This window comes from Manis pentadactyla, chromosome 7 (genome assembly GCF_030020395.1).
Source record: "Manis pentadactyla isolate mManPen7 chromosome 7, mManPen7.hap1, whole genome shotgun sequence".
In the NCBI taxonomy this organism is placed as follows: domain Eukaryota; kingdom Metazoa; phylum Chordata; class Mammalia; order Pholidota; family Manidae; genus Manis; species Manis pentadactyla.
In genome coordinates this window covers 39,134,033-39,277,748 of record NC_080025.1, presented here as the reverse complement: position 1 = coordinate 39,277,748, position 143,716 = coordinate 39,134,033, and the positions used below count along the sequence as shown (strand labels likewise).

The following is a 143,716-nucleotide window of genomic DNA, read 5'->3' as shown; positions in this document are numbered from 1 at the left end:
TAAGCCGCAGCCCAGCGGGACCCGAGGCCGCTCACCCCAGCTCCCGGCGGGAGGAGAGGAGTCGGAGCAGGGAGAGAGAGGGAGCCCAGGAATGCTGAACACCCAGCCCTAGCCATCAGCACCAGAGCACAGACACAGTGCATGTGTGGGGTGCTGTAAACTAGGGAAGCAGGACAGTAAGACCTTTGAGCGAGTCCCAAAGCCGGCACCCCTGTGACAAAGAAAAGCAAGTGCTTTTTGAAAGTCTTAAAGGGACAGAGACCCCACAGCTGGATGGAAGCATCCTGGGTCACAGTCCAGCAGCTGGAAATTCCAGGGAACTCTGGGCACACTAACCCCCTGGGCAACAGCTCTGAGACCCCTCACGGAGGTAAACAGCCAAACACCCCCCCATCCATTACCCCTCCAGGGCCCCGCCATAGCAGAGCAGCTGCCTGAGGCTGGCCACGCCCACAGCAAGGGAGCTTCCTCCATACCAGCCAAGCAAGATACAGAGACCCAGTCTACACGCAATTGCCCAACACAAGCCACTAGGGGTTGCAGTTGTCCCAGTAAAGAAAGGCCAGTAGCAAGTGGAAAGTCTTCACTCTTCCAGCTGACAGATGAGTCAATAGCTCACCACGGCACCTATCAACATGAAAAGGCAAAAAAATTTGATCCAGACAAGACTAACCCATACAGCTTCGACATCTTCTACATCTTCCCCTGAGAAGGAACCTGGGGAGATAGATTTAACCAATATTCCTGAAAAAGAATTCAAAACAAAAGTCATTACCATGCTGATGGACTTGCAGAGAAATATGCAAGAACTAAGGAGGGAGAATACAGAAATTAAACAATCTCTGGAAGGACTTCAAAACAGAATGGACAAGATGCAAGAGACCATTAATGGACTAGAAAACAGAGAACAGGAATGCATAGAAGCTGATGCAGAGAGAGATAAAAGGATCTCTCCAAGAATGAAAGAATTTTAAGAGAACTGTGTGGCCAATCGAAACGGAACAACATCCACATTATAGGGGTACCAGAAGAAGAAGAAGAGAGAAAAAGGGATAGAAAGTGTCTTTGAAGAAATAATTGCTGAAAACTTCCCCAAACTAGGGGAGGAAATGGCCTCTCAGACCACAGAGGTACACAGAACTCTGATGACAAGGGATCCAAGGAGGGCAACACCAAGACACATAATAATTAAAATGGCAAAGATCAAAGACAAGGACAAAGTATTAAAGGCAGCCAGAGAGAAAAAAGAAGGTCACTTACAAAGGAAAACCCATCAGGCTATCATCAGACTTCTCAACAGAAACCCTACAGGCCAGAAGAGAATGGCATGATATACTTAATGCAATGAAACAGAAGGGCCTCGAACCAAGACTACTGTAACCAGCACGATTATCATTTAAATATGAAGGAGGGATTAAACAATTCCCAGACAAGCAAAAGTTGAGGGAATTTGCCTCCCATAAACCACCTCTACAGGGCATCTTACAGGGACTGCTCTAGATGGGAGCACTCCTAAAAAGAGCACAGAACAAAACACACAACATATGAAGAATAGAGGAGGAGGAGTAAGAAGGGAGAGAAATAAAGAATCATCAGACCGTGTTTATAATAGCTCAATAAGTGAGTTAAGTTAGACAGTAAGATAGTAAAGAAGCTAACCTTGAACCTTTGGTAACCACAAACTTAAAGCCTGCAATGGAAATAAGTACATACCTTTCAATAATCACCCTAAATGTAAATGGACTGAATGCACCAATAAAAAGACACAGAGTAATAGAATGGATAAAAAAGCAAGATCCATCCATATGCTGCTTACAAGAGACTCACCTCAAACCCAAAGACATGCACAGACTTAAAGTCAAGGGATGGAAAAAGATATTTCAGGCAAACAACAGAGAGAAAAAAGCAGGTGTTGCAATACTAGTATCAGACAAAATAGACTTCAAAACAAATAAAGTAACAAAAGATAAAGAAGGACATTACATAATGATAAAGGGCTCAGTCCAACAAGAGGATATAACCTTTATAAATATATATGCACCCAATACAGGAGCACCAATATATGTGAAACAAATACTAACAGAATTAAAGGAGGAAATAGAATGCAATGCATTCATTTTGGGAGACTTCAACACACCACTCACTCCGAAGGACAGATCCACAAGACAGAAAATAAGTAAGGACACAGAGGCACTGAACAACACTCTAGAACAGATGGACCTAATAGACATGTATAGAACTCTACACCCAAAGGCAGCAGGATACACATTCTTCTCAAGTGCACATGGAACATTCTCCAGAATAGACCACATACTAGGCCACAAAAAGAGCCTCAGTAAATTCCAAAAGATTGAAATCCTACCAAACAACTTTTCAGACCACAAAGGCATAAAACTAAAAATAAACTGTACAAAGAAAGCAAAAAGGCTCACAAACACATGGAGGCTTAACAACATGCTCCTAAATAATCAATGGATCAATGACCAAATTAAAATGGAGATCCAGCAATATATGGAAACAAATGACAACAACAACACAAAGCCCCAACTACTGTGGGATACAGCAAAAGCAGTCTTAAGAGGAAAGTATATAGCAATCCAGGCATATTTAAAGAAGGAAGAGCAATCCCAAATGAATGGTTTAATGTCACAATTATCGAAATTGGAAAAAGAAGAACAAAGGAGGCCTAAGGTCAGCAGAAGGAGGGACATAATAAAGATCAGAGAAGAAATAAATAAAATTGAGAAGAATAAAACAATAGCAAAAATCAATGAAACCAAAAGCTCGTTCTTCGAGAAAATAAACAAAATAGATAAGCCTCTAGCCAGACTTATTAAGAGGAAAAGAGAGTCAACACACATCAATAGAATCAGAAATGAGGAAGGAAAAATCACGACGGACCCCACAGAAATACAAAGAATTATTAGAGAATTCTATGAAAACCTATATGCTAACAAGCTGCAAAACCTAGGAGAAATGGACAACTTCCTAGAAAAATACAACCTTCCAAGACTGACCAAGGAAGAAACAGAAAATCTAAACAGACCAATTACCAGCAACAAAACTGAAGCGGTAATCAAAAAACTACCAAAGAACAAAACCCTCGGGCCAGATGGATTTACCTCGGAATTTTATCAGACATACAGAGAAGACATAATACCCATTCTCCTTAAAGTTTTCCAAAAAATAGAAGAAGAGGGAATACTCCCAAACTCATTCTATGAAGCCAACATCACCCTAATACAAAAGCCAGGCAAAGACCCCACCAAAAAAGAAAACTACAGACCAATATCCCTGATGAACGTAGACGCAAAAATACTCAACAAAATTTTAGCAAACCGAATTCAAAAATACATCAAAACCATCGTACACCATGACCAAGTGGGATTCATCCCAGGGATGCAAGGATGGTACAACATTCGAAAACCCATCAACATCATCCACCACATCAACAAAAAGAAAGACAAAAACCACATGATCATCTCCATAGATGCTGAAAAAGCATTTGACAAAATTCAACATACATTCATGATAAAAACTCTCAACAAAATGGGTATAGAGGGCAAGTACCTCAACATAATAAAGGCCATCTATGATAAACCCACAGCCAACATCATACTGAAGAGCGAGAAGCTGAAAGCTTTTCCTCTGAGATCGGAAACAAGACAGGGATGCCCACTCTCCCCAGTGTTATTTAACATAGTACTGGAGGTCCTAGCCATGGCAATTAGACAAAACAAAGAAATACAAGGAATCCAGATTGGTAAAGAAGAAGTTAAACTGTCACTATTTGTAGATGACATGATATTGTACATAAAAAACCCTAAAGACTCCACTCCAAAACTACTAGAGCTAATATCGGAATTCACCAAAGTTGCAGGATACAAAATTAACACACAGAAATCTGTAGCTTTCCTATACACTAACAATGAACCAATAGAAGGAGAAATCAGGAAGACAATTCCATTCACAATTGCCTCAAAAAGAATAAAATACCTAGGAATAAACCTAACCAAGGAAGTGAAAGACCTGTACCCTGAAAACTATAAGACACTCTTAAGAGAAATTAAAGAGCACACTAACAAATGGAAACTCATTCCATGCTCCTGCTAGGAAGAATTAATATAGTCAAAATGGCCATCCTGCCCAAAGCAATATACAGATTCGATGCAATCCCTATCAAATTACCAACAGCATTCTTCAATGAACTGGAACAAATAGTTCAAAAATTCATATGGAAACATCAAAGACCCCAAATAGCTAAAGCAATCCTGAGAAGGAAGAATAAAGTGGGGGGGATCTCACTCCCCAACTTCAAGCTCTACTACAAAGCCACAGTAATCAAGACAGTTTGGTACTGGCACAAGAACAGAGCCACAGACCAATGGAACAGAATAGAGACTCCAGACATTAACCCAAACATATATGGTCAACTAATATTCGATAAAGGGGCCATGGACATACAGTGGGGAAATGACAGTCTCTTCAACAGATGGTGCTGGCAAAACTGGACAGCTACATGTAAGAGAATGAAACTGGATCACTGTCTAAGCCCATACACAAAAGTAAATTCGAAATGGATCAAAGACTTGGATGCAAGTCATGAAACCATAAAAGTCTTAGAAAAAAACATAGGCAAAAATCTCTTAGACATAAACATGAGTGACCTCTTCTTGAACATATCTCCCCGGGCAAGGGAAACAAAAGCAAAAATGAACAAATGGGACTATATCAAGCTGAAAAGCTTCTGTACAGCAAAGGACACCATCAATAGAACAAAAAGGTATCCTACAGTATGGGAGAATATATTCATAAATGACAGATCCGATAAAGGGTTGACATCCAAAATATATAAAAAGCTCACACACCTCAACAAACAAAAAGCAAATAATCCAATTAAAAAATGGGCAGAGGAGCTGAATAGACAGTTCTTTAAAGAAGAAATTCAGATGGCCAACAGACACATGAAAAGATGCTCCACATCGCTTGTCATCAGAGAAATGCAAATTAAAACCACAATGAGATATCATCTCACACCAGTAAGGATGGCTACCATCCAAAAGACAAACAGCAACAAATGTTGGCGAGGTTGTGGAGAAAGGGGAACCCTCCTACACTGCTGGTGGGAATGTAAATTAGTGCAACCATTGTGGAAAGCAGTATGGAGGTTCCTCAAAATGCTCAAAATAGAAATACCATTTGACCCAGGAATTCCACTTCTAGGAAATTACCCCAAGAATGCAGCACTCCAGTTTGAAAAAGACAGATGCACCCCTATGTTTATCGCTGCACTATTTACTATAGCCAAGATATGGAAGCAACCTAAATGTCCATCAGTAGATGAATGGATAAAGAAGATGTGGTACATATACACAATGGAATTATTACTCAGCCATAAGAAAAAAACAGATCCTACCATTCTCAACAACATGGATGGAGCTAGAGGGTATTATGCTCAGTGAAATAAGCCAGGCAGAGAAAGACAAGTACCAAATGATTTCACTTATATGTGGAGTATAAGAACAAAAGAAAACTGAAGGAACAAAACAGAAGCAGAATTACAGAACCCAAGAATGGACTAACAGTTTTCAAAGGGAAAGGGACTGGGGAGGACAGGTGGGAAGGGAGGGATAAGGGTGGGGAAAAAAAGAAAGGGGGCATTACCATTAACATGTATAGTGGGGGGGGGCACAGGGAGGGCTGTGCAACACAGAGAAGACAAGTAGTGATTTTACAGCATCTTACTATTTTGATGGACAGTGACTGTGAACGGGCATGTGGGGGAGACTTGGTGAAGGGGGGAGCCTAGTAAACATAATGTACTTCATGTAATTGTAGATTAATGATACCAAAATAAAATTAAAAATAAAACATCAAGAAGAAAAGGATAACAACAGGACATAATTATAACATGCCAGGCAGAAACAGATCCGAGTTCACAGTCATTCTGAGTAACAAATGTGTTATGAAGGCAGCTCTCTTTCCCAGAGTTCCAGGAGGATATGGGGAAGGAAAGTCAGTTTGCAGCATACAAGACATAGTCAAGGACCCTCGCTGCACCACAGAGGGCCTGTGGGTTCCACCAGGCCCAGCAGCACCTGCATACAGCCAGCGATGGGATGAGCTGCCCGACCATGCTGTGAGATGTGCACACCTGGGCAGGTGGGGACAGGTATGTTTCACCCCACCAGGAGGACACAGTCAGGTGAATCCTGAGGCTTAGACATTCTACAGGACACCGGGTCTGCACTCTTCAAAAATGCCAATGTTACTAAGGCAAAAGAAAGAAAAACTCAGGGAGAACACTTTAGATTAGAGGACACTGAACAGACGTGACACTCAAAGGCAACCAGTGATTGTCATAGTAAAGGACGTTTCTGGAATGATGGAAGACACTTATATATGAGCTACAAATCAAACAATATACATGTATAAGCATTAATGTTTGTGGGTAAAACAAATTGGCCATGGTTGTATGAAATACATCTGTGTCCTGAGAGACACATGCTAAGTACATGTAATACCTGCAACTTACTTTTCAAATGGCTCAGAAAAAGGCACAGGGCGAGAAAGAAAGCAAGTGCCAGAACTGTTAGCAAACAGTAAATCCAGGTGGAGAGGTGTGCATGATGTGGAACTGCTCTTTCAACTTTTCTGGGGCATGAACTCAAAATATAACATGGGGTAGATTAGAATATTAAAAATATCAGTACATGGTGGGGTCTCTGTGCATATGATGTTTATCCTATTTTGGATAAGTTTATAAAATTTAGATTCATGAGTAGAATACCAAAGCATTTTCTAACTGGAACACGTAAGGACACCTGAGCATTGCTGCTGAAACAGCGGCAGGCACAGACCACTTTCATTAGGGATGACAATTTTTTTCTCCTTTTGCTGATTTACCAAGTGCAGCACTTGAGTGTCATACTCCCTGTATTTCTCTGCTGTTGGTGAGGTGGAGCATGTCCCATCCACAGCCACTGTGCAGCCCAGAGGAAGCACAGGAGCTATCACCTGACCACAGCTGGAAACTTCAAAAGTTAAGTTTGGTAAATAGGCATTTGCCCAATGAAGATGTACAAACAGCTAAAAACACATGAAAAGCAGCTCAATACCATTGTTAGGGGAATGCTAATTGGGCCCACAATGAGATAGCACTTCACTCTAGGCTTCAGGATGGCTGTAATTGAAGACATAAAAACTGAAACCCAGAGTTAGAGAAGCTGTGGAGAAACTGGAGCCCCATGCACAGTTGGTGGGAAGGTGAAATGGTGCAGTGCCGTGGAAACTGTGGAGGTGCCCCAACAAGTTAGAGACGCGTACAAATACCCCAGGATCCAGTCACCCCACATCTGGGTATCTACCCAAAATAATGGAAAGCAGGGCCTCAGAGATATTTGCACCCCATGTCACAGCAGTATGGCTCACAATAGCTAAAACGTGGGGGCTGCCCCAGTATCTCTGGCCCAGTGACTGCATAGGCACCATGTGGCACATGCACACAGTGAAATACTATTCAGCCTGAACAGGGAACCAGAGTTTGATGTGAAACTTCTATAGGGACGCACCCTGGGGACAGCATGCCAAGTGACATAGCCAGGCAAAGGACAGATGCTATAAGAGTCCGCTCCTGTGGGGCAGCTTGACACGCCGCTTCGGAGACAGCAGGATGGGCGCTACCGGTGCTGTGGGCCAGGTGGACGCCCTGTTCTTGGCGGCAGAAAGCAGAGACACTCCAGGGGCAGACAGCGCTCATGGTGACACGCTGTAGATGTGTCAGTGCCCCTGCATTCGACTGAAAATGGTTAAAATGGTTAATGTTATACCATGTATACCTTATAGCAGTAATAAAACAAGCCAACCCTGGAAAGTGTCTTGGAAACTGGAGGCCTCCCCTCAGGAAGGAGCCCTTTTAGCACCGGTAGGAGGCCAGCACCTGGCAGTGGCCTTTTGAGGGCTCAGAAAGGCAAGGGGGCTTGTAGGCCTACAGGTGGCATGATCCCTAGATGGCAGCTGCTGTCCCTGGGCCAGCATGCTGACTTGGTGGGTGACTGGGCACAGGCATCTGAGCAGCCAGTGAGACCTGACCTAGAACCAAGAACCCTGTGTCTGAGCCGTGCTTAGAACTCCACGGGGCCCGTGCCCACCACGAGACCCTGGTGCTGGGCTGGCCTCTGGGCCCAGCTGTCCTGAAGGCGGGGTCTGGGCAGGGGGCTGCCTGGGCCTCCAGTCCCTCCCTGCCCGCTGGCCTTACTGCCTGGCTGAGGCTTGCTTCTGTGTGTGGTGCACTGGTGCCTCTGCCCTCCTTCTCCCTGAGACAGCCTCACAGCCACTCAGTGGTGGTCCTGTCCTCTTCCCTGGGGCTGGGGCCCTGGCCACCCGCCCCATCAAGCCAGGTCCCCATCAGAACCTGCAGGACATGGGGAGCGCTCCCTAGCAGGCCCTCCCCAGGTGGTACTGTGCCTGCTGGGGCCCCCAGAGCTCTCACAGAGGCGAATCCAAACCCCACTACATCTGTTTGAAAATCAGGACTGTTGGGGAAACAGGCCCCCCTGACGCCCAGCTGACTATGAAACTTCAGTCTGGGCGGGCAGATGGGCAGGTAGCCGGGCCAGACGGGTGGAGGTGTGTGGTGAGGGAGAAGGCTCAGATCTTCCTGGGTTCAGGTCCACCCTTCCAAGCCCTGGGCAGGTGGGCTGAGACAGAGGGTTCTGACTCCCCGAGTCCCAGCTGCCATGGAGCACCAAGGGTGGCAAAAGCCCTGGGGGGTGGGGAGGAGCGGAGCTGTGGCATCCTGTGGGTGGCAGATACCTGTGCCTCCACCAGGCCAGCACCCCCTTCTGTAGCTAACAGCATCCTAATCCCGTCTGGGGACTCCCATGCCACCTCAGTCCAGATACGGTTCTGGGTGGAGCCGACTGCCTTCAGTCCCAGTGTGGACAGCCACTCAGCTCCAGTCAGCAAAAATGATGGCCTTGGTTCAGGGTGGGCTTCCACGTGGACCTCCCAGAGCTTTTCCCGACAACACTGGGATGGGGCCCCTCACCTGGGCATTCCCCTCAGTGGGAGAACCACCTCCCAGGCCCGCCCGCACCAGCTATGACGTCAGCTTGCACCTGCTCCCTCCTAGGACTCAGCTATCTGTTCTGCCAGAACTGGCTACAGGACTTTTGGGGCTCAGTGCAAAATGAAATGTGGGGAGTCTTGTTAAAAAATTATAAAGAACTTCAGGACAGTGACACTGGGTATTGACCAGAGCTTGGGCCCTTCTGAGCAAGTCTTGTGTGACTTGGAGGGTTGCTGGCCCTGAAGCCACCCTACACTGCAGAAGGGTGTAGGTGGGACCCAAGGGGCATGGCCCTGGACCCTGGGCTTCTCTGTGCCTCTCTGCTCTGGGCCCTGCCCCTGGAGTCTCGCTGCCTGAGGCCCTGTGCTGGGCCATAGGCCTCTGCTCTCTGTGCATCACTTTTTCCGGCACCAGGGTTGGCTGGTGCTGGGGGCAATGTGGGCTTACCTGGTGCCCCTTGCTCCTCCCAGGGACCTCAGCCCTGGGCTTCCCATGGCTCACAGCTGTTGCTCTCTATGTCCTTGTGCTGATGGGGTCAGAGTGGGGCCAGTTCAACACCAGCTCTTCTGCCATGGCCAAAACTGGAAGACCACCACTCCTTACCTCCAAATGGCCTCCCCTGGACAGCACCCTGCCTGGACAGCTCTGCCTGATTGTAGCTGCTGTTGTGGGGAGTGTGGACCCCAGTCCTCACCACTGAGGGATCCTCACATGGGCAGGGGTCCAGACTCTCAGTGGCCCTAGAAGCAGCAACTGTCTCTCTGAACTTACATGTGGACAGAGCTTCTGAAGGACCGGGCAGGGTCCTTCCACTTGCCACCTGTTTAGGCTGCTCTGTTTGTTTAAAAGTTAATAGCAATAGCTAAGAATTGTATTTGATGTTTACAAATAGTATGTAAGATATCAATTTAACAGGTTTTTTAAAAATAAACTTGTTTTTGAGCCATTTTAAGTTCACAGCCAAACTGAGGGAAATATAGAGTTCCTGTTATACCCCTGCCCCCGCCCCCAGCTTCCCCCTCAACATCCCCCAGCAGAGGGTGTATTTGTTATGATCAGCACACCCACATGGACAAGCCACCAGCACCCAGGGTCCACAGTCTGCACTGGGGTCACTCTCGGTTGCTCGTTCTCTGGCCTTGGATGAATGCATAATGTCATGTACTTACCCCTCTAGGGTCCTCCAGAGTCAGCTCACTACCGTAAAATCCCCCATGCCCCACGTGCCCACCTCTCCCTGCCCTGTCTCCTGGCAACCTGACCTTTGTACTGTCTCTACAGTGTTGCCTTTTCCAGGATGGCACAGAGTTGGAATTGTATCAGGAGAAGGAGTCGTCTCTCAGGTTGGCTCCTTCACTTAGTGATGGGCACTTGAGGCTCCACCATGCCTATTTGTGACTTGAGAGCTCATTTCTTGTTATTGCTGAATACTATTCCATTGTCTGGATGGACCACAGGGTATTTATCCATCCCCTACTATAGGACATTGTGGCTGCTTCTAAGTTTTGACAACTAGGAATACAGCTGCTGAAACATCTGTGTGCAGGCTTTGTGAGGACAGAAGTCTTTGCTCCTCTGGGTAAACACCAGGAACATGTTCAGTTTTGCAAGAAACCTCAGCTGCCTTCCAGAGGGGCTGTGCCATCCCACATTCCCAGAAGCAGTGAGTGAGAGCTCCTGCTGCTTTTATTTTTGGCTTTAGCTTTACCATGAGAGGCAGTATTTCCTGCCTAAGTCGCATGGCTGGGTGGACTATCATGGACATGGTGGTGCAGCATCCCCATAGCAGGTGGGTGGAAGGCTGGAAGCAGAGGTCTCAGGCTCTGGTCCTGTGCACTTTCCTTCAGGATACACCTTGGCTGGGAGACAGAAGATGCCACACCCACTGGCTAGAGCTGTGGGCACAGTCTTCACAGGAGCAAGGGTGGCTGGGAGGGAGGTGGCCCCAGGGCTCCTCACCCAGCAGAGGCTGCTGGCTCCCTGGCTGCCACGCCTCTGTCCTGACCCCACAGCCACACCGGCCATGGCAAGCAGGAAAGTAGTACAAGGACTAACTGGCCCTCTTGCAGGCACCCACTCATGTAGCACACAGGAGGGACCTAGGGTGTCGGGTCACACTGCCACTATCCTTCAGTGGCCCACAGAACACAGTTCCTTCGCCAGGACAGCTGCAAGCTGAGGGGGATGAAAAACAGCCTGCAGGGGGACTGAGGACATGAGTGTGCACAGGACGGGGAGGTGGTGAGCATGCACAGGTCAGGAGGGGGGGAGTGTGTAAAGGTCAGGATGAGGGCAAGTGTGCAGCTTGGGAGGAGGGTGAGTGTACACAGGATTGGGAGGAGGTGAGTGTGCACAGGACAGGGAGGGGGTGTAAAGGTGGGGAGGAGAGCAAGTGTGCAGTTTTGGAGGAGGGGAGAGTGCCCAGGACGGGAGGAGGGGAGCGCTCACACCCTGCAGATTTCTAATGGTGGGGAGGGAGCAGGGAAACCCAGTTGCACCCAAAGTGTCCACTGTCCTATTTTTTAACAGAAATTTGGAAATGATCACACCACAAAGTAATCGTCTGTGTTGGGGATGGGTAGGGCAGCTCACAGGGTGCCTGGTTGCAGCAGAAGGCCCCACCCTACTCTGGAAATAGGGGGCTCCCTGGGGAAGAGGCAGGTCAGCCAAGGCCCCCACTAGGCCATAACACCAAGAAACTTGGGAATCCCCAGCCAGGTGGGGCGCTGGGCTGGAGGAAGGCTGGGTTAGGAATGTGGACTTTATCCCAAGGCCCTGGGGGGTCACCTGCACCCCTTTTGAGAGGAGACCCTCATTCTGGTGGTGGGGGTTCCCCTAGGCAAGCCAGCCAGGGCAAGTTTTGGAATTTCAGCTTGGATGGAAAGGTATGCATGGTCAGGGCCTTTTTGCAGTGAGCCAGTGGGAACGTTGTTCCAGGCACAGGCCTTGTTCTGCAGAAGAGCTGGTCTGGGAATGAATCTCTGAGGAGAAAGCCACCACGGGTCACGCCTCCCCAGTCCAGCTGTCCCTGAGGCCCTCAGTGGCCTTCTGAGTGACCTCCTGAATGGGTCACTTGGAACTTGAGCCGTGGCTAATGCCCCCAGACAGGGTTTGAGGAGAGGGCCCCGGACAGAAAAGCACTGTGGATAGAGGCTGGGGAGGGCGTCGCTGAGGATGAATAAATGCCAACATCATAGTTAACAAGGACTGAAAACCCCCCACCCCACTTAGGTGAGGTTCAAGGCTGTGCCACATTGACCTCTGTGATGAAGGCCAGGCAGGGTGGCCACGGGCAGGGACAGTGGAGGACTGACGAAGGCCCTCACTTGCACCTAGCATCTCTGGTCACAACATGATAACTTAAGAAAATGGATCAAGCAAGTGGCTAATGTGTCCAGACACAAAAGGTAAACATTAAAACTAGAAAAAGTAAGAAAAGGCTCCACATTCCTGGGTGATTAAACACTTCCCTGACCCCATAGAGACCCCCTCTGCCTCTTGCTTCCTCAATGCCTGGGTCTGGGGCCGCCTAGACAGGTGGGCACGGAGGCAGGTGGGTACCCCAGCCAGGAAGGTGGCGAGGAGGCCAGGGGCCAAGGGGGGCCTTCCCAGGGGCTGGGGGCACGGTGGCAGGCAGAACTGCCTCCACAGCGGTCAGGGGCATTCCCTTGCCTGCAGCACTTGGCTCAAGTACAGGGTGGCTCTGGGACCATCTGTGGAAGTCTCCATGAGGCCATGTGGTCCTGGGCTTTTCTGTCAGGGGTTTGACTAGCGAGTCATTCCCCTTACTCCCCGCACGTCTGTTCAGAGCTCATTTCTTCTTCGGTTTCAGTGATGTGTGCTCCTGGGAGTTGGTTCACTTGGCCTGGGTCACAGCCCTCCTGGTAGCTTTTGTTGGTTCCAATTTTCTGTCTCATTTCTGATTTTAGTCTCTCACGTTCCGTGTCTTAGACTAACACACAGCTTGTTCCTTCTGCTCTTTCAAAGAAATGACTTACTCATTTGACCCCTTACTGCTTTTTTCTCTTCTCTGCTCCCTTCCTTCTGCTGGTTTGGGATTGTGGCCCTTTTATTTCCTTCAGGAGCAGAGCTGGGTTGAGAGCTCTCAAGTGTTTACAGCTAGAAATCTACTTCAGGACTGCTTTCACTGCATCTCATGCTTTGGTTTGCTGGGTTTTTTTGTCTCTGTGTCTTGTAATCTCACCCATGCTTTCTTCTTTGCCCCTTTAGCTTTTAGAGTGGTACTTTCCACGTATTTGCCGACTTTCCAGTTTCCCTTTTACTACAGAGGTCTAGCTTCATTCCACTGTAGCCAGAGAAGGTACTTTGTATCATTTCAATCTTTTTGAGACTTGTTTTGTGACCTTGCACGTGACCTGTCCTGGAGAACGTCCCTGTGAGCTAGAGAAGAATGTGTGTGTTCCACTGTTTGGGGAGGTGTGCTTTCCACATCCACTAGGTCTAGGCAGCTTTTTGTTCTTTAAGCTCCATGTCTGGTACATGCATGAGGATATCTGACATATGAAGTATAATAATGTGAAAACCCATAAACCCAACAGCCCCCTAAGGACCCAACACCTCCCTTGCCCCAAGTGCAGTCCTGTGAAAGCCTCACAGGGAGGCCTTGTGGCCACTTCATTGATTCCTGCACTTTCCTTTGTGATCCGCACATGAAAGACTCATCCAACTTCCAGGAAATAGACGTTCAGTGCTGAGCTTCATAGAAATGGCTTGTGTGCATGAACCTGTGCCTCCTCTCTGCTGTCCCAGGTGTTGGAGAGGAGCCTGTCGGGGCATCAGGGCTGTGGCTCCTGCCCCACCCCTCAGGCCTACCCACCCTCTGTAAGTGGGCATTAGTGTGGCTCACAGCCTTTGGTCATCTCCCATTTCTCCACTCCACCCAGGAGCCCTCAGGATGAACAGGCTGACGCACTGATGCCCAGGGAGACCACACCACACCAGGGGCCAGCACCCGTTCCACACCCCCAGGAAGGGCGCAGGCTGTGGGTGAGGAAAGCACTCTGGGGGCCTGTCTCTGGCACAGCCAGCTCACGCCTGCCTGCACTGGGCGTCCAGACCAACCCTAGGGCCTCCCTGCCTGCGATGCCAGGCGTACGCTGTCACTCAAGACAAGACTGTCCGCAGCTGGAGACATGGGCTGCGGAGAGGATGAGAAGGCCTACCCCCAGAATGTCAACAGACAATTCAGAGCTGCCCAGGGCCTGCCCACACTAGATACTTCCCACCCTCCTGCTGGATGGGAAGGACTCAGGGCCATGAAGAGGAGGCCACCCAGGCAGCCAGCATGCAGAGCACAGGTGTTGCAAGGAAAGGGAGCCCAGAGCTGTTCTCCACAGCCTCTGGGGGCTGGTGTTAGGCCCTCGGTCCCAGTTCCTTCCAAGCCTCCAGGCCAACAGCTGACTCCTTGCTCCAGGCACACCCATGCAAGGTGACATGGTGGCAGATGTCTTCTGGCCTTGGCAACATTTCATAAATAGCTCTCCAGCTGAAGCCAACTTGGAGAATTCCAGGGACAAGGAAATTTACCACAGGGCAGCAGCAGCTGGGTCTTAACTTGAAACAGAGTCCCACCCAAGTGGGGGCGCAGGCGGGGCACAGAGGACTCACCAGACGCACCAAGAGGGAGTCCTTTAATAGAGATGGGCACACAGAGGGCAGGGCCTGCAGACGCAGCAGCTCCTCCCCAGCCTGGCGTGGCCCCAGGGGTACAGGGGAGAGGCAGCTTTGAGAACACTGGGACTGATCCTTCACTTCCACTGAGACAGGAACAGGGTGGAGGGTGGGTGTGAGCCTGCTGAAGAATTTGTAGGTGGAGCCAAAGCTTGCTACCCCCGTCCCTCCTGGCACTGTCCGCACAGGGTGGGGGAGCGTGGGGAGGTGCAGGGTCTCCATACTATGTACATTGTTGTGCTTTAGAGCTCCTACCCTGCAGCCTCAGCCAGACCTTCAGGTGGGAAGAATGCCCACAGCAGGCTGGCGAGCTCAGACCCTGGGACCAAACAGCCCTGCTACTCGCTGGCTCTGCTGGCTGAGGGGCCGTAGAAACAAGCATCAATGCCCGACAAGATGCAGGCTAGATGGACCAGGGCAAGGTCTGGACGTCGTGGATGGTGGTGTGTGGACTGGGCAGGGTGGCAGGAGGAGAGACTGGGCTCAGTTGGGGGGCAGGATGTGGATGGGTGTGGGGCTGGGCATCTCATCACAGCCAGCCGATGGGTGGTCTGCAGGGTAGGAGGTAGGGATGCCGCGGGGCTGCCTCCTGCTTCAGGGCCAGGTGGGCTCCAGGGGCTGGGGTGGTGGGAGAGGAACGGCTGTCAGGTGCGCTGGGCTGCAGGGGCCATGAGGTGGCAGCTGTGGGCCCGCCCTGCTAGCCAGGTGGGGTCTCGGGTACGGATTCAGCTGCTCTCAAACAGAGAGAGCAGGTCGTCGTTGTTACTTGTGGGGAGGCCGGGTGGGCCCAGGTAGGTCAGCAGCTCATCAGGGTTGGCCAGTTCCGGGAGCAGCTGAGGACAAGGCCACCCGTCAGCACTCTGCCCTCACTCTGCCCACCCCTGCACAGCGGCCTGGCACCTGAGCCCATCTCTGGGAGCCTAGCAAAAGTGGCTCTGGGACCAGGAGTCGCTCATGGCAAGTTGTCTAAGGTCAACATGGGACCTGTAGTGCCTGCCCCGGATGGCCAAGCTGCTCCCAGTGCTGCTAGGGAACAAGGCAAGTGTGGGGCATGGGCACCTGGTCCCCAGGACTTTCTGCATGAGCTGCTCTGATTTTTTTCGTGTTGAACCTCAATGGGTCCTTTCATCGTGGTTGAGGATGGCCACCTGCCTTTCACACCCTGACCTGGGAGAGTACCACCTGAGTCAGATGGGTCAAACCACACCCTCCAGCAGGTGTCACCAGCTCCACATCAACCTTCGCAAGGACTCTGCAGGTGCCACCACGGTTCCCAGGTCCCTAGAGCCCAGCGCTTGGCCACCCTACGACTACTCATCAAGAGCTCATGGCGCCTGATGACACTCCCTTCACCTGGAAGTCACTGAGAGGCCAGAGGTCCCCTCCTGGGAAGCATGTAGACCCTGGGGATGGAAGACGACTGCCCCCGACCCCGGTTCCCATGCGCTCCCCGGTATGGGGCCCCATACTCACATCCAGGGCCGGTTCTGGGGCCTCCCCTGCCCCAGACACGGGGAGCCCCATCACGCCTGTGGTAGCACCAAAGGTCAGCTCGCCAACAGGAGCTGCACTCACTGGGCCCAGGGGCTGCCGGGATGCGGGGGGAGGGTTTGGATGCAGTGGGCGCCCAGGGGGTCCTCCAAGGGTGGCGGCATTCAACCCTGGGGGCCCACGGTTGTGGGCTGGGTCCAGGTGACCTGCTGGCCCCATCTGAAGGAGAGAAGAATCTGATACAAAAGCCCAGGGGCTCCCTGGCAGTAGCCCCTCCACCCCTCAGCTCAGACTGACCTGGCCTGGAAGGCAGGGGGATGACTTCTCTGCTGTCAGGACGCTGCTGGGAATGTCGGACTGGTAGGAGGTGACGGGTGGCCCTGGGGTAAACTCGGGGAGGGTTGGGGTGCTGGGTGTGGCAGGCGAGAAGGGGTCCGGGAAGGCCCCAGGTCCTGGGAAGCTGGAACCTGAGGGGACACAGGTCTTGGTGAGGGCAGAGGGCTGGCTGTGCTCACCCACAGAAACACCTAGCTTTAGCCCAGTGACTACTGGAAGGGCACTTCTCGCCACTGCCAGGCTTGCTGCCAGGGAGCCTTCAGGGGCAGGAGTGGAAACCACATTCCCACACGGGGCGTGGATGCAACCGTTCCTGGAACCAGCAGATAGACTGTCCCAACGCGCTGGGGAGGGTGGGTCCAGATGTACCAGGGGCCCTGCCGCTTGCCCCACGGGTGTGGCTGAGGCCGCACTGCCCTGCCATGTTCCCAGCTGGTCACCCCCACAGGTAACATTGCAACACCCTCACGGGTGGCAGGCGTGGAGAGGACGCTGTGTGCCTGGGCTGGGTGCCCACTCACCATGGCTGGCATGGTTGCCGGGAGTGGTGCCAGGGCCTAGGGCGGCCACCAGCTCTACCACGCTGGGCAAAAGCACATGGGTGGGGCTCACAGTGCGGCAGTGCTTCAGCACCGGCCCATCCAGCTCTTCCTTGATGGGCACGTCAGGCTTCACGGGCACCGGTTTCCAGCTGCACGTGGGGTCGATAGTGATCTCCTCATGGTCGGAGCTGGATGGGATGTGTGGGCTGGTCACCGCGATCCTACCAACCCTCTTGCCCCTGGGACGTCTCTGGGTGGAGCTTATGCTCCGGCGCTCGGGGGCCCCCTGGCCACCCGGCCACCCAGACACTGCACATTCCCTCGGAGACACGGACTGTGCCGTGGCCTGGAACCGAGCCACTGCATGTGCAGAGCAGGGGCACCCTAGCCAGGGTTGCACCATGTTGCCTGAATGGCAGGAGGAGACTCACTTCTGAATGTAAATGAGGATGCCCAGCATGTACTGGTCCACCTCCAGGCCTTCCAGCAACGCCGTCTTGCTGTGGAAAACAAAGGGGGCTCAGAGGCCTGGCCCAAACATGCCCTGAGCACAGGGGTGTCACTTCCCAGGTTAGCCATGCACATGGGGACCCTGGGGGCAAAGACCATAGAAGACCACCTGTATAAGGTCTGTGCCCTGCGCTGACCACCCGGTCTGTATTGGGATCCCCACACCTGGCTCGGGCATTTCTCAGTGCTATTGGAAGGAGGCTCCCAGACAGCCTCTGAGGCAGTGCCACCCTGCTGCCAACTTGTGCCAGGAGGCCCTCCTCTGACACACTCACTTGCACACGGGGCACCTCCAGGTCCCCCGCTCACAGTTGAGCTGTAGGTACGACTCCAGGTCAAAGCACTGCAGGGAGGAAAGAGACTTGCACACTGTTGCCAGGGGCAGTCTGGCCACACCCTGAGGTCCAGGACGGGCATTCAGGAGCAGACGACTTAAGTATTCACACACATAAGAAGCCACAGGTGCTGGGTCTCCTCCCCAGCACCACCCAGTGGAGCAACCTGGGGTCCCCCATACAACCCCTGGGACTGGAATGCTCTGTGGCTGAAGCCAGAATCAGGAAGCCATGAAGAAAGGAACCATTTCTAGGACACACAGCCATGGCAGAGAGCAGTGAGAGCCACTCATGCACTGAGCAGGGCACACTTGTCTCTAAGCCATGACATGCGGACATGGGGTATAGCCAGGAGGAGCTGGTTCCCTGCACTGGTGATGCTGAGACCACAGTAAAGCGGTCCCTGCGAGGACACGAACGCTTTGCCTGAGGGGAGTGACTAGGGGAGACAGCCACTTGGCCACTGGCCACCTGTCCTGTCACCTGCTGACCAACGTGCTAAAAGCCCACTTCTGCTAAGTGAAACATTGCAACGGTCACTCACCTGTATGTGGCGACAGTCATGGCCTCTGGCAGGCAGCTGGATCCTGCGGAAGGTGATGGGGCACTTCAGGGACACCTTGATGGCTGTCTGCTCTACCCCATCCTCTCCGTTGGGCCCAGGGGTGCCAGGAATGGTACCACTGCTGAAGTTCCGCTTGACTGGCATTGGAGGGAAAGGACTTGAGAAAAGGGTGGCTAACTGGGACCCGTGGCTGCTGGCCCCACAGCTCCACAGGCATCTGGAGTGGACCAATGCCCCCAAGACGGAGCCCACGACATGGGGACAAGCTGAGTGGAGGCTGGCTGGCTGCCCCGGGGCCACTCACTCTTGGTGACACAGTGCTCAGCAGGCAGGAGACGCTTCTTGAGGAGGCCCTGCAGCACCGAGCGGACAGCTGGCCGGTGCACCAGCTGCAGCACGAAGAGGTGGGACTGCAATGGGAGGCAGCTATTGGCATGTGGATAGGGCAGTGCCAGCCCCCGCCCCCACCATGTGCAGAGTTCACTACATGGCCCAGGCGAGTTGTTCCACCATGTCTCTGCAAAGCACCATGGGTGCACCACCAACCTCCCCCGCCCACACTGGTCTGAGGGAAGACCTCCCAAGTTGCAGGCTGCCAGGGGCTGCATTGGCCCCCGTTCCCCTCTGGTGGGTGCTGCCAGTCACACACGGCCTCCATGTCCCAGCCTTGCAGGGTGCCAGGTGCTTCCCAGGTGAGCCTCCTCCCTAAAAACGTAGGCTGGCTGGGTTTCTGGCTGGCTAACTGGGCCAACGGGAGAGTGGTGAGGATGTGTTGAGTTGGTTGCTTCCCCAGGTGCCAGCGAGCAGACCACACCAAAACTGCTGGTGGGACAAGTGGGGTGCGCCTTCCCCTCTGCCCAGGGCCGGCCTGTGAGGGCACTCACACAGCAGCAGGCTGTGACGGTGATCTGGATGGTGTTGCGGCCTGGCTGGCACACATGCTTCAGGCACAGCGGCTTGTGGGAGGTCTTGTTGTCGCCGCGCTCAATGGTGAGTGGGGTGGCATTGACGCTGACCTGCACCGAGGCGGGCCAGTTGGTGTTCATCTGCCGGTCCTCGTGGTGGTAGCACTTGAACTGCAGCTCCAGGTCAGGCCTGCGGGAGGCAGGCACTGCATGTGGGGATGGGCGCCTAAGTGGGGATGGGTGCAGAGGGTGGGCGCTGAGTGCAGGGCTGGCACCCAGTGCCAGGCAGCAGCCTGCTCACCTCAGCATCAGGGTCTTGTAGACAGAATCACGGAGCTGGAAAGCGTGGTTGCTAACAGCAAGATTGTGTTGCAGGCGGAACGGCTCCAGGACCACCCCGTCCCGCACAGGGAAGGTCAGCCGCAGCTCGTCACAGGGGCTGCTGCCTGCAGGCAGGCCACGTGGTGAGAAGCACCAGGGCAGCTGGCATGGTGGCCCGGGAAGTGGCCTGCCCACCCCACTACAAGGGTGGTGCCAAGGCGAGTGAGGCCCACAGGCCTGGGTTTGGGCGGCCTCTCTCCTGCAGCTCTGGGCCAGCCACCCCCACAAAGGTAACAGGATTGTGGTGTCCCTCAGCTGAGTCCTGCCTCCATCGCCTGGCTCGGTGCTCCCTAAATCATTACTGGGGAATATGCACCCAACCCAGAAAGAAGGCACTTCTAGTGTCTTCAGAGGTGAGGTCAAGGAGGTTTGAACAGGCCACTGCCATCACCCTAGTGCTCAAGTTAGGGTTTTCAGACCCCAAGTTCTGCTGTTCATCTCCCCAAAAGCAGGGGTTAACTAAGAGTGGCCTTTGGGGAGCTCAGAGGTCCGCAGCAACCAGACACAATATTTTGTGCACATGGGTATTTTCCAGAGAGAAGACACTGCACTTCGAGTGTATTTGCAAATGCAGCAGGGAACAGAGATGAAGGTGGAGCCCGACCCCAGCCCCTGCCGTCCACTCCTGAGCAGACAGCACTCACCAGGAGGCGCCGGGTGCAAGGAGCCAGTGCTGGGCTTGAACTCGGGCAGGAAGGCAGACTTGACGTCCTGGCTGTTGGACATGTAGGGGATACTGCCGCTGGGGGTCATGGGCGGTGTGGGGCTCCCCGGCACTGGGGAGCTAGTGTAGCCAGGGATGGACCGGGCAGGCTGTGGGGTCAAGCAAACAGCCACGGTGGAGTGGTGGAATGGGGTCTGTCCTTGGAACCCCCTCTGGGAAGGGTCTGAACAGGAATGGGTGAGGGCAGCCCAGGTCCTGACTCCTATACACCCACCCTGGGAGCCCCCGCCAGAGCGCCCAGTGACCGTACCCCACTCAGGCCAGGCTGGCTGTAGCTGGCAGTCCCATTGAAGTTGGTACCCTGCCCATGGAACTGCTCTGAGGGCTGCAGGAGAGAAGACATGTGTCTGGACCCCAGCAGAGGTCGGGGCAGGGCACCCACCGCACACATGGGTGTTGGCCTTTATTCTCTTCTTTGTATGCTTTTTGTGTTTTCTAGTGGTCTACAGGGAGTAGATACCAATTTCAGAATTTAAAGAGTTGCCACCATGTGAAGAGGAGACCCCCACTTGCTCGAGGGGCTGAAAAGGGCACAGGTGCAAACACCCCCTCCTCTCCTGGCACCTAGGCTCCTCCCCCTCACACACAGGGACAGGCCTGTCCCCTCACCTGGCTTTTCCAGAGAGGGAATGGGGACCCAAGAAAGGACATTCCATTCCAGTGCCTACTCCCCAGAGCTTCCACTGACAGGCGTATCTCACACAGGGCCCTTGAGGAGCTGAACCCCACTCTGGGAGTTGCACTGTGCTGATCAGGACTCCTGAGAAGCCCCTAGCTGCCTGGTCACCCTATGGGCATGCTGGCCCACTCCCCAGCCAGCGCAGACTGCCTCAGGCCCATCTGTGACCCCCAGCATGGGCCCAACACCACTGCAGCAGCCTGGGAGACCAGCCCTACCTTGTAGTGCAGCCCCACAGGACCGGAGGTAGGCAAGGCTGGGCCCACGCCCTGCTGCAGGGGCAGCCTGTGCCCAGGGTAGGAGGGGCCGGGGGGCTGCCCTGTGCCAGGTGCATACTGGGTGGTGTTGGGCACGTACTGGCCTCCTGGAAGGTATTGCTGCCCTGGGTACACCTGGAGGGGGAAAGAGGCAAGCGCACGGGGGAAGGGTGGTGTCAGGGATACTGGTTCCCTGGAGGGACAGCAGCGCCCACCCTGGGAGGCATGGCCAGTTATCTCACAGACACCCAGCCTCTTATGACTCCAGATGGTGTTCAAGATGAGGGAGGCCTGGACACTCACCTCACTGGAGTAGACTCTCTTGACCCCCTGTCGGGGTAGCGGCTGGGCCTGAGGGGGCCCAGGGTACCCCTGCTGGGGCAGGCGCTGCCCTGTGTACAGGGATGCCATGCCTGCAGCCCGGGTGGGGTTCATGCCCATGGGCCCTGTCAGCCCTCCCAGGCCAGCAGGGTTCATGGTGCTGGGGAGACTGGACCCCCGAGGACTTCCGTGCTGCAGGAACTGGCTGTTAAAAGCCTGCCCGGCCCCCATCTGGGGAGAGAAGAGAAGAGCCATCCAGGCCCCAGCTGTTGCTGTCCTCATGCCCTCCCACAATCTCCTCTGGCCTCGTCTTCCCCAGCCCAGTGCGTGCTCATGCCAGGCCCTGGCCCCAGCTCCTGACGGCTCCCTGCCTTTCAGATGAGCATGCGCGGCCCACAGGGCGGGAGCTGTTGGGCCTCACCGCTCCATACTGGCTCAGTTCCTGGCTCTGCTTCTCCTGCAGGGCGGCCACCGTTGCTGTGGCTGTGGCTGTGGCCGTGGCGGCAGCCGCAGCCACAGCTGCAGCTGCTGCTGCCTGAGTGAAGTCCGTGGAAGGCCGTGTGGCATGTGAGGGGAGGCCCAGACCCCCTGGCACCCCCGGGCCACCTGCATACCTGCAAGAGACACAGTTCAGCTCAGCAGCATTTCCCAGACCATCACCCAGATGCCCCTAGTCAGCTGGGGCAGCAGGGGCAGACATGGGCATTCAATGACATTACCCTGGGCGCCCGCTGAGCTAGAATCGTCCCTGCCAGTGGGGAGGCCCTGCTTACCCAGTGGTGAAGCCAGGGCCCCCGGGGTAGCCCCCACGGCTGTACACCCCTTGCTGCATGAAGTTCTTGCCAGCGCCACCCTCACCAAATGCCTGCTGTCCAAGGCACTGCGGAGAACTGAGGGCGGGGCTGCCGCCTGCCACGCCAGGCATCATGGAGCTTCCGGGGGGGCTCCCTGTGGGGCCCAGGGGGTTCCCCAAAACCTGCGAGGGAGTGAGGAGTGAGGATCACCAAAGGAAATCACACAAATAGTTTGATTCCCACAGTGGCTCTCAAGGTCTGCAAGATGAGGGGGTTGGGGCAGAGGATACAGGGAAAGGTGGGCAGGAGCATGGGGCACTGGAGGACCCATGAAGACAGGAGGAGAGACCCCAGGCCACTTGTGGGGAACTAGCGCCCACATACATGGGAGGCACAAGAGGCCTGGTTCTGCCTGCCTGAGACACAAGGAGGCTCACCTGGCTCTGTGCCGCGCTGCCCACGCCCCACACGGTCGTGACCACGGACAGCGATCCTGCGGGCTGAGTAGCACTCTGCTGCCAAGGCACCGCCTCATACGCGAACAGACCATCACTGCATGGGGTGGGGCTGGTCAGAGCTGAAGGCTGGGAGCAGGGCGTCCGGCTCTGCTGCCCCACCCAGGCCTCAGAGGGTGGTAGGAGTCCCCACTCACCCGCGCGATTTCATGGGGTTCATGGGGTTCATGGGCCTTGAAGCAGCCTGCAGGCCAGGTGCACAGGGGGCAGGAGACAGCCCTCAGCAGTGCTCATAAGCAACTCAGCTGCTCTGGCTGCAGGGAGAGGTGGGAGAGGGTACCAGTGGAGATGCGGCCAGGAGACCCTGTACACAGGGCACAGGGCACCCTCGCATCAGCCCTACCCACACTGCCCTGGCAAACCTCTGCGCTCCCTACCCTGAGCCCAGCCAGGATGCCAGGCCAGGCCCTACACCTGGAACCCTGAAGGGCTGATACCAATTACTGTCCACACTACTCTTCACATAAAGGCCTGGATGTCCAGAAATGCCAGGACCCAATCGCCAGATCCCCCCAGAAGGACTCAGAAGGACCCAATCGCCAGATCCCCCCAGGACACTGAAGTCAGAGCCAGCAGAGGGCAGAGGGCCAGCTGGGGGCACCACATGCCAGGGTATGGAGCATGCCCACTCTGGGGAGGGGTACTAGAGGCCAGGGGCTGGCAAGATCAGCTACCCTCCAGCCCGGCCTGGGATTAGGGTGCAGGATGCCTGCTGGAATGAGGTGTGGGGCTGGCAGCTGCCCAGAGGCCTCTCCCCAGGGTGGCAGAAGGGTGGCTTGTGCTCACTCCCACGTGCAGGCCAAGGGGTCTCCTGGGACTGAGGCTGGCACAGGGACCAGGTGAGCAGACCTCACCTGGAGAGACCACAGTGACATCCGCAGAGCTGGGCAGGGACATGCTTACAATGCAGAGCCAACAAGGCACAGGGCTGATGGGGACACGACAGCAGCAGACGGCAGACATGTGTGGAACCCTCACGCCAGTGCTGGGGGCTTCCCCCCATTCAGCAAGACAAACTCTTCCCACTTGGCTTGAGGCAGGGGCTGGTTGCTCCTCCAAGCTGCCCGTGTCCTCAAACACCCCCCTAAGCAAGCCCTTTACTGAACGGCCTAGGGTCCTCCCTGGCACCCCCGGGGCCCTACTTCCATGCCCACCTCTGCCTGGCCCAACCACAGAGGCAGGCTGGCTATGACCCTCCGGGAAGCCTGGGTGGAAAGTCCCATTCTGGAGCTCACACCTTCACACACAGATGGCTCCCCAGGCAGCTAGTCTCTGCTGGTTCAGATCCCTGCTTGCAGTCAGAGGGCCTCCTGAGGCCCTGGGGGGTCCAATGCTCACATTTCTGAGTGGGGACCAGGGCGGCCCAAGGGAGGGAGGGTAATCATCTTGACAATGCAAATGCAGTCCTGGAGGCATGCCAGGGGGTGAATCCCTCACTAGGGCCCCAGAGCAGGTAAGGGGTGCAGTGGGGCCTCCCATGGGTGGCTCTGGACAAAGCTCTGAGTTCAGCAGGTCCCAGAGTCCCAGCAGAGCAGGGCCAGATGAAGGAAGTGGAGCGGGGAGGGGCAGGGGGAGGCAGTGCATGCCTGCCCACCTTGTACCTGTGCCCCTTCTTGATGCTCTTCCCAGAGGAGTCAGGCCTCGGGTGCTCTCCTTCCTCACCCAGAGTACAGAGGCCAGCAAAAGCAGGGCCAGTGGTTTTAGAAGGCTCTGGGCACCTGGACCTCTGGGCAGAGGTAGGCCTGGGAGCCAGGATCACCCAGCCAGGCACGGGAAGGCCGGCATCCCCAGTCCCTACAGCCCAACTCCAGGAGAGTGACACTGGGGTGGGAACCTGCCAGCAGGCAATCTCCTCCCCAGACTTGCTGTGTTGAGCCTGGAACCACATGCAAGTTTTCCAGACTTAAGATCAGTATGGGCTAATCCAGACCATGGTGTCAGTAGGGGGACACACACACAGGCCAATGGAACAGAACAGAGAACCCAAAACAGACCACACAAATCCACCTAACTGATTTTTGACAAAGGTGCAAAACCAAGCAGTGGAGAACGAACAGCATTTTCAGCACGTGGTGGTGGTGTGGCTGGACATCCGAGGGCAAAAAAAAAAGACCTGAACTTGACGTCTTACACAAAAACTACTTCAACATGGGCCACAGATCTAAATGCACAACACAAAACACAGAGGAGGACCCTCCGGATCCAGCTTTGAGGAGAGAGTTCTCAGACCCACAGCAAAAGCACTGCCACCCTACGAGGGCACACTGCAGACCTCTGCCTGGTGGCAGCCCTGGTGGGCAAGCCCAGCTCTGCAAAGGACTATTACCTGGGACATATAAAGACTTCTCAAAATCCAGAAGGGAAAAAGCAATTCAGCTAGAAAGTAGGCACAAGTGACATGTCACAGAAAAGGACACACAGGGGGCAACAAGCCCAGGAAGAGCGCTCAGGATCACCGGCCACGGGGAAATGCAGTTCAAACAATTACCTATCAGAAAACTAAAATGAAACCGGGGGCACCGCCAAAGGCAGGTGGGGAGGAACAGGGTCTCTCACACGCTGCTGGCGGAAATGGAAAGTGGTACAGACACTGTGGGAAGGGGTGGAAGCTTCGTGTGAAACCAGGCGCGCAACTGCTTGCTGCCCTCCTAGTTGAAATGTAAACTCTGCTCACACAGAAGTCTCTGCAGAGTGTTTATAGCAGCTGTGTTACCAAGAGCTGAAGAAGGGAAACTCAGATGCCCTTCAGTGGGGAGAAGTCCACGAAATGTGCTACACCCAGAGCCTGGAGGCCTGAAAAGGCGTGGAAAACGCCAGTCCCCAAAGGTTACCCAGTACAATTCCCTTTATGTAACATTCTTGAAATGATGAAATTATAGAAACAGAGAGCAGACTAGTGGTTTCCGGGTGGGGAGGAGGCAAGCGGGTGTGAACTTAGGAAGGAAACACCTGGACCTGCTGTTGCCCATATGGGATCCTGGGGTGACATCACTGCAACTTTTGGGAGATGTTACCACTGGGCTAACTGGGTGGGGGACACACGGGCTCTAGCTATCTTACAACTGCCTGTGAATCTGTAATTCTCTCAAGATGAAACTTCAGTTATAAAACACAACCCTCAGCCCTGTCTCTCCACACAGATGCCCACGCTGTCCTTTCCCACCCCAGCAAAGGGCAGGAGAAGCAAGAGGAAGAGGAGCCAACTGCCCACGGCCATTCAGAACTGCAGCTTCTCCAACTCCAGCACCAGAATCTCTCAGAGAGCTGCCAGAATCACCTGGAGGGCCAGATGGGAACACGGCTGCCCAAACCCGTCCCCAGAGTCAGGAGGAAGGCGTGGGTCCTAAGAACTGCATTCTAACTGAGAACACAGTGGGAGAGCCTCAGAGAGCTAGCGGAGGAGGGGGCAGGGCGGGGGCCCCTGTGGAGGCTGCTGGCCTGGGGCCCAGGGCAACCTCCTAGATCACGTGGGCCGGGGAATTCCACCTCTGTGGGCTTTCTGCTGTGGACAAGACCACAGATATTTCCAGTTCCCCAAGTTCACTGCACAGGGTGGTGACTTCCTGCTGAGCCCTCAACTAAGTGGTCTCCTCCCTGACAAGACCCACACTTGCCCGGTCAAGTGCCGTGTGACCCTCTGCTCCTGACAAAAGGAGAGGCGTGCTGTGAGAGCACCCCTCCTTCCACCTCCTGGCCTCAAAGGCAGATGTGGGAAGGAGCCTGGAAGGGTGCAAGGGGCCTGCCAGGGGCTCTCCCTGTACAGCCAGAACCCCTCAGCAGAAATGCCCTAGCACAAGGTTGGACTAGAAGGCCCCAAGGCTTTCTGGTAGTCAGTCACATCTTCCTCTAGAAAAAGAGCTACAGACACTTCCCAGACCCTTCTTTCATAGGAAGGACCCTGAGCAAGTGCACCTCAGGCTCCAGTGTGCCAACCAAAGGCAGATGTTAATGTGGGTCAACCCTCTTCCACCTCCACTCTGACTCCTGCCTGCTCACCCAGGAGCAGCATGCCGCCATGACAAGACACCTGACCCCAGGAAGGCAGCCTGTTCCAAGGCTGCAGAAGAGCGACCAGCTATCTCCAACGGCAGCAGAGAGCCCACATAGTTCCAGGGACAGGCCCCACCCAGAGGGACACTGGAGTCAAACAGGCTCAGAGAAGAGAGAAATGATGGCTGGAGGAGGACGGGAGGACACACGCAGATGGCTGGAAGTCCTGCCTCTTTACCTGCAAGGCCACAACATTGACGGGGGTATGCGGAGCCCACCCACAATGCCCAAGAACCAGCATTCACGAACAGCCCAGGTGTAGGACTTCTCAGAAAATGGCTGAAGGGATTTGCTACTCTACGTCTCAGTTTACAGTATGGGTACATGGTGGCCACCCTAGGACTGAGGAGAGAGAAGGACACGTGGCTCATTAGCCCTGGCTTCCCACCTGGGGGACACCAGCAGGTGCTGGGGGTCACTCCACAGGGAGGCATGCAGGCCTAGGAGACCATCCCGGTCATAATGAGTCCGCCCCAGGCACACCCTGCCTGTCCCTCAGGAGATGGGGGACCACTGATCATCACACCTTCCTGCTTCCTGATTTATATTTCCAGCCTGTAACCACCCCGCGGGGCCCAAGTGCCCAAGGTAGTACCCACGGGTGAGGATAAGATCCCCTCTCCTATCCTGCTACCTCACTCAAGCTCCTTCGGGGGAGGCCCTCTGGTTCTAGCATGCCAGGACTTGATGGGCGAGGGTCTCCATCCATCTCATCTATAGATGATCACGTGTTCTGTGTATGTCCCCGCAAATTCTTGAGAGAGTACACATGACTTATAGACATGACCGCGGATGATCTGAACTACGGGGAAGAGCGCATGACGGGGGCGAGGAAAGGGAGCTGGACGGGGGTAAGGAAGATGGAGGCAGGGGGAAGCAGGTGAACGGCGGAAAGGGGTGCGGGGGTGGGGAAGGGGACAGGGTAGGCGGGGAGCAGGTGCGGGGAGAGCAAAGGGGGTGCTGGGGTGCAGGTCAGGGGCCGAAGCGGGGGGTGGGGAAGCGGGGCAGGGGAGAGCTAGAGCAGGACACACAGGGGATAGGACAACCCCCCGCCCGAGCTACAGTGTGCCCCGTCAGGAGAGGGGTGGGGCGGACCTGAGCAGGCCCGGGCCGCCCCCAGCTTTTCGCACAGCCCTAGGCGCTCGGCCGGCTTCCGGACAGCACAACAAAGGCCCAGGTGAGGGTCGCGGCGCGTACAGGCCGTGGGCCCGGGACCACGTCGCGCGCGGCTGGTGAGGCAGGTGGGCGGCCGGCCGGTCAGCCTAACGGCCCCGAGGCGCTGCAGCGCCAGGCCCGAGCGCCGCACCTGCCGCGCGCGCGCACCTGCGCACCTGCGCCCCACCGCCCACCTGCCGGTCGGCGCGCTCACCTCCGTGCGACCCGGCCCGGCCCCTCGCCGCCGCGGACCTCGGCTCGCGCCTCTTCATGCGCTCAGCCTGTCCGGCGCGGCGCCCGCCACCCAGGGGCAGCCGCAGCCCGCGCCATCGCGCTGCCGCCCGCTCCGAGAGCACAATGGACCCACCGCGCCGCTCATGCATATGCATGACGCTGCGCGCCGGCGCCGCCCCCAGGCCAGAGCAGTGGAGCCCCGAGCAGGCGGTCGGGAGGGCGGCTGCGGCCTGCGCGGGCCGGCCGGCGGCCGGGGCGGCGCAAGCCGGGGGCCAGGGACGAAGACCTGCGTCCCCGCCTTCGCCACACCCTTCTGAAGCGGCGCCCGTGGGGCCTCCGGCGCTTCCTGCTCGGTCTCCACCAGGACTGGGCCTGGGAGCGGATGGGGGCGGGCTCTGTGGCGGGGGGCGGGGCCTGCGGCCTTCCGGGTGTTCCCGAGAAGAGTGCACAGCGCCCATTGTTCGTGTTTTGGCGGTTCGCCGTCTCCTGTGCTCAGAGCACGCAGCGAGCCGCGTCTCGGCGGCCGGAAGGCTCTGGCGCGCGCCCACCCATGGGAGCGGCAGCCCGCTTGCTGGCGGATGGCTCCAGGAGCACCCGCGCTGCAAATATTCCGATTTCAAGACGGAGGACACTCCACTATGTGGATGGGCCTGTTTTCCCTTATGCGGTCATCTGTCCTTGGAGCCCCAGTTATTCTGTATTGAGGTACATACACTAAAATGCACGAATCTTAGAGTACAGCTGGATGCATTTTGACATGTTCACACACTCCTGTCACCATGGCCCAGATCAAGATATTTTCTTCTTCACCTACTTTCCCCACCACAGAGACAATCAACAGTCTGTTCTCTGGTTCATGAGTCAGTTTTCTTTGTTCATTTGTTTTTTTTTTTTTAAATCCCACATATAAGTGAAGCCATGTGGTATTTGTATTTCTCTGACTTAATTCATTTAGCGTAATACCCTCTAGGTCCATCCATGCTCTCACAAATGACAAGATTTCATTCTTTTTTATGACTAATATTCCATGGTGTATATGTACCACCTCTTTATCCATTCATCTATCGATGGGCATTTGGGTTGCTTCCATATCTTGACTATTGTAAATATTGCTGCAGTGAATAAGGGTACAGATATCCTTTCAGATTAGTGATTTTATTTTCTTAAATTCCCAGCATTGGAATTCCTGGGTCCTATGCTATTTCTAATTTTAGTTTTTTGAGGAGCCTCCATACTGCTTTCCACAGTGGCTGCACCAATTTATATCCCCAACAACAGTGTAGATAAGTTACCTTTCTCCACATCCTCACCTGCACTTGTTATTTCTTGTCTTTTGGGTAGTAGCCATTCTGACTGGGGCGAGGTGATACCTCATTGTGACTCTGATTTCATGTCTCTGATTAGCGATGTGGATGGAGCCTCTTTTCATGTGTCTGTTGTCATCTGTATTTCTTCTTTGGAAAAATGTCTGTTCAAGTCCTCTGCTGCCCATTTTTAAATCAGATTGTTATTTTTTTCGGTGCTGAGTTGTACAATCAATTTTTATATTGCCAACATTTCTTCCCTTAAGGTGGCCTGAACCCTGTGCTTCTTTTGAGAACCACAGTTCACTGAACAAATATGGTGGCCCTGCTGTGTGCCAGGCACTGGTCTGGGCTCTAAACACTGGTCTGTCCTCAGTGACCATGACAGTAAGTCTCCTCTGCTCCAGACAGAGGGGCAAAAGGAATGAGATGACTCACCAGGTAGCAATATGTCTAGCAGTGAGAGTTAAGAAGAATAAAGTAAGAAGGGGAAGGCTTCTCTGGGACTCTCTTCTGACTTCAGGAGGCAGTGAGTTTGGGGGGTTACAGGCCAGAAGTGGGGCACCAGGTGAGTCCAACAGGCTGCTCTGCCATGTGCCCTAGAAGGATGCTGTTGGAATCCACTCCCTTCCAGGTAGTGTTGTCATGTTTGACCACATGGATTATTAGAAAAGTCCTCCTTATTTACTGCCTTCCTAAAACCTTCTATAACTGCATAAAATCAGAACCCTCACTTTGGTATTTGTCAGCTTTTCAAGTATGAGAAATATGGGAAGAAACACCCATTCCTTGACCACTGTCCTCCAGATAGACAAAACTCTTTAAATGTGACACAAATGATCAAGCACAGTGCTCTACATGCAGCCTAGGCATTTTGGGGCTTCTGTGAGTCTACTCTGCTGTAGTTAACATGGCTTAAACCTGAATTTGGTTTCTAACCAGGATGCTCAGTTATTGTGAATGGCTATTAAGCACACATAGTTTTACTTATTTTCGATTTGCAAAGCTAACTTTAAAAACTCTCACTTTGTATACAGGTAACATACTCTAATGGTAGAAAATGCAGATAAATTTTCATACTAAATCAGAACCTTCTGCCATCCAAATGTTCAGAGATAATTCCTTAATTTTTTGGTCTATTTTCTCCCAGATGGTTCTCTGCACATATCGTTATGGCTTGGAGATTATAGCACATATGTTATTTTGTGTCCTTGTTTTTTCACTCTATTAACATAAACACTTCTTTCTTATAAACATTATCTGTGATCCTCCTAAAATAAACGCTGCAAAGATTTATACACAAAAACGTTTGCTGTGGCATTATTTATGATAGTGAAAAATTTAGATAAAAGCTATATTCATTCATTCAACAAATTTTTGTTGAGCTTCTACTATTTGCTAGACATCGTTCTTAGTCCTGGAAATACAGGCAGCAAGTAAAACAGACAAAAAAAAACCTCACTGCTATGGAGGTTCCATCAGTAAGTTCATAGTGTAGACAGCTGTTGAACCCTGCCCCAAGTCTTGCCTGGGCCCCGCCCAGCTTCTACCCCAGACCCCACGTCCAGGCTCTACCCCAGGCTTAGCAAATTGTATTAGTTTTTAAAAATAACTGTTAATTGTTTTTTCATTTTTCACAAAAGTAATGTATATTAATATAAAAAAATACAAATAAGCAAATAAAATACACTGCAATCTCACCTACAAGAAAAAACTATTTGGTGTAGGTCTTTCGGTATATGTGTACTCACTGCACAGCAAGGACTCTCTGCCTGTGTCTGTGCACCTGGAGCTGATCAGCACCATCTCGCTTCTTGGGTCACCCTGGGTCCCCACTCTTGCCACCCCCTGGGGTCCCCTGGAGTCCTCTGCCCCCACATCCCTCAACACTCCAAGCTTTCTCAGGGGCTCCAAATGGCTGCTCCCAGCTGGCCTGACTGGCACAATATCGTGGGGGTCCCTCCACACTCTGCTGCCCATGACCAGCAGGACCCCACCATGGCCCAGATCTCCAGATGATTCCAGAGCCTCTGAGCCTCAGGGTCCAGTAAGGTGAGGAAAAAAGTCAGAGCCTGCTGGCCGTCACAGAAGGACTGTCCCCTGCTTGCCTCAGGGCTCCCCTCCCATGCACACACAAGGTCACAGGGCCACACTTCCTGGCTCAGTGCTTCCAGGAGCCAGACTCCGTGGGTGTAGGCAGGATGTGGGAAGGAGAAGGGCAGTACTTGCTTAGTCTCAAAACACTTGTCACACATAGACGCACATCCACCCAGGTGGAACCACCAGTGACACCTTTGCCTGCTTGCACTGACGTCCACATCATTCCTTAGTGTCTGCTCCCAGCCATCCAGACCCTCTGCAGACGGCAGCCTTGCATTCACCCCTGCCACCTGCTCTCAGCATGGCCACAGGTGGGCCCCGGGCACATCACAGTGGCACCCCTCTCTGGTCAGCTTGCCTTGCTCTTCTAGTATTGGTCATTGCTCCACACCCACCCACCTCACTCTACAGTGACCTTACTCCTGATTTTGCTGAGAAAATGTAAGTTACAGGAAGTACAACCTACGTTCCTGTCCAAGAAGCACTCAGCCATCTTGCTGCTGCCTGGCCGACAGGGGCCTCATCAAGTGGGCTGAATGGTGGTCCCCGAAGACATGTCCACATCCAAGTCCCCAGAGGATGTGAATGTTATCTCATAAGGCCCACAGCATGCCTCAGTTGAGAAATGTGAGAGGGTTAAACAGGAGGGCCCTGACAGTGGCAAGAGGAGCCCTCAGCCTGCTGGACAGCTCCCCTGCCGCCCTCCTCTCCCACCTATTGTGATCCAGACCCACACTCTTACCACCCTTTGCTTGCCACCACACTGGCCCCAGCACCTGCCAGTTTGCTCTTTGTTTTTCATAACTTCTTAATCGAGATATAATTCACATTCCCTACAATTCACCCACATCAAGTTCCATGGTATTATATTCATTCAGAGTTGTGCAACTATCACAGCCAAGCTGACAGCGTTCCATCCCTCTGCACCCCCGCCTCTGGCCCCTGGCACACAGCCATCTTTTTCTGTCTCTGTGGACTTGGCTCTTCCGGACATGTCCTACACGTGAAATCATACACTCTGTGGTCTTTGGTATCTAGCTACCCTCACTGAATCTCCCAGGTTCATCCGTGTGGTGTGTGTCAGTACTTCATTCCACTTTTGTGGCTGAATGATATTCCATTCTCTGGCTAGACCACATTCTTTTACCCATTCATCAGTTGGTGGACATTTGGGTTGTTTCCACTTCTTGGCTATTATGAATAATGCTGCTGTGAACATTCTTGTACAAGTTTCTGTGTGGACATATGTGTTCACTTCTCTGGGTATATACGCAAAAGCAGAATTGCTGGGTCATGTGATAATTCCATGTTTAACATTTGAGGAACTGCCAGACTGTTTCCTACAGCAGCTGCACTATTTTACATTCCCACCAACAGTGTCCTTGTGGACTCCACCACAAGGAGTCCAATCTTTCCACATCCTAAGTCTTTTTTATTACATTCATGCTAGTGAATGTGTAGTAGTATCTCATGGTTTTGACTTGCATTCTCCTGATGACTAACAGTGTTGAGCATCCTTTCATGTGCATATTAGCTATTTGTATACTTCAGCTGGGTTATGTGTTTTTATTACTGAGCTGTAGGAATTCTTTATATATTCTAGATCCAAATTACTTATTAGATATATGACTTAAAATATTTTCTCTCATTCTTTGTGTTGCTCTTTTAGTTTCTTGAAGTCTTTTGACTCACCAAATTTTTAATTTTCATGAAGCTTAATTTATTTTTATTTCTGTTTGTTACTTATGCTTTTTTGTCATATATAAAAAACCATTGCCTAATCCAGGGATACTTACATTTTCTTCCAACAGTTTTATAATTTTAACTCTTACATTTTGTATCTTTGATACAATATGTTACTTTTTGTATATATAATGTAAGTTTGTATGGGTCAAACTTCATTCTTTATCATATGGATATCCAGTTGTCGCAGCACCATTTGTTGAAAAGACTATTCTTTCCTCTTTGAACATCCTTGACATCTTCCAGTGGGTGCTGGAGATGTTGGCAACCCAAAAATTGCAACAGGTGCAGACCAGGAGAGCTCCAAGAAAAGCTGGCCCTCTCTGGCCGGAGCACCAAGAAAGTGGCAGCTTTACAAGACAGAAAACTTTTAGACAATAACAGCCCTACCTCAGCCAACACCATGGAAAACACTGTGGTACCACTGCCACCCTCCCAAGCCAAGGTGGAGTGGGAAGCCTAGAACTCCACCCTTAGCTGGCCTTAATGTGACAGCTCCAATCCACCCCCACTGGTGTGGTGTCAGAGAACTTTTACCACTCTCAGTGTAATGAAAATATCAGTGGAGACCACTTGAGTATAAGAGTAAGATGCTCATACCTCTCCCAGCCAGCGACGTAAAAGTGGAGGTTAGTGGGGAACAAGAATTCCCACCCTACCCAGCAGGAAGAAGACCTCCTCAATGGGGACAAGTGGGGAATGCCTACCTGGCAGTAATGAGGAGGTGCTCTCTCATCTCCTGTGATGTGAGGTAAGAAGAAACCATTTAAAATAAAAAAGATTTAAGTAGATCTAAAATCTCATAATATAATATTCAAAATGTCTAGTTTTCAATAAAAATCACTTTTCATACCAAGACTTGGGAAGATATCAAACTAAATTTAAGAAGGCAATCAGTGGATGCTAACATCAAGATGACAGAGGTGTTAGAATTATCTGACAGATTTTAAGGCAACCATTGTAAAAATGCTTCAACAAGCAATTATGAACACTCTTGAAAAAATTAAAAAAACAGAAAGCCTTGAGGATCACGGGAGGATGGCGGAGTGAGTAGTTTAGAGGAAATCTCCTCCCCAAAACATACATATTTATGAAAATACAATAAATACAACTATTCCTAAAAGACACACCAGTGGATGCAGTACAACAGCCAGGATACATCTACACCTGCGAGAACTCAGCATCACATAAAAGGGGTAAGATACAAGCCGCGGCCAGGCGGGACCCAAACGCTACCCCACCCCAAAACCGGGCGGGAAGAAAGGAGTCGGAACAGGGAGGGAGGGAAAGCCCAGGACTGCTAAAAAACCATCTCTAGAAATCTGCACCCGGAATGCAGACACAAGGTGCACGGGGTGCTGGATATTAGAGAAACGGAAAAACAAAACCTGTGGGCAGGTCCCCGCAACTGGCGCCCCTAAGACAAAAGAAAAGCGAGTGCTTTCTGCAAGTCTTAAAGAGACAGGGACCCCATAGCTGGATGAAGTTGTCCCAGCAGCTGGGAATACCAGGGAAATGTAGGCACTCTAAATGGAGGCAGTGCAGCTCTGAAGCCCCTCACGACACTAAGCAGCATGCCAGTCATTCCTCCAACTGGCGCGGACCTCGACACACGGGCCCAGTAGCAGGAGAGTGGCAGCGCGCACTGGAAGGCAGCACCGGAAGGAACCGAGAGCAGATCCGTGCGCCGCAGGAGAGGCTTGTGCTAGCCTGCAGTAGCGCAAACAAACAGCCGGGGCGTGGCTCGCGTGCACTGGTGGCAGTGAAGCCAGAGCCCGGTAGAAGCCTGCGCAGAAGAGCCCTGTGTGCACCTGCAGAGAAGCCAGAGGGAGCAGGCGCACCCCCAGCAGCTGAACAGAATCCCAGCCCAACGAACAGCCGCTCGGGCCAGCCACAAAGGCTGCTGTTGCCACACAGCTGCCCGGCAGGGTCACCACTAGCATGGACGAGTGCACCTGGCATGCCTGCCACTCCCCAGAGCGCTCCGTGCTGCTCTGACGGACACCCCGCCCACAGCAGCTTAGGGGACTAACCCAGTGGCTGCTCCAGGAGTGCAGGTAACAGTCACAGGCAGTGGAGAAGAGCAAGGCATCCAGCAAGCAGGAAAGGACTTTCTTCTCCCAGCTGACACACCCACAACCTGACTACAGCCACTGCTATCACCATGAAAAGGCAAAAAAATCTGGTCCAGTCCAAGATAGTTACACCTGAGAAAGGATCTTCAGAGGCAGACCTAACCAGTCTCCCTGAAAAACAATTCAAAATAAAAATCAAACATGCTGATGGAGATGCAGAGAAAAATGCAAGAGCAATGCGATGAAGTCCGGAGGGAGATCGCAGATGCCAGGAAGGAGATTACAGAAGTGAAACAAACTCTGGAAGGATTTATAAACAGAATGGATAAGATGCAAGAGGCCATTGAAGGAATAGAAACCAGAGAACAGGAACGCATAGAAGCTGACATAGAGATAAAAGGATCTCCAGGAACGAAACAATATTAAGAGAACTGTGTGACCAATCCAAAAGGAACAATATCTGCATTATAGGGGTACCAGTTGAAGAAGAAGAGATAGAGAAAAAGGGATAGAAAGTGTCTTTGAAGAAATAATTGCTGAGAACTTCCCCAAACTGGGGAAGGAAATAGTTGCTCAGACTACAGAAGCACACAGAACTCCTGAGAGACGGGATCCAAAGAGGACAACACCAAGACACAGAATAATTAAAATGGCAAAGATTAAGGACAAGGACAGAATATTAAAGGCAGCCAGAGAAAGGAAAAAGGTCACCTACAAAGGAAAACCCATCAGGCTATCATCAGACTTCTCAACAGAAACTTTACAGGCCAAAAGAGAATGGCATGATATAATTAATGCAATGAAACAGAAGGGCCTTGAACCAAGGATACTGTATCCAGCACGATTATCATTTAGATGTAAAGGAGGGATTAAACAATTGCCAGAGAAGCAAAAGTTGAGGGAATTTGCCTCCCACAAACCACCTCTACAGGGTATCTTAGAGGGACTGCTCTAGATGGGAGCACTCCTAAAAAGAGCACAGAACAAAACACCCAACATATGAAGAATGGAGGAGGAGGAAAAAGAAGGGAAAGAAATAATCATCAGACTGTGTTGATAACAGCTCAATAAGCCAGTGAAGTAAGACAATAAGGTAGTAAACAAGCTAATCTTGAACCTTTGGTAACCACAAATCTAAAGCCTGCAATGGCAATAAGTAAATATCTTTCAATAATCACCCGAAATGTTAATGGGCTGAATGCACCAATCAAAAGACAGAGTAATAGAATGGATAAAAAAGCAAGACCCATCTATATGCTGCTTACAAGAGACTCACCTCAAACCCAAAGACATGCACAGATTAAAAGTCAAGGATGGAGAAAGATATTTCATGCAAACAACAGAGAGAAAAAAGCAGGTGTTGCAATACTAGTATCAGACAAAATAGACTTCAAAATAAAGAAAGTAACAAGAGATAAAGAAGGACATTACATAATGGTAAAGGGCTCAGTCCAACAAGAGGATATAACCATTATAAACTTATATGCACCCAATACAGGAGCACCAATATATGTGAAACAAATACTAACAGAATTAAAGGAAGAAATAGAATGCAATGTATTCATTTTGGGAGACTTTAACACACCAATCACTCCAAAGGTAAGATCCACTAGACAGAAAATAAGTAAGGACACAGAGGCACTGAACAACACGCTAGAACAGGTGGACCTAATAGACATCTATAGAACTCTACACCCAAAAGCAACAGGATACACATTCTTCTCAAGTGCACATGGAACATTCTCCAGAATAGACCACATACTAGACCACAAAAAGAGCCTCAGTAAATTCCAAAAGATTGAAATCCTAACAAACAACTTTTCAAACCACAAAGGCATAAAACTAGAAATAAATTGTACAAAGAAACCAAAAAGGCTCACAAACACATGGAGGCTTAACAACATGCTCCTAAATAATCAATGGATCAATGACAAAATTAAAATGGAGATCCAGCAATATATGGAAACAAATGTCAACAACCAACACAAAGCCCAACTTCTGTGGGACACAGTAAAAGCAGTTTTAAGAGGAAAGTATATAGCAATCCAGGCATATTTAAAGAAGGAAGAACAATCCCAAATGAATAGTCTAATCTCACAATTATCGAAATTGGAAAAAGAAGAACAAATGAGGCCTAAGGTCAGCAGATGGAGGGACATAATAAAGATCAGAGAAGAAATAAACAAAATTGAGAAGAATAAAACAATAGAAAAAAATCAATGAAACCAAGAGCTGGTTCTTTGAGAAAATAAACAAAATAGATAAGCCTCTAGCCAGACTTATTAAGAGAAAAAGAGAGTCAACACACATCAACAGAAACAGAAATGAGAAAGGAAAAATTATGACGGACTCCACAGAAATACAAAGAATTATTAGAGAATACTATGAAAACCAATATGCTAACAAGCTGGAAAACCTAGAAGAAATGGACAACTTCCTAGAAAAATACAACCTTCCAAGACTGACCAAGGAACAAACACAAAAGTTAAACCAACTACGAGCAAAGAAATTGAGCGGTAATCAAAAAACTACCAAAGAACAAAACCCCCGGGCCAGATGGATTTACCTCGGAATTTTACCAGACAATTCAGAGAAGACATAATACCCATTCTCCTTAAAATTTTCCAAAAAATAGAAGAGGGGGGAATACTCCCAAACTCATTCTATGAAGCCAACATCACCCTAATATGAAAACCAGGCAAATAACCCACCAAAAAAGAAAACTACAGACCAATATCCCTGATGAATGTAGATGCAAAAATACTCAACAAAATATTATCAAACCGAATTCAATAATACATCAAGAGGATCATACACCACGACCAAGTGGGATTCATCCCAGGGATGGAAGGATGGTACAACATTCAAAAATCCATCAACATCATCCTCCACATCAACAAAAAGAAGGACAAAAACCACATGAACATCTCCATAGATGCTGAAAAAGCATTCAACAAAATTCAACATTCATTCATGTTAACTCTCAACAAAATGGGCATAGAGGGCAAGTACCTCAACATAATAAAGGCCATATATGATCAACCCACAGCCAACATCATACTGAAGAGCGAGAAGCTGAAAGCTTTTCCTCTGAGATCGGAAACAAGACAGGGATGCCCACTCTCCCCACTGTTATTCAACATAGTACTGGAGGTCCTGGCCACGGCAACTAGACAACACAAAGAAATACAAGGAATCCAGATTGGTAAAGAAGTCAAACTGTCACTATTTGCAGATGACATGATATTGTACATAAAAAACCCTAAAGACTCCACTGCAAAACTACTAAACTAATATCAGAATTCAGCAAAGTTGCAAGATACAAAATTAACACACAGAAATCTGTAGCTTTCCTATACACTAACAATAAACCTATAGAAGAGAAATCAGGAAGACAATTCCATTCACAATAGCATCAAAAAGAATAAAATACCTAGGAATAAACCTAACCAAGGAAGTGAAAGACTTATACCCTGAAAACTACAAGACACTCTTAAGAGAAATTAAAGAGGTCACTAACAAATGGAAACTCATCCCATGCTCCTGGCTAGGAAGAATTAATATAGTCAAAATGGCCATCCTGCCCAAAGCAATATACAGATTCAATGCAATCCCTATCAAATTACCAACAGCATTCTTCAATGAACTGGAACAAATAGTTCAAAAATTCATATGGAACAATCAAAGACCCCGAATAGCCAAAGCAATCCCAAGAAGGAAGAATAAAGTGGGGGGGGATCTTGCTCCCCAACTTCAAGCTCTACTACAAAGCCACAGTAATCAAGACAATTTGGTACTGGCACAAGAACAGAGCCACAGACCAGTGGAACAGAATAGAGACTCCAGACATTATCCCAAACATATATGGCCAATTAATATACGATAAAGGAGCCATGGACATACAATGGGGAAATGACAGTCTCTTCAACAGATGGTGCTGGCAAAACTGGACAGCTACATGTAAGAGAATGAAACTGGATCACTGTCTAACCCCACACACAAAAGTAAACTCCAAATGGATCCAAGACCTGAATGTAAGTCATGAAACCATAAAACTCTTAGAAAAAAACATAGGCAAAAATCTCATGGACATAAACATGAGTGACTTCTTCATGAACATATCTCCCCAGGCAAGGGAAACAAAGGCAAAAATGAACAAGCAGGACTATATCAAGCTAAAAAGCTTCTGTAAAGCAAAGGACACCATCAATAGAACAAAAAGGTATCCTACAGTATGGGAGAACATATTCATAAATGACAGATCTGATAAAGGATTGACATCCAAAATATATAAAGAGCTCACATGCCTCAACAAACAAAAAGCAAATAATCCAATTAAAAAATGGGCAGAGGAGCTGAATAGACAGTTCTCTAAAGAAGAAATCCAGATGGCCAACAGGCACATGAAAAGATGTTCCATATCGCTAATCATCAGAGAAATGCAAATTAAAACCACAATGAGATATCACTTCACACCAGTAAGGATCGCCATCATCGAAAAGACAAACAACAAGAAATGTTGGCAACGTTGTGGAGAAAGCGGAACCCTCCTACACTGCTGGTGGGAATGCAGGCTAGTTCAACCATTGTGGAAAGCAGTATGGAGGTTCCTCAGAATGCTCAAAATAGAAATACCATTTGACCCAGGAATTCCACTTCTAGGAATTTACCCTAAGAATGCAGCACTCCAGTTTGAAAAAGACAGATGCACCCCTATGTTTATCGCTGCAGTGTTTACAATAGCCAAGATATGGAAGCAACCTAAATGTCCATTAGTAGATGAATGGATAAAGAAGATGTGGTACATATACACAATGGAATATTATTCAGCCATAATAAAAAAACAGATCCTACCATTCACAACAACATGGATGGAGCTAGAGGGTATTATGCTCAGTGAAATAAGCCAGGCTGAGAAGGACAAGTACCAAATGATTTCACTCATATGTGGAGTATAAGAACAAAGGAAAACTGAAGGAACAAAACAGCAGCAGAATCACAGAACCCAAGAATGGACTAATAGTTACCAAAGGGAAAGGGACTGGGGAGGATGGGTGGGAAGGGAGGGATAAGGGCACAGAAGAAGAAAGAGGGCATTACAATTAGCATGTATAGTGTGTGGGGGGCACGGGCAAGGCTGCGCAACACAGAGAAGACAAGTAGTGACTTTACAGCATCTTACTACGCAGATGGACAGTGACTGTGAAGGGGTATGTGGGGGGGACTTGTTGAAGGGGGGAACCTAGTAAACATAATGTTCTTTCTGTAGTTGTAGATTAATGATACCAAAAAAACCCCAGAAAGCCTCAATATATAAATAGAAAATATAAAGAAGAACCAAATGGAAAATTTAGAAGTAAAAAATACAATAACTGAAATTCAAAAACTCAATGGATAACAGAGGATTGGGGGGCTGGAAGGAAGATCAATAGAAATCACCCAATCTGAACAACAGAGAGAATACTGACTGAAAAAACTGCAAAAACCAGAGACTCAGGGACTTGTGGGATTGTAACAAAAGATCTAATATTCATGGTCATTAGAGGCCTGAAAGGAGAGGGGAAAGAGGGCTGCTGGAGAAGTACTTAAAGGCTGAAAACACCCCAGATACGACAGAAGACACAAATGTACAGATTCAAGGGGAGTGACTCCCAAAGCGGATAAACCCAAAGGAATTAATGCCAAGACACATCATGAGCAAACTTCTTAAAACTAGAGACAAGTCACAATTGTTCAAAGAAGCAGGACAACCAATATGAAAAAGGATTTCTCATCAGAAACTACGGAGGTCAGAAGGAAGTGGTACAGCATTTCTCAAGTACTGAAAAGACAAGAACTGTCACACCAGAATCCTATATCCAACAAAAATGTCCTTCGGGAATTAAAAGGCAGTTAATACATTCTCAGGTGCAGGAAAACTAAGAGAATCTGTCACCAGCAAACCTACCCTAAAAGAACGAAAAGAAGTACTCTAAAAAGAAAGGACATGATAAAAGAAGGCATCTTAGAATACCTGAAAGGAAAAGAAAAAAATAACACAGAAAATGTTGTTAAATAAAATATGATTTCTTTCTTCTCATGAGTCTTCTAAATTATGTTTGGTGATTGAAGCAAAACTTAAAACACTATCAGATGTGGTTCCAAATGCATATAGAGGAAATAGTTAAGGCAGTTTTATTATTATTATTATTTATTATCCAATGTATCATAGTGGTTCAACAGTCCCCCCACCCCACTCTGTTCCCTCTTGGTGACCACTAGTCACTTTTCAGTGTCTATGAGTCTAATGCCATTTTGTTCCTTCTGTTTTGCTTTGTTTTTTTATTCCACAAATAAGTGAAATCATACGGTTTTTGTCTTTCTCCAACTGACTTATTTCAGTGAGCAATAAGCTCCATCCATGTTGTTGCAAATGGCAGGAATTCTTTTCTTTTTATGGCTGAATAATATTCCACTGTGTATATGTATGGCCCCTGAACCTAACCCCTCACTGTCACCATCGACATCACTCACACCTCACCGTAACTCTAAATCTCAATCTTGCCCTTGCCCTCACATTAAACCCAGACCCTAACTCTAATCATAACCCTATTCTCCCTGTACCATTCATCTATTCATCTTTATCCATTCATCTATTGATGAACAATAAGGTTGCTTCCATTATCTTGGTTGTTGTAAATAGTGCAGCAAAAAACATAGGGGTGCGTATATCTTTTCAAATCAGGGATCTTGTTTTCTTTGGGTAAATTCCAAGGAGTGAATTACTGGGTCAAATGGTATTTCTATTTTTAGTTTTTTGAGGAACCTCCATCCATATTGTTCTCCACAACCGTTGAACCAATTTACATTCCCACCAACAGTGTAGGAGGGTTCCTATTTCTCCACATCTTTGCCAGCATTTGTTTTTTCTTGTCTTTCTGATGGTGGCCATTCTGACTGGTGTGAGGTGAGATCTCATTGTGGTTTTAATTTGCATTTCCTTAATGATTAGCGATGTGGGGCATCTTTTCATGTATCTGCTGGCCATTTGTATTTCTTCTTTGGAGAAGTGTTTGTTCAGGTGCTCTGCCCATTTTTTGATTGGGTTATTATTTTTTTTGGTGTCGAGGCATATGAGTTCTTCATATATTTTGGATGTTAACCTCTTATCAGATGAGTCATTTACAAATATATTCTTCCATACTGTATGGTACCTTATTGTTCTGCTGCTGGTGTCCTTGGCTGTACAGAAGCTTTTTAGTTTGATGTAGTCCCACTTGTTCATTTTTTGTTTTGTTTCCCTTGCCCATGGAGATGTGTCCAGAAAAAAATTGCTCATACTTATATTCCATAGATTTTTGCCTATGTTTTCTTCTAAGAGTTTTGTGGTTTCATGACTTAGATTCAGGTCTTGTGATCCATTTTGAGTTTACTTTTGTGTTTGGAGTTAGACAATAATCCAATTTCATTCTCTTCCATGCAGCTGTCCAGTTTTGTCAACATCATTTGTTGAAGAAGCTGGCTGTCTTTTCCTCTTGTATATTCATGGCTCCTATATCATATAATAATTGGCCATATATATATATGGGTCTACATCTGGGCTCTCTAGTCTGTTCCATTGGTCTATGGGTCTGTTCTTATACCAGTACCAAATTGTTTTGATTACTGTGGCTTTGTAGTAGAGTTTGAAGTCAGGGAGTGTAATCCCCCCAGCTTTATTCTTCCTTCTCAGGATTGCTTTGGGTATTTGGGGTCTTTGTCATTCCATATGAATTTTAGAGCTATTTGTTCTAGTTCATTGAAGAATGCTGTTGGTATTTTGATAGGGTTTGCATCCAATCTGTGTATTGCTTTAGGCAGGATGGCCAATTTGACAATATCAATTCTTCTTATCCATAAGCACAGAATAGATTTCCATTTCTTGGTGTCTTCTTTCTCTCAAGTGTTTTGTAGTTTTCAAAGTATAGGTCTTTTACCTCCTTGGTAGGTTTATTCCTAGGTATTTTATTCTTTTTGATGATTGTATATGGAGTTGTTTTCCTGATTTCTCTTTCTGCTAGTTCATTGTTAGTATATAGGAATGCAACAGATTTTTGTGTACTAATTTTGTATCCTGCAACTTTGCTGAATTCAGTTAATTCTAGTAGTATTTTGGTGAATTCTTTAGGGTTTTCTGTGTATACTATCACATCATCTGCAACTAGTGAGAATTTAACTTCTCCCTTACAAATTTGGATGCCTTTTATCTCTTGTGTTGTCTGATTGCTGTGGCAAGGCAATTGTATTTTAAATGGAAAGGGTAAGGGATGTAAGGAGGGCACATTTTCTACACTTTACTTGAACTGGTAAAATAATACCAGTAGATTGTGATAAGTTATGTATATATAATGTCATACCTAAAGCAATTATTAAAAAACTATACCATAGATAAACACCAAAGGTCAAAACACCATAGATAAATAAAAATGGAATTATTAAAAAATGTGTAACCCACAGGAAGGCAGAGGAAAAAAAGAAATGAAAAATGGAGTGAACAAACAAAAATAAAATAAAATGGCATTCCTTAAGCCCTAACATGGCCACAACTACATTAATATAACAACTAAAATATAACAACTAAAAGACAAAGATTAGAAGAGTGGATTAAAAAACACGACTCAACCATATGCTGTCTACAAGACACTCACTTAAAAATAATTTATAGGCAGGCTGAAACTAAATTGAGAAAACACATACAAAGATATATAAATATATATATACACACATATGCAAATATTAACACAAGAATAGCAAGAGTGGCTACATTACCAAATAAAGTATACTTCAGAGCAAAGAAAATTACCAGAGGTCCCAGAGGCACTCAGCAGACTTTTCCATGTGGGCACCCCTGGAAGGCCGGATCAGAACAGGTGCAGGGAAGGGACACTAAGAACTGTGTGTACAGGCCAAGGGCCGCCAAGCGCAGTGGAACACCCAGCTGGGGTCCAGCTTTGGGTATGGAGACAGGGCATCTGCCCACCTGACTCCAACAGATACGGGGCAGGGAGGGGAAGTGTGGGAGGTCAGGCCACCATCCGAGCCCCTCCTCTCCCAGGCATGCAGGGGTGAGGGCAAAGGGAGGGTCGGTGAGGCCCTAGGGGGAGGGGGAGGCCCTGGGTGAAGGTGGTCAAAAGGTACCAACTACCAGTTTTAAAGTCAGTCAGGGGCATGCAGTGCGCAGCCTGGTGGCTAGGTAGCCATACTGAATGCACTGTATGTTTGAAAGTAGCTGAGAATAGATTTCAAGTTCTCATCACACACAAAAAAATTGTAACTGTGGTGAGGGATGGCAACTAGACTTATTGGGGTCACTTCACAGTATGTGCAAGTATGGAACTGCTATGTTGTACCCCTGAAGCTAATACAACACTGTATGTCAATTATACCTCAACAAGAATGGCCCCCAAGTAGGGACAGTCGCAGTGGAGGATCTCTGCTTGGAAAGCATGCAGAGCGTGCGAAACCTGGGACGTCTCCCTGTAAAGGATGGGGTCACCCTGGCAGGTAGGCACTTGACCCAACCCCGCCCACTGTGCACCAGGCCTCCACTCAATCTGCGTTGAAGCCCAACAGGTCCGGTCTCTCCCCAGCCAGCAGAGCCTTCTCGCATCATGCTCTCTTGCACACCAATAGGCCCCACCCACACGCCCCCGCACGTGCAGACGCACACGCCTTGACTGGAAATCACACAGGAGGCACTCATGCACACGCGTTGCGGGCTTGCGAACTCGTACACGCACGCACACACTCGCTCGGGAGCGCGCAGGGGCTGGCTGAGTGCAAAAAAGGTCCCCCAAAGTGGGCCCAGACCTTTCTAGGGCCACAGGACACCCCGGCAGTGAGCAGGGCCACCAACTCGCCAAGGCACCACAACGTTGGCCAGCTGCCTGCGAGAGCTCAGGGGTCTCTCCAAGGAGGGGCTATTCTGCCTCCTTTCTTGGCTTCTCAATTTCATTAATGTTCTATTTTTCATTTTTATATTGAGATAGATATAGTAAAACGCACAAGACCTGGGGCAGTTTTTTGGCTTCTTTCAGCTCTAGTTCACCCTGCCAACCCCATCAGACACAGGGCACACCGGGTGCAGGCACACAGGGAAGGAAGACATTCTGACAGGCTTCAAGGCCAAGGATCCTGGCTGTGGCCTAGAGGACGGGGTGACCATTAGGGAGCCGGCTAATGGAGGGTACCCCCTTGTCCACACCCAGGCCTTTTCCTGAGCTGTCTCTTGGTGCTGGGACCTGTCAACACCTCAGGCCAAGCCTGGCCTGGTGTGCTCTCAAGATGGTATGTGTAAGATGGAAAGAGCACCCCCGGGGCACCCTCCTTAGGTCCAATGAAGGCTCGGACTTCGAGGGTGCACTAAGGGGCCAGGGATGCCCTTGGGCGAACCCATCAGACTCCCAGCTCAGGCAGATCACAGAGCACTTTTTCAGGTGGAGTGGGGAGAAGGGCAGAAGGGGAGGCTCAGAAAGCAGGATGCCCCAAAAACAATCTGCAGAGGACTCAGCAGGTGGGAAGGAAGAGGTGTGGCTCCACCTGGCCTGTGGAGGGGCTGTTTTCCAAGCAAGCAGAGATGCCTGAGCCAGCCCCTTCCTCCAGGCAGAAGTGGAGCAGAAAGGATGACGCACACACAGGCCCATGGGGAACTTAGTTTATGTGTCAAGCCAAATGCAATGTGAAGTTTTTTTGTTCTTTTTTTTAACCAAAATAAATAAATCAGAACTGTCCCTGTGATGGGTGAGGAGAGCTGGCCCTCAGCCTCACGCTGCCTGCCCATCCACCCTCCCCTTCTGACTAATTTGGCATGGCAGAGAGAACGCTTCAGTCTCCACTGTGAAGGGACACAAGGCAGGGGCCGGCAAGACAGCAGGACCCACAGCAGCCAGCGTCCTGGTCGTGAACCCTGTGCTGCCCAGGACCCTCCTGAGGGGTCCATGTGGGCTGCAGAGTGGACCTGCCCTCTCTGCCACGTCAGGCCAAGGTTACCTCCCACCAGCTGCCCAAGCAGCCCCTCTGTTCACTGTGCAGCCAGGGCCCTGATGGAGCACCAGCCTCCATGCAGCCTGCAGCAGCCATGGCTCCTTCTAAGGCATGGGACTCAGCGGGAAGAGGAAGCTACCCTGGTCCAAGCGCAGGAGTCCCCCTGCTGGGTGACAAGGACTGCTAGTACTTGGGAAGCCATGAGGCTGGCCCTGTGGGGTGAAGCTGGGGGCGGGGCACTGCCAAGACAGCTGCAGGCACTTCCCACTGTCTCCAGGTAGGCTGCTCAACTGGACAGAGGTCACAGGGCCTGGGGTACATCTGGCTTTAGGGGCAGCCTGACTCCTAGGTGAGTGGGGGTGTGCGGAACAGCAGCAGAGGTGGGCACGCTGAGGCTCTATGCTGTAGTTGAGAAGCGACAGGCAGGGATAGAGTGGGGGCAGTGGCCCACAGAGCCTATAAGAACTTCTTGAAGGCATCCAGATCAAATGCTGTGTCCAGTAGGCGCTGCAACTCTGTGAGGTGAGTCTTCTTGTTGCCAGTGGCTGGAGCCGCTGCTGGGTCCCGGCCAGCATACCTGAGGAGGTGACAGGGAGTGGTGATGGCAAAGGCCACAAAGGGCCTGAGCATGGCGCCGTCCCCAGCCCCAGCTAGCTGTGCACCTGTGGTGCCTGGCCTTACCACACAGGCTTGGCACGGTTTATGGTGGTCCGCAGCCTGGGCTTCACATAGTCGTAGTAGCCTTGGTTCTTGTGCTCCTCCTGGCACCAGGCCAGCTCGGCGTTGGGGTACTTGTGGACCTCCTGCAGCAGGAGGTCAAATGGGAACGGTGACAGCTGTGGAGAGAGGGGGATCCCGTCAGGGGATGCTCGACACAGTGGCGGGGCTCAAGGCCTGAGGGGGCAGTGTTCCAGGCTGGCTGCTGGGGGACCCGTAGTAGATATTTCAGAAGCTCCAAGAAGGCTCTGGGGGGGGTCCTGATGCCGAAGGAGGGGTGTGGGACTGGCTTCAGTCCCAACTGCCCTCACCTGCTCGATCCTCGTGATGGCCACCTGCTCTGCCACGCCGCGTGCCTTGCGCTCTCTGGTGAGGTCATAGTACACCTTGCCGGTGCAGAAGAGAAGTCTCTTGACGTTTTCTGGGTACTGTGCTGCAAGGCCATCCTCCGGGATCACCCGCTGGAAGTGTGTTCCTATGACAGAATCCCCAAGCAGGGTTCCTCTCAGGACTTGGCTGAGGATGCCCTTCTGCTGGGGCCTGCGAGGCAGGGCTCCCCAGGCTTACACCATACCTTGTGGTTCAGGGACTGTGCTGCTCCCTGACCTGCTGGCCTCTGAGGCCCTGGGATGTCCAGACCCAGAGAGCTTGGAGAAGCACATTGCCCATAACAGGCACGGTGGCAAGGCCAGCCCTTGGGGGCAAGTGATACCAGTTCTTTCCTCAAAAAGCCTGTCTCAGACTCGGGGCAACTAAGGTTATCAAAGAACCCCACAGCCACTCTGCTGACTCACTCCTCATGAGCATGCACATACTGACACTTCCTACATGGCTGGAGCAAATGTCCAGAAGCTCCTGGGTGGGACTGCGCTTCCAGGAGCAAGGCCAACTTCAGGAAGCTGTGTCTGAAGTGAGGGGCACATTGACAGACATACATGCGGCACCCCACAACAAGAAGGAAACACCTCCACACGGAACAGGCTAGAGAGGAAGCCTCTGTGAATGCCGCTCACAGGAAGCTGAGGGCCTTTCCTCTGAGATCAGGAGCAAGACCACAATGCCCACCCCACCACATTATTCAACACAACACTGGATTTCTAGCCAGAGCAATTAGGCAAGGAAAGGAAGTAACAGGCACCTAAATTAGAAATGAAGTAAAATGATCTCCTTTTGTGGATAACACGATCTTATACATAGAAAACCCTGGGGACTCCATAGAAAAACCTGTTAGGTTTTAGTTATTAGTCCTGTTAGGACTAATAAACAAATTCAGTAAAGTTGCAGGAAAGAAAATAACCCTAAGAACTCAGTTGCATTTCTACACACTAACAAAGTAAGAAAACAATCTCATTGAAAACAGCGTCAAATCTTAATAAAAATATAAAATACTTAGGAATAAACTTAACCAAGGAGGTAAAAGACCTGTATAGTGAAAATTATAAAACATTACTGAAATAAACTAAAGATACTGATAAATGGAAAGATACTTGTGGTTTAGAGATGGAACTTAATGTTATGAAGTTAATACTACCAAGGCAATCTACAGATTCAGTGCAGTACCTACTACAATCCCAGTGACTTTTTTTGCAGAAACAGAAAAAGCCATCCTAAAATTAGAGGTATCTCAAAGGACCCTGAATAGCCAAAACTATCTTGAGAAAGAACAAAGCGGGAGGACTCTCACTTCCTGATTTTGAATCCTGCTACAAAGCTACAGTAATCAAAACTGTGGTCCTGGCACAGAGTACTGACAGCCCAGAAATTAACCCTCACATGGATGATCAAATGATTTTTGATAAGGATGCCAAACCATTCCACAGGTAAAGGACAGTCTTTTTAATACACGATGCCAGGAAAACCAGATTTCCACAGGCATTTGAAGCTGGACCTGTACACCATATGCAAAAATTAACTGAAAATGCATTAAAGACTTAAATGTGAGCTAAAATCGTAAAACTCTTAGAGGAAAACATAGGGGCACAAACTTCATAATCCCAGGTTCTGCAGTGATTTCTGGTTGTGACAACCAAAGTCACAGGCCACAGAAGCAGGAGATGAACCCTGGGTCACAGGGACAATTCAAAATTTTGTGCAGCAGAAGACAACACCCAGAATGGAAAAAATAGCTACAAATCACAATCTGAAGAGGGATTAATATTCAGCATAAAGAAAACTCCTAAAATTCAACAACAAAACAACACAATTAAAAAATGAGCTTGAACACACATTTCTCCAAAGATATGCAAATGGCAATAAGCACATGAAAAGATGCTCAATATCACTAATCATCCAGGAAATGCAAATCAAATCCACAATGAGATCCCACTTCATGGCCACTAGGATGCCTTTTATTAAAAACAAAAGCACAATACAGAAAACAAGTGCTGGCCAGGATGTGGAGAAATAAGAACCCCTGTGCACTGTGAAGAATGTGAAATGGTGCTGCTGTGTACACAGTAAAGCACCCCCCCCAGAATTAAACCTAGAATCACCATGTGACTGAACAACCCCATACTTGCACACCTGCGTTCACAGCTGCATCACTCACAAAGGCTAATCTGCAGAAGCACCCCAAGTGTCCACTGATAGATGAATGGATAGACAAAATGTGGTCGATTCACAGTGGTACAGTATTCACCCATAAAAAGGAAGGGAATGCCGACACCTGCCACAGAATGGATGACCCTTGAGGACAGTATGCTGAGCGAAGCCAGTCACAAAAAAAGGACCAATACTGCACGACCCCACTTACATGAGGTAACAGTCAAATGAGATGTTGGGAGTGGGGACTGGGGAGCGGGGCATGGGGAGTTACTGCTTAATTGGGACCGAGTGTCAGTTTGGGAAGATGGAAAGTTCTGGAGATGATGGTTGGGATGCTGCATGACACTGAATGTGCTTACTGCCCCTGCGCTGCACGCTTACAAATGTTAAAGTGTAAATTTTATTATTATATGTTGTTTACTATAACAACAACAAATTGGAAAAACAAATAAGGGGTTCATCCTGACTGAGGAGCACAGGAGGCTGGCCATGGCTCAAGGTGGCTCCCCTGCCCGGGGAGCTGGGGATGCTGTCTCTGGGGAACGTCAATGCTGCAGGCTGCACCTTGCACCACTGTGCAGCTGTGGTGCCCATGGCCCCACCTCCGGGGTCTCTGCTCCGTGCCTGCTGGTGAGCTGCTGTCACCCTCCAGGAGCAGCACCTGGCAACGGTGAGCACTAAGCTCTGACTCACTCTGCTGCCTCTGAATGAGGCCTGGGGGTGTACCAGGGCAAAGGTGCAGGTGTGAGTGGGACGCAATTGGTAATGGAAGCTTCAACTTCTGGGCTTTTGTGTGGGTGGTCTTCACCCAATGGCCAAAAATGTGGCACAGGGTCATGGGTGTATGCCCAGGCCCCACAGAGCCGCAGGAAGGGTCCTGGACCGTCCACCCCTCGTGCCTACCTGGAAGCATCTCATCGAAGCTAGTCCTGGCCTCGGGATGTCGCAGCAGTGACTTTGGGGTGAAGACGATGAGCTGAAACGCAAAAGTACAGGCTCAGGACCCAAGAGGGGTCAGCACAGCCTGCACAGGCTTGGGCCCCAGGCGGGCCAGGCACTTGCCCAGCTCTGCAGTCAGGACGGGCTGGGAAGAGGCAGGCCCATCAGCCTGTCTGAACTCAGGCACACCCCACCCTGTGTCTGGGAAAGAACCTTGAGCCCCTCCTCGGCATCCCTGACCCTGTCCTGTGTCCACCTGGTGCTCACCTTGACCTGTGGCACGGGTGCTGTTCTCCAGACCATCACACACACTGTGACACACCCTCTACCCCTACCCAGGAGCTGTTTCCTGGGCCTCTACTCCCATGACCCTGCCCAGGCTCCCCTCCTCCAATTCGGAGCATCTCCCATCTCCAAGTCTATCCTCCTACTGGACTGGGGCCCTACACTCCTTGGTCCAGGCCTGTCTGAACAGGGACATCCAACTGACCGGCTTCCGGAAAGGCAGGAGAATCTGGCGGCGCAACACGTGGAAGAAGTTGCCAGGGGTGGAGCAGTTGACTACAATCCAGTTGCAGTCGTACAGCTGGTTAATGTCAAAGTTGGCCTCCTCCAGGTTCTGCAGCGAGGGGTGGCCAGAGGCCGGTGGCACTGAGCACCCGCCTGGGGCTAGGTCTCAGCCTCGGGTGCCACACTGCACTGCAGGCCCACGCAAGGGGACAGGACAAGAGCTACTCCTGCTCGCCTCCTGCTCGGACCCGGATTCTCGGTCTCAACCTCCTGTGGCTCTGAGAGGTACAGCCTGGCCCACAGAGCAGAGGCCTCGGCAGGGAGCTGGCAGGCGGCCCTGCCTCCCCTCCTCCTCACCCAGCCCTGGGGATCCCAGGGGCCAGAGCAGGGGCGCCAGGGGCGGCTGTCCTCACCGGCAGGACATCTGGATCATCGTTGCACATTTGCAGGAACCGCTCTGGCCTGGCAGAGGAGTGCTCTGGGCCCTGGAACCAGACACACCATTACCGTCAGCAGCCTCTTGCATGTGGACACGTGCTACGTCTCTTCCTTAATGATTTGCACACTTCTGCTCTGGGAAATGCCAAATTCTCGGCTTGGCTGGCATGTTAGTCCCCAACTCTGGAGCGTGGAGGCGGCATACCTGCTTCAGGAGTGGGCCCGCCCCACACAGGGCCTGGCTGGCCTGCATCTGCCACCCCCGCCCCCTCCCCAGCCTCTCATGGAAGGGAGAGCAGGACCTGCTTTCCTGCCTTCTGGGATGGGCAGCACCCGGGGTGCCCGTAGGACCATCTCTGGGTCAGGGTCCTGAACAGCCCCACACCCTAGGCTGCAAGGGGACAGTGGCAGGCTCACCATGCCCTCCATGCCGTGGGGCAACAGCAGTACAATGCCATTCTGCCGCACCCACTTGGCTTGTCCCGGGCAGATGAACTGGTCAATGATGCACTGGGCCGTGTTGTGGAAGTCACCAAACTGAGCTTCCCACAAGACCAGGGCATTAGGACTGGCCATGGCGAAGCCCAACTCAAAGCCTGCAGGGCGGGAGGGAGCAGGGCAGACCTGAGCAGCCGGGGTGGGGGAGCGGGGGTGGGGGTGGGGCGGGGTGGGGTCTCACGGCCAAGGTGCTCACCCAGGACCCCATACTCAGACAGCGAGCTGTTGCACACAGTGTAGGGGGCCTGGCTGGGCCAGAGGTGGTTCATGGGAATGCAGGTTTTCTTGTCCACATTCTGATCGTGTAGCACGTGGTGGCGGTGGCTGGGGCAGAACAGCACAGGTCAGTAGGCAGGGGCCAGGCCTGTGCTCTGCCCATGGTGGCAGCAGACACACAAAGTGCAGTTCTTAACAGAAGAACCCAAACCAGAGCAGGGAGGTGCCTCTGGGTCTGAGGCCAGCCAGCTGGTCCCCTGTAGCGACTTGGGCAGAAGAACAGCACAGCCCCCACCTCTTGTGTGTCAAAGGGCCCACAGGAACCCCAAGAGTGGTACCTGAAGGTGCCCCGCTCCACATCCTGGCCACTCAGCCGGATATGGATGCCCTCCTTCAGGAGGGAGCCGAAGGCCATGTACTCTGCCAGGGCCCAGTCCACGGTCCTGTTCTTCACCAGCTCCCCGCGAGTTTTCAAAATCCGGCTCAGCCCTGCGGAGATGGGCGCTCACCGGCTGCCCTGCATGCTCTCCCCCTACCAGGCCACAGCCTGGCCATGGCTTCTGGAGTCCCAACTTGCCAGGGAGGGGCAGGGAGGCATGGAAGGCAGCTGACTGCAGGTTGGGCCACAGAGTAGTGGGGATGCACTCTTCTTTCCTCCACAGCCTGGCTGGCCAGGGACCACCCTAGGGCAGGAGCGACTGGGGCAGGGTCCTTGTCATCCAACCACTCAGCCTTGACCCAGGGAAGTCATCACTGTGCTCAGCCCAACGCTCCCAGAAGCCAGCCAGATGTGGTTACCTCCATGAATGGTGAAGTTCTCCACGGGCACGGAGCTGGCCACATTCCCAATGTGTGTCAGAATGTCCTCTGTCAGGCCAGTGGAGGGGCAGGTCATGCTCCTGGGCTGCCCGTCCAGGGTGAAGAAGCCTAGGAGAGGAGGGACAAGCTGACTCCAGGCTGTCACCTTCCAGGAGCTGAAATGTGGCCACATAAGATGGTGGGAAAGGCAGCCTAGACTGTGTCCCTGAAGTGTTGGCAGTTGGGGATCTGAATCAGGGGCCTAGAGGGGTGCTCTGGAGGCGAGGGAAGGGTTCACTGTGATACCCTTCACTCACCAGGCCAGGGGGAGTCCAACCAGTGCTTGATGTGCAAGATCTTCTCATCCTTGGACCTGGCAAAGGCCTCCTCACAGATTTTGTCATACTTGGAGATCTCCTCCTAGTGGGTGGCACAGTACGGCTGTTGGGTGCTCTGCACAGGCCCACCCACCACACTGCAGAGCGCAGGACCCTGACCCCACTGCCTTCCAGGGACCTGTGAGAACCTGCCCCATTCTACTGTTTCCATTCCTGCGTGCCAGCTGCAAGCCTGATCTAAGGTTGAGCCCCCACCCCAACTCCTCCTGCACAGCCTGAGGTGGGTGGGGGTGAACCCCACACCTGCCCTAGTCTCAGTGCTGCTCCCACGGCTGCCTGGCAGTGATTCAGCCTGCCTGTTGCTTGCCGTTCCCACACAAACCCACCAAGCTGGCCAGACCACACCAGGCCTTAGGGTGGATCCTTCACCTGTCTCTTGCCTGCACGGGGCTGGCAGCTGGGAGGGCCCACGGGCACCTCTCCTGGGTACTGTGCCCCCCAGTCCTGCCAACTCCATGGAGCCCTCAGGACATTTTGCATTGAGATGCTGTGGCTGTGCACACATGTCCTCCCTGGGATCCTAGAATACACAAAAGCAGCAGTGGGCGGCGGCCCGAGGCGCACCTCGTACTCGGGCTGGTCGACCACACCTTGGGATACCAGCAGCTCTGCATACTTCTGCAGCACTGGCTTCTGCTTCCGGATCTGCTTGTACATGAGTGGCTGTGTGAACATGGGCTCGTCCATCTCGTTGTGGCCATTTCGCCGGTAGCATACCTGGGCACAGCAAAGATATTGGCATCAGGGGCTGCTGGCTGGACTGGGGACCCACGAGGACCCTCTCTCCAGCATGCTGCCTTGGGCCACCTCCTCCGGAGTCAAGGTCCTACCCATTCTCCCTCACATGTGAGATGAAACGGGAGTGACCTGGGAATGTCCTGGGAGAGGATCCCACCACCTTCTCCCCTAGTGTGGCTCACCTAGGCCGACCTAGGAGTCCTCAGGAGGGGCAGCGAGGTTAGTCTCAGTGCTCTCCAGGACACGGCATGGTCACTCACCAGGTCTACCACCACGTCCTTGTGGAAGGTGCTCCTCCACTCGGCTGCCACCTTGCACACGTACATGACGGCCTCCGGGTCATCCGAGTTCACGTGGAAAATGGGGGCATTCACGACACGGGCCACATCGGTGGGGTAGGGTGAAGAGCGGGCCATGCGTGGGTCAGTGGTGAAGCCTATCTGCAAGGGACAAGCGACAGACTGTGGGCAGTGCTAAGGGCAGGCAGGCCAGAGCAAGGGTCACTTGCTGACAGTCGCTTGGACTAGTCTGTGTAAGTCCCCAAATGGCCAGTGAGTTTTTTTCTCTTCCCATTCTGATAACAAAATTCATGCATGTTCATAGAGAGAGTTTGGAAGACTGACAGTATACAGAAATTCAAGTTAACTTAAAGTTCCCTGTATTTCCACCAGATACAGTGTAAATATTTTGATGTTTTCCTTTCCAGACTATTTTCTTTGCATGCATATACATATAATATACACCTAAAATTCTTATTTTTCACTTTGTTCAATTTATGAGCACCGTTTCTTTGAAAAGAAAATGTAAAGGTTTCATAACACCACTAAGATAACTAAAATCCAATTCGTTGTATATACATAACTCATACCTGCGTTTGAAATGTATTTTTTTTTTTTGAGAGGGCATCTCTCGTATTTATTGATCAAATGGTTGTTAACAGTTAACAACAATAAAATTCTGTACAGGGGACTCTGCACAATCATTAATCCACCCCAAGCCTAATTCTCATCAGTCTCCGATCTTCTGAAGCACAACGAACAAGTTCTTACATGGTGAACAAATTCTTACATAGTGAATAAGTTCTTACATGGTGAACAGTACAAGGGCAGTCATCACAGAAACTTTCGGTTTTGATCACGCATTATGAACTATAAACAATCAGGTCAGATATGAATACTCGTTTGATTTTTATACTTGATTTATATGTGAATCCCACATTTCTCCCTTATTATTATTATTATTATTACTATTTTCTTTTTAAGTAAAATGCTGAAGTGGTAGGTAGATGCAAGATAAAGGTAGAAAACATAGTTTAGTGCTGTAAGAAATCAAATGTAGATGATCAGGTGTGTGCCTATAGGCTAAGGATTAGTCCAAGCTAGACAAGGGCAACAAAACATCCACGGATGCAGAAGACTTCTCTCAAAACAGGGGGGGTGAGGTTCTAAGCCTCACCTCTGTTGATCCCCAATTTCTCACCTGATGACCCCCCTGCGACTGTGCCTGTCTTAGGTTGTTCCTCCCTTGAGGAATCTTACCTGTCTCTGGCTAACCAGTCATCTTCCGGGGCCATACAGGGAAATGTAAAGTTGGTAAGTGAGAGAGAAGCCTTATTGTTTGAAATGGTTAGCTTTTTATTTCTTTGCATATTTATGCCCTGTAGCTTCTATGCCCAGCATTTGTCTTGAGGTATCTTTACCACTTGGAAGAATTATGATACTCGGTAAATTTGATATGAGGCACGAATTCTATTTAAGGGTTGTAATTAGGAAGGAAGAAGAAAAGCTATAGAAGTAGCAGGCGGAAGAAAACATGGGAAGATTATTTCTTTGACACATCTTCTTGTAGAGTAACTTCAGCATGTATAGGTTTTAAGCTACTACTTAAATTGCGCACACACATTAACATAATAGGAGTATAGTTACATAACCAAAGCAGACCTACAATTACCAGCCATCTCCAGTGAAACCAAGAAAATCAGTTAGGCACCCTAAGCATTTGTGAAACTTATCTATGATATGATGGATATTGCCTAACTGAATTTGAATAGTTTGAGAAAAATCAGACAATTTAAAACAACCCATTCCTGGGAACTGTTCACATCCCATATGTTCTTTTAACAGTAGATAGTCTGTAGTCTCAAGATTTTGGAGCGCTGCAACTTGCACTTCTCCTAATTCTTGGTTGAGTGAGTTCCAACAGTATAGATTAGGTCAAATTTGTTATTCTACTGTATGCACAGACCAGCTTAGATATCTCCTTCTTCATTCCAATGGCAATTCCAGGAACCAGTGGGATGAATGCAGCTACAACTGCAACAGCGCCAGGATCTTTGTTGACGTTTTTTGATGATCATCTTCTGGAATGACTCTTCCAGAGTATGTTGATGTTGGAACTTCTTCTTCATATCGTATCTTATTTCGTTTTCTGGGTAGCCAAATTAGGCTTTGATCCTCTGTATAAACAAAAACAGACCCTTTGCCCACACGTTGATATGTCCTTTATACCATTATGAAGAACTTATTGGAGGTCACCACATAGGAATTGCTTTTTTTTTTTTTTAAGAGAAAGTAATATTACCAGAAAAATGTACTTCCATAGCTGATCATCTGGCACCCTTTAAGTGATCAAAATTAAGGGTATTTAAAGCATGCATTAATTGTTGATTTACAGTTAGTTTTATCCTATCAGGGAGTAATCCCCCTTTCTTTTTTTCTTGTTATCATTAATCTACAATTACATGAAGAATATTATGTTTACTAGGCTCTCCCCTATACCAGCTTCCCCCTATAAACCCCTTTACAGTCACTGTCAATAAGCATAGCAAAATGCTGTAGAATCACTACTTGTCTTCTCTGTGTTGTACAGCCCTCCCCTTTCTCCCACCCCCCCCTTTATGCATGCTAATATTAACAACCCCCTTCGTCTTCCCCCCGCCTTATCCCTCCCTACCCACCCATCCTCCCCAGTCCCTTTCCCTTTGGTACCTGTTAGTCCATTCTTGGGTTCTGTAATTCTGCTGCTGTTTTGTTCCTTCAGTTTTTTCCTTTGATCTTATACTCCACAGATGAGTGAAATCATCTGGTATTTCTCTTTCTCCGCTTGGCTTATTTCACTGAGCATAATACCCTCTAGCTCCATCCATGTTGTTGCAAATGGTAGGATTTGTTTTCTTCTTATGGCTGAGTAATATTCCATTGTGTATATGTACCGCATTTCCTTATCCAATCATCTACTGATGGACACTTAGGTTGCTTCCAATTCTTGGCTACTGTAAATAGTGCTGCGATAAACATAGGGGTGCATCTGTCTTTTTCAAACTTGAGTGCTCCGTTCTTAGGGTAAATTCCTAGGAGTGGAATTCCTGGGTCAAATGGTAAGTTTATTTTGAGCATTTTGAGGAACCTCCATACTGCTTTCCACAATGGTTGAACTAACTTATATTCCCACCAGCAGTGTAGGAGGGTTCCCCTTTCTCCACAGCCTCAACAACATTTGTTGTTGTTTGTCTTTTGGATGATAGCCATCCTTACTGGTGTGAGGTGATATCTCATTGTAGTTTTAATTTGCATTTCTCTGATAATTAGCGATGTGGAACACCTTTTCATGTGTCTGTTCGCCATCTGTATTTCTTTTTTGGAGAAATGTCTGTTCAGTTCCTCTGCCCATTTTTTAAGTGGAATGTTTGTTTTTTGTTTGTTGAGGTGGGTGAGCTCTTTATATATTTTGGACGTCAAGCCTTTATCGGATCTGTCATTTTCAAATATATTCTCCATACTGTAGGGTTCCTTTTTGTTCTATTGATGGTGTCTTTTGCTGTACAGAAGCTTTTCAGTTTAATATAGTCCCACTTGTTCATTTTTGCTGTTGTTTTCCTTGCCTGGGGAGATATGTTCAAGAAGAGGTCACTCATGTTTATGTCCTAAAGGTTTTTGCCTATGTTTTCTCTAAGAGTTTTATGGTTTCATGACTTACATTCAGGTCTTTGATCCATTTTGAATTTACTTTTGTGTATGGGGTTAGACAATGGTCCAGTTTCATTCTCCTACATGTAGCTGTCCAGTTTTGCCACCGCCATCTGTTGAAGAGACTGTCATTTCCCCATTGCATGTCCATGGCTCCTTTACCAAATATGAATTGACCATATATGTCTGGGTTAATGTCTGGATTCTCTAGTCTGTTCCATTGGTCTGTGGCTCTGTTCTTGTGCCAGTACCAAATTGTCTTGATTACTATGGCTTTGTAGTAGAGCTTGAAGTTGGGGAGTGAGATCCCCCCTACTTTATTCTTCTTTCTCAGGACTGCTTTGGCTATTCGGGGTCTTTGGTGTTTCCATATTAATTTTTGAATTATTTGTTTCAGTTCATTGAAAAATGTTGCTGGTAATTTGATAGGGATTGCATCAAAGCTGTATATTGCTTTGGGCAGGATGGCCATTTTGACAATATTAATTCTTCCTAGCCACGAGCATGGGATGAGTTTCCATTTGTTAGTGTCCCCTTTAATTTCTCTTAAGAGTGACTTGTAGTTTTCAGGGTATAGGTCTTTCACTTCTTTGGTTAGGTTTATTCCTAGGTATTTATTTCTTTTTGATGCAATTGTGAAAGGAATTGTTTTCCTGATTTCTCTTTCTATTGGTTCATTGTTAGTGTATAGGAAAGCTACAGATTTCTGTATGTTAATTTTTTATCCTGCAACTTTGCTGAATGCAGATAGTAGTTCTAGTAGTTTTGCAGTGGAGTCTTTAGGGTTTTTTATGTACAATATCATATCATCTGCAAATAGTGACAGTTTAACTTCTTCTTTACCAATCTGGATTCCTTGTATTTCTTTGTTTTGTCTAATTGCCGTGGCTAGGACCTCCAGTACTATGTTGAATAACAGTGGGGAGAGTGGGCATCCCAGTCTAGTTCCCGATCTCAGAGGAAAACTTTCAGCTTCTCGCTGTTCAGTATAATGTTGGCTGTGGGTTTATCATATATGGCCTTTATTATGTTGAGGTACTTGCCCTCTATTCCCATTTTGCTGAGAGTTTTTATCATGAATGGATGTTGAATTTTGTCAAATGCTTTTCCAGCATCTATGGAGATGATCATGTGGATTTTGTCTTTCTTTTTGTTGATGTGGTGGATGATGTTGATGAATTTTCGAATGTTGTACCATCCTTGCATCCCTGGGATGATTCCCACTTGGTCATGGTGTATGATCCTTTTGATATACTGTTGAATTCAGTTTGCTAATATTTTAGTGAGTATTTTTGCATCTACATTCATCAGGGATATTGGTCTGTAATTTTCTTTTTTGGTGGGGTTTTTGCCTGGTTTTGGTATTAGGGTGATGTTGGCTTCATAGAATGAGTTTGGGAGTATTCCCTCCTCTTCTTTTTTTTGGAAAACTTTAAGGAGAATGGGTATTATGTCTTCTCTGTGTGTCTGATAAAATTCCGAGGTAAATCCGTCTGGCCCGGCAGTTTTGTTCTTGGGTAGTCTTTTGATTACCGTTTCAATTTCTTTGCTCGTAATTGGTTTGTTTAACTTTTGTGTTTCCTCCTTGGTCAGTCTTGGAAGGTTGTATTTTTCTAAGAAGTTGTCCATTTCTTCTAGGTTTTCCAGCTTGTTGGCATATAGGTTTTCATAGTAGTCTTTAATAATTCTTTGTATTTCTGTGGAGTCTGTTGTGATTTTTCCGTTCTCATTTCTGATTCTGTTGATTCTCTTTTTCTCTTATTAAGTTTGGCTAGAGGCTTATCTGTTTTCTTTATTTTCTCAAAGAACCAGCTGGTTTCGTTGATTTTTGATATTGTTTTATTCTTCTCAATTTTGTTTATATCTTCTCTGATCTTTATTATGTCCCTCCTTCAGCTGACTTTAGGCCTCATTTGTTCTTCTTTTTCCAGTTTCGATAATTGTGATGTTAGACTATTCATTTGGGATTGTTCTTCCTTCTTCAAGTGTGCCTGGATCGCTATGTACTTTCCTCTTAAGACCACTTTCGCTGCGTCCCACAGAAGTTGGGGCTTTGTGTTGTTGTTTTCATTTGTTTCTATATATTCCTTGATCTCTATTTTGATTTGTTCGTTTATCCACTGATTATTTGGGAGCATGTTGTTAAGCCTCCATGTGTTTGTGAGCCTTTTTGTTTTCTTTGTAGAATTTATTTCTAGTTTTATACCTTTGTGATCTGAAAAATTGGTTGGTAGAATTTCAATATTTTGGAATTTACTGAGGCTCTTTTTGTGGCCTAGTATGTGGTCTATTCTGGAGAATGTTCCATGTGCACTTGAGAAGAATGTGTATCCTGTTGCTTTTGGGTGTAGAGTTCTATAGATGTCTGTTAGGTCCATCTGTTCTAGTGTGTTGTTCAGTGCCTCCGTGTCCTTACTTGTTTTTTGCCCGGTGGATCTGTCCTTTGGGGTGAGTGGTGTGTTGAAGTCTCCTAAAATGAATGCATTGCACTCTATTTCCCCTTTTAGTTCTGTTAGTATTTGTTTCACATATGCTGGTGCTCCTGTTTTGGGTGCATATATATTTAGAATGGTTATATCCTCTTGTTGGACTGAGCCCTTTATCATTATGTAGTGTCCTTCTTTATCTCTTGTTACTTTCTTTGTTTTGAAGTCTTATTTTGTCTGATATTAGTACTGCAACCCCTGCTTTCTTCTCGCTGTTGTTTGCCTGAAATATGTTTTTCCATCCCTTGACTTTTAGTCTGTGCATGTCTTTGGGTTTGAGGTGAGTTTCTTGAAGGCAGCATATAGATGGGTCTTGCTTTTTTATCCATTCTGTTACTCTGTGCCTTTTGATTGGTGCATTCAGCCCATTAACATTTAGGGTGACTATTGAAAGATATGTACTTATTGCCATTGCTGGGTTTAAATTCGTGGTTACCAAAGGTTCAAGGTTAGCCTCTTTCATATCTTACTGCCTAACTTAGCTCACTTATTGAGCTGTTATATACACTGTCTGGAGATTCTTTTCTTCTCTCCCTTCTTATTCCTCCTCCTCGATTCTTCATATGTTGGGTGTTTTGTGCTGTGCTCTTTTTAGGAGTGCTCCCATCTAGAGCAGTCCCTGTAAGATGCCCTGTAGAGGTGGTTTGTGGGAAGCAAATTCCCTCAGCTTTTGCTTGTCTGGGAATTGTTTAATCCCACCATCATATTTAAATGATAGTCGTGCTGGATACAGTATCCTTGGTTCAAGGCCCTTCTGTTTCATTGTATTAAATATATCATGCCATTCTCTTCTAGCCTGTAGGGTTTCTGTCGAGAAGTCTGATGGGTTTTCCTTTATAGGTGACCTTTTTCTCTCTAGCTGCCTTTAAAACTCTTTCCTTGTCCTTGATCTTTGCCATTTTAATTATTATGTGTCTTGGTGTTGTCCTCCTTGGATCCTTTCTGTTGGGGGTTCTGTGTATTTCCGTGGTCTGTTCGATTATTTCCTCCCCCAGTTTGGGGAAGTTTTCAGCAATTATTTCTTCAAAGACACTTTCTATCCCTTTTCCTCACTCTTCTTCTTCTGGTACCCCTATAATACAGATATTGTTCCTTTTGGATTGGTCACACAGTTCTCTTAACATTGTTTCATTCCTGGAGATCCTTTTATCTCTCTCTATGTCAGCTTCTATGCGTTCCTGTTCTCTGGTTTCTATTCCTTCAATGGCCTCTTGCACCTTATCCATTCTGCTTATAAATCCTTCCAGAGTTTGTTTCATTTCTGCGATCTCCTTTCTGGCATCTGTGATCTCCCTCCGGACTTCATCCCATTTCTCTTGCGTATTTCTCTGCATCTCTGTCAGCATGTTTATGATTCTTATTTTGAATTCTTTTTCAGGAAGACTGGTTAGGTCTGTCTCCTTCTCTGGTGTTGTCTCTGTGATCTTTGTCTGCCTGTAGCTTTGCCTTTTCATGGTGATAGGAATAGTCTGCAGAACTGGGACGAGTGACGGCTGGAAGGACTTCCCTTCTTGTTGGTTTGTGGCCCTCCTCTCCTGGGAGAACAGCGACCTCTAGTGGCTTGTGCTGCGCAGCTGCACGCAGACAGGGTTTCTGCTTCCTGCCCGGCTGCTATGGAGTTAATCTCCGCTGTTGCTGTGGGCGTGACCTGGCTTGGGCTCTGCTCCAAAGTGGTGGAGTCGCGTTGGAGGGGGAGTGGCCGGGAGGCTATTTATCTCCGTAAGGGGCCTCTGTGCTCCCTGCTGCCCAGGGGGTTAGAGTGCCCAGAGATCCCCAGATTCTCTACCTCTGTACTATGTGTCCCACCCTGCCCCTTTAAGACTTCCAAAAAGCACTCGCCAAACCAAAACAACAACAGGAAAAAAAAAAAAAAAAGTAAATAAATAATAATAATAAAAAAAAACCCGCTCGCTTTTCTTTGTCCTCAGGCGCCAGCCTCAGGCACCCGCTCACCGGTCTTGCTCCCCTGTTTCCCTAGTATTGGGGTCCCTGTCCCTTTAAGACTTCCAAGAAGCACTCGCCAAAAAAAAAAAAAAAAAAAAAAGGCCACTCCTGTTTCTTTGTTCTCTGGCGCCGGACTCAGGCACCCGCTCACTGGTCTTGCTGCCCTGTTTCCCTGGTATCCAGGACCCCACGCATGCATTGTGTCTGCGTTCTGGTCTGGATGGCTGGGGCTGGGTGTTCAGCAGTCCTGGGCTCCCTCTCCTTCCCAGCTCGAACTCCTCTCCTCCCGCCGGGAGCTGGGGGGAGAGGTGTGCAGGTCCCGAGGGGCTGGGGCTTGTATCTTACCCCCTTAACGAGGCGCTGGGTTCTCGCAAGTGTGGATGTGGTCTGGATGTTGTCCTGTGTCCTCTGGTCTTTATTCTAGGAAGAGTTGTCTTTGTTATATTTTCACAGATGTATGTGGTTTTGGGAGGAGATTTCCGCTGCTCTACTCACGCTGCCATCTTGGCTCCACCCTTGAAATGTATTTTTATGAAATGTTTCAAACACATGGAGAGTGTAACAATACTGTAACGATCACCAGCAAGCTCGTAACCCCGTGTGAGCAAACCATAGCAGTCCAGGGCCCCAAGAGTAGAGGGCACTACTCCTGCATGTTGCCTCATGGATGTCCTGTGTCTGTAAACAGTACAATCTTTTAGGCTTGTTGGTAACTTCATAATCTTGATAAAACTTCAGACTAGGAAAAGTGGAGAGAATACAAAGGGCACTCTCCGCCTCTCTTCAGGCCCACCACTCTGCCCCTTTGTTACTCATTCTCCTTGCATTACCTGTGCGTGCACACACCTTTTCTCTTGGGCCACTGAGGGTAAGCTGTAGACTATCCATTTCCTAAAGCGACATCAGGCCCGGTTCTCAGCCTGCCTGATCACAGTCTCTGCACGGTCCATCAGCTGTGCTACCGCTTCAAGACCCAGTCCCCAGATCACACAGCAACTGTCACCTCTTTGTATTCTCCCTGAATCTGGGAGGCTCCCAATTTCCTTGGTTTCTCATAGCACTGACATTCTGAAGTATATTTCCATTTGTTTTCAACCAGAGATAAACACTCCATGCCCCTTACATACACTGTCACCCTCTGTGTGGTGCAAATTCTTTGTGACTTGCTTTCTGCTCCACGTCTTCATGGCTCCTGCACACACCTCTGCCTCCTGCAGCAGAGCCTGGTGGTGAATGCTAAAGGCCAGACACATGTCCTGTGTACACCACAGTATATTCCTGCACGCTCCTACTGGTGGGCATGTGGTGGCTTCCAACTATCACTGCACATTCTGTCACATGGCTCCTCGCCAGTGACACTTGAGTTTACCTGCAGTGGGTGCCTAGGAGGGGAGCCAAGGTCTGCAAGGGTACCAGGCTGTCCTCAACGCCATCAGCCTGCTCTCGCAGCTGGTGGTGCTCTGTGCCTCCGCTCACCATCTTTCACCAGAACAGCAGGCCTCTTAGTGATTGCAGTACACCACTTCCTAGGCTGCACCAAAATCTATGCAAAGACTCTTCTACTGCTGGACATACATCTTATGTCTCCATGTTGCAGCAGTGCACATATCATTTTAACAAACATTCTTATACACAGAAGTTTAGCGTGTGATGACTTCCTTAGGAAAGAATTTTAGAGGTGAGACCCTAAGTATGTTTGTGGAGAAACAAGGTCCTCAGCAGAGCAGCCACTTCCTCTCCTGCTACAGACCTTACTGGACCCCACACCATGTCATGATGTGTCAAAAGCAGTAAAAAGATTAAAGAAAACAGCAAAACTGCAGTTCTTAGAGAAGTCTGAGAATTATTTATGATGATAAATTACTTTGACACAATCTCCTACATCACCATGACTAAGGAAAAGATTGGAAACATCCAGAAACCAATGAGAACATTAAGAAATGATGTACCAAGGAGAATTGTGATGGACACTTAGAGATCTTGAATCACTACCCATTTGGGTCACCCATTTAGAGGGATGAGGTGGGGAATAGTGGGTGATCTAACATGCATGCTCTATCCAGAACTTCACAGAAGTCACCTGAGGCCTCAGGGGTCTGGCCGCCCTCCCCAGTACTACTGTCATGGCTTCTGTCTTCACACACCTGTGGAGACAGGCGTGTTCCACATATTGCTCTGTTCCCTGCTCCCTCTGTACAGTGTGTGGACCATTCTGACAGTGCACATGGGCCCAAGGCTTTTAAGTGGCTCACTGCATCATACTCATGCCTGCAGCTGACTCACACGATGCTGAATCATGGGCCAGTACTATTCTGTTAATTTATGTATATTAACTTACATGTATTAATTTGTTTAAGCCTTGTAACATGTGTATGGATGTATCTTAAGCTATTGGCCAGCTCCCTACTGATCCAGTGACGGGAATTTGTATTTCTGGTCTTGCTGCTGCAGGCATCTTTAGAAACGCCTCTCTCCGGACATTTGGGAGCATACTAGTAGGAGGAACTGCTGATTTGAGAGCCAGAAAGACCTGAAGGGCTTATCTGTTCATCCTAGTGCAGCCATGTCCACTCCAGCCCATCAGCTGGTCCTCAGTTGCAACGGGTCTGATTGTGGGAAGCGCTTCCTTTCATTCAGTGAAATCTTCCTGTTAATTGCTACCCATTCGTGCTAATTTCCCATCATATACTTGCTGCCTGACTCATTCATCCATTTGAAAACAGCTCTCCTGCCCCCAGGCATCTCCTCTCCCCTGGGCTGCTGGGCACAGCTTATTGGCTTCTTTCTTGTAGGGTGGGTTTCAGACATTCTGCCATCCTAAGTCCCCTCTGGACACAGTCTCACATTCGACCAAAATACTTGCCTTTCTGTCATAAGAACGTTAAGCCCATGGCTTATCTGTGTTACTTGTGTAATATGATTCTGGAAGTGTTATTAAATGTTTATATTGCAAAGAAAGAATGTTTCAAATTAATGATCTAAAAGCAGAAGGAGACTAAATTAAACCCAAAGGAAGTAGAAGGAAAGGAGTAACAAGGAGCTGGTATCAATGAAATGTAAGACAGAAAAAGAGAGAAAATGCAGTGAAACCAGATCTGTTCCTTGAAAACAACAGATCTATAGCCAGACCACCAAGGCAAAATGAGACAAGACACAAACGACCAGAACAAGAAATGGAAGAAGGGGCACCACCGCAGGTCCTACTAAGAGATCATGACTAATAACGTCATGCCCACCCACTGTGCCACTTCAGTGTACGGACTCCACCAGACAGAAGTTACCAGTACTCAAGCAATCAGGAGCAGCCTGAACAGCTCTGCATCTCACAGGACCCTCACTTCTGGAGGATGGACAAGATGCACAGCAAAAACCCCAGCATTCTGCACAGAATAGATGTAACTGCACAGAACAGATGTAACTCTGAAGGTTGACAGGAAACAGGCCAGCTGGGGCCCAGGTCCCCACGTGCAGCTCAGTGACAGTCCCCAGGGCTCTCTTTCTGCCTCTTACCTCCCACGCTGGGAGCCAGAGAAGCAGGCTGCTCAAAAGGCCAGCAGCCAGAAAAAAGGCAGTTCAGAGGAAAGCCAGAGTGAGACAGGGACCATGGATGTAATCAGAGTAGAGTGAAGGCCTCCGGAGGGGGCAGGGCAGGATATTTGCAGTCAGAGCAATGTAACTACATGCAAGGAAACCCCCTATAAAACTCTATGTTAAACATTAAGCTGCAGAATCATTCTTCAGTGAGATCGGTTAATGTTCCCCAGATAAAGAAGAGTAGTACATGTTTTATTATGCTAATCATTTGTAACCATGTGTAAGATTTACTTTAGCATACTAAAAGGCCCAGGCCTATGTGCTGTCTTTCCTCCTTCAGATCTGACAAGGTGATTTTGCGAGCTGACCAACTAACTTAGCATGCAGACCCAGCTGTAGACAGCATGGTAAAAGGCAAGAAGAATTCCATCTTAAAGATAAGATTGCTTTTTAACACCCAAGAAGTTCAAGAGGCAGGATTCTTTAACAAATACACAACACCTCAGCCCACCTTGGGGGCTGGGCGGGCAGCCTTTTGATGTGCTCCCAGACCAAGGCGCTGGTGTCCCAGAGGGAAATCAAGGCAGGAAATTCCTTACGTTAAGTTAATTTTTAATATTCAGGGACCACTTAACGAGTCCACACCCCTAAGTTCTTTTCATGTTCTCGAGAAATCCTCAACTGCCTATAAAATTATTAGACAATGCACCACTACAGGCTCTCTTGTCCCCTCTTGGTGTGAGCCGGGAGCTCTAGTCTCTCACTTTATTTCTAAATAAAAGCCTGTACCTTGCTCTCCTACCTTGAGTGTTTGTGGAGCTCATCTTCGGCTTCGTGAACAAGAACCCTGGCATCAAGAGGACCAGGACCAGGCTGCCTCGACAGACACGACACTCTCTGTGGGTAACCGCCCCACTGCAAGCCAACCACACAGAAAACCCTGTGGCCCGCCATACTTGCCCCGGCGGGCGCCTAGACTGTGGTGTCAGCGGGCCCAGGGGAGACAGCAACAAAGCCCGCTGGCCCACCGCACCTGCTCTCCCCTCCCTGGGGTACTGACAGACATGGTGGGGAAGCTGTGCTCCACCTCCCACAGGTAGAAACAAGTGCCTCCCATCCCAGGTGGAAAGTCCAGAGCAGGCCTGCAGTGTAACAGGCTCCTGTTCAAATGTCCACTCTACCCAACTCAATCTACAGAGTCAATCCCATCCCTAATCAACATACCAAGGGCATTTTCCACAGAAATGGGACAGTCTTAAGATTCATGTGGAACCACCAAAGACCCCAAAGAGCCAAAGCAATCTTGAGAAAGAAGAATGAAGCTGAGGCACCACACTTCCTGATTTCAAACTCTATCACAAAGTCATGGTAACCCAAACAGGGCAGCACTGGTACAGGAGCAGACCCACAGGCCACCAGAGCAGGAAGCCAGAAATCCACCCATGCCTGGCCAATTAATCTACCATAAAGGCACCAGGGATACACAGTGGGGTAAAGAGAGTCTCTTCAGTGACAGGTGGTGAGAAAACTGGACAGCCACATGCAGAGGAGTGAGCCTGGACACTGTCTTACAACACATACAAGTCAACCACGTGACTGTTGACAAAAAGTTCCAGAAGAATCCTCAAAAAAACTACTGAAAGTGAGTTTGTAAGGTTGGGGGTAAAGAATGCAAAACAAAATTATATTTCTATACTCTGGTAATAGTTAAAAATTTTAAATTTGAAAAATTACCATTTATAATAGCTTCAAAATAATGAAATAGTTAAGGCATGAACCTAATACAACATGTAAGAATCTGTATGCTGAAAACTACAAAACACCTATGAGAGAAATGAAGTAAGACCCCAACAAAGGAGAGATGTACTGTGTTCTCAGGTCAAAGGGCTCGACATGATCTACTTATTACTAACTTGGTGCCCAGTCAAATTGCCATTATAGCTTTTTCTGGAAATTGACAAGCTGATTCCAAAATTTTTAAGAAAAAACAAAGGGCCTAGAACAGCCAAAACAATTTTTAAAAGTAACCAAGTGGAGGACTCATACAACCTGATTTTAAGACTGAAATAAAGAGAATGAGGTACTGGCAAAAGGCCAGACAGATCAGTGGACAGCACAGAGACCCAGCACAGACCACACACCGTAGTCAACTCATTTCAACAAAGGATAATCCTGTCAACAAACTACTGCAACAACAGGGTATCTACAGGCAAGAAAAAGAACTCTGAACTCCAAACAGCATAGACTTCAATATAAAGTCAAAACTATAAAAATACTAGAAGATGGGGGAAATCTTTAGTAAAGCAAAGTTTTCCTAGATCTGACAACAAACACATAATCCATAAAAGAAAAAATGCATGAACTGGACTTCATCAAAATGAAAAACTTTTGCTATGTGAAAGATCTGGTAGAATGAAGATAAGCCATATAGGTGAAGAAAAATCTTCACAAAACATCTCTGATAAGGGACTTGTATCCAGAATCTGTAAAGGACTCTCAAATTTTAATTAAACAAACAACCCTCCTAATCCCCCAAACAGGCAAAACGGCACAAATGCTCAGCAGAGATGGTTCACACAGGGAAAGCTGCTTGCAACTGCCAGCCTCTGGGGTCCGAGCAGGCGGCAAGAACTTCAGCTCATTAGAATGGCTGAATAACGAAGTGTGAACACCCTAAGCAAGTAAGGACGGGGGCAACAGGAACTCACTCACCATAACACAGTACAGACGTTTCGGAAAGCAGCTTGGCAGGCTCTTATGAAGTGTAACATATACATGACACATAATTCCACTTCCAGGTATTTACAGAGTAAGGAGAACTGAGGCTCACCACAGTCTGCACGTGAGTGTTCATAGTGACTTCCATCATCAAAGTTCAAAGCTGGGAACAATTCCACCCCTCCCACAGTGAACAGATAAGCAAACTGTGGCACAGGACATGAGGGCTGTGCTGGCTGGGGCAGCCCTCAGGGGCCATGACTGCAGGGCTCTGTTTGTCAGACTTCCGAAAAATGCAAAATCCCAGTGTTTTTGGGGGTGGGCTGGGAAAGGAATGATAGAACTCTTCTGTCTTGAGAGGTACATGATTATACACAGCTGTCAAAACTTGGAGAACTACATACCACCATGGGTGACTTCTACCGAGTGCAAACTACAGCAATAAACAAACTAACAAAAACAATGCATGTTTAATACTTGTCTCCAGACTTAACCCTGTCACTTGTGCCTCAACACCTGAACTTGAATGCTGCAACCCGATTCTGCTGGACAAGTTCTTCTCCTGAACTCTGGGCCAGCTACATGTGCCACCTTCTCTGCTCCCGCCTGTCACTGGTAAGTGTGCTGACCATGGTGGGGCCGCGCGGAGCCCTGCATGCCACACAGCCTGCTGAGTGCCCGTTTTCCTGACTGTGGGCAGGACTGAAGGCCATGACCAAGGGCCTGGGTGGCCCTTCATGACAGTGACACATCCCTCATCTAGGTGGAGAATCTATGCAGATCTTTTTTCAGAGACTAGAACCTATCCTTCTTATTCCTTACAACAAAATTTTTAAAGGCTTTGGCACCTCTCCTTTTTCTGGGATTCATAAGAAATTGTGAAGTGGGTTCTGCCATCAGAGCAAGTAATCTTTTTAAATCTGGGATGGAATTCATCTGACTCTGAATACTCATGGATAACTGCTTTTTTTTTTTAAGAAACTATGCCTGTGTCTTGGCTCCCAGACCTCTGAGCAGCCTTCCTCTGGCAACACCTGGCCAAGCCACGTGCGAGGAGCCCGCCCTGACCTTGGTCATGTGCACAGAGCACAGTGCAGGGAGGGGGTGTGCTTGTTTTTAGGCCTCTCCTTTCCCTTACATGTTTCCAACACTCCTCCCAATGCCATCCTTTGACAGAACACAGGTCACATACTAATACTGCAGCAAGCTCCCCTGCCTGAGTCAATGTTCTCTCCTGTGAAATGGGGACAGAATCCCTTGTGGCCACACAGCATAGGCTCAGTTAATGTCTGGGAAGCGCCTGCTCAGTGGGCACTTACAAGTGACTGTGGTCATCATATTGTTTGGGGTACTCACACTGGGTGGATTTCTCGCCTGCTTCTGTGCCTGACCTTCTGGGCTCTGGCATGGATAACCTCCCCATTCAGTCCATGTTTAAATCCCCCCCTTTCCTCTCTACTCCTGCTGGGACAGCTGCAGCTGTTTCTCCGTCCCTCTGACCTGTCTGCATGGAGCAACATTCATCCTTACCAGTCACACCGCATCCACACGCCCTGAGAGCTCCACAGTGGTCCCTAGCACAGGGCTGTCCTTAAAGGCCAGTATTTTGTTAAACAAACACGCACATGTGTTGGTGAGATGGCTGCTGGAGGAAATCACATACAACAGTGATACATATTAGAGTTGAGCAGAAATATTTACTTACAAGAATGTTTATCACATCATTATTTAAAACAGTGAAGATAACTACATGGCAATATATATTTGTGAAACAACCTATAATGGTTATTTCCATTAAAATTAGTATTTTAAGAGTATATAATGTCATGAGTAAACAATGTGGTAACTGTGTATATAGAACTCCAGTTTCTGAAGAGCCATCTATATGCTTGTGTGTCTAAGGAAAATACTGTACAATAATATCACTATTTTTAAAATAGTGTAATTAACATCTCTCCATTTAAAAAAAGACGGTCTTCCATGTTGTCCAAGTTTTTTATAATTGATGTATCTTAATCAGAAAACAATGAATGTTCTACAAAATTAAGGGATGTCATTGTAAGTAAGACTGCCATGAGCATGGGACCCTCAGGAGAAAATCTGGTCAGAAACCTGATGACACTGCCTCGGCGGCCTTCTCTGCTATGAAGACCTCCTGGAGCAGGTTACCTGGTTGTTGACGACCACATGGACAGTGCCATGAGTCGTGTAGGATGGCAGGTCGCTCAGGTGGAATGTCTCATACACAATGCCCTGGCCGGCAAATGCAGCATCCCCATGCAGGAGGATGGACATGACCTGCAGACATGCAAAGGAGACCCCAAATGCAACATGGTCCTGACCACATATCCACCAGGCACCCTGGATAGTAAGTCATGACCTGCTTTCCAAAAAATAATGTGTTCTGAGATAATATCAAACTTAGGAAGTGCCAAGAAAACATTGAGATTCCCTAGCACCTCCCAACTTGCAGGCAGCCCGGCAGCCCACTACACATCTGCACATCGGCCACCCTGGACACAGGACAGCAGTGCAGGCCCACCCCATCCAGGGCTGCTACTGCTCCAATGTGCCCAGGCCCACATGGGCTGTGCTGCGTAACACTCTCCCACAAGGAGCTGCTTCTCATCCCCTCATTCAGGTGTGTGTCCTTGGCTTCGGATGCTCTGCCTGACCAGACTCAGGAATGGCACACGCCCCACAGAGATACCCGAGCTGCTGGCCTCAAGCCTGGGCGGTAGGCTGTGATCTTCCTCTACACTCACCATGTCTTCTTGACAATGAGCACAGTGACAGCATTTGTGCAAGCTGTTTCTCCGTCCCATCCATGTCCCCTCCATGGTCCTCAGCACCAGGAAGGGAAGGTCCACAATGCACTTCCAGGAACAAATTCTGGATTTTTAAAACCAAGCCCCATGCCCTGTCTTCAGTGTCAGTTTGAGAAGGCCTTGTCAGGAGTGGGACTGCCGGGTCCCAGACGGGCATGTCATTTCTCCCTGCAGGGTCTCCTGTGACATCTCGGGTGCTGTGCCAGCAGCTCAGGGCTGGTCTCCCTTCTGGTAGTACCCAGAGCCCATGCCAGGCCTTGTGGCTGTCCCTGCCCACTATCTCTGAAGGTGCCCCAGCGGTTCCCCTGACCCTGGTAGAAGCAGGGCTCTGTGTGGGCCTCCTACTGTGGGGGAGGGTGGGGGTGGGCGGCTGCTTTCCCACATGGATACCCCTAGGGCTGCACCAAGTCAGCCCTGGGCCCAGCCAGGTTGAGCTCAGTGTTGCACCACATTACAGAACCAGCTCACTGCATTTACAAAAAATCATGAAGTTTTTCTTAAATGCTGAAGGTCATGTAACACTCCAGCTCCCTGAATTGTGAATTTCCCAGGAACCAGGTGATGGTCTGGGGGTTTTTCAAGAGCAGCAAGAACAGGTGTGCAGGACTGGGATCCAGACCTGTTGCTGAGGACAGGCTCTGCACAGGAGACAGGGGGCCGCATGCACAGGACCCCTCCCCAGCACAGTGCCCAGCCACCACGGCGAGAATGTGTGAGAGTACCACCTGTATGTAGGCCTGTTTTACTATTGCTACTTTTCGAAGAATATTTTGTTAAATCCCAGAAGTGTAACGTCTGTGACAAGCCCAGGGCTGGGGGCCCTCTGGGCCCATCTGGCCTCAGAGCTACCCTGGGCGCCCCCATGGCTCACCTTCTTGCCCTCGGTGTCCCCGCAGTAGAACTGCTCTGCTTTGGTCTTGCCCATCACCACGGGGTCAGCAGCCTCGAGGTGGGAAGGGTTTGCCACCAGCGACAGGGTGATGTTCCTGTCAGTCACACGGTTGATCCGCCGGTGATACATGCCCAGGTGGTACTTCACGTCCCCGGAGCCCTGACATTGCAAACGGCATGTCTATCCTGGGCACAGAGTGCCACTCTTCATGACAGCCCTGCTTGGGGCTGTTTCTGCCCAGAAGCCCCTTCCTGGGAAAACTCCCAGGATGTTTCCCTCTCAGGGCGCAGGGAGGTCCTGGCCAGAGGGGCACATCCTCGTCCCCAGGGGGATATGGTGGGGGCTGCAGGGCCTCTGACTTGCTGGCCATCCCTCTTTTCTCTGAGGGGTCATCCACGGACCACCTCCTTTGTGGACAGCATGGAATATCCTGGAAGATCCCACCCTTCATAAGTCCTTCCCGAGAAACAAGTGGGGCCTGGGGTCTTGTGGGCTGGAGCTATGTTGGAAGCTTCTAAAGGAAACCAAGGGCCTCACCTCATCAGCTGCCTCAAGCTTTGAGTCAAACTGACAGAAGATCTGCTCTAGCTCCTTCCTGATGACATTTGCAAGCACATTCAGCCGCCCCCTGGAACACATGGGGTGAACAGGGTATGGGCAATGCTGGTCCCCACCCCATGGACAGGCAGCCATGAGTGCCAGTCCACAGCCCTTGCACTCACCCACCCTTGGCTGCGGCCCCACATAGGCATTAGGGTTCAGTGTTTCTCAGATGTAGTACAAGGTCTGAAACCACCAAGGGCCTTGGTGTGATGGTGGCACAGGGGATTAGGGGCTGAGTCCTTGGTGTGAGGGTGGCATGGGGGATGCGGGGCACCTGTGTGGCATGCCCATGATGACATAGTCCACGCCGTGTTCGCTGGACTTGTCGATGATGGTCTTGAGGGCAGGGATCAGCACCTCGCAGCCTTCCAGGCCAAAGCGCTTCTCTGAAGACCACTTCCGCTGCAGGAAGTCCTCAAACCTGGATGGGAAACATGACACCCCCAAGAGCCGTGGAACGAGGGCCAGCAGCACTTGCCAGAGGCGGTGACCACACCAAACCCACCCACTGGGTCAACACCAAAGTTGCCCACACCTGGTGGACCGCACAAGCCTGGCGAGCAGGGTCCGCTTCTCATCACTGGAGAACTGCATGATCCCAGGCGTCTCGAACTTCTGCCGGATCCACTGGCACTGCTCCAGGTCGTTGATGAACATGAACTCCACCCCAATGTGCTGGCAGTAGGCCATCTGTTCACACATGGCCAAGGGAATGCTCACCTGGGTGCCAGCTGCCCCAAGCTGGAGGGCTGGGAGGAGCAGGCAGCCTCCCTCTCCAGGGCAATGGGCCAGCCGTGACCCAGGGCCCAGATGGAGGGCAGTGCAGGCCTGGGCCTGCAACCTCCTCCCACTGCCCACGTAGCCACAGGATGCTTCCTGTCGCACAGGGCCCATCAGGCAGGGAGGGGCTGGGAGAACCACGTCCCCAGGCACGTCCTGGGGGCAGGAGGGCACACAGGGCAGCAGGGCTCCTGGGGAGACAGCTCTGGCCTCAAGGCCAGGCTGCTGGCATTATAAGAGGTCCCTGCTGCCATGGGTGACACGACTCAGTGCCACTTGAGACTTGCCATGTTTAGATCTTAAATTCTCTCAATAACAGACTCCTTGTGGAAACTCCAGGTCCTACAGAAGTGTGACAGCATGTTACTAGACAGGTCCTGGAAGCAGGTGCTTCCTACAGCACCCTTAGCACCCTTGGCATGCATCTGGGGAAACTCAAGGCCAGTGGGCTCCGTGGGGAAGAAATCAGAGAAAGCAGGAAGGCCACAGGTGAGCCCAGCACAGGCGAGCGAACAGGTGAGCTGCAGTTCGCTGGAAAGCCCTCCATAGTGTGCTGGGGCCCATGGCTTTGCTAAGCCAAGGGACCGCGGCTCCTCTCACTCCTCCACCTGCCAGCCACCCTGGGTCAGAACAAAGCAAACCCCAGTTCAGCCCTGGGTTAGAAGGAAACACCCTTGCCTGGCAACAGAGCTTGTATAGACCCTACAGCAACCACACTGCCCATGCAGTCTGAGCACTGGTCCTGCTCAGTGGCCCCGTTCACAGCCCTTTGGTTTTTGACAGCCATAGAACCAGTTGGCATGGCACTGGGCAAGGATGTGCTGGGGTCCAGGTGGTGGGCCTGGACCTGACACCAGGGCCCTGGTCTTCTGCTCCCACTTTCCAAAGCCGGGGAAATGTGCTTGGTGATCACGAAACAGAATGACTGCCTGTACAGAGGATAAGGGCCAGCCACTCACTCTTGCTACTGTCCCAGCCAGTGGGCCCCAGTGTGTAAGCAGTCCTGTTACCCTGAAACACATCTCCCCGTAACATCTCAGGTGGTAAACAACGACACAGACCCAGGGACTGGACACGCTGGCCCCACATACCTGCCTTGGGAGCCAGTATCAGGCGTGACGTCTACTGAGATGGGGGAGCTTAACAGCTCCCATCTACAAAGGGAGCCTACCCAGGCAACATGTGTGAAAAACATGGCCAGCCACTGTCGCTGTAAGCACGAGCTTTCCTCCGTCAGCTTCACATAGGTCTCCCTGGGGCCTAAGTCTGAGCTGCCAGCCTGGTCAGGGGAACTCCCCTCGCATGTAGGGGAGCAAGGCGTGGCCACACTCAGGCCCAACAGGCAGCATTTCCATTACTGAGCAGCCAAAGGCTTACAGGAAACAATTAGGCCAAAACTCTAGGAATCAGTACATCTGCACTGTCATCAGCATGAGTTTAGCTACTAGCCTGGGCATGTGGTCACCAAGCCTATGGACTGTTTTGTTTTTCTTGTTCTTGGCTCAATACCCAGGAGAGGACAGGAGCCAGCTATAGGGGCTGATTTGTAGCTTCTCTCTCCGGCGACACAAATGTTAGGAGATATACATTAGGAAGCCAAGAGGTCACGAACGCTCCAGCTTTCCAAAGAGCAGCAAGCTTATCATTACGTGAAGGGACCAAGAAAACTCCCTAAGTTGTCAGCCATCTTGCATGTGTGCAGACTGCATCAGCTCACATACCGCACCATCATCAGGTTTACCCCAGTATTTCTAAACTGAAAGAACAGCACACCCTGAACCTGGGGTGTGGGGAGCTCTGAGCCAGGAGGTGCTATGGCTGGAACCTGGGGTCCAGGCCAGCTGTTCCCTACAGTAAGAGCCAATTACTGGGCTCCAGGATCACCCTGGCTGAAGGTGTGAGCTGGGGGGCTGTGCCCCCTTCAGAGGAGGACGCCTAGGCACTCACCATTCAGAGAGGAAGTCAGCCACAGGGCTCAGAGCCCCCACCCACCATTCTGCTCCCCAGGAAGGAAAGGTGCTGGGAGGTGGGCCTGAGAGGGACAGGCACAGTGGCAGCTCGCTGGGGCACGGCACCCCCAGGCAGCTCTCCAGTTGGCAGGGAGGACCGGTTACAGGGCTGTGCTCCCCACACAAGAGCACCTATGTGACGTGGAGCAAAATCCAGAAGCCACCAAGGGACACTTGGGGCCCAGTTGGGCGGCAGGTCTGACAAAAGAAAGTGGAGTGGCTTTGGGGAGGCCATCCTGGAAGGACTGGAGTCCTTTCTGGGATCTGGACTACAGAAGAACTGAGAGCAACAGAAACATGGCCACACAAGTCATGGCACTGCTTCTAGGAGAGACGAGTTAATTCTCACATTCTATCTGATCTAACACATCAACACATTATCTCTTCAATCCTTAGAGTTATTCAGATGTTTCGCATGCTTAGAGAGCTCAACAGTCACATGTCCTACTAGCCCCATTTGGACAGAGCAGGTGCAGATTTTATGGTCAAGGTGGTGAGGCTGGTGCAAACCAGGAAAAAGGTACAGATCCAAAGGCTAACTCCCTGGCTGACCTTTCCTTGTCTCCCTGCCCCCACAGCTCTGTGCCCACCCCTCCCTGGGGCCTCTCCTAAGCTGGCGGCCAAGGCCGCCCCCCTTGCCAGGTGCACAATACACAGGGGTCTCACATGTCTGAAATAATTTGCACTGGACTAGGATGCAGAGAAATTTTTTCTCCTTTCTGTAGTTGATTGTAAAAATAAACAACATGGATTTTAATCTACAAAATAGCAACAAAGTTCCATTTCCCTTACATTAAAAAAAAAAAAAGGGACCAAGAAGAAAAGTGTCTATTCTGGAGGGTTTTTTTGCCAACATTGATTTTTACAAAGCACCACCGATTTTTCTGGTTTTGTTTCCTTACCTCCAGCCGCCGGATTATATCCCGCAGCGGCAATGCGGACTCCTGGCCCCCGATGAATGTGGTGGTGGGCAGGTGGAAGACTTTGTCTAGGTCAGACTCATCCAGGCCGTAGAACCCTGAGGGTGAGGAGAGATGGGCACAGCCACACAGCCCAGTTTATGGAAAGTGGAGGGGGCTCCCCAGGGAGAGAAAGGGCAAGAGAACAACCATGAAAACCTCTGATATGTATGAAAATACAGCATATTTACAGCCAGAAACACAAACTTTAGCAACAAACAGAAGCTGAGAATATTATTGGGCATCACAGGTAAATGAGAATCAAATTTGTATTGTCAATATCCAGTGGACCAATACTCAAAATTTAGAGAAAAATGCATTTCAAGGTCCCAAAGACACAACTGATTTTGGTATGAGAAAGCACTGATCAGTGAGTCAAAAAGCAGATAAGAAAGTTAAGGGGCAACCGAGTAGAAAACGAGGAATTGGCACAGAAGGGGTCACTCATGTCTCACGTGGCGAGTGGCAGAAGTAGGGAGACTGAGCTGTGAGGGGCTGCATTCTGCTCCGTGGACAGGGAGGGCGGTTGGCAGCGAGGAACCCACAGTGTCCTCTGGTGAAGGACGGAGCCCTCTCCCAGGAGAACTCCAAGCTGCATACTCCAGACAGTCCCTGTTAGCCGCATGTCTGACTTTGCTCTGCTTGGTCCAATATTGGCACACATTTACTGACTGGTGGTTATCTAACCAACTAGCCACTGACAGGCTCCCTGCTCATGCTTCCTGGAGCCCCAGCTTTCTGCAAGGTGCTCCTCTTCCAACAGCACATCTCACATGTGTAAGCCGCTGCAGGGCTCAATTCAGCATCCTCCCAATTGTCCTCAGTGAGGAAGAGATTTGGGGAACAGCCACCAGGCCAACACTGCAGGCTGGGCTCCCACCTGCCCTGAGACAAGAGTGGCTGGAACCAGACAGGTGCAGGGAGAGTCCCTTCACATCAGTGGCCTGGCACCAGGATGAAAGCTGAACCCCAAGTCAGCACCCCGGTCTCCAAGGCCGACCGCAGTACAGTAGACATCCTGTTTGAGGCCTAGTTACGTGTACATAAGACCTAGGGGCCGGCACAGGACTCAGTAAACACAGCTGTTTTCTGAACTGTGGAACTGTGGAAAATGTACATTTCTAGGCTCCAACCCCAGAGTGGACTCAGATGGTCACAGGCGGGCCAGGAATCTATCACAGGGCTCCTATTCAAGCTGGTGTGGCAACCACAGCCTGTACCTATCTAATGTTTCAGGACACATTTATGAAATTTAAAAGCCAACACTATGTTTTCCAGACCCTTTTGTTTCATAAAAACAAAAGCAACTTGGCCTTTTTACCTGGCGGGGGTGGTGGTGGCAGCTAGGTTAAGTCTATGTATAGTGTCCTGCAGCTACTCTATCAAGAGGGCAGGCCACACAGGGGCCTGGTGAAGCCCGTGGCTCTGGCTGGCCACAGCCCAGCTGTGGTTTGTGGAGGATGAAATACTCAAGCCAGGAGGCTAGAGTGTCCAGTGTGCTCGCAGGGAATGCTCTATGGGGAGCTACTCACATGGTGTGTGCCCCAGAGGGGAGCCTTCAGCACAAAGAGCCCTTGGCCTCGTGTATGTGTGGTCCCTCACTCCTGTCACCCTGAACCAGTAACTCTCGGCTCAACCTCAAAACTGCTGGCCCTGTTTCTGAGCTTGTGAGCCAGTCTGGAAATTAAGTCCTGGGACATCTGATTCTGGAACATGGAGAGCCACGTTCTGACCTGCTCCCCTCTAACTGCAGCTCTGCCCTGGGGTCAGGTATGAGACCACGAGATGCCTCTGCAAGGTGGACGAGGCTGACCACTGGGAAAGTCTCTGGGCTCCTGTTTTTCAGACCTGGAGCAAAGCCAGTCACCCAGGAACTCTGACAGGTGCAGACAAAAAGGCCCCCCAAAATAGCTGCTTTCTCTGAAGGGGGAGGTCAGAGGTAGCCTAGCAGGACAGAATGCTTTCAGGCAGTAACTGCTCTATTTTACCCAAAGGCACAGAACACACTTCAGCCCTATCTACACCGTTACCATGCTGCAGGCACTGTGACCTCTGACCCATCTCCAAGGTTTCAGAGAAGGGCCAAGATGGAGCCCAAACTTTCATCCCCTCTGGGAGGCGACTAACCAGAGCACTCCCCCAGTAGAGCAGTGTTCAGATCTGCCATAACTGAGACTTAAATAAGCTCCCAAGTCTCATAATACCCCAAATGTCCTGGTTTCAATTAAGGAACAAATCACTCATAACAAGAACCAGGAATATCTCAGACTGAGTGAGAAAAGATAATAGACACACATCAAAATGACACAGATGTTACAGCTGTCTGAGATTCTCCAGCAGCTAGTGCCACATGATTCAGTGAGCAGTTAGAATAGGAGACAAACGAAAAGCAAACAAACAGTTAAGTCTCAGCAAAGGAAGAGAAAGTCTCTACAAAAAACTGAGGATATGAACTAAGAGGATTTGAACCTTAACAAAGCTGTCATTATGAGGGGAAAAAATGAAAAAATAAAATAACACACACAAAAAAAAAACCTGAAGAAATAAAGAAGGACCATACGGGAAATTTTGAAACTGCAAAGTATAATTATCAAATTAAAACTCAGTAAGTACACTCAACAGCAAAACTCAGACCAGTGGACATGAAGGCAGAACAACAGAAATGAACAAATTTGCAGAACAAAGAGAAAAGAGACTGGAAACAAAGTGAAGAAAGCCTTGGGGATGTGTATGCCATAACACAGATTTCATATTTGTGTAGATGAATCCCAGGAGAGAAAGTGGTGCTGAGAAAGGGCACTGGAAAAAATGGCCAAACACTTCCCAAATTTGGCGAAAGACTTAGACCCACAGATTTGAGAAGGTGAGTGAGCTCACAGGATAAACCCAAGGAAATCCATGCCAGAACACACTACTATTAAACTTTTGAAAATTACAAAGAAAAAACTGTGAAAGCATCCAGAGTAAAATGATGCTGTACTCTGAGGGGAAAGCCACTCAAATGACAGTGCGATGCTCACAGAAACCACGGAATCCAGGGGCAACTGGCACCACACTCTTCAAGAGCAGGAAGAAAAGGACTGTGTCCCCAAAATCCTATGTCCAGTAATAATATCCTTTAGGGAGCAAGGGAAAATCACGACTTCTCTGAGGAAGGGAAATAAGAATCAGTCACTCTATATGAACAGTGGAAGGGGTTCTCTAAACAGAAGGGAAAGGACAGCAGAAGATACCAGACACAGGGAAGGAAGAACATGGAAAGCAAAATATGGGTGAATAAAACATTTCACTCTCCTCATGGGTCTTCCAAATTATACTTGAATGGTTGAAACAAAATTTGTAACACTGTCTGATGTGGCTCTAAATATATGTAGAGGAAATAGTTAAGGCAATTATATTTAAAATGGAGAGGGAGGAAGAATGCATGGCAGTATGTTTCTCGGCATTTCACTTGAGCTGGTAAAACGATGGCACCGGGAGCTTGTAGTAAGTTATGTATATATAATATTGTACCCAGACAACGACTAAAAAAGGCTAAAAACCACAGGGATACAATAAAAAATACTTTGTATAAAGATGAATTTTAAAATACAGGCTTAAAAACCCATAGACAGTAAGGAAAACTAGAGAAATGAAAAAGAAGACAAACAGAACATGAAGAATAAAACTCTATACTTAAGTCCTAAAACATCAGTAATGAAACATAAATGACTTAAATATACTAACCAGAAGACAGGCTGGCAGAGTGCATTAAAAAAACAGTGCCAGGGAGGAGGGGCGGAAGACAACACTTCCTAGAATAAAGACCAGAGGACACAGGACAATATCCAGACCACGTCCGCACCTGACAGAACCCAGCGCCCTGCGAAGGGGGTAAGATACAAGCCCCGGCCCCGCGGGAGCCGAGCGCCCATCCCCCCAACTCCCGGTGGGAGAAGAATAGGCAGAGCGGGAGGGAGACGGAGCACAGGACTGCCAAACACCCAGCCCCAGCCATCCGGGCCAGAGTGCAGGGCCCTGGATACTAGGAAAACAGGGCAGCAAGAACAGTGAGCGGGCACCGGTGGCCTGGCACCAGAGGACACCAGAAAAGCGAGTGACCATTTTTTTTTTTTTGCTGTTTTGTTTTGGCGAGAGCTTTTTGGAAGTCTTAAAGGGACAGGGACCCCAATACTAGGGAAACAGGGCAGCAAGACTGGTGAGCAGATGCCTGAGGCTGGTGCCGGAGAATAAAGAAAAACGAGTGGCAACCTTTTTTTTTTTTCTTTAAATTTTTTTTTTTTTTTTGTGGTCGTTGTTTTGTTTTGGCGGGTGCTTTTTGGAAGTCTTAAAGGGGTAGGGCGGGACACTTAATCCAGAGGTAGGGAATCCGGGGATCTCTGGGCACCCTAACCCCTGGGCTGCAGGGAGCAGGGAGGCCCCTTACGGGGATAAATAGCCTCCAGGCCGCTCCCCCTACAACGCGACTCCACCACTTTGGAGCAGAGGCCCGAACCAGGCCACGCCCACAGCGACAGCGGAGATTAACTCCATAGCAGCCCGGCAGGAAGCAGAAACCCTGTCTGCGCGCAGCTGCGCAGAAGAAGCCACTAGAGGTCGCTGTTCTACCAGGAGAGGAGGGCCACAAACCAACAAGAAAGGAAGTCCTTCCAGCCGTCACTCGTCCCAGCTCTGCAAACTATTCCTATCACCATGAAAAGGCAAAGCTACAGGCAGACAAAGATCACAGAGACAACACCAGAGAAGGAGACAGACCTAACCAGTCTTCCTGACAAAGAAGTCAAAATAAGAATCATAAACATGCTGACAGAGATGCAGAGAAATACGCAAGAGAAATGGGATGAAGTCCGGAGGGAGATCACAGATGCCAGAAAGGATATCACAGAAATGAAACAAACTCTGGAAGGGTTTATAAGCAGAATGGATAGGATGCAAGAGGCCATTGATGGAACTGAAACCAGAGAACAGGAACGCATAGAAGCTGACATAGAGAGAGATAAAAGGATCTCCAGGAATGAAACGATATTAAGAGAACTGTCTGACCAATCCAAAAGGAACAATATCCGTATTATAGGGGTTCCAGAAGAAGAAGAGAGAGGAAAAGAAATGGAAAGTATCTTAGGTGAAATAATTGCTGAAAACTTCCCCAAACTGGGGGAGGAAATAATCAAACAGACCATGGAAATACACAGAACCCCCAACAGAAAGGATCCAAGGAGGACATCCAAGGAGGACAACACCAAGACACATAATAATTAAAATGGCAAAGATCAAGGACAAAGAAAGAGTGTTAAAAGCAGCTGCAGAGAAAAAGGTCACCTATAAAAGAAAACCCATCAGGCTAACATCAGACTTCTCGACAGAAACCCTACAGGCTAGAAGAGAATGGCAGGATATATTTAATACAATGAAACAGAAGGGCCTTGAACCAAGGATACTGTATCCAGCACGACTATCATTTAAATATGACAGTGGGATTAAACAATTCCCACACAAACAAAAGCTGAGGGAATTTGCTTCCCACAAACCACCTCTACAGAACATCTTACAGGACTGCTCTAGATGGGAGCACTCCTAGAAAGAGCACAGCACAAAACACCCAACATATGAAGAATCGAGGAGGAGGAATAAGAAGGGAGAGAAGAAAAGAATCTCCAGACAGTGTATATAACAGCTCAATAAGTGAGCTAAGTTAGGCAGTAAGATATGAAAGAGGCTAACCTTGAACCTTTGGTAACCACGGATTTAAAGCCTGCAATGGCAATGAGTACATATCTTTCAATAGTCACCCTAAATGTTAATGGGCTGAATGCACCAATCAAAAGACACAGAGTAATAGAATGGATAAAAAAGCAAGACCCATCTCTTTGCTGCTCACAAGAAACTCACCTCAAACCCAAAGACATGTACAGACTAAAAGTCAAGGGATGAAAAAACATATTTCAAGCAAACAACAGCAAGAAGAAAGCAGGGGTTGCAGTACTAATATCAGACAAAACAGACTTCAAAACAAAGAACGTAACAAGAGATAAAGAAGGACACTACATAATGATAAAGGGCTCAGTCAAACAAGAGGATATAACCATTCTAAATATATATGCACCCAACACAGGAGCACCAGCATATGTGAAACAAATACTAACAGAACTAAAGGGGGAAATAGAGTGCAATGCATTCATTCTAGGAGACTTCAACACACCACTCAACCCAAAGGATAGATCCACCGGGCAGAAAATAAGTAAGGACAGGGAAGCACTGAACAACACAGTAGAGCAGATGGACCTAATAGACATCTATAGAACTCTACATCCAAAAGCAACAGGATACACATTCTTCTCAAGTGCACATGGAACATTCTCCAGAATAGACCACATACTAGGCCACAAAAAGACCCTCAGAAAATTCCAAAAGATTGAAATCCTACCAACCAACTTTTCAGACAACAAAGGCATAAAACTAAAAATAAACTGTACAAAGAAAGCAAAGAGGCTCACAAACACATGGAGGCTTAACAACACGCTCCTAAATAATCAATGGATCAATGACCAAATCAAAATGGAGATCCAGCAATATATGGAAACAAATGACAACAACAACACTAAGCCCCAACTTCTGTGGGACACAGCAAAAGCACTCTTAAGAGGAAAGTATATAGCAATCCAAGCATATTTAAAAAAGGAAGAGCAATCCCAAATGAATGGTCTAATTTCACAATTATCGAAATTGGAAAAAGAAGAACAGATGAGGCCTAAGGTCAGCAGAAGGAGGGACATAATAAAGATCAGAGAAGAAATAAATAAAATTGAGAAGAATAAAACAATAGCAAAAATCAATGAAACCAAGAGCTGGTTCTTCGAGAAAATAAACAAAATAGATAAGCCTCTAGCCAGACTTATTAAGAAGAAAAGAGAGTCAACACAAATCAACAGTATCAGAAACGAGGACAGAAAAATCACGACGGACCCCACAGACATACAAAGAATTATTAGAGAACACTATGAAAACCTATATGTTAACAAGCTGGGAAACCTAGGAGAAATGGACAACTTCCTAGAAAAATACAACCTTCCAAGACTGACCCAGAAAGAAACAGAAAATCTCAACAGACCAATTACCAGCAACGAAATTGAAGCGGTAATCAAAAAACTACCAAAGAACAAAACCCCCGGGCCAGATGGATTTACCTCGGAATTTTATCCGACATACAGGGAAGACATAATACCCATTCTCCTTGAAGTTTTCCAAAAAATAGTGGAAGAGGGGATACTCCCAAACTCATTCTATGAAGCTAACATCACCCTAATACCAAAACCAGGCAAAGACCCCACCAAAAAAAAAACTACAGACCAATATCCCTGATGAACGTAGATGCAAAAATACTCAACAAAATATTAGCAAACCGAACTCAAAAATACATCAAAAAGATCATACACCATGACCAAGTGAGATTCATCCCAGGGATGCAAGGATGGTACAACATTCAAAAGTCCATCAACATCATCCACCACATCAACAAAAAGAAAGACAAAAACCACATGATCATCTCCGTAGATGCTGAAAAAGCATTTGACAAAGTTCAACATCCATTCATGATAAAAACTCTCAGCGAAATGGGAATAGAGGGCAAGTACCTCAACATAATAAAGGCCATCTATGATAAACCCACAGCCAACATTATATTGAACAGCGAGAAGCTGAAAGCATTTCCTCTGAGATCGGGAACTAGACAGGTATGCCCACTCTCTCCACTGTTATTTAACATAGTACTGGAGGTCCTAGCCACGGCAATCAGACAAAACAAAGAAATATAAGGAATCCAGATCAGTAAAGAAGAAGTTAAACTGTCACTATTTGCAGATGACATGATACTGTACATAAAAAACCCTAAAGACTGCACCCCAGAACTACTAGAACTGATATCGGAATACAGCAAAGTTGCAGGATACAAAATCAACACACAGAAATCTGTGGCTTTCCTATACACTAACAATGAACCAACAGAAAGAGAAATCAGGAAAACAACTCCATTCACAATTGTATCAAAAAAAATAAAATACTTAGGAATAAACCTAAGCAAGGAAGTGAAAGACTTATACTCTGAAAACTACAAGTCACTCTTAAGAGAAATTAAAGGGGACACTAACAGATGGAAACTCATCCCATGCTCGTGGTTAGGAAGAATTAATATCGTCAAAATGGCCATCCTGCCCAAAGCAATAGACAGATTTGATGCAATCCCTATGAAACTACCAGCAACATTCTTCAATGAACTGGAACAAATAATTCAAAAATTCATATGGAAACACCAAAGACCCTGAATAGCCAAAGCAATCCTGAGAAAGAAGAATAAAGTAGGGGGGATCTCACTCCCCAACTTCAAGCTCTACTATAAAGCCATAGTAATCAAGACAATTTGGTACTGGCACAAGAGCAGAGCCACAGACCAATGGAACAGACTAGAGAATCCAGACATTAACCCAGACATATATGGTCAATTAATATTTGATAAAGGAGCCATGGACATACAATGGCGAAATGACAGTCTCTTCAACAGATGGTGCTGGCAAAACTGGACAGCTACATGTAGGAGAATGAAACTGGACCATTGTCTAACCCCATATACAAAAGTAAACTCAAAATGGATCAAAGACCTGAATGTAAGTCATGAAACCATTAAACTCTTGGAAGAAAACATAGGCAAAAACCTCTTAGACATAAACATGAGTGACCTTTTCTTGAACATATCTCCCCAGGCAAGGACAACAACAGCAAAAATGAGTAAGTGGGACTATATTAAGCTGAAAAGCTTCTGTACAGCAAAAGACATCATCAATAGAACAAAAAGGAACCCTACAGTATGGAAGAATATATTTGAAAATGACACATCCGATAAAGGCTTGACGTCCAGAATATATAAACAGCTCACACGCCTCAACAAACAAAAAACAAATAACCCAATTAATAAATGGGCAGAGGAACTGAACAGACAGTTCTCCAAAAAAGAAATACAGATGGCCAACAGACACATGAAAAGATGCTCCACATCGCTAATTATCAGAGAAATGCAAATTAAAACTACAATGAGGTATCACCTCACACCAGTAAGGATGGCTGCCATCCAAAAGACAGAGAACAACAAATGTTGGCGAGGGTGTGGAGAAAGGGGAACCCTCCTACACTGCTGCTGGGAATGTAAGTTAGTTCAACCATTGTGGAAAGCAGTATGAAGGTACATCAAAATGCTCAAAACAGACCTACCATTTGACCCAGGAATTGCACTCCTAGGAATTTACCCTAAGAATGCAGCAATCAAGTATGAGAAAGATCAGTGCACCCCTATGTTTATCGCAGCACTATTTTACAATAGCCAAGAATTGGAAGCAACCTAAATGTTCATCGATAGATGAATGGATAAAGAAGATGTGGTACATATACACAATGGAATACTACTCAGCCATAAGAAAAGGGCAAATCCAACCATTTGCAGCAACATGGATGGAGCTGGAGGGTATTATGCTAGGTGAAACAAGCCAAGCAGAGAAAGAGAAATACCAAATGATTTCACTTATCTGTGGAATATAAGAACAAAGGAAAAACTGAAGGAACAACACAGCAGCAGAATCACAGAATTCAAGAATGGACTAACAGGTACCAAAGGGAAAGGGACTGGGGAGGATGGGTGGGTAGGGAGGGATAAGGGGGGTGGAGAAGTAGGGGGGGTATTAAGATTAGCATGCATGGGGGGTAGGAGAAAAGGGAGGGCTGTACAACACAGAGAAGGCAAGTAGTGATTCTACAACATTTTGCTATGCTGATGGACAGTGACTGTAAAGGGGTTTATAGGGGGGACCTGGTATAGGGGAGAGCCTAGTAAACATAATATTCGTCATGTAAGTGTAGATTAGTGATACCAAAAAAAAAAAAAAGGGCAGTTCCTGTGTGGTAACCTCTAGTGAGTTCTACACAAGAGTATAAAGGGCATATAAAAGTGTAGGCAAAGGGTCTGTTTGTGTTTATACAGAGAATCAAAGCCTAATTGGGCTATCCCAAAAATGAACTAAGATACGATATGAAAAAGAACTTCCAACATCAGCGCTCTCTGGAAGACTCATGCCAGAAGATGATCATCAAAAAACCCCAACAAAGATCCACGCACTGCTACAGCTGTAGATGCACTCATCCCACCAGTTCCTGGACTTGCCATGGGAATGAGGAAGGAGATATCTAAGCTGGCCTGTGCATACAGTAAAACAACAAATTTGACTGGATCTATACTGTTGGAACTCAACCAAGAATTAGGAGAAGTGCAAATTGTAGCGCTCCAAAATCTTACAACTACAGACTATTTACTGTTAAAAGAACATAAGGGATGTGAACATTCCCCAGGAATAGGTTGTTTTAATTTGTCTGATTTCTCTCAGACTGTTCAAGTTCAGTTGGACAATATCCACCATACCATAGATAAGTTTTCACAAATGCCTAAGGTGCCTAACTGGTTTTCTTGGTTTCACTGGAGATGGCTGGTAATTACAGGTATGCTTAGGTTATGTAACTATACTCCTATTATGTTAATGTGTGTGCGCAATTTAAGTAGTAGCTTAAAACCTATACATGCTGAAGTTACTCTACAAGAAGATATGTCAAAGAAATAATCAATCTTCCCATGTTTTCTTCCGCCTGCTACTTCTATAGCTTTTCTTCTTCCTTCCTAATTACAACCCTTAAATAGAATTTGTGCCTCATATCAAATTTACCGAGTATCATAATTCTTCCAAGTGGTAAAGATACCTCAAGACAAATGCTGGGCATAGAAGCCACAGGGCATAAATATACAAAGAAGTAAAAAGCTAACCTTTTCAAACAATAAGGCTCCCCTCTCACTTACCAACTTCACATTTCCCTGTATGGCCCCGGAAGATGACTGGTTAGCCAGAGACGGGTAAGATTCCTCAAGGGAGGAACAACCTAAGACAGGCACAGTCGCAGGGGGGCCATCAGGTGAGAAATTGGGGATCAACAGAGGTGAGGCTTAGAACCTCACCCCCCCTGTTCTGAGAGAAATCTTCTGCATACGTGGATGTTTTATTGCCCTGGTCTAGCTTGGATTAATACATAGTCTACAGGCACACACCTGATCATCTACATTTGCTCTCTTACAACACTAAACTATGTTTTCTACCTTTATCTTGTATCTACCTACCACTTCAGCATTTTATTAAAAATAATAATAATAAAGTGAGAAATGTAGTATCCACACATAAATCAAGTATAAAAACCAAATGAGTATTCATATTTGAACTGACTGTTTAGAGTTCATAATGCATGAGCAAAACTGAAAGTTTCTGTGATGACTGCCCTTGTACTGTTCACTATGTAACTTATTCATTATGTAAGAATTTGTTCTCCATGTAAGAACTTGTTTGTTATGCCTCAGAAGATTGGAGACTGACGAAAATTAGGCTTGGGGTGGATTAATGATTGTGCATTGAGCATTGACTCCCCTATACAGAATTTTATTGTCGTTAACAATCATTTGATCAATAAATATGAGAGATGCCCTCACAAAAAAAAAAAAAAAAAAAAAAAAGGACAGACTTCCAATGGTAAAATAAATAAGTAACCGGGATGTAATGTATAGCATAAGGAATATAGTCAAGATAATGTAACAGCTTGGTAGGGTGATAGCTGGAACCTCGAATTATGTATATAAATGTTCTACCACTGTGTTGTACACTTGAAACTAATGTAATGTAATACTGTGCGTCAACTACCCTTCAATAAAAAAATAATTATTTAAAAAAAAAACAAAAAAAAACCAAATGAGTATTTGTATTTGAACTGACTGTTTAGAGTTCATAATGCATGAGCAAAACCGAAAGTTTCTGTGATGACTGCCCTTGTACTGTTCACTATGTAACTTATTCATTATGTAAGAATTTGTTCTACATGTAAGAACTTGTTTGTTATGCCTCAGAAGATTGGAGACTGACGAAAATTAGGCTTGGGGTGGATTAATGATTGTGCATTGAGCATTGACTCCCCTATACAGAATTTTATTGTCGTTAACAACCATTTGATCAATAAGTATGAGAGATGCCCTCTCAAAAAAAAAGGACAGACTTCCAATGGTAAAATAAATAAGTAACTAGGATGTAATGTATAGCATAAGGAATATAGTCAAGATATTGTAACAGCTTGGTAGGGTGATAGCTGGAACCTAGAATTATGTATATAAATGTTGAATCATTGTGTTGTACACCTGAAACTAATGTAATGTAATACTGTGCATCAACTACCCTTCAATAAAAAATAATTATTTATAAAAAAAAAAAAAAATGAACCCCCATCTCCAGAAAAAAAAAATAATAATAATAATAATAATAAAGAGAGAAATGTGGTATCCACATATAAATCAAGTATAAAAATCAAACAAATATTCATATTTGAACTGATTGTTTATAGTGAATAATGCATGAGCAAAACCGAAAGTTTCTGTGATGACTGCCCTTGTACTGTTCACCATGTAACTTATTCACTATGTAAGAATTTGTTCTCCATGTAAGAGCTTGTTCGTTATGCTTCAGAGGATTGGAGACTGATGAAAATTAGGCTTGGGGTGGATTAATGATTGTGCATTGAGCACTGACTCCCCTATACAGAATTTTATTGTTAACAACCATTTGATCAATAAATATGAGAGATGCCCTCTCAAAAAAAAAGAAAAAAAAAAAAAGTACAGACTTCCAATTGTAAAATAAATAAGTAACCGGGATGTAATGTATAGCATAAGGAATATAGTCAAAATATTGTAACAACTTTGTATGGTGATAGGTGGTACTTAGAATTACCATGTATAGAAATGTTGAATCACTGTGTTGTACACCTGAAACTAATGTAATACTGTGTGTCAACTACCCTTCAATAAAAAATAATTATCTACAAAAAAAAAAAAAAAAAGGATCAAATACCTGAATGTAAGTCGTGAAACCATAAAACTCTTAGGAAAAAACATAGGCAAAAATCTGTTGGACATAAACATGAGCGACTTCTTCATGAACATATCTCCCCGGGCAAGGGAAACAAAAGCAAAAATGAACAAGTGGGACTATATCAAACTAAAAAGCTTCTGTACACGAAAGGACACCATCAGTAGAACAAAAAGATGACCTATAGTATGGGAGAATATATTAATAAATGACATATCTGATAAGGGGTTGACATCCAAATTATATAAAGAGCTCACGCACCTCAACAAACAAAAAGCAAACAAGCCAATTAAGAAATGGGCAGAGGAGCTGAACAGACACTTCTCCAAAGAAATTCAGATGGCCAACAGACACATGAAAAGATGCTCCACATCACTCGTCATCAGAGAAATGCAAATTAAAACCACAATGAGGTATCACCTCACAGCAGTAAAGATCGCCTCCATCCAAAAGACAAATAACAACAAATGTTGGCGAGGTGGAGAAAGGGGAACCCTCCTACACAGCTGGTGGGAATGCAAACTAGTTCAACCATTGTGGAAAGCAGTATGGAGATTCCTCTAAAAACTCAAAATAGAAATACCATTTCACTCCTAGGAATTTACCCTAAGAATACAGGATCCCAGATTAAAAAGACATATGAACCCCTATGTTTATTGCAGCAGTATTTACAATAGCCAAGAAATGGAAGCAACCTAAGTATCCATCAGTAGATTAATGGATAAAGATGAGGTACATATACACAATGGAATATTATTCAACCATAAGAAGAAAACAAATCCTACCATTTGCAACATGGATGGAGCTAGAGGGAATTATGTTTAGTGAAATAAGCCAGGCAGAGAAAGACAAGTACCAAATGATTTCACTCATCTGTGGAGTATAAGAACAAAGAAAAACCTGAAGGAACAAAGCAGCAGACTCACAGAACCCAAGAATAGACTAACAGTTACCAAAGGGAAAGGGACTGGGGAGGATGCGTAGGAAGGGAGGGATAAGGGGGAAAAGGGGGCATTACGATTAGCACACATAATGGAGCAGGGGGGTGGGGGACACGGGAAAGGCAGTATATACAGAGAAGACAAGTAATGATTCTATAGCATCTTACTATGCTGATGGACAGTGACTGTAATGGGGTATGTTGGGGGGACTTGATTACAGGGGGAGTCTAGTAACCATAATGTTGTTCAAGTAACTGTACATTAACAATATCAAAAAAATAAACAAAAACAGTACCAAACTATAGGCTTATATTTAAGATACTTCAAACATAATGAGATAGGCAGATTGATAATAAAACGGAAGAAGATACATCCTGTAAACACTACCAAACAAAAGCAAAAGCGGCAACATTATCACCAGATAAAGTAGACTTCAGGGCAAAGAAAATTACCAGAAACAGAGTGGGATGTTATACACTGATTAAAGATCAATCTACCTAAAAGACACTGTAATACTAAATGTGTGTACACCAAACAACAGAGCAAAATATGTGAACCAGAAACTGAGGAGAGAAGGAGAAACAGACAAACTCAGTTATAGCTGGAGACTTCAAAACTTCTCTCAACAACTGATTTAAAGTAGATAGAAAATGAGCAAGGATATACAAGGACCCAACAACGATCAACCAGCAGGATCTAATGGATATTTATAGAGCACTTCATCCAACAACAGAATACACATTCTTTTCAAGTACTCATGGAACATACACCAAGACAGACAATATGCTGGACCCCCAAAAACCCCAACAAATTGATTATAATTGAAATCATACAGAGTGCATTCTCTGACCACATGGAATCAAACCAGAAATCAATAGCAGAAAGATAAAAGGAAAACCTCCAAATTCTTGTAAACTAAACAACATGATTTTAAATAATCCATGGGTCAAAGAGGAAATATCAAGGGATAATACAAAAATACAGTGAACTGAATGAAAATGAAAATACAACATCAAAGTTTGTGGGAAGCTAAAGCAGCCCTCAGAGGAAAATTTACAGCAGGAAATGCACACAGCAGAGAAGAGGAAAAGCTTCTAATTGGCCATCTAAGCACCCACCAAAAGAACCTAGAAAAAGGAGGGGCAAAGAAACCCACAAAGAAAGAAGTAAGAAAGTAATCAAGAGCAGAAACCAAAGATATTGAAAACAGCAGAGCAACAAGAAAATCAGCGAAACAAGGGACCCCATACTCTGAAAAGATCAGTAACACTGACAAACTTTTAACGAGTAATAAAGAAAAAGAGAAGACACAAATGACCAATATCAGGAATGAAATGGGATCTGCATACAGACCCTCATATGCAGAGAAGACCCTAAGAAAATACTATGAACAATGCTTTTTATAAACATTTGACAACTCAGGTGGAATGAACCACATCTGGAATAACACACCCAACATGAAATAGGTCATCTGAAGAGTTCCATGACTGTGAGGAAACAATTAATAAAAACTTTCTCTAAGTAAAGTTTATGTGAAGAGAAGGGCCCTGGAACAGCTGAGACAATACTGAAGAAGAAGAAAAAAAACCTTCAGCATCTACTTTACTGATTACTGAAAAAAGTTCAGTAATCAAAATAATGTGGTCCTGGTGGAAGGGCAGACACAGATTATAGGAAAGAACCTGACCCACAGCCAACTCCAGCCAATTTTTGACAAAAGTACAAAAGCAATTCCATGAAGGAAAGACAAACTTCAGGTAACGGTGCTGACGCAACTGGACATCTGTAGGCAAAAACAAGAAACCCCACCACAAAACCTTGACCTAAGCTTCATATCTTATAAAGAAATTAATTCAAAATGGATCACAGGTTAAATATAAAACTATAAAATCTCCAGGAAAATATATGGAAGAAAATCTTTGGGACTGAGTGCCAAGGAAAGAATTCTTAGGCTTGACACCAGAAACATAATCCATATAAGGGAATATCGATACAATGGACTTTATCAGAATTTAAAATTTTACTCAGCAAAAGGCTCTATTAGGCAAAGAATAGAAACAACCCAGAGGCCCTTCAATGAATGACTAGTTAGAAGAACTGTGAGGCACATGAGGCAAGGGTGCTGGTTGGCAGGGGAAGGAATATGCTAGTGTTGCAGCCTGGACCCAACTCCAGGAACCATGCCGGTAGAAAAATGGCAATTCCAAAACGTGTCCTATTTTGACTCCATCCGTGTAACGGTCTTGAAATGACAAAATTACAGAAATGGGGAGAAAAGGAGTGATTGACAGGGGTTGACCCGGGGGTGGGAGGGAGGGGACACGGGCATGGCTACGAAGGGCAGCAGGAAGGACCCTGTGGGGCCAGAGCACCCATGCGATGGGCTAGGATTTACTCAATCCTGCCACTGCGGGAACTGGCTGAAAGGCACACGGAATGTAACACTGCATATGAATCTACAGTTACCTGAAAAGAAAAGGTTTAATCAAAACCAGAGCCTGACCAATGAATAAGACGAGGAAGAGGGGGACTTGCGAGAGGCGCCTGGCACGGAGGAAGCTGCCTGAGCGAGTGACAAGAGGCGCACGGGCCCGGCAGGTGACTCTGGATTCTTCAGAGGCACTCTGCCCAGAGCCAAGGGTCTTATTTTATCACATGTTTTTATCAATATTTCAGCTGTCCTTCAAACACAGGAAGACCAAGAAGGAAATCCTGTGAAAATGACCAGGAAGCAGAGTCTGAGAGAATCCAGAGTTCAGCCAAAGGTGGGCACAGAACGTAGTGGGGGTGGGGATGCATGGGGGCGCCAGGACAGGGGGCGCTGGCACAGGGTTGGGGGGCAATGGTGGGGGGGGGCGCCCTAGCGTGGGGGTGCGCCAGTGTTTAGAAGGTGGTGTGGCCCAAGCCCCACTGGCTACCACGGGGCGGGTGGCAGCCTACACTGCTGCTGGGGGCTCAGCAAAGCCATGGGGAAACACACGTGAAGGTGGGAACGCTTTCATGACACAAAATGGAGAAGAACAAAGGTGACAGAGAAGGGGCTCTCCCTGCTAAGAGCTAACGATGGAAAAACATACTTCATAACAATGGACAGTTGCATCAGCTTTCCCCCAGGTGCATGCTGGAGAAAGCCGCACACCCTGTCCGAATGAAGCCCTCAGCTCCAGAAAGGGGACAACTCGCATGTTCATACCTCCTACTGTCAGCATACGCAGTCGGTCCTTGAAAACTGCAAGATCTGAGAAGCAGAGCGGGTAGCAGGGGTGAGCACAGAAGGAAGAAGACAGGTCCATTAGTTAGAACACCCCAACACCCAGAATGCACACCATAGCTGCAGGAGTGCTAGGACAGACACAGACAGCAGAGGAGGATGGGGTGGTGTGGGGGACAGTGACCGGTGAACACAGGGACAGCTTGTGGACAGTTGAAAGGGAGCTCGGGGACTACGGCCACTTCCCACACTTGGAAGCCTTGGTCAGCAGCCAAGACCGTCTAACCTGCACCCTGAAGCGGCTGACCAGAGCTCTTCTGGGAGGTCACACCCACCCAACCTAGACTACTTCACAATGAAAAAACTGGAGAAAAGAAAATGAAAAGGCCTCATTTCTCATGTGCCATCATCAGAACTGGAGCATCAGGCAATGGGCCAGACACTAAAACCCAAGATTCTGATGGCTCTGAAGGATGGAAGTGGGTCCTTGGTGGCCAAGGGAGGGTAGAGCCAGAAGGGATCTAAGCTCCAAGAGTGAGCCAGGAGCCACACATTCTCTTCCTGCCTGAGCCATTCTGAAAGCCTCCCTGCTACTGGTGAGAGTCACGATGTGTATGTGAACACACAGACATTTCTCCAGACCTGGTCACCAAGGTGCATGGGCCTAAAAGTGGTTGTGTCAGGGAGGTTTGTGGTAATGGCACACAGGGCCCAGGGCCAAGTGGTCTGAGTATGGCCCCTGCTTTGCAGCTGACCCTGCCTGGGGAGCTGAGGAAAGCCAGCCAATGCTGCCTGGAAGCTATTGGCAACAACTCTGACCCAGACTGCACCTGCATGCTGTGCTCCCCTTAGCTGCAGACACCATGCCCACAAAGGCCTCTGAGCCCTGATTCCTAAGATAGCAGAACATCCCATCTCTGCACAAAGGGCTGCCTTGCTCTGGGCAAGGATGAAGAACCTTCATTCCCCCTACATCCTCAGAACCAAGACAGGACCACACCAAGCAGCCCCAGCCTCAAGGAGACCACAAACGCACAGCTCTCCAGAATCTGAGGCAGTGTGACAAAACATCCACATCTATTTGCTCTGGGTACTGAGTGTGTGGATGCTTTTGTTTTTATCTGTACCTTTTTGTATTTGAATCAAAACACGAACAGGATAAACCATAGGAGAGTAGAAAGAGAACAGAAGGCAGGAACTGGCTGAAAGTCACAGAGCATAGGGTCCCCAGCACTGTGTCCTGTAAGGTCTTAGTATCACTTCTGTGTGTACAAGATGCTCTGCTGGAGTGGCTGGGATGTGGTGCTGGGCTCAGAACTCCAATCCTGGACATCCAGGAGGCAGACTCCTGTGGCCCTGGCCTGAGCACCTGCTGGATCCCCCCTGGGAATGACCTCCCCTCCCACTCAGCTGTCCGGTGGCGCCAATAAATATTAAGTGAGTCACTCTCTACTGCTCTGAAATTACGGAAGTTGATTAAAAATCAACTGTATTTTTCACTTAGTTCTCCCAGCCATCAAGGGAGCAAACTGACCGGCGAGCTTTGGAAAGGTGAAGATGGTGGGCCGGCTCATCCCCTTCTGTGCTGGGGACAAACTGATGCACTTAAGTAGCTGAAATGCTGTCCTAAGTCTGGACTCTTGAATTGGCTTTTTAAAGACTTAAGTTCATTTCCTAAGACTGAGAATTAGCAAACACTAACAGTGAAGAGGAGAAGTCCCAATGTCTCCTCCTTTTACTCATAGAATTTGTTTTGAGTTAGTTATATTTAAATCTCATATTAAAGTAAATCTTAATCGACTCTCACTGTGAGTTGCTGTACTACAGAATTTTCCCGGAAGCCAGACATGATGGCAATTTAAGTGAGTCTAGTCCAAACACTGCACTTGAAAGGGAAAAGAGACTGCACAAGTCAATGAACTTTCCTGCCTCTCAGACCTCTCAGCTTAGATCTGGCTGGAAAGGAGACTGCTCAGAAGCCAGTCCTGGACACCGGCTGAAACAGCATAGGCGTGGCTACATCTGCAGTCAGTGTGCTTCTAGTTAAGATGGCAATGGCCCCACCCCCAAACCACTGCCTGGACAGTCAACAGCCACACTCTGGTCTTTAGGGCCAGCCAGGGAAGGCCTGGGTAGGAACCCTGACCCTGCCTGGCTACCTCTGTGGCACCCCAGGGACAAGAGTTGGAAAGTGTGCTCAGGCACCTCACGTTGGAGCTCACTGTCCTCCACAGGCCACCGGCTGACAGCACAGCCTTGCACAAAGTAAGATGTGCTTCTGGGATCTGCCTGGAACCTGGCCCACAGACACATCCTGGGAAAAGGTACCTTGCTCCCAGCAATAATCACCCACACAATTGTGGAGTGTAACGCACACCTAACTGAGGGACTGTTATTACATGGTTTTAAAATTTTAGTTAAAACTCTGTGCCACCTAGCACTGTCCCTGCTGCATCCAGTGTGTCCCACATGCCCGTGATGCCTGGCAGAACCCCTTTGTCCCGGGGCTACCCAGTGGCCAGCAGCTCAGTACCCCAGCCAAGTCTGTGGAGACAGGTAAGAGGCCACCTAAGTACCTCCCCACCTGCTACTTGGAGTAGCAGGGTGTGCTTCTGAGATGTTCAGATGGGGCTCCTTGGCCAGCACTTCCTGGCTTCTCAGAACTGGCTGGAAGAGGTCAAGAACCCAGAGGAAACGGTTCCCAAATCCCACTCTATGTAAACATCCCAAGTGGGCATAAGCCCTGCATTGCACTGCAGACCAGAGGCAGCTGCCCTTGCCAGGGGCTCATGCCTATTGCTGTCTCTCCGCCCCATGTGTATCTCCAACAGCAAATGTGCTCTCAAACCTTGGGGAGTGAGTATCACCTGGGCCCATTTTCCCACAAGAGAATGGAGAAATGGCTTCTATATCCATAGGGAAATCTGTAGGAAAAGGGGAAGGGCAGCTCAGGAGAGGTGTGGAGACCCAGGGTGGGGTGGTGTCATGTGACTCACACTACCACTGCAGTCTCTCAGACACCCAGACCTGTATGCAGGCCACACATCCAATCACAGCCCCATCCTCAGCACTACCACTCCCATGTGGCCCCAGCAACTCACTCCACCTGTTTGTGAATTTATCTCAGCCAGAGTTCTGTAGCTACTGATTGATCTCAAAAGACTTAATAATCACACTAGTTCACACCTCCAGAGCTTGTAAGCTCCAGGCACTGTTCTAAAGAGTTTATTCCATTTTGAAGCAACCATACAGATGAAGAGACAGGGCACACAGGTAGGCTTAGGAGAGCTGGACTCCCTGAAGAAGCTGGCTCCAGAAGCCAGGCCCTGTGATTCGGATGAGACTGTCTGGTGCCTACAACAGAGTGGTTGGGCTGGACCAGCTCTGTTCTGGAAGACCTACAAACATCAAGTGAGCAGCAGCACCTCAAGACTAATTTTCCTGCAGACTCAAATGCTTACTAGGTTTATACTATTTCTATTTTTTGCACCTAAAGAATTTATCATCACTGTTTGTCACATTATTTCAAATTCTCAGGATGAAAATGCACTTTCTGCCACAAAGGTGGAGATGTTCATCTATTCACCTGGACAGGGTGATGCCGAATCTCCCAGAAGCACAAGGTCCTAGGGATATGACTCCAGAGGGAGTGGAGTGTCAGTGCGGCCATGATGACCTAGGAAGAACCAGGAGGAGCAAGAGGCCCTGCCTCGGGCTGCCACCCATAGGCCCGGACTTTCCCCCATTTGGACATGAGGGTCTGGCCTGCCTTCTTCCAGGGGCCCCCTGCCTGTACCTGTCCACAGCAGCTCTCTCGTGACCTAGCCAGTCTCATGGGGAGCAGGGGAGAGCTTTGTGTCCCCAGAAGTTCTAATGAGAGTTGAGAACCAAAACATGTCCGGTTTGATACCAAGAAACTGGCCACCATAGACACCACTGGAGAAGAGGACCTCACGAGATACAGTTCTGGACAGGGAGGGCATCCCCCAACTTCCCATGGGCTTGTGGGTTCAAATGCTTCTCCCTGTATTGACACAAGCTTCTAAGGCCCCTGCCAATGGTGGCTTGACAGCAGGGGGCCCCAGGCCTCTCTCCAGGAGAGGACTCATGGTGCGGGGCGAGGGGCCTCAAGGCAGCTAGCGTAGGCTGGGTTGGGCCTGGTGCAGGAGGGGCTAAGTGATGAGGGGGAGGATAGTCTCCAAGTGTCCTGGGGTAACTGCAAAGAGAAGCCCACTTCCTGGAAGCAAAAAGTTGCTGCCACTGAATAAAGTAGAAAGACTGAATTCAATCTCCATGTGCAATCTGAACTGGCCCTGTTGAGCCACCAGGAGGCCTTGTTTCTCAAGTCTTTCTTCCAAAAACTGCTAATGTGTGGATACAAAGGAGAGGAAACCCCCACCATCAGGGAGCTTCTGAGACAAGGACAGAGCAATGACCAACTGCCACATTGACTCCACAGCCTATGCTAGGTTCTGACCTTACCTACGAGTGCCTGACTACCAGTGTCATAACGTGGTGATCCCAGAAGGGCCTTCGGGCATCGCAGAGCATCAGAGACTGTTATTCAGACAAAGAGTAGTGTGGCAGGGCGGCAATCATCAGTGGTGTTAGCATGTGCACAACCTGGCCACATCAGGATTAGTTGCGCATCATTTCTCAGCACAGGGCAGCAGTGCAAGACGCAGCAGACTGGTAGAGGAGGCTGGGTGCAGCGCACCTGACAGCCGCCTGGGAGCCACATGTACCTCCTGCACGCCGGGATGCCTTCCCAAGTTTCCTCGGTGTGATCACCGGCTGTGAGAGTGGGATAGCCAGCTGCACAACATGCTAGGATTCGCCCTGCCAAAGGTAGGCCCTGAGGGCTCACCAGCGGACCGCACAACAGCAGCTGTGAGTAAGGCTCGTCTGGTGGGGTCTGAAAACCACAGCCAGAAGAGCTCATGTCTGTAACTTCTGACCTGCCTGCCCAGGTGGGCCATCTTTTTCTCTGTGCCAAAAGCCTTTTCTGCCCAAAATTTTACCTTCCAATTTTGAGACTTAGACAATTGGGCTCATACAATCTGGCTGAAAAGCTGGGAAAAAAGTAACTTGCCCAAACCACACTAAGGCTGCATTGCCAGTAAATTTCAAGTGATCATAACAAAGGAAACTTAAGAGTCTCTCCCTTAGTCTGTGGAAGCCCTGGCTCACAGCTACGACCAGAGGAGCTGAGCAACACAGTGCTCACTGCTCTCAGACCCTCACCAAGTTTGTCTGTGGATGAGATAATGTCAGCGGGCACGGAGGAGTCCAGATCCGCATCCAAAATCCCAAGGGGGTCCAGCTGCGCTACATGATGCCCACGTATCTATGAAAGGGCCAGCGATGGAGGGAAGGACACACACAAAAGGACAGGAGAAAAAAAAAGAGGGAAGGGGTAAAAAAAAGTAAAATTACATTAAATTAGCATTTACAGACTAATTCTCACCCACGTTTGAAGAAACAGTTACTGGAGCATCATCAAAATTTACACAACTAATTCCGAGAGGATCAAGTTTTGCAATGTGGTGACCCCTGACCTGGAAGCAACAATACAAGCAGTCGTTAAGCAGGTCCCGCGGGCTGTGGGCGTAAAAGTCACCCTCGGTCAAACCAGTCACCCCAAGTAATAAAACCAGTACTGTGCACGAATGACCTCTGCCGAGGAGGATAAACCTCCTGGGTTATGATAAATGTGCAGTCTAAGGGTCCCCCTGTTGGGGCCCTTGGATTCCCTGGGTAACATTAATGTGAAGGGCTAGGGACTTGCTCTGCTGAGAAGCCCTTGCAGCCCAGGACACAGAGATATCCTGAGAAGAAGAGGTGAGGGGCCCCTTGGGCCAGAGAGCCCACATCACTTGGGTCTGCCTGGGTCAGGGCACAGGGACCCCAGCACCTGACCTGAACTGTTCAAAACCAGAAGGAGAAAGAAAACCCCTCCCAACTTTGCTTGAAGTCTTGGACATTTTATCCACAGTTACTGGCCAGCAATTTGAGATGAGAGAGGCCGCAGAGGGTGGGGTGCCTGAGGCTGTGGACTGGCAGGTGGTGGTGCCCAGTGAGTCTCCTTCCTGCAGTCAAGAGCACCGGGAGGAAGGGCGTGAGTGATCATATAGCTCTGCAAGGGCCCTCCTGCCATTGCTAGGCCCCTGGACCCGTTCCCTAGGAAACAGCACTGGAGATGGGGTAACAGGGCAGCACCTCTGCCTGCCTGCCCTGCCAGGACCACCACAGACCAGGAGGCTAGAGTCTGGACTCTGCCCGCCCTTCCTCTGATGGACTGGCCATGAGCCGGAGGGCTCACTGTGGGCTCAGTGGCCTCTCCTTACCTGGTGGGCTCTGCTTGTCCTCAGGGTCCCCTTGGGTTTATCTCCTCTTAATGCACTGGGAAGGGGACAGCGCCTCACGGGGCAGCATGCCCCACTCAGTGACTGTACGCCCCCTCAAGGGCCAGGTACTGTCTATGCTTCCCTAATGGTAAATCTTTCCTGCCAACATATGTAAGAATTAAGGACCTGTGTGCAGGGCAGGTACCACGGTGGATGGATTTGCTCAAGTAGGGTAAGGCTGTCCCGGCTCCTCTTCCTGGCACACTGCATTGCTGCCTCCCAGCCCTGGCGGCCAGCATGCCCCGAGCTTGGCGGGTGCCAGATAAGTGGCAGTGCTCCCATGAGGCTGACAGCATCCTCTCGGGTAGAAGCCAGCTGGTGCCGCCTTACCTGGTAGGCTCTGATGAGAGACTGCACTGCCAGGTGGTCCTCCACCAGCTTGTCCACGTTGGGCTGGGCTTCCACCAGGGGCTGCACTTGGGCTGCAGCAGACAGGAAGCCCGGGCCCAGGGGGAGTGGGCTCTGGTAGGCAGTGCCTGGGGGTGCCCCCGCATTGGTGTTTCGGAAAAAAATGTCCCATGACTGAAGAAAAAGAAGGAACACACGTGTTATTTATTACCCCACTGCTCACCTCGGGCCTAGTACTTACTTTTGGCCAAAAAAAATTTTTTCTTGGCAGGCAAGTCATGTTCTGGTCTTATTTGTCCACTAACAGGATGACCTCCTCTTGCTCTGCACAGCCTGACTCTACCTGGAGGGTGGGTCTCTCAGGCTGGGTCCTGTCTCCAGGATTACTCGGTGAGCACCTTCTTACCCAAGCCTGACACTGCAGCTGCTCCTCCATCCAGACCCAAAGGCTTGGGCCAGGCAGGTCTGTGCACTTGCTGGCTCCCCAGGAGGCAGGTGACCAGGCTTCTCTGCAGCACAGCCCTGGGTGTTATATGGAAGACCCTCCCGTCTGTTGCTGCACCAGGTCCCCCAGCCCCAGGGACCGCCTGAGGGGGACTGAACTACTCTGTGCCACTCTGCAAACGCCAGGCCTGCCTGGCTTGAGCTCTTAACCCTGCACACAAGGTGGAAGGGGGTATGCAAGCCCGCACCCCTGGCTGCCACGCAAAGCATCGCCCCTTCCTGCCCCCAGAGACGCAGTCCTGTCTGTGCTTCAGAGCTGAGGGCAGACAGCTGCATCTCAGCACTGGGTCTTGGTGCACTTCCTTAACATTCTGTGTACAGCTTATTCACCTGGAAAATGAGAATAAAACCTATATTCTTCACAGGCCTGCTGTGAAGACTGAATCATGTAGCTGGAGGAAATCAGGACACAGTCTAGGCAACACAACTTTCCTCCACTTCAATATCCTGTGTGCTGCTGTGAGCTCACTCACTACTTTTCCTACTACGTTAGGCTGTTCCATGTCTGACTCATTCAGTTCATAATCTGTATAATACATGGACTAGAACTGTTAATTCATCTCCTATTAAGATGTGAGCTTTTAAAAATTAATTTACAGGTCAGAGAAACAAATTCCTTTGTAAAAAAAAAAAGAAACTTAAAAAGCAGTAAGTTTAGAAACATGAAAACATTGTCTTTCTTCTCTGCCATATGATTTCCAGTTTCTAAGATTCCTCCATAAGTAAATTCTAATGATCATGCTCCACGGAAAATCCAGAGAGGAGGCTCTTCACGTCTGCATTCGCCTTCCTTGCGCCGCCACCACAATGCTCCCCAGATGCATTTGTCCAGGCCTGGGTGGAGAGTGAATGGGTCTGTGTGTGTCTAGACAGAAACCATGAGGCTAGTCCCACAGGTCCTCTGCCTTTCCAAACATACTCTTCAATGCTGTGTAGGACACAGATGGGTCCCAAGAGACAGCTCCTGCCTGCCGCCAGTCACAAACATGCCCCAAACTCGTGCAGCGAGCTCTGGCCTGGGATGCCTGCCTCTTGCTAGAACTGTTTTGAAGGAGCTTTGCAGATGTTTAAACCATTCTACAGTAAGAACATATTTCTTTTGTATTCAGAAAAATTCAGTTTTAAAAACCAAACTATAAGGGTGATGATGGTATGACCCAGCAAATGTACTAAAAGCCAGCTGTGCACTTCCATGTGAACTGCACCTCGACAGTAATTGTAAAATGTTTAAACAAATCTAACCATTCAAGGTTTTACTGTTTTTATCTTTCTGATTAGTTTTCACATGACAGCTGATGGTATTAGAGATTTGTGGTTCTCTCTTGGCACCTGCTGTGTCACCAACATGAAGCAGCTCTCAGCTGACAACCAGGACATCCCTCTGCATCAAGCTGGAAGCCCCAAGCCTGTCACTTCCTCTGTCACACTGGCTCCCATGGCCCTCACCCTAAGCCTCCTGTAACACAGGTGCAAAGCAGTGTGCCTTCCAGAGAAAGCTGCCTACTTACTATTGGAGAAAAGGAGAGGCAGCTCACTGCCAACTCCCTGGGGCAAGGGCAGGCTGCCTTCCTGCTGGGCACCTGCTGGGTGCCATTTCAAAGATGCAAGAGACACACGCTGGGCACCCCCAAATGTTTCTGACTTGTGGAGCTTTTCCAGCAGATCTGAGGGAGCTCCCTGCATTCTGGGCACAGCTCTGGCCTAGGACTCTCTTAGGCTTCTGCAGGTCTCCAGTAACTGAGGGCCCAGCATACAAGGGTACATACATACTTACACGCAGGCAGGGTACCCATCAGATGAGTAACCAAGAGTAGGGCAGCCTTGACACAAACAGCACATTCACCCTGGCTTACCCTACCCAAAGCAGTGATGAAGTGATAGGGATGCCTGTGCAGCAAAGGCTGCAGGCCCTTCCAGCCCAGGCCCTGCAAGGGGCCATCACCACCATCCAGCCTCCTCTTTCTCACCTTCTTTTGTGCTTGGGACAAAACTGCAAGTGATTTTCAACTGGAGGAGGCCCATGCTCAGCTGCAGTTCTGCACAGCTGGAGGCAGCCATTAAGAACTGGTTCATGCTTGCACTGGGTGCGCTGAGAGCCACTGATAAAGTGTCTTTCCTGAACCTCTGCAGTCCTCTGCCCAAGAGCCCACCCACCGGCAGCAAGCTCCTCCCACCGTAGCCAGAGGGACAGTTGTGGAGAGGCAGTGGTGTGACCACATACACTTGGCAAAGCCCACTGTGTTGCAACTTAAAACACTGCAACGTAGGCCAGACCTCAAAAAAAGATTTAAAAAGCAAGCTCCTGGAGTCACTGGCCTGAAGGTGATCTGTGAGATGTGCTTCTGCCTCTTCAGGGGGCTGTCCTCCCAGCATCCCGACCCTGCATCAGTCCCCAGCCAATCCACCTGTCAGCCCACATCCTCTTTATGCCTGGCTTAGTCACTGTCTGGAGAGGGGCCTGTCTGAGGGATGCAGCCTCTACACACCTCAGCTGTCGGCTCTGCTGTGTGCCCCCTGCTGCCAGAACCAAGCTCCCGTAGTCCCACCACCCAAGGAGCATCCCCAGAGGCTGAAGTGCCTGGTAGTCACAGGGCACCCCTCCCAAATGAAGAGGGCTTGGCCCACTGCTCTCACTCGAGCATGGCCCTCATGCCACCTGAGGCAAGCAGCCCTCAGTTCTTTGATGAGTGAGAAAACTCCACTACCAGTATATACCCGCTGCACTGGGGTTTTCTCCTGAGCCCAACTCAGTCCTGACGATCCTTGGCTCTTGTCTGGACACCCCAAGCCTATAGCTTGATGTGGGCAGGGGTGGTGACTTCTATCTTGACAAGTACTTCAAGTGACAAAGAGCCCACAGGAATGGATAGCGGGGCCGGACTTGACGGTCAGCATGGCCTTCTAATAGCATGCCTCCCCTGCCCGGCTGAGGACAGCTCCCCAGAAGGGAGGGCTCCTAACCCAAGAGACATGAGACGGTCCTGCCACACCGGCTCCTGTAAGGGTTGCCACCTGGGGCCTGGGGTGTGGCCTCCTGCACCAGCTGGGGTGAGCGAGGCGGGCAGCCCAGCCCCACCACACTGCACGGTGCTCACCCCTTCTGTGGCTACCCACCTGCAGCTGCCACAAACATGCCAGGGTCATGGCAGACAGTCCCCAACTGCTCATCTACCTGCTTGCACAGCTGCCTCTGAGATGAGGAGGGAGGCGTTGGAGGTCTGAAGGGCTGCGTCTCAGCAGAAGGGTGGGCAAGGGGTGGCCCTGCCCCAGGCCAGCTCTTTTGGCAGGACCATGAGCATCTCCCCAGGGGTAGAGGGTGCACTGGATATGTTTCGTGGCAGTGAGGCTGTCCCTCGATGTCCAATGCCACAACCACAGACGAGGTGGCTGTGCATGGTGTGCCAAATAGCGTGAGTCCCCCAGCAGTGAGGTCAGTTAGAGGACATGTATCTAGGTGGCAATGCCAGGGAAGGGGAGATGGTGCTCAAGGGGCAAAGAGGCCTGTGCCACCTGGGCAGCTGGGCCGAGGAACCCAGGACAGGCATGCAGCTCCAAGGAGGGGGCAGATAGCTGACAAGAGACTAGAAAGGTGGGCCAGAACTGGGTTGGATGCTCAGAGCAGGAGGACAGTGCCCTGGGGGGAGGCATGCGCCTGCCACCCTCTCCAAGGGGGTTTGTCCATCAGCTTGTTCGTGACACTACTTACCCAAAACATGAATAGATTTCAACTGTAAATAAACCTAATGTTAGGTTGAAGTGAAACCAGAACTCTGGCTTTGATTTTAGATAACTGAAAGCATCACAGTAGATGAAGCTGTTTCACAAGCCACTGTCCCAGCTGTGTGCCCAGCAGATCCTAGGAATCCGCACTGCCCCCACAGGAAGCTCCTAGGGGCTGCAATCACCCTCCCTGCGATGGCACAAGGAAGCCAGTTCAGCCTGGGTTACTGACGCCCATTTTGGCTGGCAGACGCCGTGACTCTGGGGCTGACCAGACCATTTCCCCCTGCCCAAAGTTCCCTTCAGGTGCCACTCCATCACCTGTGGCTCCACCTTAGCTCTGGAACAAGTCCCACTTGCCCACCAACACATATGCTCTGTACCCTGGGCATGTCACCTGAGGGTCACCACGACCCCTGCCAAGTGCCTGCCAAGGACCCAGATGGAAAGCCACCCAGGGTGGATGGGGGAGCCTCTGGCTGCCTCTTGAATGCATCAAACCCCAGACTAAAAGGCCATCCCACAGATAAACTGACCTCAGCTTGGGCGTCCAACCCCAGTACACCAGAGACAACCAGGCTGTAAGGTTCTGTTTTAACAATGCTTGTTAACTGGCACCAACATGAAATTCGGGGCAACAGGCAACAGAGGAAAATGAGGCATGGCCACTCTGAAACAAAGGTGTGGCTGGAGCAGGCCAACTCAAACAGATGGACAGGCAGTAGTTCCTGGGGCCAAGGACAGGCACCAGTGACTCACTGACAGGTGCTGCTCTAAGAGGCACGTCTCCCCAGGGCCCTGGCATAGGGACTCTTTGGGCTGAGAAAGTGTGCCGGTGAATTCCATACTGTATCTGGAGTAACCAGCTTTTGGACATACTAGCCCAGCTATAGTGTGGCACTCAACAGCCCTGCTGTGCACAAAAGGCTGCTCTGGATGGTCTCCCCAAGAGCCTGAGGTGCCCGATCTGTGCCCACAGCTGGGTCCCAAGCCTTTCCTAAGAACTCTGTGTGACTGTGACTGCCCTAAAGTCCTAATAGGACGCCTGGGGGCCTGAGGTCACGGTGAGGGGCTGCTGTCAACTGCCCACCCCTACAGAACTTCACGAAAGAGTCGTGCTTTAGAGCTAAGCAGGCTCCAAGAGAAGGTGCCACAAGGACGAGTACCTGACCCTACCCCCCCACCTGCAGAGCTTTGCAGTGGAGGGCAGTCTGGGGAGGTGGGCACCAGCAGGGGCAGGGACTGTCTTGTAGTGGGAGGGCTGAAGCTGGGGCCATACCAGGGTGTCCCTAAGGTACCGATGCCAACTGAACAGTGCTGTGCTGTCTACTGAGAGCAGCCAAGCACAGATGAGGGAGTGTCTCCAAACAGCCTCCACTGCCTCAGCCCCACCACACCAGAGAGTCTGCAATGGCACAAGGGTACTACATGGCTCCTCTGAGACTAGGGAGGCCGTCAGACCACTACAGTAGGACCCTGGGGACTGCCCACTGGCCACATCCTCCCACACCTGTGTAAATACCCATCAGGGCTGAGCCCCAGGGGTCTGACCACCAAGGCCATGGGCAGCAGTGGTGGTGTGAGATCTGGCCAGGCCTCCAAGGCCGTGGTCTTACCTCTCCCCTTGGAGTCTGAGGACCTGTGAGGGGTCACTCCAGCCCCCGGGCAGATGGCAGGGCTTTGCAAACAGCTGGCACCACATGCTAGGGACGAAGGCAGTCTGCAGGGAGCCTCAGTTACAGAGCCAGGAATCTCGAAAAAGCCTCCACTGGTGGTGTTCTCAGTGGCTGGGTTGGGGGTGGTCTGCTACAGAATGCTCCTGGGAAGCAGGCCCCTGGACGCATGTGGCCACATGGCCTTCTCAGCAGCTTCCGAGAGTTTGTCCTGCCCTGCAGTGTTCCTCCACCCAGACCCACATGTCCATGAGGAAGGCTGTGCAGCCTTATCAAGCTGCTGCTGAGGATTTGGAGATGGGCCTGTAAGTCCCGACCTTAGAGAAGGCCAAGCTCACAACCCATCCCGGACAGCAGCCCAGAGCCTGAAGACCTTCAGACCTGGTGCCCTGGCCAGTCTGATGCAGGGAGGAGTGGGAAGGTGGATGGGGCAGCCGTTCCAAAGTGCCAGTCAGGAGTTGAGGACAGCCACCTGTGTTCCCTGGGGGAATAGGTTATTTTCATCTGTCCTCAGTCCTTTGATCACTGGCATCACTAAAAAATTGTTTCTGCTTAAAGTTTTGCTTACTCGCTGAAGGGTACTCATCAAGACACCTCACTCCCACACACAACACCCCACCCACTAGGCCCCCAGTGCAGCTGGTCTGACACCCTCCAACTGTCCTCTGACTGCTGAGGGGTCCACTCTCCCAACTCATTTCACAATATAAACAAATGCCCTGCTTTGTCTTGGAACCTTTCTTTCCACTTAGGTTGCAGCTCAGATTTCTGATCTTCGCTGGCTGCCTTTGGTGCCTGGCACGAAACCCCTGAGCCCAGAAGCGCTAGAGCAGGGTTCCCCAACCCAGTCCCGGCCCCTCCTCCTGAGCAGACAGCCTGTCTCTCGTCTGGCCCCTTCCTTACTTTTCAAAGCTCAGTATAGCTGGCGCTCCCTCAGAACTGACCGGGCTCTCTCTGCGGACAGCTGTTCAGCTGGTGCCCCTGGCCTGTGAGCTCAGGGCCCTGCACCAGGCCTCCTGACAGTCATGTATCCAGCCCTCCAACAGGACTGGCAGAGCCCATGCCGCTGCCCAGAGAGAAGGCACTGCAGCACATTCTGGTACACAGGGGGCAATTTTCCCTCTCTGTCAGAGTAAGACATTGGAGCCAGGGGACTCTCAGCTCGTTACCTGACCTAATACAAAAAGCCACTGTGGCTGAGATTCCTGATGTCGGCAGTTCCCAAAGGGTGTTCAACAGCTGTGACCCCTGAAATCCAACCAAGTGCACCATGGGCCCCAGACTCAAGCTTCCCCCAAAGCCAGCACAGCACTGGGCAAACCACAGCCACTTTCGCAGGCAGTCACAGCAACTTCCAAGCTGCAGAGTGGCAGGCACGGGCCATGCAGCACTGGCACAGGGTGCCAGCCTCTCCACTGGCCAGGCTCTCACAGAAAGCGGCAACCTGGGCTTCACATGCAGGCAAGGGGCAGCTGGGTTCCCCAGGCTTGAAGGATTTGAAGGACGGTGGGGCTGAGCCCGAAGAGATAGGACAAAGTTAGGGCTCTTGCGTCAGGTGCCACCCAGCACGCGGTTAAGAAAACATTCCCTTGTTAGGGCCACACCAATGCATTTATGGCAGAAATGACTCAGGTCTGGGATCTGTTTTAAAATACTCCAGGGGGCCCCACCACAAAATAAACCAACAACCAGAAAAGTGGACAGAGGGAGAGGTTTTTAAGGCCCCGCAAACTGTAGAGAACTGCTGTAGCTAGGGTGGGTCTCCTCACGGTTCATTTATACTCCTCTCTACTCCACGTCTGGAGATACACTAACATTTTTAACCTACCAGTAGGAAAGCAGAGTGCAGCAGGCAGGAGAGCATGCATATGGAAGGCTGTCCTGTAGCTGCCCACATGCTATGCACAAGAAGGGGGACAGCATCACCCTTGGGACAAGGAGCCCCACACAGCGAGCCATGCAGAAATGGGAGACCCAACACATGATCAACGGGAATCTTAAATCTAATTTATTATCTCAACCTAAAGTATCTGTTCCAAAACCAGAGTGTAAATGAAGCATTCTAATCAAAGTGAAAAGTTCTAAATTCTTTCTTGGGTCACTGATGCCTCTGTAAACCTGATGGTGCCCCTTAGAGAATGAGCAACCTTGGGTTTAGGCCTGATTCAGCTTAGAGAGGTGACTGATTTCACTTTGCTGGGATAGGGAGGAGGGGGCCTGCTGCATGCCCACAGTTTACACATCTTGCCCTTTTCCTTCTGGAAGACGCCATGCTCCCCACTCAGATGCCAGTGCAGAGAACCTGGGCCAAAGGCACCAACCTGCACGTGTCCTCTCATTAAACTTAAAGTTGCTCTCTGGGGGCCACACCCACACCCCTGCACAGTCCATCCATTGAGTGCCCACCTTGCCTGCTGAGCCTGGAGCCCCACCTTCCCCTGGCTCTTCCCCAGCAGGGTCCTGTTGGTACACGCCACATGAGATGCCAGCCCAGGACACACAGACACCCCCACGGCCCCAAGGGCCTCCCCGTCAACTGTGCCACCTTCTTTGACACTATGTGGGAAAGATGCTTTTCAAGAACAGTTGAGGCACAGTCCTGTCAGGGCAGCAACGACCTAGTGTGGACTACAGCCGTCCAAGCCCACAGCACACCCCAGTGGGAGTGAGCCTCTGGGAGGCAGCCTGGGCTCTGGGTGATGGCATGGCAGTGCAGCCCCCCAGTAACCAATGTTAGGGCTCTGGGAGACGGGGGCAACTGCACGGAAAGGCAAGGAAGGCAGGGGACTCTGCCTGCCTCTCAATTTTTCTGTGAACCTAAACACTGCTCAAAGCAGTTAAGTCTTAATTTAAAAACTGTAATGGTAATGATATTACTACAAATACTAATAATGATAATAACCCAATAAACTTCAGGAGTGGAAAAAACTTCCCACGGAAAATTGGCACCATTTCTGCGTCACTGGCCTAGGATTGTACCTCCAGAGGGCCTCTGCAATAAGCTTTCAGCAGGAGATGCTGTGGCAGGTCCAGCCTGCCTTTCAGAGCTCTGTGCCACAAAGCTCACTGCACATCCTGCCAGGTGCTGGCCCCGGGCACAGATGCCCCTGCTACCTCACAGGGAATGGAGCAAGGCCACCCAGAAGCTGGTCTCTCTAAGGCCAGACATAACAGAATGCTTGGCTGTCACAAAGGCATCATGTTTGGGAAAAGGAAGGGCCGTGTGACCCAGAACCTCTGGGTGGAGCTTTCTCTAGGAACGGCCCGCAGTAGCTGCCTGTGGGACCTGATGTGCCCATGCTGGGTAGGCCTCCCCTTAGGGCTCCTCTTCTGGCAGTCCATGTGTTTGCAGGCAATGCAAGAGGCCCCAGACCCATTCCCAGTGAGCCAGGCCTCACCTTGCCAGTCAGCAATGTAGCTTCCAGGCTGCCGTGGAAACAGGGAAGGACGCAGCTAGATGTCCCCCTTTGCTGAGCAATGAGGTTCAGACCAAGAGTTGGCTTCTGATGACACAGAGCTGGTGGCTCAAGCAGCCACACAAATGTGCCAATCTTAAATGTCAGCAGCACTGACGTACAGCTTATTTTCAGTGACCCCAAAGAAACAGACCACCTTTTGGTGACAAGACCCCAGACTCACAAGTAAGGAGGAAGCCAACAGCGGTGATGGCCAGCCTCCGCTGGGCACCTCCTGAGCGCAGACCTAAGCCCCTCACACACACAGCCCCCTACAAATCTCCCTGCAGCCTGCGACTGGAACGGAAGAGTGCCACCCTCCCACCCTTGCTGTGGGCTAGCTGCCCAACATGAAAACCAAGCATTCCTGAACAAAGTGCTGTGAAGGAGTTCTGCCACTGGGCTCATCCCAATCAAACAGAGGTGTGAGGAACGGTCTGAGGAGCACCTTCCAGCTGCACAGAGGGGGCAGGAAGAAGCCTGCATAGAATTTGCTTTCCAATCAGGAGAAAGACACGAGAACAGGGTCCTAAGATGTCATTCACACAGCAATTCCACGTGACGGCCAAAGGCTTTCATAGGAGAGTGGGCCGGGGAGCATCCTGCAGGGCCATCCCTTCTGTCCGTGTCCCCCTTCAGCATCTCTGTCTTGTAGCAGGCCTGTGAGTCCCTGGATGCAGGCACATGCTCCTTCACACCCTGGTGGGTTAGACATTTCGTCTGTCTTGGGGAGCGAAGCACAGCAAGCAAGAGGGAACACCCTCCGGAGAGGCAGTTCCTGTGAGGCCTGGGTGTTGGCCAAGCTGGGCTGGTGCAGAGGGCTTGGGTCTGTGGCTCCTGGTGCCTGGCCTCCTCAGACCACACACTTACCTGGACGCCAGGCAACATCGGGCAGTGACATCAAATGAGGACACGACTTCTGCGAGCCTTACCTTGTGCACACTTTTGGGGTTGTCCAGCCAGGCAGAGTACATTTCCTCCACATAGTTGGAGCTAGTCCCGCTGAGGAAGGGTTCAGCAGCAACAGGGGCTGCGTAGCAGTGTGCCTGCCCAAACGTCCTCATTGCTGCTCTGCTGTGTGAAAGTGCCTTCACAGTCTGGGAGGCCGTCAGCGGCCTCAGCTTAGTAGCACAAGTCCTTAAGTGGAACATTCCTGTCCTGAGTGTCTCACAACTGCCTGCACATGAAGAGAAGAGAAGTCAGAAAAAGAATTTTAGCAGCTGAGGTTCCTGGGAAAAACTCGCTGGCTGGCTGGAGGAGAAAGACTGCAGGTGCCTCTGCCACGAGGGCCCTGCTCAGGGCACAACAGGGCTCACGAGTCACCCACACCAAGCCTCCACACACAGGGCGGGACCCAGGAGGCAGGCATACTGCAGTGGCTCTGGTCTTCACCAGCAGGTTTAAATTTTGTTCCAGCGATAGGACACAATCTAATACAACAAACATGTGATGGTAAGCTTATACATTGTAAAAGCAACAAGGATTAACTAATGAAGGATTAGATTAGGCTTAATTGCAAATTAAAAACAATACTTTCTCATCTATCTGGAAACTACCTAGTACATGCTGGACCCACAATGTTCGGGAGAATACAGAGAAATTGGAAAATATTTTGTTCACCCTCAAATAATTTATCTTTCAACAGAAAATAGAACATATTTTAAAAGAACATTACAGAGAAAGCATGGAGTGTTTGAGGGACACAGAAAATGCCAAGCAAAGTGCACAACAGAAGGGCCAGTGCCTTCCATGGGGTAGGGGGCAGCTTCTGATCTCAGAGGGAAGGGCTTAGACATGAAGATGGGGAGCACAGGCATTCTAACCCAAGAATCATTAGGAGGAAACATAGGGGAAAGTGCAAAGGGACCCAGAGGAGGAGGAGTCCTGGTGCTGGGTAGGAGGAGGTGAGCCCTCAGGGCCAGGCGGAGGAGGTCTGACAAGGGAGAGGACTGCAGGCCAGATGTTCAGGAGGAAGTCACCAAAAGGTGCCACCCTCACATGGCAAGCTGTCACAGCAAGGCTCTTCACCAAGCCCGCACGCCACCAGAAGGCAGGCACAAGCTTGTCCATGCACAGACTGCCTTTCTGAGTTCTAGTGTTCTTCTTTCCCCAAGGTCGCAGGGTCAGGAACAGCTGAGCCAATGCCCTGTTCCGCCTGGTCACCAGGGCTGCATCCTCAGGCTGGAGAGGAGGGAAGAGCCATAAGGAGGCCTTGAGTCCAGAGGGAGGGACCCACCTCCAGGAGGGGAGAAGGCGAGGGGTGTACTTACTTGCTTCTAATCTGGAAAGACCTTGTACCCAATGGCTACAATTTTACTAAGTCTAATCTACCAAAGAGAACTACTAAATTCTATCAAAAGCCACCACTTCATAAAAGATGCTCATGCGCCCAGACTATGAAAGAGTTCAGACTGTTCCCAGAGGGTCTTGAACAACTCCAACCCATCTAAAAATTGAGCATGCCTCTGGGTGGGACCCTGGCCAGAGGGGACAGGCCCCTCTGCCCCATATCTACCATAGGGCCGCTCCCGAATGTCCCTGAAAGCAAGCACCCCACCTATAAGCCTACCTGATGGAAATCCAAGCTCTGAGACAGCATATGCTGAGAATTACCCAGAAATAAACATTGAATAACTATCCTCTTTACTGTTTATAAGAACCCTTTCTCTTGGCTCAAATATTATCAGAATATGCACAGGGCACTGATGGAGACAACATCCAGCTGCTCAGAAAACTCAGGCCCATGAAGGGGAAAAAGCAGAACAGGTACTTGAAGGACAAACTAAACAACAAACAAAAACTTGCTCCTTAAAAATTAAAGATGCACAAGCAACATATTCTGGATATAGCTAGAGAAAGCAACCTAACCACTGTGGGTTTTAAGTTACCTCAGTAGTTTCCCACCTTCAACTGCACCCCAGGTTTTCCCACTAATAAACTCAAGGTACAGGACCATCAAAGGCTTTCAGTGCTGATTTTTTATTATTCATGTCAAAGGGAAATGCTCGTTTTTTTTCTTCCAATGTCATTACTATCTAGGCAGAGTGAAACACTCCCATGGATTTTCCTCCTGGAACACAGCTCAGCACCTCCATTAACTGCCGTCTTCATTCTGCACTGCCGTGCCCTGCAGGCAGATGAGGCACTGCAAAACCCTCCTTCCAGCTGCTCTCATGGCAGGGCCCTTGAAGCATGATGCTCTAAGTGAACTGCATTATGGAGCTATCTGTAGTCACAGAACCAACAAATAGTTCAGTATGGCCAACACAGTTACCAGGACAGCTAGTGATTTTTAAATCTACTTTGAGATGACTTCTTGGAAAACTTGCTCTTCAGCTGATGGCTCAACGTCCCGCCTCAATCCACAGATGACCAGGAATAGCTGTTCTTTGGCCATGAACTGATGGACCCACAGAGCAGCACTAGGTTTACAGATTTTGTAATTTCAGATTTTGGTAGGTTCAGGGTCCGTCCTTCCAAATGCAGAGTCAACTTTAAGGATAGCACATCACTTGCTAGAGAGACCCAAATGTTCAAACACATTCATGAAAGTGTTGAGTTGTTCAAAAAGTCCAAGAGTTCTGATGTTTGGTTTAGTAGAATATTTCTATTTGACAAGGATGCCAAAAAAATTCACTGGAGAAAGAAGAGTCTTTTCAACAGAAGGAGCTGGGATAACCAGAGTTCCATATGGAAACGATGAAGTCTGACCCCTACCTCACACCATACACAAAATTAACTCAAATGGAATGAAGACCTAAATATAAGAGCTAAAGCTGTATGACTCTTTAGAGGCTTTATAACTTCCAAGTTAAAATACAATAAATCTTCATGGCCTTGAGTCACACAGTGAATTCTTAGGACACCAAAAGTACAAATGACAAAAAAGAAAAAATAGGTATAGTAGATTCCATCAAAATAAAAACTTCTGTGTTTCAAAGGACACAGGACACTCTCAGGAAGAAAATATTCACAAATATTTTTGTAAGAGCTTTATACATAGAATGTATAAAGAATTCTTATGATTTAGTAGCAAACAAGAACAAACCATGCAATCAAAAAGGTAGGCAAAGGATACGAACAGACATTTTTCCAAAGAAGACAACCAAATGGCCAATAATCACCTTAAAAGATGCTCGGCATCATTAATCATTAGGGACATGCAAATCAAAACACAAGATACTACTTCATGCCCAGTAGACTAGATAGAGTCAAAAGAAAACAACAAGATTTGGAGGACACAGATAAACTGGAACCCTCATAGAATTCTGGTGAGAATATAGGCCACTGCAGCCACTTTGGAAAAGTTTGGTAGTTCCTCAAAAAAGTGAGTTACATACAATTCAGCAATTCTACTCCTAGGTACAGAACCAAGGGAAATGAACACATATGCCCACACAGAAACTTGTACACAAATGTCCACAGCGGCATTATTCACATGAGCCAAAAAGTAGAAACAACTCAAATGTCCATCACTTGACAAGGGGGTATACAGAGTGGCTTGCTGCACAACATGATGGCATTAGACAATGAAAAGGAATGAAGTATTGACACACACTGTAACACATGCTGAAAATATTAAGTGAAAAGAGCCACACACAAAAAGAATGACTTCATTTATGGGAAATGGTCAGAATAGACAAATGTGTACAGGTAGAAAACCCACTGATGGCTGCCTAGGACTGGGGGTCAGCGGATGGGGCAGGGATGAGATGTGACTGCTAACGGGTATGGTATTTTTATCAGCAGGGATAAAAATGCTCTAAAACTGGGTTAGGCTGATAGTTGCACAACCTTCTAATTAACTGGAAAACATTCAATTGTGCAATTTAAATGGTGAATTGTAAGGTATGTGAATTATATCTCAACAAAGTTGCTTAAAAAATAAAGAAAAAAAATGGACATGAAACTATCCATGTTAATAGAGTACATAAACTACATAAACCTGTACATTTGAGGGGGAAAAAATAAAAAAAAAAAAAAGAGCCAACAATGAGATATCACCTCACGCCAGTTAGGATGGCCAACATAGAAAAGACTGGGAACAACAAATGCTGGCAAGGATGCAGAGAAAGGGGAACCCTCCTACACTGCTGGTGGGAATGTAAACTAGTTCAACCATTATGGAAAGCAGTATGGAGGTTCCTCAAAAAACTCAAAATATGTGCGAGAGGAGGGGCGGAAGATGGCGGCGTGAGCAGAGCAGCGGAAATCTCCTCCCAAAACCACATATATCTGTGAAAATATAACAAAGACAACCCTTCCTAGAATAAAGACCAGAGGACACAGGACAATATCCAGACCACATCCGCACCTGAGAAAACCCAGCGCCTCACGAAGGGGGTAAGATACAAGCCCCGGCCCGGCGGGAGCCGAGCGCCCATCCCCCCAACTCCCGGCGGGAGAATAGGCAGAGCAGGAGGGAGACGGAGCCCAGGACTGCTGAACACCCAGGCCCAGCCATCTGGGCCAGAGTGCAGACACAGTACGTGCCCAGGGGACCCTGGATACTAGGAAAACAGGGCAGCAAGAACAGTGAGCGGGCACTGGAGGCCGGGCGCCGGAGGACATAAGAAAAGCGCGCAACCACTTTTTTTTTTTTCTGTTTTGTTTTGGAGAGCGCATTTTGGGAGTCTTAAAGGAATAGGGAACCCAATACTAGGGAAACAGGGCAGCAAGAACAGTGAGCGGGCACCGGAGGCCTGGCGCCAGAGGACACCAGAAAAGCGAGTGACCAGTTTTTTTTTTTCTGTTTTGTTTTGGCGAGAGTTTTGGAAGTCTTAAAGGGATAGGGACCCCAATACTAGGGAAACAGGGCAGCAAGACCGGTGAGCAGATGCCTGAGGCCGGTGCCGGAGAATAAAGAAAAACGAGCGGCCACGCTTTTTTTTCTTTTTAATTAAAAAAATTTTTTTTTTTTTGGTGGTCCTTGTTTTGTTTTGGAGGGTGCTTTTTGGAAGTCTTAAAGGGGCAGGGCGGGACACTTAATCCAGAGGTAGGGAATCCGGGGATCTCTGGGCACCCTAACCCCTGGGCTGCAGGGAGCAGAGAGGCCCCTTACGGGGATAAATAGTCTCCAGGCCGCTCCCCCTACAACGCGACTCCACCACTTTGGAGCAGAGGCCCGAACCAGGCCACGCCCACAGCGACAGCGGAGATTAACTCCATAGCAGCCCGGCAGGAAGCAGAAACCCTGTCTGCGCGCAGCTGCGCAGAAGAAGCCACTAGACGTAGCTGTTCTACCAGGAGAGGAGGGCCACAAACCAACAAGAAAGGAAGTCCTTCCAGCCGTCACTCGTCCCAGCTCTGCAAACTATTCCTATCACCATGAAAAGGCAAAGCTACAGGCAGACAAAGATCACAGAGACAACACCAGAGAAGGAGACAGACCTAACCAGTCTTCCTGACAAAGAAGTCAAAATAAGAATCATAAACATGCTGACAGAGATGCAGAGAAATACGCAAGAGAAATGGGATGAAGTCCGGAGGGAGATCACAGATGCCAGAAAGGAGATCACAGAAATGAAACAAACTCTGGAAGGGTTTATAAGCAGAATGGATAGGATGCAAGAGGCCATTGATGGAACTGAAACCAGAGAACAGGAACGCATAGAAGCTGACATAGAGAGAGATAAAAGGATCTCCAGGAATGAAACGATATTAAGAGAACTGTCTGACCAATCCAAAAGGAACAATATCCGTATTATAGGGGTTCCAGAAGAAGAAGAGAGAGGAAAAGAAATGGAAAGTATCTTAGGTGAAATAATTGCTGAAAACTTCCCCAAACTGGGGGAGGAAATAATCAAACAGACCATGGAAATACACAGAACCCCCAACAGAAAGGATCCAAGGAGGACATCCAAGGAGGACAACACCAAGACACATAATAATTAAAATGGCAAAGATCAAGGACAAAGAAAGAGTGTTAAAAGCAGCTGCAGAGAAAAAGGTCACCTATAAAAGAAAACCCATCAGGCTAACATCAGACTTCTCAACAGAAACCCTACAGGCTAGAAGAGAATGGCATGATATATTTAATACAATGAAACAGAAGGGCCTTGAACCAAGGATACTGTATCCAGCACGACTATCATTTAAATATGACAGTGGGATTAAACAATTCCCACACAAACAAAAGCTGAGGGAATTTGCTTCCCACAAACCACCTCTACAGAACATCTTACAGGACTGCTCTAGATGGGAGCACTCCTAGAAAGAGCACAGCACAAAACACCCAACATATGAAGAATCGAGGAGGAGGAATAAGAAGGGAGAGAAGAAAAGAATCTCCAGACAGTGTATATAACAGCTCAATAAGTGAGCTAAGTTAGGCAGTAAGATACGAAAGAGGCTAACCTTGAACCTTTGGTAACCACGGATTTAAAGCCTGCAATGGCAATGAGTACATATCTTTCAATAGTCACCCTAAATGTTAATGGGCTGAATGCACCAATCAAAAGACACAGAGTAATAGAATGGATAAAAAAGCAAGACCCATCTCTTTGCTGCTCACAAGAAACTCACCTCAAACCCAAAGACCTGTACAGACTAAAAGTCAAGGGATGGAAAAACATATTTCAAGCAAACAGCGAGAAGAAAGCAGGGGTTGCAGTACTAATATCAGACGAAATAGACTTCAAAACAAAGAAAGTAACAAGAGATAAAGAAGGACACTACATAATGATAAAGGGCTCAGTCCAACAAGAAGATATAACCATTCTAAATATATATGCACCCAACACAGGAGCATCAGCATATGTGAAACAAATACTAACAGAACTAAAGGGGGAAATAGACTGCAATGTATTCATTCTAAGAGACTTCAACACACCACTCACCCCAAAGGATAGATCCACCGGGCAGAAAATAAGTAAGGACAGGGAAGCACTGAACAACACAGTAGAGCAGATGGACCTAATAGACATCTATAGAACTCTACATCCAAAAGCAACAGGATACACATTCTCCTCAAGTGCACATGGAACATTCTCCAGAATAGACCACATACTAGGCCACAAAAAGACCCTCAGAAAATTCCAAAAGATTGAAATCCTACCAACCAACTTTTCAGACCACAAAGGCATAAAACTAGAAATAAACTGTACAAAGAAAGCAAAGAGGCTCACAAACACATGGAGGCTTAACAACACGCTCCTAAATAATCAATGGATCAATGACCAAATCAAAATGGAGATCCAGCAATATATGGAAACAAATGACAACAACAACACTAAGCCCCAACTTCTGTGGGACACAGCAAAAGCACTCTTAAGAGGAAAGTATATAGCAATCCAAGCATATTTAAAAAAGGAAGAGCAATCCCAAATGAATGGTCTAATTTCACAATTATCGAAATTGGAAAAAGAAGAACAGATGAGGCCTAAGGTCAGCAGAAGGAGGGACATAATAAAGATCAGAGAAGAAATAAATAAAATTGAGAAGAATAAAACAATAGCAAAAATCAATGAAACCAAGAGCTGTTTCTTTGAGAAAATAAACAAAATAGATAAGCCTCTAGCCAGACTTATTAAGAAGAAAAGAGAGTCAACACAAATCAACAGTATCATAAACGAGGACGGAAAAATCACGACGGACCCCACAGAAATACAAAGAATTATTAGAGAACACTATGAAAACCTATATGCTAACAAGCTGGGAAACCTAGGAGAAATGGACAACTTCCTAGAAAAATACAACCTTCCAAGACTGACCCAGAAAGAAACAGAAAATCTCAACAGACCAATTACCAGCAACGAAATTGAAGCGGTAATCAAAAAACTACCAAAGAACAAAAACCCCCGCGCCAGATGGATTTACCTCGGAATTTTATCCGACATACAGGGAAGACATAATACCCATTCTCCTTAAAGTTTTCCAAAAAATAGTGGAAGAGGGGATACTCCCAAACTCATTCTATGAAGCTAACATCACCCTAATACCAAAACCAGGCAAAGACCCCACCAAAAAAGAAAACTACAGACCAATATCCCTGATGAACGTAGATGCAAAAATACTCAACAAAATATTAGCAAACCGAACTCAAAAATACATCAAAAAGATCATACACCATGACCAAGTGGGATTCATCCGAGGGATGCAAGGATGGTACAACATTCGAAAGTCCAACAACATCATCCACCACATCAACAAAAAGAAAGACAAAAACCACATGATCATCTCCGTAGATGCTGAAAAAGTATTTGACAAAGTTCAACATCCATTCATGATAAAAACTCTCAGCAAAATGGGAATAGAGGGCAAGTACCTCAACATAATAAAGGCCATCTATGATAAACCCACAGCCAACATTATATTGAACAGCGAGAAGCTGAAAGCATTTCCTCTGAGATCGGGAACTAGACAGGGATGCCCACTCTCTCCACTGTTATTTAACATAGTACTGGAGGTCCTAGCCACGGCAATCAGACAAAACAAAGAAATATAAGGAATCCAGATCAGTAAAGAAGAAGTTAAACTGTCACTATTTGCAGATGACATGATACTGTACATAAAAAACCCTAAAGACTCCACCCCAAAACTACTAGAACTGATATCGGAATACAGCAAAGTTGCAGGATACAAAATCAACACACAGAAATCTGTGGCTTTCCTATACACTAACAATGAACCAACAGAAAGAGAAATCAGGAAAACAACTCCATTCACAATTGCATCAAAAAAAATAAAATATCTAGGAATAAACCTAACCAAAGAAGTGAAAGACTTATACTCTGAAAACTACAAGTCACTCTTAAGAGAAATTAAAGGGGACACTAACAGATGGAAACTCATCCCATGCTCGTGGTTAGGAAGAATTAATATCGTCAAAATGGCCATCCTGCCCAAAGCAATAGACAGATTTGATGCAATCCCTATGAAACTACCAGCAACATTCTTCAATGAACTGGAACAAATAATTCAAAAATTCATATGGAAACACCAAAGACCCCGAATAGCCAAAGCAATCCTGAGAAAGAAGAATAAAGTAGGGGAGATCTCACTCCCCAACTTCAACCTCTACTATAAAGCCATAGTAATCAAGACAATTTGGTACTGGCACAAGAGCAGAGCCACAGACCAATGGAACAGACTAGAGAATCCAGACATTAACCCAGACATATATGGTCAATTAATATTTGATAAAGGAGCCATGGACATACAATGGCGAAATGACAGTCTCTTCAACAGATGGTGCTGGCAAAACTGGACAGCTACATGTAGGAGAATGAAACTGGACCATTGTCTAACCCCATATACAAAAGTAAACTCAAAATGGATCAAAGACCTGAATGTAAGTCATGAAACCATTAAACTCTTGGAAGAAAACATAGGCAAAAACCTCTTAGACATAAACATGAGTGACCTTTTCTTGAACATATCTCCCCAGGCAAGGACAACAACAGCAAAAATGAGTAAGTGGGACTATATTAAGCTGAAAAGCTTCTGTACAGCAAAAGACATCATCAATAGAACAAAAAGGAACCCTACAGTATGGAAGAATATATTTGAAAATGACACATCCGATAAAGGCTTGACGTCCAGAATATATAAACAGCTCACACGCCTCAACAAACAAAAAACAAATAACCCAATTAATAAATGGGCAGAGGAACTGAACAGACAGTTCTCCAAAAAAGAAATACAGATGGCCAACAGACACATGAAAAGATGCTCCACATCGCTAATTATCAGAGAAATGCAAATTAAAACTACAATGAGGTATCACCTCACACCAGTAAGGATGGCTGCCATCCAAAAGACAGAGAACAACAAATGTTGGCGAGGGTGTGGAGAAAGGGGAACCCTCCTACACTGCTGCTGGGAATGTAAGTTAGTTCAACCATTGTGGAAAGCAGTATGGAGGTACATCAAAATGCTCAAAACAGACCTACCATTTGACCCAGGAATTGCACTCCTAGGAATTTACCCTAAGAATGCAGCAATCAAGTATGAGAAAGATCAGTGCACCCCTATGTTTATCGCAGCACTATTTACAATAGCCAAGAATTGGAAGCAACCTAAATGTCCATCGATAGATGAATGGATAAAGAAGATGTGGTACATATACACAATGGAATACTACTCAGCCATAAGAAAAGGGCAAATCCAACCATTTGCAGCAACATGGATGGAGCTGGAGGGTATTTTGCTCAGTGAAACAAGCCAAGCAGAGAAAGAGAAATACCAAATGATTTCACTCATCTGTGGAATATAAGAACAAAGGAAAAACTGAAGGAACAAAACAGCAGCAGAATCACAGAACTCAAGAATGGACTAACAGGTACCAAAGGGAAAGGGACTGGGGAGGATGGGTGGGTAGGGAGGGATAAGGGGGGGAGAAGTAGGGGGGTATTAAGATTAGCATCCATAGCGGGGTGGGAGAAAGGGGAGGGCTGTACAACACAGAGAAGACAAGTAGAGATTCTACAACAGGTTGCTACGCTGATGGACAGTGACTGTAAAGGAGTATATGGGGGGACCTGGTATAGGGGAGAGCCTAGTAAACAAAGTATTCGTCATGTAAGTGTAGATTAATGATTAAAAAAAAAAATGCAGTTCCTATGTGGTGACCTCTAATGAGTTCTACACAATGATATAAAGGACATATAAAAGTGTAGGCAAAGGGTCTGTTTGTGTTTATACAGAGGATCAAAGCCTAATTTGGCTACCCCGAAAATGAACTAAGATACGATATGAAAAAGAACTTCCAACATCAGCACTCTCTGGAAGACTCATGCCAGAAGATGATCATCAAAAAACCCCAACAAAGATCCACGCACTGCTACAGCTGTAGATGCACTCATCCCACCAGTTCCTGGACTTGCCATGGGAATGAGGAAGGAGATATCTAAGCTGGCCTGTGCATGCAGTAAAACAAAAATTGGACTGGATCTATACTGTTGGAACTCAACCAAGAATTAGGAGAAGTGCAAATTGTAGCACTCCAAAATCTTACAACCACAGACTATTTATCGTTAAAAGAACATATGGGATATGAACAGTCCCCAGGAATGGGGTGTTCTAGTTTATCTGAATTCTCTCAGACTGTTTAAGTTCAGTCGGACAATATCCACCATATCGTAGATAAGTTTTCACAAATGCCTAAGGTGCCTAACTGGTTTTCTTGGTTTCACTGGAGATGGCTGGTAATTACAGGTATGCTTTGGTTAGGTAACTATATTCCTATTATGTTAATGTGTGTGCACAATTTAATTAGTCGTTTAAAACCTATCAATGCTGAAGTTACTCTACAAGAAGATATGTCAAAGAAATAATCAATCTTCCCAGGTTTTCTTCTGCCTGCTACTTCTGTAGCTTTTCTTCTTCCTACCTAATCACAACCTTTAAATAGAACTCATGCCACATGTCGAATTTACCGAGTATCATAATTCTTCCAAGTGGTAAAGACACCTCAAGACAAATGCTGGGCATAGAAGCCACAGGGCATAAATATGCAAAGAAGTAAAAAGCTAACCTTTTCAAACGATAAGGCTTCTCTCTCACTTACCAACTTAACATTTCCCTGTATGGCCCCGGAAGATGACTGGTTAGCCAGAGACGGGTAAGATTCCTCAAGGGAGGAACAACCTAAGACAGGCACAGTCGCAGGGGGCCATCTGGTGAGAAAATGGGGAGCAGCAGAGGTGAGGCTTAGAACCTCCCCCCTCATGTTCTGAGAGAAATCTTCTGCATACATGGATGTTTTGTTGCTCTTGTCTAGCTTGGATTAACACATAGTCTACAGGCACACACCTGATCATCTACATTTGCTCTCTTACAACACTAAACTCTGTTTTCTACCTTTATCTCGTATCTACCTACCACTTCAGCATTTTATTAAAAATAATAAAGAGAGAAATGTGGTATCCACATATAAATCAAGTATAAAAATCAAACAAATATTCATATTTGAACTGTTTATAGTTCATAATGCATGAGCAAAACCAAAAGTTTCTGTGATGACTGCCCTTGTACTGTTCACCATGTAACTTAGTCACTATGTAAGAATTTGTTCTCCATGTAAAAACTTGTTCGTTATGCTTCAGAAGATTGGAGACTGACGAAAATTAGGCTTGGGGTGGATTAATGATTGTGCATTGAGCATTGACTCCCCTATACAGAATTTTATTGTTGTTAACAACCAATTGATCAATAAATATGAGAGATGCCCTAACAACAACAACCAAAAAAAAGTACACACTTCCAATTGTAAAATAAATAAGTAACCGGGATGTAATGTATAGCATAAGGAATATAGTCAAAATATTGTAACAACTTGGTATGGTGATAGCTGGTACCTAGAATTATCATGTATATAAATGTTGAATCACTGTGTTGTACACCTGAAACTAATGTAATGTAATACTGTGTGTCAACTACCCTTCAATAAAAAATAATTATCTAAAAAAAATAAATAAATAAAAATAAAAAATAAAAAATAAAAAAATAAAAATAAATAATAATAATAATAATAATAATAGAGAAATGTGGTATCCACATATAAATCAGGTTTAAAAATCAAATGAATATTCATATTTGAACTGACTGTGTATAGTTCATAAGGCATTAACAAAACCGAAAGCTTCTGTGATGACTGCCCTTGCACTGTTCACCATGTAACTTATTCACTATGTAAGAATTTGTACTCCATGTAAGAACTTGTTCATTATGCATCAGAAGATTGGAGACTGACGAAAATTGGGCTTGGGGTGGATTAATGATTGTGCATTGAGTATTGACCCCCCTATACAGAGATTTGTTGTGGTTAACAATTATTTGATCAATAAATATGAGAGATGCCCTCACAATATATATATATATATATATATATATATATATATATATATATATATATATATATATATATAAACACACTTCCAATTGTAAAATAAATAAGTAACCGGGATGTAATGTATAGCATAAGGAATATAGTCAAGATATTGTAACAACTTGGTATGGTGATACCTGGTACCTAGAAATATCATGTATATAAATGTTGAGTCGCTGTGTTGTACACCTGAAACTAATGTAATGCAATGCTGTTGTCAACTTCCCTTCAATAAAAAAAAAAAAAAAAAAAGAATGGACTAACAGGTACCAAAGGGAAAGGGACTGGGGAGGATGGGTGGGTAGGGAGGGATAAGTGGGGGGAGAAGTAGAGGGGTATTAAGATTAGCATGCATGGGGGGGTAGGAGAAAAGGGAGGGCTGTACAACACAGAGAAGGCAAGTAGTGATTCTACAACATTTTGCTATGCTGATGGACAGTGACTGTAAAGGGGTTTATAGGGGAGACCTGGTATAGGGGAGAGCCTAGTAAACATAATATTCGTCATGTAAGTGTAGATTAGTGATACCAAAACAAAAAACAAAAAACAAAAAACAAAAAAGGGCAGTTCCTGTGTGGTAACCTCTAGTGAGTTCTACACAAGAGTATAAAGGGCATATAAAAGTGTAGGCAAAGGGTCTGTTTGTGTTTATACAGAGGATCAAAGCCTAATTGGGCTACCCCGAAAATGAACTAAGATACTATGTGAAAAAGAACTTCCAACATCAGCACTCTCTGGAAGACTCATGCCAGAAGATGATCATCAAAAAACCCCAACAAAGATCCACGCACTTCTACAGCTGTAGATGCACTCATCCCACCAGCTCCTGGACTTGCCATGGGAATGAAGGAGATATCTAAGCTGGCCTGTGCATACAGTAAAACAACAAATTTGACTGGATCTATACTGTTGGAACTCAACCAAGAATTAGGAGAAGTGCAAATTGTAGCGCTCCAAAATCTTACAACTACAGACTATTTACCGTTAAAAGAACATAAGGGATGTGAACATTCCCCAGGAATCAGTTTTTTTAATTTGTCTGATTTATCCACCATATCATAGATAAGTTTTCACAAATGCCTAAGGTACCTAACTGGTTTTCTTGGTTTCACTGGAGATGGCTGGTAATTACAGATATGCTTTGGTTATGTAACTATACTCCTATTATATTAATGTGTGTGCGCAATTTAAGTAGTAGCTTAAAACCTATACATGCTGAAGTTACTCTACAAGAAGATATGTCAAAGATATAATCAATCTTCCCGTGTTTTCTTCCGCCTGCTACTTCTACAGCTTTTCTTCTTCCTTCCTAATTACAACCCTTAAATAGAATTCGTGCCTCATATCAAATTTACCAAGTATCATAATTCTTCCAAGTGGTAAAGATACCTCAAGACAAATGCTGGGCATAGAAGCCACAGGGCATAAATCTGCAAAGAAGTAAAAAGCTAACCATTTCAAACAATAAGGCTTCTCTCTCACTTACCAACTTTACATTTCCCTGTATTGCCCCGGAAGATGACTGTTTAGTCAGAGACGGGTAAGATTCCTCAAGGGATGAACAACCTAAGACAGGCACAGTCGCAGGGGAGCCATCAGGTGAGAAATTGGGGATCAACAGAGGTGAGGCTTAGAACCTCACCCCCCCTGTTCTGAGAGAAATCTTCTGCATACGTGGATGTTTTGTTGCTCTTGTCTAGCTTGGATTAACACATAGTCTACAGGCACACACCTGATCATCTACATTTGCTCTCTTACAACACTAAACTATGTTTTCTACCTTTATCTTGTATCTACCTACCACTTCAGCATTTTATTAAAAATAATAATAATAAAGAGAGAAATGTGGTATCCACATATAAATCAAGTATAAAAATCAAATGAGTATTCATATTTGAACTGACTGTTTATAGTTCATAATGCTTGAGCAAAACCGAAAGTTTCTGTGATGGCTGCCCTTCTGTACTGTTCACCATGTAAGAACTTATTCACTATGTAAGAATTTGTTCTCCATGTTAGAACTTGTTTGTTATGCCTCAGAAGATTGGAGACTGACGAAAATTAGGCTTGGGGTGGATTAATGATTGTGCATTGAGCATTGACTCCCCTATACAGAATTTTATTGTTGTTAACAACCATTTGATCAATAAATATGAGAGATGCCCTCACAACAACAAAAAAATAGTACACACTTCCAATTGTAAAATAAATAAGTAACCGGGATGTAATGTATAGCATAAGGAATATAGTCAAAATATTGTAACAGCTTGGTATGGTGATAGCTGGTACCTAGAATTATCATGTATATAAATGTTGAATCACTGTGTTGTACACCTGAAACTAATGTAATGTAATACTGTGTGTCAACTACCCTTCAATAAAAAATAATTATCTACAAAAAAAAAAAAAAAAAGGATGGGCATTAGGTCTTCTTTAAACGTTTGGTAGAACTCAGCTGTGAAGCCATCTGTACCTGGACTTTAGTTTTTTGGGGAGTTTTTAGGTTACCAATTCAATTTTATTGATGGTAATTCGTCTGTTCATATTTTCTGTTTCTTCCTGGGTCAGCCTTGGAAGGCTGTATTTTTCCAGAAAGCTGTTCATTTCTTCTAAGTTGTCCAATTTATTGGGATATTACTTTTCATAATATTCTCTAATAATTCTTTGTATTTCTGTGGTATCCATTGTGATTATTTCTTCTCCATTTCTGATTCTGTTTATGTGTGTACACTCTTTTTTTTCTTGATAAGTCTGGCTAGGGGTTTATCTATTTTGTTTATTTTCTTGAACAACCAGCTCCTGGTCTTATTGATTTTTTTCCCATTGTTTTATTCTTCTCTATTTTATGTATTTCTGTACTGGTCTTTACTACATCCCTCCTTCTGATTCTGGGTTTCATTTGTTCTTCTTTTTCTAGTTTCCTTAATTGTGAGTTTACACTGTTTATTTGGGATTATTCTTTTATATTGAGGTAAACCAGTATTGCTATGTACTTTCCTCTTAGAACTGCCTTTGCTACCTCCCTCAGATTTTGGGCTCTTGTGTTTTGTTGTCATTTGTCTTCATGTATTGCTTGATTTCTGTTTTAATTTCATTGATTCATCGGTAATTTAGAAGCATGTTCTTTAGTCTCCATATGTTTGTAGGCTTTTTTTGTTTTCTCTGTGTAATTTATTTCTAGTTTCATATCGTTATGGTCTGAGAAGCTGCATGATACAATTTCAATCTTTCAAATTTGTGGATCTTGTGGTCTAGTATGTGATCTATTCTGGAGAACCTTCCATGTACTCTTGAGAAAAATGTGTACCTTGCTGCTTTTGGGTGGAGTGTTTTGTAGATATCTGTTAAGTACATTTGATCTACTGTATTGTTCAGTGCCCGTTTCTTTATTTTCTGTCTGGCTGACCTATTGATGTGAATGGTGTGTTAAAGTCTTGTAAAACGAATGTGGTGCAATTTATTTCCCCCTTTAATTCTTACTATTTGTTTTACCTATTTAGGTGCTCCTGTGTTGGGTGCATAGATATTTATAATGGTTATATCCTCTTGTTGGACTGATCCCTTTATCATTAGGTAATGTCCTTGTCCCTTGTTACTTTCTTTGTTTTGAAATCAATTTTGCCTAATAGAAGTACTACTAATCCTGTTTGTGTCTCCCTATTATTTGGATGGATTATCCACCCTTTCACTTTTAGTCTGTGTATGTCTTTGGGTCTGAAATGAATCTCTTGTAGGGAGCATATACATGGGTCTTGTTTTTTTATTTCATTCTGCCACTCTATGTCTTTTGATTGGAGTATTCAGTCCTTTTACATCTGAGGTGATTACTGATAGATATGTGCTTATTGCTATTTTATTAATTGTTTTTGGCTGTTTTTTATGGCTCTTCTCTGTTCTTTTCTCTCTTGTATACTTGTTATTGATGATTTTCTTTAGTGCTGTAATTTGATTTTTTTAAAATTGTATTGTGTTGTGTGTTTATTGTGGGCTTTAGTTTTGTGGTTACCAAAGGTTCAAGGATAGCTTCCTTACTATACACTAGTCTGTCTTAAATTGCTGTTTATTGTATTTCAAATACAGCCTAAAGATACTTTTTTTCTTCTTCTTCCTCCTCCATTTTTCTCATATTAAATGTCATAATCTGCACTTTTTGTGTATCCCTTGACTGATTTTGTGTACAGTTGATTTTATTTTGTTTTTATTTTGTACTTGCTTGGTAATTAATTGGTCTACTACCTTCATTGTCAGTTTATTTTCACTAGTGAAAGTTATTTAGCCTTACGGACATTTCCATCTACAGCATTCCCTTTAACATATCCTGTAAAGCTGGTTTAGTGGTAGTGAATTCCTTCAACTTTTATTTGTCTGGAAATTGTTTAATACCTGCTTCAAATTTTAATGATAATCTTGCCAGGTAGAGGATTCTTGACTGGAGGCCCCTCTTTTTCATTACATTAAATTACATAAATATCATGACACTCACTCCTGGTTGTACAGTTTCTGTTCAGATGTCTGCTGTTGGCCTGATGGGATTTCCTTTGTATTCTTTTTTCTCTCTACACTTTCAACATTCTCCTTATCTTTGATCTTTGCCATTTTAATTATTGTATTATGTGTCTTGCTGTTGTCTTCCTGGGGTTCCTTTTGTTAGGGGATCTTTGTACTTCCATGATCTGAGTGTCTATTTCCTCCCCCAAATTGGGGAAGATTTCAACAGTAATTCCCTTAAAGAGACTGTCTCTCCCTTTGTCTTTCTGTTCTCCTCGTGGTTCCATTATGCAAATACTGTTTCATATGTATTGGTCACAAAGCTCTCATCATTCTTTCATTTCTAGAGATCATTTTTCTCTCTGTTCCTCAACTTCTTTGTATTCTTCTTCTCTAACTTCCATATCATTTACCGTCTCCTCTACCTGTTCTAACCTACTCTTAAATCCCTCCATTGTATGTTTCATTTCAGATACTGTATTCTTCAGCTCTGAGTGGCTTTTTTCAGGTTCTCTGTCTCTTTGCTGAAGTCCACCCTGAGATCTCGAATACTTTTCTGTAAATCTGTAAGCATGTTTATGACTTTTATTTTGAAATCTTTATCAAGAAGATTGGTGATATCTCTGTTTCATTTAGCTCTCTTTCTGGGGTTCTGTCCTGTAGTTTTGTTTGGATCATTTTCCTCTGCCTACTCATTTTGTCAGGGTTTCTGTGTGTTTTCCTTTGTATTTATCAGATAACTCTGTTAAGCTTACTGTCCTATATAGTTTTATGAAGAAGGCATTGTATGGTGCCCAGAAGCTCAAGATTCTTTACTCTTTCATTTTGTTCCTCTTTCTCTTGCCTGTAGGTTGGGGTCCGGGGAGGGCTTGGGTCCTGCTCTTGATCATGGCTCTGCCACTTCACCCTTTAATGTGTGGTTTTCTCTTCTTCCTTTCTCTTTAGTGTCTGGTTCTATTTTGCAGGAGACCGTTGTTGATGTGCAGTGGCGCAGGACATTTTTCTGTGGGTGCTGGCAGTTTGCTTCAGCTGCTGCCTTTGTGCTCAGCTCAGAAGACTCTGTTGCACTCACTGTGGGCAGCCTGCAGCAATGGCGGGGCTGTAGGGATAATGGGGTGTGTGGACCAATGGGCAGCTCTGCATGGGCTGAAGGACCACAACACGAGGCCTGGAAACCTACATGGAGGATGGAGCCCCTGGGGTTGGCTCCTGCAGGCATTTCCCTAGTTAGACTGAAACGGAGCCAAGGAAGCTGGGAGAGTCTCCTGCTGCCTGTCAGGCAGCAAAGTCCAAGGGTCTTTGCAGACCACTGGGTCTAGCAGCATGCACATGGAGGAGCCTGGGGACTGTGCTGCCAGCAAGGGGGATGGACAGTCTGGGGTCCCCGAGAGTTCCCAACCTGTTGGGCTAAGGAATGGCTGGGGTGGGTATCCTCCACCTGCCCTTTCTCCTGAGGAGCCAGTTCCATCCAACCCTCACCCCTCTGGCCCTCATCCCACTGCTAAGTCTCTCAAACTGCCACCCTGCTCTGGGTCTCAGGGCCATTGGAGTGCATCTGTCCTTCACAATGACCAGAGTCCCAGTCTCCCAGAGTGTTCCACCTGCCTCCAGTGTCTAGCCCCACCAATCACCAGAACCCAGTGTAATGTAGGCCCATGATTCCAGGGCAGATCTCCAGGGCCAGGTGTGCAGTGCTCCTGGGCTCCTACTCCTTCCCTGTTTTGTTCCTCTTTCTCTTGCCTGTAGGCTGGGGTGGGGGGAGGGCTTCGGTCCTGCTCTTGATCATGGCTCTGCCACTTCACCCTTTAATGTGTGGTCCTCTCTTCTTCCCCTGGTGTATGTGGTCTGTTCTGCAGTCTTCTGGTTGTTTTCAGGTTTAGTTGTATTTGCTGTGTTTTCCTCTTTTATGTGTTTTTGGGATGAGGTTTCTGCCTCGCCTTTCTACGCTGCCATCTTTTCCTGAACCCACAAATGATTTTTGACCAAAGTACAAAAGCAACTCAATGGAGGAAGAATAGTCTTTTCAACAAATGGCGTTGGTAGGATATCAACAGGCCAAAAAAATGAAAAAATAAAATAAAAAAAAAGAAACCACTCAAAGTAGACTTCACACCTTATATGGAAATTAACTCAAAATGGATTACGAATTTAAATGTACAGCACAAAATGTAACATTTAGAAAAGTACACAATAGAGAATCTTCAGGGCCTATAGCAAGGCAAAGAATTCTTAAGCTTGACACCAAAGGCACAATCCATAGAAGACAAAATTGATAAACTGTATTTCATCAAAATTTAAAACTTACAAATGATCGTGTTAAGATGAACAATCAAGCTAAAGGAGAAAATATTTGCATACCATATATCCATCAAAGGACTACAATATATAAAGAATTCTCAAAAATCAACATTAAAAAACAGCAGAAAAAACAATTATGGGCACTAAAGAGGATATACAGATGGCAAATAAGCACATGAAAAGGCATTCTATCACTAGGCATCAGGTAAATGCAAATTAAAGCCACAATGAGAAATCACCACACACATATTAGAATGTCTAAAATAAAAAATAGTATCATCAAATGCTTGCAAACATGTAGAGAAAGTAGATCACAAACACATTACACATCATAAAATATAGAATGGTGCAGCTACTATGGAAACTGGCTAGTTTTTAAACCAAATATGCAACTACCATATGCTTGCACCTAGTACTTGCACTCCTAGGCACCTATCCCAGAGAAATGAAAAGTTATGTTCACATAAAAACCTGTATGTGAATGTTTACAGCAGTCTTATTCATATTAGCCAAAGAATGTAAACAACACATATGTACTCCAATGAGTGAACAATTAAACCAACTGTGGTATATCCATTGCCTGGAGGCACAAAAAAGAACCACTGATACAGGTCACAACTGCATGCATCTTCAGAGAATTAATGCTCAGTGAGAAAAGCCAATCCCCCAAAGGTTACATACTATACAATTCTCTTTTTTTATAAATTGAGGTACATATAATAAAATGCACAAATCTTAATACACTGCTCAATGAATTTTGATATGTGTATACACTCATGTAACCACCCAAATCAAGATATCAAATATTATCATTTTTTCCCTTCACCTGTTTCACCCCTCCCCCAAGTTTTCTACCCTATGGCAACCACCAGTCTGTTCTCTGTGTTTATGAGTCCTTTGTTTTGTTTCCCTGTTCATTTGCTTTGTTTAGATTGATTTTTTTTACATGAGATTCTTGACATGCCAAAAGAATAGATGAGTGGTTGCCAGAAGCTGAGGAGTTGGAAGTGGGATCCTTGTGGTAGCTGAAATGTTCTGTATCTTGACTGTTATCTGTACATATTTCAAACCGTACAATTCTCAAAATAAATTTCTCAATAACTGTACAATTATCACAAAACAAAAACCATCTAAAATTTAAAAGGTAGATGGTATGGTATTTTTTTCAAATGGGCAGTAAGGAGTGAGATCAGTTAAAAGTTGATCTGATGTATATATGTGCACATATATGTATATGTATGATATAAACAAATACAGTATTTGGTATATAATAAGCAAATTTAAATGAAACCAACATGTTTCTTAAAGTAAAGTTTGTCTTTAAAAATAACTGAATTGTGGAAATGGTTCAATAACTGAATACACTACAAATCATTTAATTATATATTTTGAATGAATTTACAGTACATGAATTGTATCTCAATAAAGCTGTTAAGGAAAAAAAACTAAAGCATGGAAAGTCCTCTCAAAAAAATAATTAGGATACTTTGATCTTACTTCCAACTTTCCAAGATCCAGTCTGCACTTAATTTGCAAAGCTAGAACAGTACTCATATTTCCATAAACCTGCACAAAAAACTGGTTTGAATGTTGCACCTCTTGCCACACAGCAAACAAGGCTTCATCCCAGGACATTCATCCTAAAGCTGCTCAGAGAGTGTACCTGGAAGTGGGCCTCCACTCCCTTCTTCAAAGTACAGAACTACAGAACAAAGGCACAGAGAAACCCCAAGACATTTCACAACTGGTGCCTCAGAGTCATCTCTCCTCTGTTCTGGGCAAAGGGCAGAGATAGCAGGTTGCAGGTTCCTGTCAGCTCAGTGCCTGCCACCGGTATGCAACTCACACTTATGTCACACAGCTTTGTGAAAGGGAAAAGGTGGTGTTCCCTCCAGGAAATGAGCTACATCTAAACATGGGCTACCATACCTCTGGAAGAACGAGTATGGTGGAACCCTGTAGAGCATACACGACCATCTAGGTTGTCACCCTAAACAGCACGCAAGGAGATGATGAGTACAGTGGGTGTTGCAGAGTAATCTATTCCTTTAGGGTATCACCCCAAGGAGCACAGGAAGGATGGGTACAGCGGGGTACAGAGCATGAGTACATTGGCGCTGGAAGGTATTCTGCTCAAGGGATCACCCCAGAAGCGTGAGGATAGGTAGCGTGGCGTACTGAGCACGGTGGGTACTGCGAACGTGGGGTGGTGAAGAGTATTCTACTCAAGGGCATCTCCCCAGGAGCTCAGGACAGATGGGTATGGTGGGCATTGAGTACGTGGGGAGTTCTCTTCAAGGGCGTCACCCCGGGAGCGCAGCCAAGGCCAGAACAGGCGCCGCTCCATGCTCTAGGCGGGCACCACCCAAAGCCCGCAGCCGCTTCAAGGGCGGGCAGTCCCTCCGTCCGCCCTGCGGGTAAAGGACACTGCCGGGCGGCACACATGTGACGCCCCCTTGACCTTGGGGGCCACCCCGGCGGCGCCCATTTGCTCACATCCGCCGGCCGCCACGGCCAATGCCCCGCCGCTCCGCGCTCCTCTTGACACCCGCGCGCCCGCAACCGCCAATCTCCGTCAGTCAGGCGGGGCCCGCCGGGTCATTGGCCGCCACGCATGTCCGTCAGGTCCCGACTGGCCACTTCCCCCCCCCCCCGCCCGCTCCATCCGGCTTCACTCCTTGTCACCAAGGCGCCGGCGACAACGAAGGCGAGGCGGCTTGGCCCTCTGCCGCGACTCCCGCCGTCTGCCCGACAGACGCGGAACCTCTCCGACCGGGCGGGGCCCGGCAGCAGCGCGCACTTACCTGTCTTGGACTCGGTTCCCCCGAAAGAGGTTCCGATGCCCCACTCCGGGTCACCAAACTCTCGACCCCGCCCCAGCGTGTGGCGTCAGCACGCAGCCCCGGCCCTGCCTCTGCTGGGGTTGACGTCACAGAGTCGCGCCGGCTGGGGGCGGGGCGTGGGTTGTGGGCGGGATGTGCTGGGTGGTGAGGGAGTGAGAGTGCCCCAGGGGGTCAACGGGCTGGGCTAGTGCGGGTGCCGCCGCTTTGAGGCGTTACTTCCCAGCGGCTGAGGACAACGGTGTTTCTGGGGTGCCTCTTTGATCGGAAGCTGCAGTCCTGCTTCGTGATGTGGAATGTGTAAAATAAGGCCTCAGAATTGACGAAACATGGTCAGTTGTAGTCAGTCACATGCTAAGAAAGTGCCCTGCGGTTCTCCACTCTTAGTTACAGCAAGGAGTGTTAGAAAAGAGTATAAAACCTAAATGTGATTTATTACCACTAGGATGTTTAAACATTTTAACAGGTATTAACAAAGGGCCACGTGGTGGAAGCTGCTCAGGCTGAGAGTGGGGGTGGGGGAATTGATAAGGGCCTGGCAATACCTGTTTTGAGTTTTTTAAACCTACCAATAAAATTAAGACAAATGTAAAGGAAAGATATAACTGGCTTAGGCGACTTCCGGGAAAGAATGTGAATTCTTTAGTACTCAGCCAATGAGGAACCAAGGTAGGGACTCGCGTACTAGGAGATAAATTATTGGCACCAAACTCCCCAGGTGTGCCTGCCCACCAGACACCCGATCTTGCAAGACTGTCATTAAAGCCTCGCTCCACTGTTCTCTTTGTGTCCGTGTCCACTAATTGAATTTGGACCAGTGAGTGTGTTTTTCACAGGAGAAAGCCTTATTTTGTAGTAAGTGGTTATTGTGTGTGAAGGTGGCATCCGAATGACATTAGGGAAAGGCTGTTCCACACTCTCGAATTGTTCTCCTGCGCATGTTCCAACAACTTGAAGACAAGGGCTGTCATGTGACACAGCAGAGGATACTGAAGTGACAAGAGACGGCGATCTGACCATGGCAATTACATGGAGAACACAAATATCTGAATCTGGCCTGAAATTCAGACCGACGACTATGCCATCCACTCTCGGGTGTAATAGCGACTTTGATCTATTTCTAAATTTTTCCTAGGGAGGGTTTTAGCCACGTCTGTTGTATTGTTGCTTGTGTCAGAGCTAAGAATCCATTGCCAAGTCCAAGGTAATGAATGAAGGTTTACCCCTGTGTTTCTTCTAGGAGTTTTATGGTTTCAGTTTTTATATTTAGGTTGTTTATCCATTGTGAATTTGTGTATAGGATGTGCAGTGGGGGTCCAACTTCTTCCTGCATGTGGAACTTAACCTGTCCTGTCATCACCTGTTGAAGAGATGATTCCCCATTGAATGAACTTGGCAACCTTTTGGAAAATCAATTGGCCATATGTGTTGGGTTTCTTTCTGGACTCGCAATTCTATTCCATTGGCCTGTGTGCCATCTTTAATGCCAGTACCACACCGTTATATTGTAGCTTTACAGTTTGTTTTGAAATACAGAAGCATGAGTTCTCCAACCTTTTTTCAAGATTGTTTTGGCTATTTGGTGCCCCCTGCAATTCCATATAAATTTAGGTATTGGCTTTCCACTTCTGAAAAAAAGGCTCTTGGAATTTTGACAGGGATTGTGTTGAATCTGTAGATCACTTTGGGTAGTATTGATAACAATAATTAAGTCAATTAGCTCATGAACATGAAGGTTTTCCCATTTTATTTGTGTCCTTTTTAATTTCTTTCAATAATGTTTTTTGTTTTCAGTGTACAAGTCTTTTACCTTGTTTAAATTATTCCTAGATTTTTTTATACATTTGTAAGTGAAATTGCTCTTTGAATTTCCTTTTCTCATTTTCCATTACTGGTTTATTGATTTTTGTGTATTGATACTGTGCCCTGCAACTTCAGTGAATTCATTTATTAGCTCTCTTGTAGACTCTTTGGGAGGATTTTCCATGTATAGGATCTTGTCATCTGTAAACAGGTATATTTTACTTCTTCTTTTCCACTTTGGCTGCCATCTGTTTCCTTTTCTCACCTAATTGGTCTGGCTTGAACATCCAGTACAGTGTCAAACAGCAGTGTTTGTGAAAGCTGTCCTTGTCTTGTTCCTGATCATATGGGGAAACCTTCAGTCTTTCACTGCTGAGTATGTTTGCTGTGGGATTTTCATAGATGTCCTGTATCATGTTGGGGAAGTTCCCTTCTAGTCCCACTTTCCTGAGCGTTCTTGATCATGGAAGGGTGTCGGATTTTGCTAAGTGCCTTTTCTGCATCAGTTGAGGTAATCAAGTGTTTTACCCCTTATGTTGAGCCATCCTTGCCTTTGGGATAAATCCCACTTGGTCATGATGTCTGATCCTCTTGGTAGGCTGTTGTATTTGGTTTGCTAGTATTTTGTTGAGGACTTTTGCATCTCTATTTGTAAGGGTTGTTGGTCTCATTTTCTTTTTTTGTGATCTCTTTGGGTTTATTATCAAAGTAATATTGGCCTCATAGGGTGAGGTAGGAGGTGTTCCATCCTCTTCAATTTATTGGAAGAGTTTAAGTAGGATTGGTGTTAATTCCTCCTTAAATATTTGGTAGAACTCACCAGGGAAGCCATGCATTCCTTGACTTCTCCTTTCTGTGTCACTTCAGGTAATTTTGTGTGTTTCAAGGAATTTGTCCGTTTCACATCTTACCTTATTTGTTGGTGTACAGTTGTTCATAGTATTCTCTTATCATCCTTTTTTATTCTATAAAGTCAGTAGTAATGTCTACTTGCCTTTCTGACTTTAGTGATTTTTGTATTTGCTCTTTTTATTTTTTGTCAGTCTAGGTAAAGGTTGATCTTTCCAAAGAACCAACATTTACATTCATTGACTATTGTTTTTCTATTCTGTTTATCTCCACTTTAATCTGTTACTTGTTAACTTCTGCTAGGTTTGAGTTTAGTTTGCCTTCTTTCTCTTTTTTAGTTTCTCAAAGTGTAAAGTTAGATTATTGATTTGATATCTTCTTTAATGTACACATTTACAACTGTAAATTTTCCTCTGAGTACTGCCTTTGCTGCATCCCATGGCTTTTGCTCAGTGTGCTTTTTCATCAATGTATACATGCTGCATTCATTCAACAAATATTTATACCAGTTTGGCTTTAGGTGCTGGGGATACGGACGTGAACAAACAGGCAGGACCTATCATGGAGGGTAAACCCAATTGATGGTTTGAAATCCTTAAAAACAGGGTACCTTGATAGAGAATAGTGGTAGCCCTGCTTTGGTTTTTAAAATTTGTTTATTAAATGGATAACAAATTCACATGGTTCAGAAATCAAGAAGATGAAACAGTCTAGTCTGCAGTCTCCTTTGCACTCCCATTACCATTGACATTATCTGTTGGGCTGCCAGGACCCTTCCCTGCCAGAGGAACTCTGTTTGTTGGAGCATGGGACAATCAGGGACCCAGGGTGGCAGCAGAGGTCGAGGGAATTCAGGGGCTTGGAGAGTTTCCATTTCCCGTTAGGACAGAGGTATTTCTATATTTTAATCAGCACAACCATACTGGTATTTGGCTGAATGTTTGTTAACTGTAAGTAACCACTTATATTAGAGTTTTATGTGTTCTTCCTTTGTTTTCCATGCAAATAAAAACACCAAAGATGGCTTACTCTGTCCTCTCTTCTGCACCTTACTTTTTAAACTTAGCAATATGTTCTGGACTCTGTCAGTTCATAGAGCATCCTCATTTTCTCCAGTTGCATAATTGTGTACAGTGGTTTTTGTGGGGCTAGCTCATCCTTGTTCCATGTGGTATTGGCTGGGGAATCTTCTCTGGGCCTGGAGGATCCAAAATGGCTTCATTCCAATGACTGGCTGCTCAGTTGGGTTGGCTGGACCTCCTTTCAGCTGCATTCTAAGAGAGTGAAAACAAGCCACAAGGTCACTTAAATTCCAGGCCCCAGAGCCATATAGTTTCTCTTCTGTTGATTTGGTCAGAGCCAGTTCCAGGGTTAGGTCAGATTCCAGTAGAGGGGAAATAGATTCCACCCCTCCATGGTGAAAGCAGCATGTGGGTATGGGACTGGGAGGGATTGGCACCAGTCTTCACAGACGTTCTACCATCCCAAGATCCAATAAATGTTCACGTCTTATTTGGTATTATGCATTTTTGTCTCTTAAATTAGTGTATTTCCCCCACTTTTTGCTCCTCTTCTTGACTTTAGTTTTTGAAAGGTTCAAGCCAGTTCCATGTTGTGTATGGATTTCCCTTATTGTTTCCTCATGATGTCTCTACTTCTGAATTCCCTGTAAACTGCAAGATGTAACAGAAGGCCTGATTAGATTGAATGTTACTTACAAAAATATTCTGTACCCATTGATGATCCCTGTGTTTTACAGTGATTATTTTTTGCCTGGACAAGATGATCTTAAAAATTAAGTCAGATCAAGTCATTCCTCAGTCAAAATCCTGTAGTTCTCATTTTCCAGAGTTCTTCAAATGGTCCAAAAGGCTTACCCAATCCCCCACCCATCTATGACCTCATTTCCTCCCATTTTCCCCCTGTCTCTCCTCCTCTCACACTGGCCTCAGGTATCTGTTGACCTGCCTGTTAAGGGCCCTTCTCACATGGCACCTTCTCAGTGAACCTTCCCAACCCCTCTGTTGTACATCCTGCCTCTAGCCAGATGCCTGATAAAGAAATTCCTGTGTGTGGCTGCCAAAACAAATTTTCACAAACATGGTGGATTAAAACAACAGAAATGTATTCTCTCACAATTCTAGAGGGCAAAAGTCTGAAAATAGGGTGTCAGCTGAGGCTCTAGGGGGATCTCATTGCTGGTCTCACCCTGTTTCTGGGGGCTACAGCTTTCCTTGGCCTATGGCTGCAGTACTCCAGTGTGTGCCTCTGTGATCATACTGCCTCCTTTCCTGGGTGTGTCTCTCTTTTATAAGTTCAGTGGCAGATCTCCAGAACTTCTTCATCTTACAAATATGAAACTATACCCATTAGAGAATTCCCCATTCTCCCCTTCTCCCCAGCCCCCAGTTAATCATCATTTTACTTTCTGTCTTCATGAGTTTGACTTTAGATACCTCATATATGTGGTAGTATCAGTCTTTGTTTTTTGTGATGGGCTCATTTCACTCAGCAAACATCCTCAAGGGTCATCTATGTTGTAGTAGGGGTCAGGATTGCCTTTTGAAGGCTGAATGCTACTCCATGGTATGTAGGGAGCACATTTTCTTTATCCACTCATCCGTAAGTGGACATTGCATTACTTCCACTTCTTGGCTCTTGTGAATAGTGCTGCTATGAATATGGGTGTGTAATTAACTTTTCAAGATTCTGCTTTCAGTTCTTTAGAGATCTATCCAGAGCAGGCTTGCTGGATTGTATGGTAGCTCTATTTTTTATTTTTTGAGGAACCTCCATACTGTTTTCCATAGTGGCTGTACCAATTGTAATTCCCACCAACAGTTCACATGGGTTTTAATTTCTCTACATTCTCACTAACGTTTGCTATATTCTATTTGTTTTTTAGTGGTAGCCATCCTAATGCATATGAGATAGCTCTGTGTGTCTCTTAGAAAGATTCTTGTCATTGGGTCTAGGGCCCACATAGACAATCTAGGGTTATCTCATCAAGATCCCTAATTATTTTTGTACAGACCCTTTCTCCAAGTGAGGTCACATTCATGGACATGAGACTCAAACATGGACATATCCTTTTAAGGGCTGCCATTCAACCCACTACACTCCCTATCTTCTTCCTTGCCTTATTTTTCTTCCAGGCACTTACCTCCATCTGACATGTTATATATTTACTTATCTTCTTTATTGATATACAATAACATAAATTCATGAGGATGAAGATATTTGTTTTGTTGGTCATTGTGTCCCCCTCGTTTAGAAGAATGACACAAATGGCTGCTTAGCAGATGTTGGTTGAATGAATTGAGTGGAGGGGTAGCTGACCTAGCTAATGCTCGCAAAAAGTTTTTCGGCTTGGGGAGTAGATACCTGATGTAGGTTTTCTACTGTGGGGAATGCAGTCTCTTTAAAATCACTCATCAGTTAGGAGAAATGTCAGGATCCTCTTTAAGAAAAAACAAAATTAGAAATATAAATACCATTGCTCACTAAAGTTCATTTGGATTCCTTGTATAAATGGCTGCGTGTGTCAAGGGCAAGAAATTTACAAGGAAAGAAGCCCCAAAGACTACTAGAATTGTGTCGAAAGGGCACAGAGAAGCAATGGTTTATGAGACAATTTGAATATATAAAAAAGGGTAACTGTTATAATGGATTAAAATACATTTCATTTTACTGTTAAATCCTGGCTGGCTCAATATTTAACTCTTTACAAGATACACAGTGGCAGGGAAGCACGTTAAATGATACATGAAGATACAATAAGCAAATCCATAATAATGCGGAAAATTCTATTGGTCAGTGATCCAGTTGCTTCAATAAGTAAACGGCATCACCACCGTCATCAACTAAAAGGGAAGGGAATTGCTAGATAAGGACATTTAGTTTCTGTAGCAAAGAATGCAGTAAATAGCCCTTGTTTGCACACTGAAAACGGGTGGGCGGTGAACGAGTCAGCACATGCGCACTCTGAGCCGGGCCGCGCAGCGTCACCTGGAAGTGCGGCCCAGCAGCGCGCACGGAAACACTGCGGAGGTGGGGGGATTCCCGGCGTCACAGCGCGCGCGCGCCCCCGTCCGACTGAGAGGTAGCGTCAGGCAGCGGAGCGCATGCGCGCTGGGTGCGGGCAGGCGTTGGCAGGTGTCGCCGGCCGCGGGCGGTGATGGCGTATCGGGCCCTGCTGCTGTTCGCGCTGTGCGCGGCGGGCACCTGGGGGCTCTACTTCCATATCGGCGAGACAGAGAAGCGCTGCTTCATCGAGGAAATCCCGGATGAGACCATGGTCATCGGTCAGGCGGGGCGAGGGTCGGGCGCAGCGTGTCCCCCGCCAGCGCATAGCTGGGCGGAGCAGCGGTCGTGACCGCTCTGTCTGCCCGCAGGGAACTACCGCACGCAGATGTGGGACAAACAGAGGGAGGTCTTCCTGCCCTCGACCCCCGGCCTGGGCATGCATGTGGAGGTGAAAGACCCCGAAGGCAAGGTAAGGCCGCGCCGGCCGGCGCTCGGGCCCTCGGGGACGCCCGGATCTAGTGCGCGCAGGCGGGCTTGCCCTGACTGCTGTGTTGCAGGTGGTGCTGTCGCGGCAGTACGGCTCCGAGGGCCGCTTCACCTTCACCTCCCACACCCCTGGCGACCATCAGATTTGCCTGCACTCCAACTCTACTAGGATGGCTCTCTTCGCAGGTGGCAGACTGGTAAGTTTTATCTTTGGTCACAGCTCAAACTTGGCTCCGAAGTTTTGAGTTATTGTGACTTTGTGGCACAGTCACAATTAGGGAGACAGATGTTGCTTCTCCATCCCTAAGCTAGGGACAAGAGTGGGTCACATTGCCTGGAACACACATCTGGAGGCCCCAGTACTCAAAACGCCATAACCTGTGAGCTTTGGGGATCCAATTCTGTTTTTTTCTAGCGTGTGCACCTAGACATCCAGGTTGGGGAGCATGCCAACAACTACCCTGAGATTGCTGCCAAGGATAAGCTGACCGAGCTGCAGCTCCGAGCCCGCCAGTTGCTTGATCAGGTGGAACAGATTCAGAAGGAGCAGGATTACCAGAGGGTAAGGGCACATCGCTGCACTCAGACATGGCAGGTGACCTTTAAAGCCACTACACCACACCTTCTGCTTGCAGCTGTCCCTGTTTGGGTGATCAGCTGTTCAGAGAATGGAATGGAGTTTATCAGACTAGATAGCTGTTTTTAAACTCTATAGAATAAAATGAAGAGGACATTTCCTTATCTAGCAAGGCCATTGCCTACCTCTTTACCTTGGGATCTGCGTTGAGCAGTAGGAGTGTGATTTCTGTCCAGGTAGAGCTGCTTGTGGATGAATGGGTGCATGGGAGAGAGAGGCCTCCCAACAGCCAGGACCGCCTCTCCTGCATGTTTAATCCTGGGTTCATTGTCATACACAGTATCGTGAAGAGCGCTTCCGTCTTACCAGCGAGAGCACCAACCAAAGGGTCCTGTGGTGGTCCATTGCCCAGACCATCATACTCATCCTCACTGGCATCTGGCAGATGCGTCACCTCAAGAGCTTCTTTGAAGCCAAGAAGCTGGTGTAATATTCTCTGTGTGTGACCCTTCCCTGTCACCTCAGTTATTTGGTACTTTCCCCACCCAATACCTTATCCACCTGGATTTTAAGGGAAAAAAATGAAAAAGAATATTAGCCACATTGGTTCCATGGCAACAAAGCATTCAGATCAGCCACTTGTCAACATTGGTTTTCAAGGACACAGGACATTGGTCCAAGCTTTTAAAGATCTGGCTCAGGTTTTCTGCGGAGTTGGAACTGACCCAGGACTGTCTTACTTCTCTGCCTGCAGTGACTTCCCTCCGTCCTGACACAAAAAGAGCAAATGAAACAATCTCTCCTACCCCTTTAACTTTTCTCTCTGCCTACTTACAACTGAAGGGCCCCACTGACGAGGCCCCATCTCACAGCTCCCATAAGTCCTGGGTTCATTCAGTGGCATTGTGAATGTAAATAAGGAGCAGAGGCCTCAGAAGATTGAGATGTTTTTCTATATATTGGAATTATTTTTTGATAAATTATATATTTTCCTTCCTAGTTGAGGTGTTACTGCCTGTGTGTGACTAGCCCAAGACCCCAGTGCAGTCCCCTCTGCATCGTCTGTACCCACCACAGCAGCTCTCAGGACTTCAGCAGTCTGTGGGCCAGAAAGCAGATGTTACAGCTGCTTTCAAGGCCCTATGGAAGGGCCAGGCAGAGGCTTTACTGGGACACCTGTGATTTCCATCACCTGCCTTTGGAGTGAGAGAGGTGGTGATAGCCAGCATAAGGCAGGGACTCTTTCCCTCCCTCTTACCTTCATCTTTATTTAAGCTTTGGTAAATGTTTTCTTCAGGGGAATAAGGTTTGGTTCTTCATGCAGATTTTTCCAATGAAATAAAATGTGTTGTAGTAGCTGTGTTTGAAGTGAAATGAGAAGGTATGGGCAGAAGGGAGGCACAAAGGGAAATGCAGGAAAGGCCCTTGGCCTGGACAGCCTGTCTGGCTACCGAGCTGGCACTGCAAGTGGGCTGTGGGGCACAGACAGGGCAATTGCTCAGCCATTCAGAGGTCTGCCAGGTAGACCCATCATCAGCAAGGAATCATGCAAGATTAATCACCTGTTTGCCCCTGGAATCATACATTTAAATGTGTCTTAGTATACTCCCTTATGCCCTTATGCTTTATAAAACTTAATACCATTTGTTGCCTGTTCTTGACATTCTATTTTCATGGTTTTATTATGTATTTACTTATTTAAAATAGGTTACTTATCTGACCTGCAGAACTAAATTCTTCCCTTCTTGTTTTTCTCTGTATGTCCCATACTATCCATGTACCTTTTCTAAAATTATAAAGTATATCAATTTTTTATAAGCATTTCTTCTTGTTAGAATTAACTGGGAAAATAAGGTAGCCTTGGAACTAGGTAGTGTGGACCTCTGGCCTGAGGCTCTAGGGGGGGAACACATTTCTGCTTTGTGGCTGTTACTGGAACTCCAGCCAGAGAGGCAGACACTGAAGCTGGGCTGTGGGAGGACAG

At 47.5% G+C, this 143,716-nt stretch overlaps 3 protein-coding genes across 14 annotated transcripts; 1 reads left to right on the top strand and 2 right to left on the bottom strand.

Annotated features, from left to right (window-relative positions):
- Positions 1-14,543: 14,543 nt before the first annotated feature.
- Positions 14,544-28,708, bottom strand: ZMIZ2 (zinc finger MIZ-type containing 2). Of its 10 annotated transcripts, XM_057505299.1 has the most exons (21): positions 28,536-28,707; positions 28,262-28,395; positions 27,801-27,920; positions 23,254-23,370; positions 23,039-23,153; positions 22,581-22,783; positions 22,229-22,421; positions 21,790-22,038; positions 21,448-21,621; positions 20,801-20,875; positions 20,471-20,639; positions 19,747-19,891; positions 19,425-19,635; positions 18,845-18,950; positions 18,520-18,677; positions 17,916-17,983; positions 17,562-17,630; positions 17,110-17,318; positions 16,550-16,719; positions 16,235-16,471; positions 14,544-14,882 (listed from the first exon to the last, which is right to left on the bottom strand). In XM_057505299.1, the coding sequence occupies exons 4-21, from the start codon at positions 23,283-23,285 to the stop codon at positions 14,559-14,561; spliced, it is 2,907 nt and encodes a 968-aa protein (XP_057361282.1). In that variant the 5' UTR covers positions 23,286-23,370; positions 27,801-27,920; positions 28,262-28,395; positions 28,536-28,707; the 3' UTR covers positions 14,544-14,558. The 10 variants fall into 10 exon arrangements, with proteins under 10 accessions (XP_057361282.1, XP_057361280.1, XP_057361284.1 ...); XM_057505297.1 differs by lacking the exon at positions 28,262-28,395; XM_057505301.1 differs by lacking the exon at positions 28,262-28,395 and having other exon boundaries at positions 27,801-27,899.
- A 17,727-nt stretch (positions 28,709-46,435) lies between these two features.
- Positions 46,436-134,069, bottom strand: OGDH (oxoglutarate dehydrogenase). 3 transcript variants are annotated; one of them, XM_036910290.2, is made up of 24 exons: positions 133,956-134,069; positions 111,470-111,714; positions 101,168-101,359; positions 99,675-99,777; positions 94,413-94,457; positions 77,236-77,351; positions 74,080-74,234; positions 73,819-73,965; positions 73,479-73,569; positions 72,921-73,100; positions 71,391-71,519; positions 54,835-55,014; positions 54,401-54,553; positions 53,756-53,858; positions 53,439-53,567; positions 52,979-53,129; positions 52,621-52,748; positions 52,344-52,522; positions 51,902-51,973; positions 51,469-51,597; positions 50,943-51,015; positions 47,807-47,970; positions 47,460-47,614; positions 46,436-47,355 (listed from the first exon to the last, which is right to left on the bottom strand). In XM_036910290.2, the coding sequence occupies exons 2-24, from the start codon at positions 111,686-111,688 to the stop codon at positions 47,235-47,237; spliced, it is 3,114 nt and encodes a 1,037-aa protein (XP_036766185.1). In that variant the 5' UTR covers positions 111,689-111,714; positions 133,956-134,069; the 3' UTR covers positions 46,436-47,234. The 3 variants fall into 3 exon arrangements, with proteins under 3 accessions (XP_036766185.1, XP_036766188.1, XP_036766187.1); XM_036910293.2 differs by lacking the exons at positions 94,413-94,457; positions 99,675-99,777 and adding an exon at positions 99,898-99,988; XM_036910292.2 differs by lacking the exon at positions 94,413-94,457.
- Positions 134,070-140,755: 6,686 nt separating this feature from the next.
- TMED4 (transmembrane p24 trafficking protein 4) lies at positions 140,756-143,452 on the top strand. Its single transcript, XM_036910294.2, has 5 exons — positions 140,756-140,947; positions 141,038-141,138; positions 141,227-141,352; positions 141,571-141,717; positions 142,073-143,452. Exons 1-5 carry the CDS (start codon positions 140,821-140,823, stop codon positions 142,220-142,222), a joined length of 651 nt encoding a protein of 216 aa, XP_036766189.1. The 5' UTR covers positions 140,756-140,820; the 3' UTR covers positions 142,223-143,452.
- Positions 143,453-143,716: the final 264 nt, after the last annotated feature.

Excerpts from the sequence above, each read along its gene's own strand:
- TMED4 (XM_036910294.2), top strand. The coding sequence starts at position 140,821 with ATGGCGTATCGGGCCCTGCTGCTGTTCGCGCTGTGCGCGGCGGGCACC. Across the intron at positions 140,948-141,037 it reads GGATGAGACCATGGTCATCG|GGAACTACCGCACGCAGATG; the intron begins GTCAGGCGGGGC and ends GTCTGCCCGCAG. Across the intron at positions 141,353-141,570 it reads TCTTCGCAGGTGGCAGACTG|CGTGTGCACCTAGACATCCA; the intron begins GTAAGTTTTATC and ends GTTTTTTTCTAG.
- ZMIZ2 (XM_057505299.1), bottom strand. The coding sequence starts at position 23,285 with ATGAACCCCATGAACCCCATGAAATCGCGCGG. Across the intron at positions 18,951-19,424 it reads CCGTCACAGCCTGCTGCTGT|TCCCACCTCTTCGTGCTGCA; the intron begins GTGAGTGCCCTC and ends CTCCCATTGCAG. Across the intron at positions 16,720-17,109 it reads CGGCAACCATGCCAGCCATG|GTTCCAGCTTCCCAGGACCT; the intron begins GTGAGTGGGCAC and ends GTGTCCCCTCAG.
- OGDH (XM_036910290.2), bottom strand. The coding sequence starts at position 111,688 with ATGTTCCACTTAAGGACTTGTGCTACTAAGCTGAGGCCGCTGACGGCC. Across the intron at positions 52,749-52,978 it reads GTGGAGCGGGGCACCTTCAG|CCACCGCCACCACGTGCTAC; the intron begins GTACCACTCTTG and ends GTTCTGCCCCAG. Across the intron at positions 47,356-47,459 it reads AACCGTGCCAAGCCTGTGTG|GTATGCTGGCCGGGACCCAG; the intron begins GTAAGGCCAGGC and ends TCACCTCCTCAG.